This window comes from Saccostrea echinata, unplaced genomic scaffold (genome assembly GCF_033153115.1).
Source record: "Saccostrea echinata isolate AGI-Se365-2 ecotype Australia unplaced genomic scaffold, CSIRO_AGI_Sech_v1 ptg000004l, whole genome shotgun sequence".
In the NCBI taxonomy this organism is placed as follows: Eukaryota; Metazoa; Mollusca; class Bivalvia; order Ostreida; family Ostreidae; genus Saccostrea; species Saccostrea echinata.
This window is the reverse complement of record NW_026889753.1, coordinates 5175633-5293718: the sequence shown is the minus strand read 5'-3', so window position 1 is coordinate 5293718 and position 118086 is coordinate 5175633. Positions and strand designations below refer to the sequence as shown.

Genomic DNA, 118086 nt, shown 5'->3' with positions numbered 1-118086 from the left:
ACACTTAATACATGTGTCCACTAATTTTTTGGATGTAATATATTATTTTCTTATTAATTATTCACCTTCCGCTTCATTTATAGAATGAACGTCTGTAAAATGGTTTAACCTTCGCTGACTTTGTCAATTAATCGGAAATCTTAAGTCTATTTGTCTACCACAAACTATTGTCATTACTAGGGGGATTTTAATATAATTTGGCATTCATTCATTCTTCTACTTCCTCATGTGTAGATATTGAAGTATAAATTAACATACAACACAACAAACAGACATGTATACACACAAAACATAATAACAATACTCTTAAGAGGAAGTGTTGGAAATGAATCAGTTTTTAAAAAGTCGTTAGAATAAGAATAGCAGTATGATGTGTCTGACAGGTAGGGAAGCGACATCTGAGCGAGATCCCTGTGGTATTGAGCTGTTCCGCTTCGAAAAAGATTGAAATTCAATGTTTCATTATCTGTTTCGTAAGTTGTAGTAGAGCCCCCAGAAGAATTAAAGTTTCATTTTCTGTCAAGCTGGATAACCGTGCACACAGTTGTATGTAATAACGTTCCAACAACTATTTCAATTTGCAGTTTTCCCATATTAAATGGGATATAAAATTAATTAAGAAGCGGGGGACATTCATGTACTATAAAAGTGTTAGGGGCCCGCTTTCCGTCAGGTACGATCAATCAGGGGCCTGTTTCACAAAGGTTTACTAAGATGTGTCGTAAGATATAACTTGAAGCTGTAAGATATGCCTAAGTTATAACTTAGGAAGTTCGTAAGATTTGCCACGGCTGTTTCACGAAACAATCTTATCTTAAATTTATCTTAAGACATTTCTTAAGTTGTGTTACGGACTAATGAAATAACTTCTCCACTCTATCTACAATTCTTAGCATACTGTTAGGAGGATGTCAGTATGAGTAAAAATCTTTAGTTTGAATCGGGTTTTTTGAAGTAAAAAAAAAAAGCTTGAAAAGGGGAGGGTTAGGGGTTCCCTCCACTTTCAAAGGACTTGGACAGAAGTATGGTTTAACCTTGACAAGTTTCCTACTTAAACTAAGCACTCACACATCCTCACACACACACACACACACGCACGCACACAGTGACACACATACCCCCCCCCCCCCAGCACAAGACGTGTATTTTTTAAACTAATTTTTTAAATTATAAAATTAAAAAAATAAACTAATTTTTAAACTAAATTTGTGCTTTTATATGTTTGCCTTTTATTTTGCTCTGTATAAGGTATCGGAGGTTTGCAATTGTTTATTTTTCCCCCCTACTATATATTTTTATCCCATGTTTACCCCTTTATCCCGTGGATATGACTCATTGGATATTTTTTTCATAATCCACAGTTAAGTGCAGTTGTGACGTCACAATGGTTTTTGCGTTAGCGTGATGAAGTAAAATAAAGTGGAGTCCTATATAAAACAGTGTAAAACATTGGTTGTGAAGTATTAAACATGGGATAAAAAGAATCTCCCATGATTTGTAGTTGGATATGACTTTTATCCAACTCGTGTGTTTTTATCCCCTCGCCAAGGCTCGGGGATAAAAAAAACACACAACTCGTTGGATAAAAATCATATCCAACTACAAATCATGGGAGATCCTATATTTCTACTAGTATCGTTTCAATTAGGAAATGGAATAAATTTAAAACAATAATTGCTTCGAAGGGCAAGCAATCTAACAGAGGCCTTATTTTCTTTTTATTTCTTCTCGAATTAGTGCTCCACGTTAGTTGTCTGTGTTACTGTGTAATTTAAAACAAGAATTTTTCGATAGATAAGAAATTCCAAATTCGCGACTGTGGAAATGACAACACTAACAGAAAAAGTTGAAAAAAGGAAATTTATTATAATCTTCATGCATAATTATACCATGACAAATCAGCGGGACCTTATATTATGTAACACAACATACATTTGTTCAGGGGAAGAGTTGAAAAGAAGTGGAGTCATTAAGCGGAAACAGGGAAAATGGTCCAAGTCTTGCACTTCAACACCTCCTTCCTCGCATGGGAGATAAGATACAAGCGATTTTTGGAGACAGCTATATCAGGAGCTGAAGAGAACAAATTTGTTTCCTTATCAAACTATAATCTTTCAAAGACTAAATATAGATTCAAATACTAGTAATATTATATTAGATTCAAAAATATATAATAATGGTTCAAATTACATGCAAAGTTTTGTAACACAGGCAATAGTGTATATAGCGTGGAATTTTTTTGTTTACAAAATCGTGCTCTTTAAATGAAGGGGAATTAATCCAACATGTGCACCATCCATTTTGTAGTAACATTGCATGGGAAATCCACGAATTCGCGAGAAATCAAACATTCTGTAAGTACAATGTATTTGTAGAAGTGTGAGAAAAGTAGTTCGATCTATTAATCACGAAGTTTTGCTTTCGAGAAAAATATTAAGAATATTAGAAATAATAAAGCAATAATACACGCCATGTATCTATTGATTTCTGAAGTCTCTCTTTATTTAACCTTGCTAATTATGTGTTCACCTTCCACTAACGGAAGGTCTGCAAAATTAACTAAAAGCGGGTTTAACCCTCGCTGACTTTGTCAATTAATAAGTAATCACTTTGTCTATCCGTCTACCTCCAAATGTACGTTACAAGGAGGATTTTCGATACAATTTGGCATAGAATTTTGTGAGTAGAAAATCAAAACTTGTTTTCAAAAACATTATACCATTAGAAATAAAAATATTTCAAGATTTGTGAAAAAATACATAATTTATATAATCTTGTTTAATTTTTTGGGTTTATTTTTAAAATCTAATACGGCTAATTTACAATCATTTCACAATGATAATCAATATAAGGTACGTAACTCTAAATTATATCTGTAACAGAGAGTGAACGGAGAACTCCGAGGAGACATACCAATCCAATATTTATTTACTAGATCTTGTAAACATCCTTCTTGAAATCTGAATTCAGCATTGAAATACCAATATAAGCTCTTAATTATTATTTTAATATTTTTAATGTTTTGTTTTTTTTTCAGAGAAAATGGAAAAAGAAATATTTTGATTGCCAGCAAGACACTCTAGAGCTCAAAATGTCCTGTTAATTGATGCATGATATAAATATGTGGGTCATTCGAAAAATGCGTAGACTTTTGTCATGATAATATTTTCATATAATTTAATTTTTTTTTAAAAATCAAATACGTGGGGAAAAATTTTAAATGTTCAAATCTAGAATTGTAACATCATTTCAGATGCTAAAATATGATGTAATATAATGCTTCTTTGAAAAGAAGTCCGGTACAAGCATAAAAAGATTTCAGAATTTCTAAGATTTAAACTTGGTTTACTGAAAAAACTAAAATTCACTGTGTTGAGGGATATTTTGTCCCAGATGTATATTTCTTTTATCAGACCACAACTGGAATACGCTGTTGAAGTTTGGTCTGGATGTACAAAGGCAGGCATTAAAAAGCTTGAGAAATTTCAATTATTTGCTGCTAGAATAGTAACTGGTCTTATACTTATTGCTTCCAAAAATTAACCATATTTGGAAACTGGTTGGGAACCTTTGGAAAATAAGAGAAATCGAGCTAATCTAGTAATAATGTACAAAACATACAACTAGTACCTATACTACTTACATTCAAAGTATAGTACCTGATATAAACGGCAATATTTCACAATACTCTACTCGAAATTCTTCCAGCTTTTCCTTGCCAAAATGCAGATTAGAATTATTCAATGAATATTTTATTTCGGACACAGAAGGTGGAAGGCAATATTAATCTAAACACAGGGGAGCCAACTTCCATTAAATTTTTTTTTTAATTGTCATCCTCCAAATAATTTCTCTTATGTTACACAAGTGAACTTGTGATAAAAATTTATTTTAATGAAAGTTAAGCAATAAAAGGTGAATGTTTGTATTTTGAAAAGTAATTCATGCAAGATCACATATAACAAAGGAGAATTCGATTCACACAACTACACACACACACACGTTTTTGTTCTAAAACTCGGAATAGTCCAGAGTAAAACTTTGTTTTCCTGATGACGGAATGTCCAGTACATCTAATATTCACGTCCGGGATTGTCCACGGCGGTTCTAACACTGGTCCTCTCACACATCATACGGCATTCACTCAAACTTCAATTAATACATTTACGCAATTATCACACATTCGAGTCGGACGCTCTTTGAGGCAAAGGATTGACACTAATTCCTTAAATAACTATTGAGTGACAATTTCCTTTTTACTGTCTAAACATTAATTGTTAGATAGATAATTTTAAGCATATGTCAAAAAGTAAGTAATTAAAATAATTCTTTTTAAATTATCAAATTGTGTAACATTGTAAATTAATATTGTAAAATTTACTATGTGACATATGGACAGAGATTTTGGAATATCATTTACACAAGTTTGAGACATACAATGTAATTGTATTATAAACTTTGACCTATTTCGCTGTAAAATCAAATGAATGAAATTTCAAACATATCATCGACAAAATAAATGTTTTACATTATGAAATGTGTTGACATTTAATTTTGTAAAAATAATATGATGAAGAGGGACATTTTCTACGAACACTGTATTATTTCAATGACCATCATATTAAATAAAATACGTCAAGAAAATCCAGGTAGACATTTTAATGTTTTTGATAAAAATATAAAATTCGTATTTTGTTAATATTTCTGAATATTTGAAAATTCCGAAAATTGGCACTGTAAATTTTTCATAAATTCAATGATATTTACAATACATGCACAGGAGTCAAATTAGCTTCAAGATTATTTGAAGGTTTACAGTATTGTCTATATATTCCCCAAAAACGTATTTTTATTGAGGAGTGAGGAATTTGGTAACCTTTATCCTTAGATATTTTGCCTCTAAATTATCTGTAAAACTATTCAACATTTTATTCAAAATTTGTAGAAATGATATAATACCTGTAATCCTCTACCTTTAAATATATTTGGAATTGATCCCTAAAATTTTAACAAGAGGCCTAAGGGCCTTGACTGTCACCTGGGTATAATGCAACAATTTAGAAGATCCATATAGTATAAAATAAACTGATAGATGAAGCTTTATTGCCCAAAAGCAAAAGAAATAGGATAATCAGGACAAACGAAATACATGTAATTAGTCTAGTATTCAGTAACAACTCATAAATTAAGTTATAATCTGTCCCCCCATTTATCACTATCACCATGCAGACTATTAACAAAATATTTCGTATTTTTGTACTATTTTTACCCCACATTATAACATCTCACATTGGCCTCTCTCGGTCTTTAAAGAACATTTTTATTTTGTCTCATATTTAGCTCACCTGAGCTTAAAGCTCAATTGAGCATTTATGATCACATTTTGTCCGTCATCCGTCTGTCTGTAAACTTTTCACTTTTAAACTTTCGACTTCTTCTCAAGAACCACAGGGCCATTTTCAACCAAACTTGTCACAAAGTCATGATAAGTCATATTTATATATTTATATGGAAGCATCTTCAGGTACTGTAGATTTAAATTTGTTCAAAATCATTATCCCTGAGGGGGGGGGGGGTAGGATGGGGCCACAATGGGGGATCAAAGTTATACATAAGAAGGAAACTATTTAAAATTCTTTTTGCTCAAGAACAACAAAGCCACAACTAGCCTAGCTTGGTATCCTTAGGTACTGTAGTGGATTCAAGTTCATTCAAATCATTACATGTACATATACTCTTGGGGTAGGGCGGGGCTTCAATAGGGGATCAAAGTTTAACATAATAATGTATAAGGAAAAATCTTTAAAAATCTTCTTCTCAAAAACAGCAGAGCCATGATTAGTCATATTGATATGAAAGTATTTTCAGGTAGTTTCATGTTTGTATAAATCTTGATCCTCAGGAGTAGAATGGGGTCACATCTTAAAAAATCTTCTTATCATAAAACAGTAAAGCAATGATTAGTCATATGACTATGGAAGCATCCTCAGATAGTGAAGATTTAAGTTTGTAGAAATCATGACACCTGATGTAGGTTGGGGTCACAACAGGGATCTTTGTTTTACATAAATATAATAGAAAAAATTTGCTGATTAAGATTTACCTTTGCATCTCTGGATTTATATTTTTCTCTGATTTGTGTCTAATCATATTTCTGGATTTTTAAATTTGGAGTTAATAATTAACGAGTGTAATTTGCAATTTTTTTTTAAGATGCTGTTAAATTTTATGAATTTCACTTAAGTATCGAATTTTGCACTGTGCCAGTGTGTGTAAGTGTGGTGAGTGGGTGAAAATTGTTTGGTATGTGTTTGTATATAAAGATATGAAAAAAGCATTTAAAATTAAGCATTAAAAAAGAATTTTGGTCATTGTGTGGTAAAATAGATTATTTTAGAGGTAGTCTGAACCAAACTTCTATGCGCCATTAAAAACAAACGAACAACAACAACAACAAAAAAAGGCCTAATATCATTTAATGTTTTCCATCTGAACACACAAGATAAAAACTGAAACCTTACTACAATATTTTTAATTGTGAAATGTTGGTTTTTAACGCTGGTTGCACTACAATTTAATTTTTAATGTATATTCTTAGTAAAAATGTACAGCTTCGAAACAAAACTTTTCGTGGGGGTAGAGTTCTTTTTTCTCGATCTTGTACATAAACCTTATATTCATCCAATCAACAAGGAATTGGAATTCAAGATAAAGGAGAAATAAAGATGTATCTTCAAACAGGAAAGCAGATACTTTTGAACTGGGTAAAGAAAAAGCCCCTTCCTACCTCCACCAAAGAGAGAGGATTTGAAGAATCAAAATAAGGCACCAGGAAATATGGACTGTTTAAAACGTACTGTACCTGTCATGGTGGGAAAAATAGAGGTTTGTTACAAGCTAGCTGGAGCATACTGGAATATTAGAAAAGAAAGAGGGCTATTTTAAATGTATTTCTTTGTATTGGGATGGAATTAAGCTATCCGCTCTATTTAGTATTTGTTAATTATGAATTAATACACATTATATTTACATGCATAGATTTCAAAAAGCTTTACATAGTTTCTTCCCTTGGGGTAAAATTTCAACAACAAAAATTTGAAATCAATGCAAAAATATTGCAATTGATTTTATAAATTTAATTCAATTATTTGTTTTGTTTGTATTTGTTTTAGAAAATATATAAAAATTGTTGAATATTTTGTTTAATAGTAGTAAGTATTGGCTTAATATATATATACAATTTTTTAGTAGTATAAAGCAGAAAAAATATATATGAAAAATTAATCGTATGTTGATTACAGACACACAAGGGTTAAAACAGTATTACGTTCTTAAAAAGAGTAATACTACCCGCTCTAATAAAAATTTTAGATCCCGATATACGGGAAAAAATATTTTCGTTGGTGATGATTTGAATTACTGACAAAATTACTGCAATATCCCCAGGGTGTATGGAATCGTTAATTCTCTTATGTGTGAAAATATAGTATTTACTTAGAACTATTTTTGAACACTTTCAGTTTGAGATCAGCAAGGAAATTTTAACACTCAATTTGAGATCACAAGGAAAATATGGGAAGAAGATATAATTTAATTTATTTATTATTATTTTTTTTTTCTTTGAATATATAAAAAGGTTATATCTCTTTGAGAGCGTATAGATATTGTATATGATCTATCATTATTAAAAAAGGAATAAATTTAGATTCCATAAAGAAAACTGCAGTTTAAGTATGGAATATAGAAGATCGCAAATCATTGTGTTCCGATGGTCGATATTAAACGGCGGTCGAAGTTACACCGCTTTACCCTAACGCCATTTAATGTTTCTGTCTGAACAAACAAGATTAATTAAGGCCTAAATCTAAAATCTTACCCTACAGTTAAATGTTGGTTTTAAGACAGATTGCACTACAATTGATTTTTTTCTGTATAATCCTCTATTTAGTATTTGTTACTTATGTAAAAAAAGAAAACTTTACATAGTTTCTTCCCTTGGGTTAATTTTTAAACAACAAAAATTTGATATCAGTGAAAAAATATTGTATTTTATTTTATATATTTAATTCAATTAATTGCTTTGTTTTTATTTGTTTTAAAAATGTTTAAAAGTTGGGGGATATTTCATTTAATAGTAATAAGTATTGGCTTAATATTTATATACAATTTATTATCAGTATAAAGCTGAAAAATTATATATTAAAAGTTGACCTTACACTGTTTACAGACGGACATGGGTGATTCCAGTATTATGTTCCTAATAGGACTAATACCACCCGCTAAAATTATAAATTTTAGATCCCGACTAACGGGAATAAATATCAATCGTCATGACATGTATAACTTGGAAAATAAGTGCACTGGTACTATCTCGACTGTGTAATGATATGATTTTCTCTCATTTCTAGAAATAAAGTGATTACTTATTACTATTTTTGAACACTTTGAATATTTGAGATCAATCAGGAAAATGGGGGGGGGGGGGTATCTTATTGGTTTTTTTTTTAAATATATACAAAGGGGATATCTCTATAAGAGTGTTTAGATATTGTATATAATCTACATCATTTTTTTTAAAACTAAATAAATTTCGATTTCATGAAGAAAACTGCAGTTTGGATATAGATTATAAAAGCTCTCTCTCTCTCTCTCTCTCTCTGTGCGCTTGCGAAGTGCATTGTATAGGTTATTCCCCTTTAAAAGGTATATAAGATAATTTTAATTAATATATCATAATTAGTTGATAATATAGTGCAATTTAAAACTTACAAGAATATTTAAAAACTAAATTTTCTTTTTAAAAAAATTTGTTTTACAAAAAAAATCCCACAAATTGCACAATAATTTTGTTTTTTAAATCTAAAACTTATAATTCGTATTAAGTTAATGAATGACATGCAAAACTGTGGACAAGTGATAGATTGACAGACAGACCGGGTCAAAAACTATTATTTTGAAACACTTATGCTACCCGAAAAATTGAAAAATTTTGCATCCCGTCTAAGACGGGAAATAAGAACAATAACATATCAATATCTACTACACGCTTTTCTAACGGAGTAAAGGAGAAAAAGCACAGTGGATGCGAATGTTTAAACCTTTAAAAGACAGAAGAATCTTTAAAAGACAGAAGGTATAAAATTATACAGTTTCACAAAATGGTGTACGGCCAAACTCCTCAATACCTTTCGGATCTAGTTCCACCGCAAAATCAAGATATACACAATCATTCCACTAGACAAAAGTGTAACATAAAGCAAGTCAAATGTAGAACTGATCACTATAGTTACTTCCCATCAACCATCAAAGCTTTGGAACGAATTACCTGATTCTATCAAACAAAGAATTAAAACGCTATTTAAATGTCAACAATGCAAATAGTAAACCCCCTCAATATTATTACACTGGTAAACGTAAGGAACAGATATTACACACAAGACTACGACTTGCTTGTAGCTCACTAAAAAGTCATTTATTTTCCCGAAATATTGTCAGCAGCCTAAACTGTAATAGTGGCGAGATTGAAACTTTTTTTCTTCTTCTGTAAAGTCAACCATATTCAGCAGTTTCTCTCTCTCTCTCTCTCTCTCTCTCTCTCTCTCTCTCATACATACTGACACAACATACTGATACAAATCCATTAGATTTCTTCTGTATAATTAGAACGTCATTCATTTGAGTGAATCGACTTGATTTTTAATTTAACATGTGTGTAAATTTCAAATATTTTTAGAGCAGCTTAATTAAAACCGTGTTTTGTGACTATCTAATAAGGGTCTGTTATCTTAATCATAAATAATAAGGACACAGATTAGTAAAAGTTTTTAAAACTTGTTTCCGAATCCTTTTTGATTTTCTGTACTACGTGCCTGTATTTTCTGCTTGCCATTTTCAAATAAAATATGGTTTAAATTAATGTTTATTAAAATGTTTGAGAAGGTTGTCAATGTTAATCGATATTACCAGGTCTGCAGTACATGTAATGGCGGGAAAAAAGTTACTCTAAGTATTTGAGAGTCACAGAAAGTATTTCTTTGGGAAAAAAAATAAATATACTTTGGCGCAACCTTAATTCTGACGCATATATTATAAAACTGACGTATATATTATAAAAATTCACCGGTAAAATGAATTTTCAATTCATTCAAATTGATTATATAACTATAGACACCTTGGGTAAAAAAATAACAAGACAGTCCACAACGAAGTAAGTTAGATTGATATGGTTATATACTAAGATATACTCCTATGTATAATTTAACATTTTTCATTTTTTCCCCTTCTTTTCTCGTTACATTAACTTTAAATTAATATAATTAATTAATATAATTAATAAAAATTACTACTTCATTACTGTCAATCATTACACATTATTGTTATTTATAAACATTTATAACCTTGACCTTCTTGGAAAGGACTGATAAAGGCATGATGCTTGATGTGCAATCCAAATATGTAAATCGCTTTATATAATAAATCATTAAGATATTGACACAGAGCATCAAATTGGCCGCAAGCAAAATCAGAAAGCCTCCAAGGTAAGCGCAAGATTTTTCAAAGCTGAAAGAGTGAACTTTTTTTTTTAAATTTCAGACTCAATGGATGAATAGAAATAGCAGAACTGTCCAGTTCTACATTAGCATTATTGGAAGAAATAAAATTATGAATTTCAAGAAGTGAAACTCCTTAACCAGATCCTTTAGAAATGATAGAGATTTTTCAAAATTCTTTTTTTCTACGTCTGGACATGTATTTGATAATTTAGTGCATGTGCATTATCATTATGATAGATTAATCCTCATCCAGAATGATACATCCCTTGATAACAAGGGATGTAAATATGTTAAACCACTAAAACAGATGACAAAAATGATAGATTCTACAATAAGTCTCACCTCCAGAGATCTAAAAAAGATGACCCCGATATTAAATGTGTATTTTAAAACAATAAAATGCTCTCTTTGATAATAAATATATTATTATTCGTCTACTCCATCTTACCTTGATGGAAGAGCCTACTTTCAAAAAGATGGTCTTAAAAACCAGTTCTATCTAGTTTCTTGTTTAATACAGTGATAACAGCAATGGTCATATTATTTAAAAAGTAAAGAATTATTTAGTGTATGTACATGTTAAACACCCTGGTGGTCAATGTTGATTATGGACATTTACTCAGTATCTCAAATCCTTGATTACAATATTCTGGAATTTGCCAAACCTACTACACACAGGTACAATTGTTTATCTATGTAATGAAGAAAGCAATAAAATCTTTGTAACAGTTTATTTTGGAAGCACTTTTTAATACAAAAGAACAATACAGACAATAACAATATACACATGTATACAAACAAGCAAAGGGGGAAATATCTACCACTAAAGTAAGATCACAGTTGCTTTAGGAATTGCTAGCATCAGTACAAAAATCTCATCATAAGAAAGTCTCCTTGACCTTTTATTGTCCTTGACCCTTTTCTCACAATAATTCTTCAAAAAAAACCCCCACTAAAATACATAATGTTATCTCTGTCATACTGAACACTTTTTCCAAGAAATGCTTGTTAAATATGGTGCAAGGAATCAGTGGTTTTGGAGTTACTTATAAGGTACAACATTAAATTCACAGAGTACTTAAAAAGGTTATTTCATGAATTCATACCCCCATTTTTTTCTATATTTTAGACTTGGGCAGCTCCTTTCTCCTGTAAGACAATTATTTACTGACTATTTCTTTAATGTATACCTCTTTCAATAACATTAAAATGTTAGCCAACTCAATCTCTGCAAGAAGACTGCAAGTGTTGCTTTAAAAACAATATTGTACGTCTAAATTTTAAATACCAAGGCCTATACTTGAAGGGAAGGAAAAAGTCAAAGGAGTTATAAGCTTCATTGTTCTTGTTTGGGCAGTGAAAAAAAATTACATCGAATATAAATGCTTCTGGACTGATAAAAAAATGTAAACAATGTAATTATCATTCCTTAAATTCAATATAACAAGAAAGGAGGAAAAGTGTCAAAAATGAAAAATTAAAAAATGTTGACAATTTACTGGATGTAATTCATATATCAATGGGCATTTGAAATAACAAGCAAATGGATGCATATCCAAATTCTATGACCTCACACACAATAAAGCACCAATATTCCCAGCCCTGCTGGAACAGAGGAAATTCTGTACATCTTTGGTACACTAACATACATGAAAGACATTTCTTTTATTTATTGCAAATTATATAATAGGGCAATGAATTATGTAGTTGCTGAGCATATTTTGAGTCAAAACAGAATGCTGAGTGTGATTTTTTAACAAATATTTTCAGCTGTTCACTCCACAACAGCTATAGGTGTTGATACAGGTCAAATTGAAAGTACATTTAAATGAGGAAAAATAAGATACATGCATCTCTTTTACAATGCCACTTTTTCATTAAAATTTTCATGACTCATTTTAAGTAATGACCTTTACTTTTTAGTGGTTTTGTTAAAAATTTTCATATAACAGAATTTAATGGATTAAAATTATCCATGAAATTTTCTAGGCTGAATAAATTCTGCAAAGTGTAACTGCCTTTTTAACTACAAAAATGGATTTCTTGGTTAAGTAGAGGAATTGTTTGTATTTCCAGATTGCTTTCAGCCACTGGTGATTACAATTTTTTAAAACAGTCCATTTTGTTGTTTAATTTTGTCCTGTTTCCACTGTGGTAGCTTGTAAAATTCTTCACGACTGATTTCCATTATTTCCTGCATTGAAAAAATGAGAATTACATTAATAAGACTTTCCTTGAAATGATAATTACTTAAATATTGAGACAATGAAAAAATCATATATCCATCCAAAATTCAAAGACAGTTACCTCAAACTCCTCATCATCGAGGTAGGATTCAAGGCGTTTGGGGTCCACGCCATCAGGTAGTTCGTCTTCCATTAGTTCTTCATATGAGTATCGCGTCTTTGTCACTTTCTCCAAAATCTCTTCCAGAGGAGTCATCTCCCCTTCCTGCTTACCTTCCTGTGGAGCAAGAACAGTTGGAATATTTATTTTCCATTGAACAGTTTAACTGTGGTCCAATTGATATTCTTAGAAAATAACTGTACCCCTGTAACTTTTAGTGACTTAACTATATACACAAAATTAAGAGATTATGCATGTACAAGTGATGATTTACCATAAGAGATTTAGCAGTGATGTATGTGCCAAAGCATGGAGTTACTTAATTTCCATGAGACTAATAGATTTATCTGAGATGGCTATGTGCCTGCATGAATATAGAGTTACCTCACGACTAAGGTTTTAACTGAGTGAACTTAGTTCATAAACATGGTGTGACTTACCCTGAGATTAAGAGATTTGGCAGTCTCATCTACATCCCAGTATGGGAAAAGATTGGTAAACTCCAGAGGTTCCAGACCAGCATACACTGCAACAGCCTTAGGGGGATTCTCGGGATTTTTTTCTGTAAAAAGAATGCTAAAATGTTGCATTTCTTTCAAGATAAATTTATGGACAAACAATGCAGCTATAGTTTGGTATTTCTCTAGACTAACTAATTGCACTACTTTCGAAACCTCAGAACTTAACTTCATAGTTGATCTCAAAGATATTTTTCTGACTTTAATCATATTATTTTATACCTTGACAGTAATGGATGGCAGTTTCTATTGCACATTTTCGGTCCACACTGAAGCGAGACTTGGCAGAGCCTGTCAGTATGTTCTCCTCCTCCGCGTCTGCCTCGGGCCACCAGCCATGCCACAGATACATGATATTATCATCATCCACCAAAAACAGACCTATAATAACACAGGACAAGTAATAATCCAGGACCCAACACTGCCATATTGAAAATTAAAAATTTAAAAAAACGATCATTAAGGTATAAAAGAATAACAGTACTGACCTCCTTTATAGTACATTTCATGGTTTTAAAGGAAAAATGTGTTTTTTTAGTACTGACCTGGTTGAGAAGCATTGTACAGGTCTGATTGGAGAACAGGAAAAGGAGTACTGAGATCTGGTGTTCGAGACGGGTTGAGAATTTCATGGACATCAAAGCTCCCCGAGGCACTTGTCATGTGGAAAACTCGCAGTGTGTAATCATAAGATGTTGGATCTATAAGAATTGAATTTAAGCAATTTCATATCTTTCTTTTTCTTAAAAATAAATGACACATGTATACACATATTAGTTATTTTAAATACTTCTTTTATTCCAGATCTTGTTTTTTTTTCAAAGTAAATTTGAAGACTAAATGGCTTGTAAAATTCCTTCCCTACTGTTAAGTTAAAGTATGAAGGGTTTGGATACTTAGATACTTACCATTGAGAAGACTACAGTAGAGTGACCTTGTGTTGGGCTTTACCCTGAGGGCTGACCAGAACTCGGGTCTCTCTGACCCCTCCTCCATCTCAGTGATCAATATATAGCACTCCTCCTTGACTCCTACTTCCAGGGGACACCTGCCAGGTAAAGTTCATTAACATGATCTAAGCAGTTATAGCTGACAAAACCATGACTAACTGCACCATTCAAAGTGCTAATCTTATGAAACACTTTATGTAAGACTTACTTTTCTTTCAATCTTTCTGCTGCTTTGGTGGCCATTTTTCGACAATGTGGTGGAGATTTACAGCCATGCCACACAAATAGAAGACCTGACTTGATATTTAGTACGATGAAAGAGGCTTGACTGCGAAGTCTGTTAGCCCCCATAGGTATTTCAATCAGACAGAGCTCGTTTTCATATTCCCCACGGACACAGTAACATCGCCATGACCCCTGGGTGTTGGTCGTCTCATCTTCACGTTTTCCTATATGTGTTATCATCCTTCCTTGAAAAAGATTTAGAAAACATGGCATCTCTTTCCCTTCTGCCACTCGTACCTATAAAATGCAAAATATAAACATAAACATATAAGATACAGAGTTGATGCTGTGTTTACAAAGTGCATGCAAAGGTAGCAAAGGTAATGTGTTTTTGTGCATTTTCCATATTCCATTTTATTTACACAAATCTTAAAATCTCCAGACAAGAATTTACCTGAGGTCCTCGTTCTTCATCCAGTTCTACTGTCATTAAAGCAGAGGCTCCCTTTTCATTGATGGTGGAGTTCTTTCCTTGCCAGAAGAAATAAGCACACCTCTCCCGACCAACTAGAGATCTACGAGACTGTGTGCCCTTCAAGTTTGTTCCTGCAAAAGTGAAAATATACCTGTATAGATAACCGGAATCCAATATTATGTTTTATTCAATAGCAATTAACTTTAAGTACTTATGAGAAACATATTGAGAAAATTGTGTTTTGCATTTAGTGCAATGTACTGTCTCAAGAAAATAAAATCACAAAATATTTAAGTGAATTATGTACCAGTATTAAAAGAGCCATACATTTTATTCTCTCATAAGAGAATGACATGGTTTTTTGGTTTGAAGCATTTTACCTACCTTTGTTTGTAATCATGTACTGCCATCTGACAACATAAGTATCTCCATCATGGAACTGACCAAAACTTGGTTCTGGCATCTTATAGTGTTCATATTCCAAAACGTGCCACACAGTGACTCCTAGTGTTACAATATTCTGTTCTCTTATAAACCCGTCCATGTCTTCAGCCCTGAAAAATGGATAAAACAGCATGTAAAATCACTTTTATTTGCGAGAACTTTGTTTTCGCATAATTGTGTGAGACAGTCTGCTTGTGAAATTTTCATTCTCAAGTATAATTTTAATATTATAGGATATATACAGCAATAACCAGCATTCATGAAAATTTTTTCTCGCTCATAAATACCAAATACCCATCTTGTGAAAATAAGGTGTAGCAAAAATTTGGTGATATACAGTATAGTAACAATAACTTCAATAAATCAATTCCTGTTTAGAATAGTTTTTAGTGTTTTGTAGAATAATCAAGTGTCTACTGTATATTAATTTGAAAACAAAACCTCCAAGAAAATTATGAAAAAATAATTGAAAAAATTTTTCAGTTTTACCATGTATTTCCCCTGCCCAGATTGGAGCCTTCTAAGACTAGAGATACTGGGTCTTTGTTGACTGGAATCATTAACTTGGCATCATATGGTTTTAGTTCCGTCAGATCAGTCTGAAATAATGACATTCATTATCAATACTGCATGCGGTCAAAGTATTAACAAAAAGAAAAAAAGAGAAAGCTGCAACATTACAATTCCTGATGTTTCAATTTTAAAACATCATTAAGCATGAACCATTTATAAAGTTTGAAAGTTAAAAAATGTCTGATTTTGAAGATTCCTGATCACCTTGCTTCCTGTGTCTAGACTTTTGACCTTGATGAGACGTGAAGTATCTGGCCAGTCAGCAAATTTCTCTCTAAACAAGATGGTCTCCATATTTTGATTCACTTTACCAAACAATCCCCACGATGGCCTCTCTTTGGCAACTGATGGCAAGCCACCCATCTCCTCAGCTGTAAAATAATCAGATGTTTCCATGAATATAATTAAAATATTTGCTTCTCTTTTACTTCTACACAAAATGAGAATTGCAGAGCTCTCCTTGGATGCTTTTCAGTGAACATGGAAAGCAAGTCGTTCAAAAGTGAACACAATCTGTTTGGAGGCCTCATTCCAATACAGGAACAACATATAAATAGGTAATACTGATACACCTCATAGATGTCCTCTCTTGGACAAAACAAAAAAATTGGATGCAATTCTGTTAGTAAATGTGCATGTAACAAATCTGGATTCAGTCACCCGTTACCATTATCTTAACAAAACACAGCCTGAAATTTCACAACATCGAATTCTAGTAGCTTCAGTGAATGTTAATAGACATATTTAACATAACTAACATACAGGCAATCAAAGGCCTGACAGTACTTAAACAAAAGCAAGGAGGACAACTCACTGGACAGTGGGGACATTGGGTTTATGTCGCATGCACTGTAGTCATAACCTTTCTCATACAACTGACGAGCGAGTTTGACACCCATTTTACGTCTCTCAGGTTTCACCGCTTTCCCTTGCCACACGTAGAGTTCGGTGCCAAAATCAAAGACCAGCACCTGTATTAGAAATGATGAACATGAAGAACTGCACAACTACAAAAGGTTTTTTATATAAGAAGTTCTGCAATGCCAGACATTGTTCAGCCCCTGTGGAGATTTTTGCCTTTAAAATTGGTATTAATTTCTTCAACAAAACGTTTTAATTCACATATCTCTCCAAAGGATAATAGATTATGGAAATGAAATACCACAAATAATATAGAAACCCTGGCTTTGAAATTGTGAACAAATTAAAGCCAACCAACCTGATCCTTCTTGAGCATTTCATGTTTTGGCTGACAGCCCCAGTATTCTTGGTACGGTACTAGTGAGTTGTTCTCTAGTTTGTACACCATGTTGGAAGCCATGATATGGTTCTCATACAACTCATCTTCCTCTGGGGGCCCAGCAGCTATAAAATGGAAACATTATCAGTATTTAATTGCATTAGCACAGAGCAGATCATATGCAGTAAGAGATGAAAAAGTTCAGACTTCAGTTACCGTATTTGGCTGAATATAATACGCACTTTTTTCCCAAAATAATATTCTGTGAGAAAGGGGTGCGTATTTTACACCACAATGGGATTTTGATAGGTTTTTCTTTCATGTGAAACACGGCTATCATACGTACATACCGTAGTATTGCCTAGAGACTTATGCAATTTCTTTCTGTTTAAAGCCGTATTTAAAACTTCGGAAAGTTATTGTTGGAATGTAGGCTTGTTAAAAATGGTATATTTATAACACTTTGATAGTTAAATTAAATTTAAAAGCAAGTTAAAATTAATTTGTGCTGCATGTTCATCATCTCCGTGTAGGCAGCCATTAACGATGTTATTTATAGATGTTCACATTCCTTTGCCACGTGCTTCCGTAATCATAGTACACATGTACAGTGTACCTAATCAGTCAGACACTTGGACAAAAAAGTAATAAGTCATTTTTTAATGAAATACAATAAGATAAATTTTATTTTAGGCTTTAAACAACTCAGTGAAAATTAATTTCAACATAAACATCCCTCTATACGTCCCAATGAATGGAAGCCAATGTTGTGAACACGTGCACTTGTCACTTGATAATTACCCCTCAACACCCCTCCAGGCAATTAAATTGTTTACCGACCCCAAAGCATTGTTTTTACAGTTAGAGCACTGATTATTTACTGCTCTTATTAATGGCTTTGATTATTTTCTTTGTTTAAAAATCGGGGGTTGGTTTATGATCTTTCGTATGTATAAGCGTGTGTTGATTACGACACATTAAACAGTTAAACGGTTGTTAAATGTAATTTTACTTTATCTTATATCGACTTCGTGTTAAAATGATTGAGAGTTAAAAAAGGAAATATAAAGTATGATGAAACTTACGTGTTATCATTTACTCGTGCTCTGTAGAAAATAAGATATCCACGAAGATTACCTCGATGTATGAAGACATATATCCCACCTTTGTACTTCATTTTTCACAGCTTTGGAGGTGTGTTGATAACTACACTTTACACTCTTGTTAAATTTTGATTTTATTTTGATAACATCAGCTACATGTATTTATTTAATTAATTTCAAGTTCAAAAGAGGAAAATCGTAGTCTATGAATACTTTGATGTTGCAATATCGCTTGCCCTGTTAAATTTACACAATTTTCAACATGATTACCTTAAACTAAAAATAAATATTACAACTGTTAAACTTGCAACAATATCTCGTGCTTTGTTGAAATAAAATTATTTCCAAAAGAATAGTTAGAATATGGCGAGGTATAATTTCAATATCACCGTATGTTAAAAAAAAATATTAATAAACTCTGTTGATACTTTAATGCAACATTATCTCGTGCTTTGTTAAAATAAATAATTTCCTCCAGATTGCCGCGATATGGAAAGTCAGGATTAAGAAATAAAAACCCATTTGAATAAATATCGTGTTCTATAAATTTTCGGCACTTTATCTCTGCGCTGATTTTCATAGAAAATTACCGCAATTTTCAAAAGTTCAGAACACCGCTTGATAAAATTTTCTGCTGCGTATAATACAACCGAACTGCGTTTTTTCCCCCCGTTTCAGGCTCAAAAAGGGGGGTGCGTATTTTACACCAATGTGTATTATATTCGGCCAAATACGGTACACAAGAATAATGAGGAATAGAAGTAAACTTAAACCTCATTTACTCTTGGCAGATTGAAAAAAAGGCAAGTTTCAAACAAAATTTATTGTCTTCAAGGAAGCAATGAAAAAGCGTGTTCTTAAGAAGAAAATCACTGCCAAATGTAGCCTCTTACATGATATGGTTTTGAGTCCTCCCAGTGCTGACCAGAATTTCTTGCCAGTCCCCAGGTGCTGTCTCTTCTCCTCCACATTCTCTACTAGTGGTGCTCGAGTTCCAAGGTCTTTCTTCTGAACAATGAAGGTGGCAATATCTGCAGCCTATAGGAAACAACAAAACAAATGTTGGTAATAAAAAAAATTGGTTATCCATGAGAAACAAATCGCACTTCTAACAGGTTAAGAAGTTTACTGTAAGCCTGTTTATCTGTACAATATTTGAACCTGAAATTTTTGCCATTATACATATATATTTTTTATATTGCTCACCTTTGCCTTTTCGATGACATTCGAGAATTCCCCCACCCAGTTGATAACTTTGTCAGGAGTGACCAATATGTAGCAGTCACCACTGTTAATGGATTTGGCACATGGCTCCACTAAGCGGACCTGAAGTCTGCGGCGACCTTTGACATGGATAAGCATAAGGTCTTTGTAGGGATCAAGGCGAGAGGGCATGCTGGAGCCAGATGACTCAGCAGTTTTACGGAGAGCCACACTGGCAAAGTTTTCTTTACTAGCTAAACCAGCTAGGGCTGCCTCCGCAAATCCAGCTTTGTCTGCAACTGTAAGAAGACAAGATATTTAGATTTCCACAAAAAAATTTCATCAGTATTAGATAAGAAAAACGAACTATCTTTAAAAAAAAATAGGATGCATGAATGCAGATTTCTGCATCTTCAATTTTGAATGAATTTTTAAACTGAGAAAATGATCCAAAATGTCAGTGCTGTAGAATCTTGACAGTGAAGTACGATCAATAAATACTTACTTTTCTCTTTCTGCTTGCGTCTGATTTCTAATTCAGCATATCCCATCTTGACCTCTTCATACTCTGTCCTGATCTCCACTGATGTCGTCTTCAGTGGATTCCTTACTGAGGCAGTGTGTTTACGCTTAGGACGGATCTTCCTCATGGATGGCAGCCTATCAAAATTGTATGCAAATTAAGAAATTCCTTTTAAAAATGTTTTTCAGTACTTGAATGATACAGATGAATGAAATTTCCTCTTGTACAGGTAATTGACAAAATAAATTTTAACCTCAAAGTTTATAAAAGGCTAAAAATTCTACACATTTTGAATAAACTTCTACTCTGACATTTATTACTCTCTCTTTTCAAAAGTTTTGTGTTTTTCTATTAAGGCCCCTCACAAAACCTTAAATCATTTTCCTCATTTAATTAGGACCTATATATCATTAGCATCTAATTAGGACCTACATGTCATTAGCAATGATGAAAAGCTCATTAAAATCTTCTACAGAGACATCAATCTTCTCCTGAGTCTCCTCCACTTCTGACGATTGTCTAAAGAAGGATTTCAGTTGATCGTCATCCATGGATGGAACCGCGACCTTCACAGGTTCTTTGACCTCCTCAGTCTCCATGGTTACACCAACTGTGACCCCCTTAGGTTTGGCTTCAGATTCGTCCTCAACTGGAGGTCCTGATACAAAATTAAAAGCTAATTTTACAAATGTTTTAACAGCATCATTAGTTGATGAAAATTGATTATGATGTAAGAATTCAATGAAACTCGCACAATGATTTGCTACTAAGTTCTGACTAATAAGAACAAAATCAATCTAATCTAATAAATACAGTGTTTGAATACAAAATTAAGAGTTGTTAAATAAAATACATGTTTTTACAAAAAAATATATTACAAAAATTTTAATCACCACCATAAAAGCAGTTAGTGCAATTTTAGTGACAATATATAAACAACATAGAACCAATGATTAATATGTCTTCTACATTCCAGCCCATAATAAATATTGCAATGATTATTGCTTTATGATGAAATATAAAATAATTACTTGATGGGATACATGTTAGGGGTTACAAAATTTAACTGTTTCAATTCTGTATTAAAAATTTTCATTTAAAAGTAACATAATATTGTGTGTATACAGGGGTTAGACATGTACCTCTTTGTTTCCTCGTCATATTCCGATCTTGTGAGCCTCCATAATTTTGAGTTACACTGTGTTATCTTACCTGAAATGATGGTCTTTGGAAGGGGGATTTTTGGCAAGTCTCGCGTGGGGGTGGAAGGTGACAACGTAACAGGTGACCCAGATTCTGATTCCGAGTCTGTAAAAATGAATGCATAGTGCCCCGTGTGTTAGGTGATGTTGACAAAAAAGCCATGGCTGATACACATTAATGATATGAAACCAACTACCAGTCATTCAAAGCATTTCAATGTCTTATAAAGGAAGACTTTTTTCTGCTCTGGATTTTTTTTTTTTTTTTTTGCACATATAGAATTACTTTACAAAGTAATCAAAACAAATACTGTGTTTTACTTGCAAAATCCAAAATTTATTCAATTAGTTAGAAAGAAAAAAAACTCTTTTTTTTTTAATTCTAAGAGAAATGCCTTGAATTATTGGGAGTCATACAACAGTGACTAGCTGATTATATAATTAAAGCAAGCACATCATACTTTAAACACCCTTTATGTGTAAATATATGATAAACCCTTAGCCCCTGGCATTCAAACCAATTTTCTACTGTTGCTTTATTCATAATATCTACTATCTGCCATGCTTTCATAAAAAACATTTTACTTAAGGTTTTTTTGTTTTTGAAATTCTTTTTATAATCTAAATGTCATGTCTTGTAGATGTTCCTTTTCTGTCTTAAAATGTCACTGAATTTTGACTGAAACTGAATTTTCTATCTTTCATTGAGTTATCTGCCCTTTGAGTGCTGATTATAATCAGTAAGCTGTGACAATGACCACAGCAAACAGTATATAATTAGTCTTCACCACACGCTGTATCTGGCTTATATATAGAAGGTAGTGTCTGAGTAGCACCAAAACAAAAACAAAAAAATAAATAAATAAAACATTAGTCACACACTTCAGTACCTCTCTTGGTTTTCTCTCTCAGCTTCTTCATCATTGGACTCTCCTCCACCTGACCTATACAAAGGAAAATCAAAATTATCATACAATAATGATCTAATTTTGTACAATATTAAAGGCTTAATATGTAATTATAATAAAAACAATGTATTTAATATAAGAACAAAGTCTATATAAATCATATGATTAACACATCTAATGCATATACATATATACATGTACATACAAAACATACTACAACACTGTTTTGTTGGAGATAGTAATTTTTGAGTTTCATTCGAGTTTTCTAGCCTTCTATTTTTATTCTTTCATTGTATTCAAAGCTTCAGATTGAAAGAATTACATAATTAAGTAAAACAATGATTTGCAAATGATCAAAAGATGCAATGTCTTTCATATTTGAACATAAAAGAAACACAGATGGTGAGAACTTGAAAATGGACCATATTAGGGAGCATTGGATATTCTCGGAACTGAATAAAAGCTGCACATGCGTTTGATGTTTTGTTTAATAAAGATCAAACACTACATTTTAATAATTACCTCTTCCTTACAGACTTCCACTTAAGTCCTATTCTTAGTATAGGGAGCCTAATCACAGACCCAACCACTTTGTATGTAGAGGACCTAAAACACTATCACACTTACCAGCCAGTTTATGGGCCACTGTGAACCTTGATGCATCCTTCTCTTCCACTCTACCCCTCCAGCCCACCTGAGAGTTCTCCAACAGGTTAAGACGATCAGCGATACTGCTGGGGCGGGGCATGTCCAGTCCCTTCTTCTCTCGCAGTTTGACCTCCACCTCTCCATTCTTGACATCAGGGGACTTGGACACCCTCTTCTTCCAATCCTCCTCTCCGCTCTTCTTTAGCTGGCTCAATCTACATAAAACAAATCAAAAAGTGTAAATATAATTATTATTCACTTGTTTTCATGATTTCAATGATTTTTTTTTCATTCTTATAAAGGTTGCATTTATAACATTACAACTCAATTTTTCTGTGACACTTCCTCAGATTAAACAAATATGAAAACTCCAGTCAAACATGTGTACAATGAGCATACTATTGGTAAACTTCTCCTTCTAACAAAAATTCTATCGTCCAGATTTAATGAGTTTAATGATGTTTTATTTCAAGATTTGACTCTTATTTTTCAATTGGAAATATATTACAACATACTCCTAGTTAACACATACCAATCAGCACTTTAAAGTACTTAAGTTTTAATCAAGCACCTGTTATTTGAAACTATGTGACTTCCTGTACATCTAACATTCATCACTGCTTGATTCACACCTTTCCTGTGTAACAAGTGAGTCAAACTAGAGTTACCTGTCCTTGACTGAGACTTTGACATCTGATTGCCCCTCCTCTGCCTCCCGCTTCTCCTCTGGGGTGATAGGCTGTGTCTTGTGTCGCGTGGCCCCATACCGGAGTTTGGGTGAACCCTCAGGGGATTTTTCTGGCGAGGTTTTATCATTTGGCTGGGTAAGGAATCTGCAGAATAATACATGAACATACAGTATACAAAGAATAAAACTCTGTAAGCTATAGATGTTTATGACTTAAAACATTTTAACACTAAGTCTCTAAGTGTGGGCAAACTCTGAACAAATAATTAACTGGCAGTACTCAGTCCATATTTACTCAAATGCTATGGCATATTTTTCAACTTCAAGGTCATAAATAATGCACATATGAGTCATATTTTAATATCCCCTAATTAGCTGAATGCCTTTTTCTGCAGATTCAGTGTTATATTGTATCTCCATATGATTTTTTTCACTTTTAGTTTTTTATTAATAGAAAGCAGTATTACTATTTTTAATTAAAAAAAAAGACTTTTACTCCAAGTCCTTATTTGCTTACGTGCTTGGCTACCCCTTGCACTGCACCAGATAAATGGATTAACACTGCTACATGCATATCAAACATTTGGAACAAGATGTACATGCAACATGTAAATACACTTATATACATAGTTCAAATCCTATGGTACAGAGTTCAATGCTTCATACATGAAAATATCATAACAATTAACATTCCTCTTTTATATATGTAAAATATACTGTAATACATATTAAAAAAAAAATAAATAAATACAACACAAACCTTTTGGGTGATGCTTGGGGTTTTAATTCCAATTTTTGTGATTTTGATTTATTTGATTTGGATTCAAATTTCAAAATGAGATTTGCAATCATATCCTGTCCAAACTTAGGCATGTTCACAAAGCTTTTGTTCTGACACTGAGAAAATATCCGTATTTGTACTATTGCATGACTAAAAAAATGTCACATGAGAGTAAACTTTGTCTTAATCACATTAGTTTTTTCTCACAGACTTTGTTTACTGATCCTTAATAGTGTACTGGTTACAAATAACACGACCACAGACTTCCGAATTGTATGCTGCAGCCTTCGTGTGGCCGGCAAACCTTAACATCCGATGTGAAGTGCACACTCTAGGCCTACAGCCCGATCAATCCCGCTTACATTGCACAATGAAGAGACACAAAATAGTGTGCCAAGTTTTTGGCTCTTAAATACAGGAAACAAAAGTTCCTTCATAAAATCACTGCACTTCCCACTTTCAATCAATTCATGATGTATTAACTGTCTATTCCAATTTTAACACATAGATCATGGACCCTTTATTTACAACATCTATAATTTTCCATACATTAAATACTTAATTAAAACTAATAATCTGACATTTCCTCTCATCACAATGTCGTTACCTTTCACACACATCTTTAGAAAATTTTAGCACATGTTGACCAAGGCGTAAAATAACAATATAACAACCGGGTAACATTCAGATGTCATCTATTTCCTGTTGTCCTTAAAAGAGCGTAAAATCTCCCTTTCCTGAGGGAACAAACGTATTCCTTATAGCCCAGTAATAGTCCAGCTGTCCTTTGTGCTCTAACAGTTTATAACTTTCATCTAGTCCTAAGTAAACTAATAAACTTGATTGGAGTTCAATATGACTATCAGTCTAAACATAGTGTATTATGTATTAGGAGGCCATCCATGGGGTTTTTGTTGACATAAGATGGTATAGCTTGCTTAGCCCTAGGTCATATGAAAAGATATCTTACAACTTACTAGTTGGTGTGAATTCACAAGCCTAATTAAACACAAATATCTATATAATCTCGTCAGTTTGGCACAGAACTGTATCTCACTACAGTAAGGCCCACACATGCTAGGGTCATTGAGTGACAATTTTCGAGCTATAGTTATAACATACAAATCTCCCTATCCATCAATGTTCTATCAATCACTACCTAACATTCATATTTACATAATCTGGCCACATTCACAAGGTTACAGGGCTTATGGGTTGCAATGGTGAAATATTTCATGTTACTGGATATGATTAATTTTTCCACAAATAGTGTACATTCAAAACACATCATGCTATCAGTCCAAAACTTTTGTGTTCATCACTGGGCAAATTTCAAGGCCTAATATTCATTAATTTATCAGTACAGCAAATCTTGAAATGCAATAGCATTGTACCTGAATCTACTTCACTAGAGATGTGAGAAAATAAATGTCATGATGTTTTTCTCTCCAAACACAGTAACGTGACATCAACTCAGAACATTGCTACCTATCCTATATACTGTGGTAAAATCTCATGGGAAAACATACAACAATGAAAAGGTTTCAAAACCCAGAACAGATATTAAATTATTAAAAGGTGCGTTACAACCCCTTTTAGTGAAGTTGATCCTTCATAAAAACTCACCTTTCCTGCTGTTTGCGGTCTTTTCTTCTTCGTATGGATGCAGCACACCCTCCTGCAGCTTTTCGTTCCGGAGATGGAGACTTTCTTTCTGATCTTTTCACTTCCTCCACTCGAGGTTGCACTATGTCTTCCTCTTTGTCTTTCTTCAAAATTCCATGAACATTTGTTTCCTCTTTTTGTCCAGTTGTTTTAAGCACTCCTTTCTCAGGTTCAGATTTGGGAACCTCAAAACTGCTTTCTTTCAGAACACTTTTCTCAGGCTCCTCTTGATGCACCTCAAAGGTGCTGTCTTTCAACACACCTTTCTCAGGTTCAGATTTTTTCACCTCAAAACTACTCTCTTTCTTCAAAATACCTTTTGGTTCCGAGTCACTTCCAAGTTCCTCAATTCCCGAGGACCTCAGGACACCTTTCACTATTTCTTCCTGCACACCTGCTTTTTCCTCCTCCAAGTCCTCCTCTTTTCCTCCAGGTGTCTTCAGAATACCTTTCTGTTCTGTAGCTAAGCTGTGGTTGCTGGATTTCAGTATACTCCTATGTTCTTCTCTTTCCAGCATGATTCTCTTGAGTTCCTCATGAGTTTCCACATGATGTTTTAGAATGCTTCGAGGTTCCTCCACTCCTTTACCACTGTCACCTCTGAGAATGCCTTTCACATCCCCCTCTGACTTTGACATGCTCTTACTTAATTGTTTCTCAACAGTCTTACTGCTCATTGGTCCTTCTAAAAAGTATGCAAATCAAGAGCAATTGTGACTTTGTGAAATTCTTAAGGAAGTTTTATTGATAATTTTTAAAGTGTGCTTTTAAAATCTCTCTCAGTTCTAATAATGTCCTACTCTGAAGAAAAACAAATACACTTATTCTTCCTGATATGAGAGGAGTGTTTTTTTTATCACTTTATTTAAGTACTATGAGCTACTGGATTATCTTTAAAACAGGCTGAGTAAACATACTCTCTGAAAGAAACAAGGTAAGGATATTTCTATTATAAAACATGACTTCAGTAAATCCTGAATCAGTTGGCACAGAAAGTGACTTATCTTCGTTTTTGTCGATATGGTACATCTGAGACTAACCTTTGTCTGAGCTCTGTTTGCTGAGATCTGATGAGGACTGAGATTTATCTGACAGGTCCACACTTGAGCCTTGTCTCGAGCTTGGCTGAGACATGATTTTCTCGGCATGTTGAGCCATGAGTTCCCTCTGAGCTGCCACGGACAGTCCTTGCATGATTTCTGGGTCTGGTGGTTTGACCATACTCATGGCCAGGGGAGAGATTCGGTACTGGGCTGCCTTCTCCACTTCTTCAATGGTCACTGGCTATTGAACAAAACAGTCCAGTCCCATTAATAAAACCAAAACATTGCAGAATTTATATCTTCAGGTTAAAAATTCCTTCACAAATGACTGACAAAAGCTCCATTAAGTGGAACAATTATGGTATCTTGCCATAAAATTAATAGAAAATTTATATTCTAGTTAAAAAAAAATATATAAAATGGACCACCAGAAAGCATGAGTGACAGCAAAACTCCCTCTATGTGTACAGTAAAGGTCAAGAGTCAACACTGATAATCACAGGATAAATAAATATTGCTACACATTGACCACAGGGGTTTCCAAAACATTTCTTATTGTCCAAGGGTACAACAATATCAATCTATAGTTATACAAGTTTGTATATAGTTTTAATTTTTAAAGATACCTATTTATATCAAAAAATAAACATTGCATAAAGAAACAAACCTCAATGATAATGCCCAGTTTATAAAGTGTCAAAATAAATACAGAATAAGGAAATATATATATTTCAAGGTAAATATTAAACTGTGTTAGATCTAATTACCTTTCTATATCCTACATCCTGTCATGAAAGATATATGTAATTTATATACACTGACTTAACTAGGTCACAGTATGGTCATGGGGAAAGTTGACCTTACGTAAACACATACATATACATATGCATAGATTAATATTACAAATGCAGATGACCAAAGTTGAACCTTCAAGGTGTGAATACTCTTGTTTCATACAAATCATTACTTACAACTTACTGTAACTGACTTAAAACAGATGTATGATCCCACATTTCATATTATGTATGCAATTTAATATTAAATATGCAGACCTATTATAATTAAATTGTCACTAGTTTTTCTAATCTCCCCATTCCAAATATCATGTTTCAATTTGTAGTATGTTTTAATTATCTATATCATAAAGATGTGGTCAGTAAATAACAATTACCTGAGTATTAAATCGTGAGGTCAGCTGTTTGCGATTCCTCCGTCTGATGACTGGGGGGTCAGCTTTGGGGGGCACTTTCTCTTGTTCCTTCAAGCTAGAGAACAGTTTAACCTTCTCTGCCAAACTTCGCCTAGAATTGGCAAAACATACCAAAATTTTAAAAATCTAATGTCTGAATGTTTAAAATTAACACCTGTGCATGGAAACAAATAGCATGTATGAAACATCAGTGTTATAAATGCCTTCATTAAACACATTAACCTTAAATAAAACATATGGTATTGCAAAACACCTAACTTTAGATATATACATTTATATAAGAATAACTCGGTTAACCTAAACAAGCTTTCTTTTCAAAATTTCCCATTCCCAAATTTCCAGGTAATAATATGAGACCTCAACAGGTACTGCAGTTATATCTTTACAGTGACTGATTTCAGCTGTTTTGATAACTCATATTTCCACAAATTGAGATTAATTGGGGCTCCAAGTGGAAGAGAATGCACATGCCTCAGTTAACAATGTTGGATTCCTGGTGCCACTGTTTCTGACACTGATTTAAATCTCAGACAAATAATATTACCGCCATATCTTCATAAAATGCCTGTCATATCTTGAGAGAAAATTTGATACTTAATCCATCCTAATGACCCAGATATTGTCACGTTCATTTTTTCCCCAGGATATAAATATCCCTTTATGTGAATACTCATGCATCTGTTAATGATTCCTTTAACAATAATTACTTTGACACCTATTTTCTCACATGTTTAAGCATTTTTAAATAAAATGAGTAATAAAGAACAGCTAATATTTTATCATTCTTATAACAGATAACAAAAGCAGTGAATTTATGAGAGATATCTGGGGGTGTTCTAAGCAATTCAGTGTCACTTCAGATCTATTTAAGACTTGCTTTTGAAAGACTAAAGCATAATGCCATATATAGTTATATAATAAAATCTTGGTGATATTTTTTTAACATACTGTTTTTACATAAATAAATTTCTGTTTTCTTCCTTTACACAGTAATTATTTTCTTTTATACAAAGCAGCAGAGTAGATAAAAGCTGCACACAAACACACCTCGCACCGCCAAAAACAAACCTTTGCCCCTCAATAAGCAATGAACATGCAGAGCACTTGAAAAGTAAATAAATATTTAAAAGAATGTGACTCAGGCTTGCTGGACAAGCTTGCAAAGATTCCCAACCAACCTAGCAGCGTCATCCGTCTTTTCCTCTTCTTCTTGCTGCGATTTTTCACCCTCCGATTTCCCGCCCTCAGCAATCTCTGCTGCTGACTTCACCTCCTCTTCCGTAACTGGCTGAGTCTGACATCGCTCTCTTTTCTTCCTGTCTATATATCTCTTAGCTCCACTAGCACACGGCTTTGGTTTATCAGGTTTGGACTTTTCTACAATGTTTGTAAACATGGACGCTTTTGCAGACACACTGAGTCTGGCTGGATCATCCTCATGTGTGTCCAGATCCAGACTCAAGCTCCGAAGGCTTTCCTCAGAGGTTTGGAATTCAAAGCTATCACAGTAATTTTCTACATCAGAAGACCCTGACAGAATACCAGAATCTGCTTTAGAGTCTCTGGCACTAGACCAATCGGATTTCTTCCTCAGCCCTGCCATTCCAATTGACTCCCCTTCAGGAATGGCATTAAGTTCTGCTGCAGTTATCGGCAAAGTCTTATGGCGTTCCCTTCGGGATCGTCTTAATTTTTCTCTATGTAAATGTTGAGGAAATTCGCTCCTCTTTCCTAACAATTTCTTGTTGTCTTTTTCAAGTTGTTCAAACACATTTTTGGATGCCTTTTTTAACACTTCACGTCTAAAATCAGCAACTGATTGTAAACTGTAAAATAGCAAACAACAAAAGCTACCCCAAAATTCTAAAACACAATATAAACCCACAAAATCCATTCTCCCTAGCTCCTCAAATCACAAGTATGCACACGAAATAACAGTAAAATCCCAATTCTTTTATGAAAAGCAAGTTGTGATTTTAATGCTATAAGATTAGAGATATATTTTTTTTTCTGTGTAAAGTTCTAATCATAACTTCTAATTATATGCATACTTTCCATGATAAATAAAGCATTAACAAAATGGAAAATGTGTAAAATTAAGTATTAATGAAGCATTATAATTTTCAAAATACCATTTCTAGAGTAACACAGTGACAATATATTTCACAACATTATACAGTACATATTATATGCACAAAATTAACAAATTATCTATGATAATTAGCAAAAGCACACTACACATCTTTAAACATGTATAATGGTAGCACATAATTACCCATCAGCCTCCTGGATTTCCTCTAAAGTGACTGGCTGAGTTCTTGTTCTCCAGTCCTCCCTTTTACGTTTCTGGAAGGCCTTACGCTTCTCTTCCAAACTTCCCACCTTGTGGCCTAGCTCGGCTAGGTTACTGAGTTTCTGTATCAGCTGCTCACCACAAAGGGAGCCTGAGCTTTGCTCCTCTGTGCTCTGAGAGTGGGGAGTCAAGCTACCAGTCCTAAAACAAAACACAAAATGCTCGCTGTGAATGTACAGACAACTCTACCTCTCCCAGCAAGAAATGTCACTGGTGCCGAAGTCTGACATTCTTCTTCACCTAAAAAAAGCTCTGACTGCAGAAAACTGGCACGAGTACAAGCAAGAAGAATAGTAAGAAATAAAACAGAGGAGAGAAACACCCATGTGTTGTTGTTCTGTGATGCAATGTGTCAATCAGCTTAGAGGCAGTGAAAACGATTCCTTGCTTAGTTCCCAGAACAATAATTTTGTTGTAGATAAAGATTTTATGGTTAAGCCATCTTCAATGTTGTGTAAACATACAGTAAAACTTATGACATTTGGAAACCACTGGTTAAACAGTTTATGTTCTCTTTATTACTAGTAATAAAACTGTATTTTCATGTATGTTGACCTTGATTCAAAGTAAAAGTCTAAAGGTTAATAATGACCAAAAGTATAGTGCTTACCTCCCTTTAAAGGCAAATTTTGGAGTGGCAGTTCCTGATTTGGCTCGGGGGGTTATAGGACATGACTTTGCCTCCTCCAGTTTGTTTTGCATTTGAAAAATTCTCTCCTGCATGGAGAGTTTAGGTGTGACATCTTCATCCTCAATGGTGGTATCTCCCCGAAATTCCTTCTCCCTCCTAAACAAAAGAGCAAAACTGACAGATCACAAAATAATGTAGGTGGGAAACAGGTTATGTATCTATAGCCAGAATCTATCTGCTAGATTTGTATTTTTTTTTCGCCAAGCTTACTCTTTGATGTCCTGTGATGAATCCTTTGGAGATTTTCTCTTAGTTCTGGAGAAGTGACAAAATATGATATACACTACCAGCAATAGAAGACAGACACCAGTCATTCCTATCGCGCTATCAGCATTCATTATTGTCAGTTTCCACACACTCTTAATTATAAATACTCCTCACCAAAAGCCACGCAGGTATATATATCAAGATAATCTAAATGTTCCTTTCAATGGGATCCACCAATATTCTTTGTTTTTCCTCACTAATATATTAAAATGACTATTCTGTGTAAATATTTGACTCCTGATTTTATATTATTTGTGTTGTCATAGTCACAACGTATAGTGATTCATTTTATTTTAATCTCTACTAAAGATTTAATGGCTTGTAAAGGAAGTAGCTTCCGGACAGTTTTACTACAATGCAAGTTTTCTGTTTAGATAAATATACCACAGCATGACAACCGTACATGTATCCATCAGTACAATGTACATGTATGTACACAGTGTGTACACTGACCTTTCATATAAAAGTTCCTGATTCTAAGAGTATAGAGAGAAAATAGTCTGAGATACGACACACACAAGAGGGATAACTCCAAAGGAATTAACATCAAAATCACAAGTATGACCTATTCCTGGATTTCTTGGAAAAGCATTCTGCCAAGTACAGTGTATATATATCTATATACTTATATAACTAAGCCTGTATCCAATAATTGTTCCTAATACGTACACTATGTCTTTTAAAAATAAAACTGAAGTAATAGCCTTCTATTTGAGAAAGATAGAAAAGGAAGGAAGGGACTAGTTACATCCCCAAAATACATGTGCAGCTATGCAGCCTATGTGTAAACCATATTTCTAAAAATGGCTGAACTAGAGACTAGTTTTAACTGAGAAACTAAGCATCTTTTTTTATTACCTTCAGCTACAAATGTCAACTCCCTTTTTACCTGAGAGTTTCCTGAATATCACTGGCAACATCTTGTTTATCATCACTATCTTCATCGCTGTCACTGTTGTCTTGTTTCTTTTTCCGTCTGCGTAAAATACCAGCTAATTCCTCATCCACAATTACACTGGATTTCATGGACTTGGTCCGTTTAAGAATTCCCTTTGGACGATCTGTGTCCTTGGCCCCATATGACTCTGCTCGACGAATGGCAGATGATTTAGATGAAGATGAGGATTCAACAGATGACACATTGTCCTTACTTGGTGACACAGATGATCTGAGAGATCTAAGTGGTGATTTTTCCTTATCTGAATCCTTTTCCAGAAATTCTGAAGACTTAATATTTGACACAATGTGAGGCATTACTGTAGTTTTCTCAGGTTCCGATTTCTCACCTAACTTATCACTGTCAGTAATGCGGTTCAATTCTGGTGACTGAGCTTTTGTCGTAATATTTGACACAATATGCGGCATTGGTGACACTGTTGCTCCAGGAGTTTTCTCTGTTTCTGGTTTCTTGGCTAACTTTTCACTGTCGGTACTGTGTGTATGTTCTGGTGACTGAGCTTTTGTACTGGTCACTAATTGGCTAACACTAGTGGTAACCTCAGACACTGATGAAGTCACTTTGGCTTGACTGCCCTCCGTTTTCTGTGGGGGTGCCAGAGATGATTGTTCTTGTTTGTTTACTTTATCATTACTTACAACCTTTGGCGTTTGTTGTGAGCTTTGGTCATACTCTTTGGTTACTATCTCATTACCTTTGGCTACTTTGGAGTCAGTTTCTTTTTTCCTGGCTTTTAATATACTTGCTACTTCAGAATCTGTGATGATGTCATCTGACTTTTGGTAGGGTTTAAAACGATCATCAATGTTATTTCCTTCCCTTAAGTTAGAAGAATCAGTTTCATTTAGCCTCGTTTTCAACTTAGAAGCAACTTGCTCATCACATATAACTTCATCCACTTCTGCTGGTTTGTGAGTTTGATCTTCTTTTTCAATTTTTTTGCTATAAATTTGTTCCCTTTCTAACTCTTGTCCTTTGATTTGTTGATCAGTGACCACTTTGTGGCGTCTGTTCAAAATGGCTGCAAGCTCTGGATTAGGGGTTGCCATGTTTTCTGAATCCTCTTCCAACGGAGTATTTATCACTGTTTCAGGACTGTATCGTTTGCGCATAAAATCCGACTTGAAACTCTCAGATCTCTGTACCCCTTTTTTCTCATCAGGAGATGGGGACTTTTTCACACGTAAACTTTGAGTCCTTTCGGGGGTTCTGCGACTGTCTGATTCGTCACTGCTGCCGATGGCACAAGCTTCCTGACGATGGAGATTTACTTTCCTTCTAGGCGATACATCTCCTGATTCTCCATTAGAACCTGAAAATTTCTGTAACAGAGAGGAAAAATCATTTTTTCTCCTAACTATAGGAATATGCCTATGTGCTGTCTCCTCTTGTTTCTTAGCTGTTTTGGGGTCTGCCTTCTTGTCTCCAAACTCCCCCGAAAATCTGTTGATGACTGATGAGACCTGAAATGCCAATGCCATTGGTTAAGTGACATGCAAACCATGCTATTAATACATTCAGTCTGTGTTAGACATATCAGTCTATCAGTGCAGAAAGATTCAAATTTCAAAAAACAGAGAAATTTTGTGCATTAAAAATCAAGGAACACACAAGGAGTTAAATTATTATCAAACAGAATTTTAATTATTAACTGTCTCCATCATTATTTTCCTACAAGATAAATCACTGGGAACCTACCCTATCTTTATTGACTGACTTTGAACCCTTACATATCAATATTTTATCCAGCATCTGTTTTCAGAATGAGACTAAGCTAGTCCACATGCATCTTGTACGTGTCTCTAATGGAATGAGTCACTGCTTTCTAATGCAATCTCCAGGATAACTAATTACAAATCAACATATCCATGCAAATGGGATTCACAATCTTGAGATCAACACCTGAATAACTTGGTGACATGCCACTCAGTAAAATTCTGTCATTGTGTTGTTCACCAAATCAATGTCCTCTCAAAGGTTGTCTACTTTAAGATGTGAGCTAGATTACTCAATCCAAAACAGGATTGGGCTGTATTGTTTAAAAGACCTGGGAGTATATTTCAGATGAATGACTGTATTTACTAGGAAACATTCTATTTAAATAACCTAGGTGTCAATTAGGTGCCTTTCCTAATCAATTACATGAAAAAGACAAGGAACTTCATTCATGACCAATTCTGATAAAATCGGGTTCTTGTAGGCTTGAGATCATAATGTTTGGACTTTTTCAACCATTTATAGTACAAATGAGTATCTTATGCATTGTGAGCCATTCAAATGCAAATTAAAATACTGTCATAAAAAATTATTACACCATTATGAAAAAAATTGTACATGTATTATTAATTAAGAAAATAATCAAGATACGCTCTTGAACAGGTAAGGATTTAAATGATATGTTTATTACTTATTACCGGTTAGCATTTGGCAGGTATAACATTATCTAATACCAATGAAACTTATATTTTGAGAAATTAAACAAAATAATTTTGTCATCTACCTCTCCATTCTACCTCACAAAATAACTTGATGGAATACCCCTAATAACCTCTCAACTGGTTGACAAAGCTAAAGGAATTTGTAAAACCTGAAATTCTTACCTTGGATGGTATAGAGAATTTGGACGGTAAGATGGAGTCTAACACAGAAGATCTGCCTGACTGTGAAACATGGTGCTCAGTCCCGTTGTCATGGTGACGTGATCTCACAAAATTGTTAGTAAGATTGTGCTTAGGAATGTGATTAGTTGTGACATCCTATGGGAAAAATGCAAAAAATACGAAAAACTAAAAAAATCAGCATTCAAAATGCACACTGAATAAAAGTGCAACAAAATGGTGACAAATATATATCAAGACACTTATTACACTCCATATGCTTCCAATTTCTCATTTTCTTAAACTTTTCTATGTAAATAGTTAAAGACCTTTGGTTAACAAAACACTGATCCCTTGTCATGTGACCTAGAAATGTTAAAGTTCAATATCTTTTTTTTTTTTAAAGCTAAAGGACCTTTTAGCCAAGAAAAATTTCTCAAAAGCAAATATTTACATAACATTTTAAAATCAACCAGAAATTTACCTTGGAATGCATATTGAAAAATATTATTGATATTCATACAGATAAAATACATATCATGCATTAGAGCATGGCAATTAAACAAGTCAAAATGAAATCCAATCCACACGATCTGCACTTCACAAGAATAATTTTTCATCTAATGTCTAAATTCAACATGCGTCAGCTATATTTACACTTTAACATATGCTGAAAAAATACCAGCTTCGTGTGGGAGTTTCACTGATTTATAAAATATGACAAGAAATGAGTCAAAAGTTTAAGGTGGGACATCGCACTAGTGAAAGTCCCTTTCATCCAAAGAAAACAGACACATAAATTTCTTTCCAAGTAAATAAAAGCATAATAAACATTGCGAATGTTTAGTGCACTAGCACATTAAAGATTTAACGACAAATAATCGACTTACAGGTGAAGCAGACGTTTCTTGTGTCCTTACAACTGACTCACTTGTGTGTTTTTCAAGACCCCTTCGTCCAACATCTGAAAGACAGGAGAAATGACAATAATGTTCAGGTGAAAATTGACCCACATAACTATATATCAAATCTCTTCATACAAACCTGTTCAACCTGTAAAGCCCGTAAAAAATCTTATTGTATATAAATAACGTATTTCCGGATTAATCTTCCACTTCCAATAAATAATGTATGAATCTTCTTTATATCATGTGGTTTCAGACAGAAAACGACAGGTGAAAGCATTATCTCCCACCTAGAGAATTCAGACATCCAAATTTTCAGTAATCCTTCACAACCTTTCGTCATTCAACTGAAAATTTGTAATCAATTTGTGAATGTAGAGAATATAACACAGAATTAATACCTGAACCTTATTGGCACAGAATGCCGATTCCTGAGCTTTTAAAATACACCAATCAATACTAACAGCCGAAGGTCGAGGTGAAATAAACATTTGTCAACACAATCATCAGGGAGGCTTCAATAGAAGTTCTGTGGCTTATTCTTTGTCAGGTGTGATACAGTCTTGAGGGAGGCTATTCTTTAGTTAGGGCACCAGTTTTGTATCTATTATTTCTTTTCACACAACAGTTTGCAATCTGAGACTAAAGTCAATTTTTCATCCATTGAAAACTAATTTTTTTGGTTCAGGACTTTTCGCTGCTTGAGTTTCAAAAGAGTCTCATATTTCAATGAAATCATCCTGTAAGGATATATTTTATTTATATATATCTTATTACAAAGATGAACTTTATGCTATTTTCAAACAATGATACAAAAGTTAGAAGAAATCTTCCTGACCCAGTATATTACATCCTGGAAGTAGGATAGACACAATATTAATGAAAATGTTACTTAATAAAATTTCATGGTGTGAGTCTGCCTTCCTTAATTCAGATTAAAACAATAATCTTACCTCTGCACAAACAGAGTTAACAATTGTTACATTTATGCATTGTCCAACGTAATTGATTAAAACATTATGCATCTTGGACAATAAAGGTACAGATTCAAATACCTACCTCAAAGCAGCTAGAGCAAATCTTATAATAAGACAATATAATATTGATACTACCCGGTAATTAAAATTTGAATTTGTGCACTTAAATATTTCTCTAATATGTGTGATAACTTTTAATTATATATAATTTCTAATAATATTCAATATCAATCATTGCTTCATGTATTAATATTTGGACATGATATATCATGAACGTGAACTTACCAAAATAACCAAACAAAGTAAATATCCAGTAAAGCCACCCATAAACACAATCCAATATAGCTCGCATCTCCATTTTAAATCAATCTGTTTTCTCCTCAAATCCCAATTCACATTTGAAATCTACTTTAAGTTTTACATTTTTCAAGGGCAGGCTACTTTAGATATGTATCACGGTGTCCATTTGCACAATGGCTTTGAGTTACAGAATACCAACACCCAAAGTATAAAATGTTGCTTTTTTTAACTATCCAGCCTTTATTACAGAAACACACATGTAAAATAATATACTCTGAAATCTCATTCTAGGCCCATCAGCTTGATGCAGGTATAAATAAATGGAAAATGATTATTCCACGGATCACTTCCGAATGCCTGGAGCTGGTCAATCAAGCAAGCACCTTGGTCACTTCAAGTAGCCTTAATATCAACAAGTCCCTAGCACTTGATTCCTTACTTAAACAATCCAATGTCTGCTGCATTTAATAAGTGATTATACAGTTGTCTTTCTATCTGCTCTTTTATCTATTTTAACACATTTCAGGAGCTTAAAGATCCCAAGATATTAGAAGGCACAACTCCTGTTGTAAACACCACAAACCAGAACTAATTTTTTGACAGAGAGAATGATCAGATTATCAATTGATCTATTTATCTACAGTGATAATCACAGACAGACTAATAGATTAATCCACCACAAGTATTTCTCTGTTGTCTTCTCATTAGAGCAACCTGTCATGAGTGTCCCATCATTGCAATACATCTTTTTCTGCTCAGACATGTCATGAAGCAAAAAAGCAACATTAACATGGCACTTCCCCGGGGAACAAGGCTGACCACACAATTTGTCTGTCCAAAATAACGACAGTCTGCAATTTCCTCGTGATCACAGAAAATATGTAAGCTACACAATTATTACATCAAGGAAAGGTGTTTGGCAGGTAGACAGAATATTAGATCTGTGTTTCTCAAATTGGAACAACAGAATCATTCCCTCAGTATAAAAGAACTTATTTCTTATATCCTCCATCTGTTTCCAACAAGATCCAAGATAGAACTCTTTAAACAAAAAATAAACAGCACAGACTAATTTCCACAGCTTATTTATCTCTTAATTAACATCTACTTCAGTAAAAATCTGGTCAAAAGAACTGAAGGATCCAGGCTGATATAATAAAACATCAGAATATTTCACAGTTTGATGAATTCTTCTTGCTCTGTACAATAATATCTGTTTATCCTTTTACAGACTGACTGTTAATCCACAGAGCTCTGCCCAAACACCACCAAAACCTCCCTTATATTCACTAGGCGCTACCACAAGGTCCAGGTTTCAGTGACATTTGTGGACTTTTAATTGACAATGTAATCAGCCAATGATTAATGAGCCAACAACCTTTGCATGCAATGATTTCCAAAGCCACCAAAGTCTATAAAATCCAGGGTCAAAAAATTTCTAGACAATTATGGTATCATATCCAGGAGTCAGGAAAACTTCCAGCAAGTTTTACATACTTGTAAAACAAAGGTACACAAAAATTGTTACAGAAAATTGGGTTTAAAGTTGTAAATCAATTTATCCCTTTATCCTTCCACTTGATGGGAATTACAATGTTGTAACAAGATAAAGTTCCAATTGTCTGAAGATTTCCCTGCAGTTCTCAGAGTTCTTTTGTCTTCGTACACTTGGAGAGTGGTGCAAGAAAACTGCTAGATTTACTAAAGTCTTTGATCCTATGTCCACAAAAGCTGGCAATTTAAAAACCATTTATTTATATGCTTATGAAAATATCTCCTTATTAGATTTTGTCCATGGCCCTCTCAGCGCTGGCTTTTATACACATAAGAACTTAAGTCATTTCTTTGAATAAAACCCTTTGCACTCAATGAAGACAACATATTTTAAATAAATGCAAGTCGATAATCAATTTACATTTTTCATTCCTTCCAGGTAAAATAATCAAACAAAACAATTGTATGTCACATAAGTCCACTGACCCAATTTTTGTGCTTAAATAGCCAAAATGAAAGAAAATAACCAAATTTTTTCACAGTAAAATAATCACCTCAATCAACCAACATTGTTATAAGGCCAACTATAAGTGTGAACACAAATCTTTATTTTTCAAAATGCTTTCTTGAAACCTAGAAAATAAAATATGTGTAAATATTCATGAGGTACTTTGGCATTCCAATGTCCTCAAATTAAACATAAAAATCTAACACCTGTTTTATTGAATTGACCTGTTAACAAAAAGGTGAACGCAAACACCCCAGAAATTACAAAAAAGATTCTAAAGTTTAAAAATGGACTATTAATCAAATAATGTAATAATTTTCATCTTAAGACATTGAGAAGTAGGCTGTCTGTTACAAGTATTTGGGAAAATTATGTCACAGTTTCATCAAAACATTTATTTATTGCCAAATGTAGGACCATAGATGATTAGCCATGCAGTTCATTATGAACATCTGAAAGGATCTTTATTCATTATACAAGTGAAATAATATGTGGTTATAGTAAACCAAACATACGATGGAAGAGCTAGTTACAACAGTTTATTAGATTTTGATGTTTTTCTACTTATTTAATCTGACTGAAGAGCTATTGTACAAAGCTAGGGTAGCATTCACTGTGTGTTTTTACATGATTCTGTAAATAATGACAGAGACATCTCCACCACACACAAAGGTTATGAAAACTGGACACAACTTTTTAAACTTGTCCATGGAATGTTTAATCATGGTCTTTAGAAAGAGAGGCTTATTCTAAAGAAGTTGCTCCAAATGCATATTAATGACAATGTGATCTACATTTGAATGTCTGCAACTATGGAATGCCACATTAGCAATTACCATAATGCACCTATAATAAGCAATGTATATGTTATAGTTTTATGGTACATCACAAAGAGAGGTAACTCTTAACAAAATTAATTCAATACTTACCCAAGTCAACTTTGTATTTTGGCTTGCTGAGTTTCAAGGTAAAAGTGGAACGGAAAATCTCTGTATGCATCTTAATAGCCCCAAATCGCAGACATATATATCCAGATTATCCACTTGTCTCCATTTAAATAATACTAAATTTGCAAAGATTCCAAATTGCATTCACATTTTACTTTGTGCCACATGAAATTTACATCACATCAATTGCACAGATCCCCTGATGTGCACAAAGCTAAGTTAAAGAAGATCAAAAGCTGACACTTGTCTACATAACAAGAACTGCTTTTGCCTGGCGTACAATCGTGCATTTCACCTGATATGGACAGATAAGTTACCAGGAGAGCACACCGTGCAAATCTTAGAACTGGGTGGGATTGAGTAATAGTGTCTCCCCAGACATGTTTTATAATCAATAAAACAATATGTAAACACTTGTTATCTTAGCATCTAAATCCTCTGAGAACACTACACCCCACAGGCATTTCGGCCCTGGGGACACAATCTTTTTAGGCAATGGTTTTTTTGACTTGACAATTCATTAGATTTATTACAAAGTAACTGGACCATAGGGCTATCAAAGAGAACACACAACCAACTCTGACAAGATTACTTTATGTGTAATTCAACACTTCAGAAATGCTTTATTCCATAATAAAATTACTATTTTATCTTATTTCTAACACCCAGAGAAAAAAAAATTGGGAGATAAAAGGTGCAGGATCGATGAAGGTAACTTTTCTGGGTGGCCAAATTCATTTACAACTATTGCATATTAAACCTTTTTAAATTGTGGAACCCTCGGAAATTCTTTTTCCAACACATAGTTATAACAATAACTTTTACAATTTTTTTGGCATTAATGAACATTTATGATGATGAATATGTAAGACAACTGAATTTTTTTTTTATTAAAGGTACCCTGTAGTAAAATGCTCTACTAGTACTCCATACACAAAATCATTCCATATATCATAACCTAATGAACATTTATGTGTAAGCTGGGTATTTTAAAAAATTACTTAAAAACATAAAACTGCACATTGCAAAGGAAGGAAACACCCTTAATTGCTTTCATACCTACATTGCTACTTGGAAACATATTATCAGGGACATAAATGCACCTGCCAACTAGCATATGAAAATAAAGAAGCAATTTGAATGCTTATTCACAAGACATTATATTAAGTTTTCATAAATATGGCTTCTTTTGACAAACCCATTTTCCTGTTTTACTGAACATGAACATTTGACCTAAATCATCTAAAGATTATCTCTGTATGGAAAATTGTAACACTTAGTGGAATTTTAATCCTGGATTAGAATGTCTAGTCAATTTCAAGCAAAAAGAGAAAGACATGCTTACTATGAGGTGGGAAAAGACATGTAATGTGATTAATCCAAAGGAGGAACGCTGGACGGAATGGATGACTCAGAGCAAATGTTATACATTCCCATCAATACAGCACAGAAATGGCCCTCAAAAAATCCGATACAGACAATGAATGCAGAATCCAGATCGTCAATGCACTTAATACATAATTAATGCAACAATAATGAACAAAATAACCATGCAATAACAGCCATTTTAACAGGGTATATAGAGAAATGTATAGAAAAGCATATACCTGAAATTTCTTGAAGAAATTGGTCCCAGAAATTGTGCTGCTTATGACGGCTTCTGATCTGTCTTACACATGCCTCTAGTTAGTCATCAAAATTTTTTTTTTCTAAAGCTTGTTGTAATCAAAGATAAGTGAAATCAGTGAAAGCTGGAAAACTTAAAAATCACAACTTTAAACTCACAACCTCCAAAGATAAGGTATCTGCAGTTTCCTTCTAATCTGCGGTTTAAACAGGGGATAGAATATCTATGCATCATTGAAAATCTAAAGTTTTCTCAAAACCAAAACAACTTCCTATTAGAAATTGAATTGTCTCATAAACATATCAAATTCTGAAACTAAAATGAAAATCTGGTAAAAACTTGTTTACTTTGGCTCTATAAGACCTATCTATTGCGTACCAATCCTAAACAAATGACGGATTTGCAAGATCCATTTTCATGTCATTTTCATAACAATAAAAATGTTAAAAAATCCCTAATAAACACCTGTATAAATTTTCATGTGGCACAATGAAAATGGCTACATTCCTACATGTCTCCAAATATAAATCGGTGTTCAATCAGAGACACAAAACGCAGCTGGACAGATCTAATACTATCCATCTATTACCCTGCTGTCACATAAAAAATATTCAATATTTTTGCATTGTAAACAACAAGTTACCAGATAAGAACTTCTCTATAATGGGCCCTTTCTGTATACAAGCTATAAAAATCAATCATATCATCTTAGGTTAAAAACAGAAGCCTTTTCCAGATCAGTGAAAATTGGATTTTCATCTCACTGTAATAATTCATGTAGCATTAATTAATTTAGAAGACTGGGACATGACATCTTAAATGTCTAACAATGATGAAGATATCCGCACAAATGTCATAAAATGTCCAGGAAAAACAAATTTTGATGACTAGGTCGCTAATGTTATGTTTGTATCAAATCAAGTTTTAATTGAGATATATATATGAAAAGAAATAACGCCTCTCGGTCTCAACTGCTGATGGACTGTTTTTCAATCACTTTTTTTTTTTTTTGGCTTTAGAATATTCTGCATGTACATGACTGTATACATGTAATGGTTGATGTTCTTCAGAAAAAAATGAAAAATCAAGGTGGGACGTCAATTTATAACAAGTGGGAGGGTCACGACCTTGACCTGGAATCATTTTTTGATCACTAGTAAGGCAGGCAAAACATATCCCCATGTCTTAGAATTGGGCCTTCTGTTCCCACACAGTCCCATTTATATAGCACCACCTACATGTCTGTTTACAGAGTCTATCACAATTCAAACAAAGAAAATTGATTTCTGATGGTAATTAAGGTATTTACTCCTTCAAAATTATCTATCGTGGTGATAAAATAATCAATGAACTTGTCAGGTTCAAGGGGCTTTTGATTTACTTCAAACATTTCAACATGAAATTAATGCAATAATGTCGATATTTATAATTTATGGTCTCGGGTCCTATCTCGGAGGATTATACCCCCTATCAGATGGCAGGGAAAGGATTTCATGTCATATTAAAATAACTGGATCAGTATTTTTTTTTTATAAAGTTATTAACATTGAAAAGTTTGACAGAACAAATTCAGATTAGGACAGGTCACCGTAGTGCCTCAGGTGGCCAAATCAATGTTGTGAAGTTTCAGTATGCACAGAAATTAAAAATGTCACAGAGCACTATATACTGTAAACTCAACATAATTCGCTACAACTTTTTATTCTTGAATTGTCAGTTGGAAATTGATCTGCATAATTTAATACACTGTATTTGCAACTGAGGACACGCGAAGGAAACAATTCTATATATAAATCTAAACTGAGTAACTTGTTCGCAGCAATAAATATTCATGAGTAAAAGAATTTAGTTCAAGAAACTGAAACTCATGGAAATTTCTTGCACACAAATAAAAATTTGTCTATAGTAACATAAGATTCCAATTAAAAAGAAAAAGAAACAAATATATTAATGTTGCTTCCAATTTATATCTATCTTTTACCCTTTTTATAATAAGTACCATCTGTCAGAGTTCAACCTGATCAAGATTTTTTAGGATTCCTTATAAATACATCAGGGAATAGAATGAGAGAAGTACAAGTTAATCATAATATTGGTGGAGCAACTGGCTCAATCTCCAATTCTCCATACATATTAGTATAGACCCTATTTAATTTCATTATTTTATTATTATTATAGCTATCACTTTTTTGTCACAAATTGCAAAATTCAAATAAATTGGAAATTTAATTTTCATAAATTTTGAATCAATAATATAATGGCATTAAAAAAATGTAAATCAATTTTTTCACTTCATCTTCAGTATTCTTTATATGTACAGTGAGTACCTTCTTGAACATTTAAGAACTTGAAGAAAACTGCACAAACCTTTTGTGCCATTCATGAATGACCCCTCCATACTTGTAGGCATCAAGAGATCTTAAGGTGGCACCTTTGATAAACTATATATGAAACCATCAAATGTACACATTGACAGGACAATGACAGAGCACCCTAACGTGAAGGACCAACTTTGCTCTAACCTCACCAAGATTAAATTTCTCAAACTGTTTGCCAAAGTTTTGTAGACTTGGTTGTTTGATTAAGATTCAGTATTGGACCATAAAATACAGATTTCCAAATCTTGACTATAAAATGCATGGATCCACTTCCATTCACCAAGTCTGGGGCATAAAAAGGAATTTTACAAACTTCTGAGAAATATTATGCAAAATTCACTTAAGTTGTCAAAATTCTGAATGAAATTTGCTTGTCATTAATTTCATATGGTGAGGAGCTGATGTACCGGATTGTTCTGTACCCTGCTGAGCGGGTAGATCTTGTACCTATACCCTCTGGTTTTTCATCCAAGGATAAAAGCAACTCAATGGACCTTGAGGGTTCCACAATAAAATGTTTCTCCTCAGGTGTATAAGCTTACATAAAATTAATCATTACCTACATAACACACTTGATAAAAACTTAAATAAAAATATTTATATTCCCCACCTTTAAGGATTTCTGAACTCTATATATATCAGGAATTATATTCTTCTAGTGACATTTTCATTACAAAATCTCTATTGCTCTGAATTAGTAATAACAATGTTTGAATATGAGTGATTTTGCTTTCATTTTCCATCATATGAGACTAAAAAATTTCTCTTTCAAAAAAAAAAAAAAAAAAAAAAAAAAAAAAAAAAAAAAAAAAAAATCAAACAAACAAACAAACAAAAACAAAAAACAAAAAACAAAAAAAATACATTGAACTGATTTGTAAATAATTCAGAAGTCATTTCCATTCTTAATTTTTTTACTCATAAAAATATCTCAGTCTAAGAATAATTATAATTTATATTACATCTTGCATGAAGATATTATTTCCATTCATGCAGGGGGGGGGGGGGTGTCTTTCTATGAGTCCACAATTTTATAATAAAGGGATTCCACATGTAACATATACCTGGTATATAAACTCTATAAAAAAAAATATTTATTTTTCCAAAGATTGAAAATATATGGAAATAATTTCCAAATGAAATTATTAAAGGTAGGATTGGTTTAAAAAAATATCACTTTTAAAGTGTTGAGTATCAAAGAATAGGAAATTCCAATAAAATATAGGAAATTGTTATTAGAAAAAGTTGAAAATTCTAAGGATCAACATACTGTTTAGTACCCTTAAGAAAGTGATAATTGAGCTAGTGTACAATTTCATTAAAAATTTTCCACAATACTGAGGTCTTTAAAGTACCAATTGTCAAATGAAAACTTTCAAATGTTAAATTACAGCCTCTAATTTTACACTTCAATTTCCACTAACATAGGTAAAACAGTGTTACATAAGAGTATAAAGAGAATTGAATCCATTGTAATTCAAACTTTTACAGAAACTCCAACTTGAATTATTTCTTAGCAAGTTTTGAAATTAAGAATTTTATTTTAAAGCTTTCAATTGATCAAATATATGCACATTTTTCTATGAGATAATGTTTGTGTTGGCTGCATGAAAATATATTACTTTTCTTCAGAGTTGCATGCATCAACCACATGAAACTGAACATTCATTCTGAATTCTCTAAGAAGAAAAAAAAATGTCGTTTAACCCTTAAAATCAATTATTAAACACATATATTTCTGAACAATGAAATAATTAAAACATTTTAATCAAATAACTTGCAAAATGCATTTCAAAGACACATGTAGTCTTACTTACATACTTAATTTGCAAGTTGAATGAAAAATCAATTTATGTATGGCATTATATGCAGCACGAATGAATTGTACATGTTTAATACAAAACATAAACTATTTACTTGACCAATATTAACAATGCTAAACTTTCATTAAAATTGAGTTCATGCACATCTTGGCACATTCAGTAAAGTGTATACTTATTTGGTATCAAAACATTCACCTGATTTGAAAATCCACAGTGATGTATTCATTTTCCTGTTTCATTCAATCTTCTATAAGTAGTCTTTAGAAATCTATAATCTTCAAGATCAAGTTCATCTCATCCATATATAACCAAGTATTCTGTTAAAATGAGGCTTTAAAGATAATTTCTCTGCTATTTAAACCTTATAACCTTTTTACCTATGACCTCTGACATTCAGTCTGAAGAAAGAAAACACCCCTTTGTCCATAACTGCAAACTCTCAAAATTTAAACTCGATGAGGGTTTTAAGGTCTGTCCTTGTGAGGAAGAGCCACAATCTAACATACCTGACAATGGTCAAAGACTATCAAAACATTATAATATATTAGTGGTATACAGATTTATGATATTCAGTGAGCAATTTTTGAGGCTTTATGCAATAGGTCATACTCTGGAAGTCATGTATAAGTTATATATGGTCAAAAATCTTTATTTTTCAAACCAACAAATTTAAAGTTTTTACATGCAAAAGTCAAAATAATTGATATTCAGCTGTATTAGTGCACAAAAAAGTTATTTTGGGGATAAAATTGCAATATGGTAGTTTGTCTTATTTTCTTCAATTACCTTGAATACAAGCATAGTGTAGGTAATTATGTGGGACAAGTACTCTTTGATGTCTGTGAATTTTTCTCAATTTTTTTTTTACCTGACATAGTTTTTTAAGATCTAAAAACAGATAAAGTTAGCTCTATTTTAACAAAATAAGTTTTAGGCTTCATCTAACAGAGGTAAAGATAAAATGATAGTGAAGTTAGCATCCTCATTTTGTAAAACATAACTTAAGCATGGTTGACTAAAGTTTTTTTTCAAAATAATTGTTAAATAATGGAAAATTTTAGACATCAGCCTAAAGTTAAATTAGATTCTAAAACGCATTACATGGTAAAGATGAATTAAAATTCCTACCTGCATTTGCACATACAATAACCCTGCATTCACAGTTCTTCTTCAGAACAGATTTGACAACAGAATGCAGAAAGGCAACAAAAACCTCCTATACAAAGGCTGCACTTAATTCACCTGAGGTGAGATGCAATTTAGGAAACATGTCATTAGCAATCTCATAATTAGGAAAACAGGTAAATTTACCTGTACCAAATTCTCATTTAATGTTAAAGACATTTGATTTAAAGTCCATTAGTCAAACACTTAACTAAGTTTAATGTTCAATTTCATTAGATCTCCCTGAATTGAATTAGGCCATTTCAATACTTATGAGCAATGGTGACAACAAAAACATCCGCTGATTTTCCAAAATTAGTAAACTTTAAGGAGAATGCCTTTTTTTTTTTTTTTTTTTTTTTTTTTTTTTTTAGCAAATAAGAAGTATTCTTTATGGCATACCCTATTTATTGTAACATCATATGTATTATCATTTGTACCCACAAAAGTACAAAAATAAATGCATTTATAGAGAAATCAAATTTCCTTATATGTAGCTTTAGATATCAATGTTTATTAACTTGATATGAAATTTGAAGGGTAGAACAAGCTTTTTACAATATATATATTATATAACAATTGAAGTAAATAGAAGAATTAAAATCATATACCGGTAAGTATAAACAAGATGCCCATGGACCACATTGCTCACTTGAGCACTTTGTGGCTGGAAAAGAGCAGAAATCTGCAGTTCAGTATTGAAATGTTTAAATATATATGTGATCCAAACCTACCCCCCCCCCTCCCATCCCCCTAGGGGGGAGGGGGCATAATTAGAACAAACTTAAATCTACACTAACTGAGGATGCTTCAATATTTCTTTGACTAATCATAGCTTTAAAAGATTTTTAATGATTTGTTCTTATATATCCTTATATAAAAGTTTGATCTATTTTGGCACCACCAAACCCCCTTGGGTCATGATTTGAACAAACTTGAATCTACACTATGTGAGGATGCATCTATATTTATATGACTATCATGTGGCTTTGCTGTTCTTGAGAAGATTTTTAAAGATATTTCCTATATATTCCTATGTAAAACTGAGATTGCCCACAGTGGCCCCAACCTACCCTCTGGGGTCATGATTTGAACAACCTTGAAATTTTACTATATAATGAAGCTTTAACATAAGTTTGATATTTTCTGGCCCAGTGGTTCATGAAAAATAGATTTTTAAAAGATGCCATTTAATTTTTACCAATTCTTAATCATCTTCACTTGAAAGAGGCCATGGCCCTTCATGTGAACAAACTTAAATTCCCATTACCCAGGGATGATTTGTGGCAAGTTTGGTTGAAATTGGCCCAGTGATTCTGGAGAAGAAGTCGGGAATGTGAAAAGTTTACAGACAGCACACAACAAACAGACGAACAGAGAGAGGGACACTTTTTGATCAGAAAAGCTCACTTGAGCCTTTGGCTCAGAGGAGATAAAAATATGCAATTTTCTCTGAATGCCTGGATACCTATGGTTTTTTTTAATCCTAAAATACATTTGTTGATCAATTTTTAATTAGAAAATGCATAGCTGGTGCTTTTATTCACATTTCCTGAAAATGTATTTGAGATTTGATTATTTTACATGTACCTATATAATATGATTAACTATAGTTATAAACTCCGAAGAAATACCATGCCATTGGGTAAATATACATTATTTTTTTAATTGACAATTTGTGAGCATTTCAATTACTTTACTACTGAACCTGATAAACAGACTACCTTAAACACAACGTACATTTTCCTATTGGATGTTTTGCACTTCATTTTGTTTGACTCCAAATTTCAAGGATTTTTTAAAAGATATTTGTAAAGATCCTGAACAACATTGTCTATAAAAATATTATATTACCAACATTTCTACCATTTAGACAAGTATCAACGACTCAATTCAAATAGCTATTTTAAATTATTAAAACTGTATCCTACCTTCATCTTCTGGTTTTGTATTCAGCTGTGATTTCCTCATGGCTGACTTGTCTTTTCTTCTCTTTTTTTGTTCAATATCTGCAATCTGCTCTTCAGAATGAATTTCACTGATGGGTACTTGTGGAGTTACTTCCCCTGGTGGCTGAGTTATTTCCCTTGTAATCTGACTTGTTTCCTTAGATGACGTGGATGTGATGTTTGATGAATTCTGTTGATCAGCCTCAACAACAGAAAGTTGATCAGATGAATGAGTGAAAAGTTGAGTTGAAGTTGAGCTGAAACCCAAAAGTTCAGTTGAAGAAACGTTACTTAACTGTGTTGAACTGGTAGGCGGTGGTTTACTTGTAGAAATGTCTTTCAATTGAGTCTCCTCTGCTTGTGGCACAATTGATATCTGATTTAGTATGGCTGCTTTTGCAGGGCTGGGTTTATCTGATTTTATTTTCCTAAACAAAAATGATACATGTATCAAATCAATGTTGTCCTAATTATCTCGTGCATAAATAATAGGAAATCAATTGAAATTTCATTACTTTGAACAATGTGTGACATTTAATAACAGCATAGCTACAGGTATTTGGGGTGAAACCAGGATTAATTTACCAGAAAAGGCTGCAAATCTTTGTCAAAGTAATGCATGGGTGTAAACTTTTGCATTACATGAAGGAATTTGGAGAGAAATAATAAAAGGAAAAGAAAAAATACAAATATACAAGTACAGAGGAGAAATCATGTGTGGAAAAAAAAAAAAGAAAAATGCTTAAAAACAAAATTTTGCATGATGCAAAAGCATTTTCAAAGTACTTACATATATCGGAAAAAAATCTGTGAAATAAAAATCCTCTTGTGAGCTAAGAAGACTTTAACATGTTTATAACAGCTGATTGTTTTTGTTCACAATTTGGCAGATTGGCAATTTCTTGTCTAATTCTGGTGTGTGTATTTTCCTACTCTCTGAACATGACATTGACCAAAGGATTTGCAGCTTTTTACTGGTGATGGAAACCTCATTGTGTGTGATCATTATAAACAGCTAAATAATGTCAGCCATATGGTTTATACATCAAAACTGAGTTATCCCCCTTTCCAAATACAATTTCTTGAACACTTCTGTTTTCTGTCACAACTGAATTGAGTTGTGGTGTAAAAGGTCATAAAATCTAAATGATTCATTTAAATTTCACACATGCATTTAACTTTCACTGAACTGTCATCAAACAGAATTTGATCTAATCATCAATGCATGATATAGAATATTTGAAACTGAGCCAAATATTTTCTTTCATCTGATCCAAATGCCAAAACAACTTAGCATCCAGTAAACATTCATTGATCAGTATATGCTAATAAGAAAATTGAGCTCCGTAGCTAATTTAGAATTTTCACCAGGAGTCAACAATTCAACAAGTCAAAGCCTAATATTCATCATTTCTGCACATCAAAGGTCAATCTGATTACCTCCAAAATATTCTATTTTTTTGGAGGGGGAAAATGTAAATAAATTTGCATGTACATATAGTTTCAATAATTCATACAAGGCATCATACGCAAACATTTTTACCATAATTTCTGAATAAAGACATCTGATTTGTGAGTGGTGTAAAGGATTCTTTATCATTGAAAACTAAAAATAATTAAATTTACCTATTAGAAATAAAATATTTACACATGCAGTGTACTATAAGAATTTCATATATAACTTAATTTACATTATCATACCTTTCTAAACTTTCTTGACTACTGGTGAGTTCTTTGGTGGGTTTGGATTGGGCTTGTTTAGCCCTCACGTGTAGCCCTTCCCTGAGATGCCCGGGCTCTGATTTCTTGTCTGCCTTATGGACACCCCAAGGGTCATTTGTCTCTATGTCAGACAGATAGTCCACATTCTCCATCAAAAGATCATCCAGATTGGCTTCTGGAGACTTTGTGAGAATGTTAGGAACATCAGTTTTGGATGGTTTGTCATCTGTTCTCTTTGGAGAACTTGCTGATCTGAGCTCTTTTTCACTGATTGTTTTACTTCTATGGACGGACGTCTTTCCATGTTTGATTTTGAATGACCTTTTCTTCACTGGTTTAGTGCTATCTTCATTAGGTTTCTTCGGATGGGTCAACTCTGTATCTTTTTCCTCTGTAACTTGTTCAGCTTCATAAGTATCAGTTTTATGTTTGACCTCTGCCTTGGCCAGCATGTCTGGTTTGGAAACTGGTTCAGCTTCAAGCACCATCTCTGCCCTTGGTTGGTTATATTTCAGAGCAGATTCTGGTTCTGGTGTTGTATGAGACTTTGGCACATTTTCAGATTCTGAAGGCTTATGTTTTGTCATCTCATATGTCAACTCCTCTGTCACTGGTACCTGCTTGAAAGTTTGCTGTGTAACATCAGCCTTGGACACCATATCTGTATTTAGTACTGGTTCTGCACTGAGCACCATTTCTTCTCTTGATACATCAAATCCTAATGCAGATTCCGATTCCAATAATGTTCCAAAATTTGGGACATTTTCAGGTTTTGGTGATGACTCAGAGTTAAATACACTTTCTGAGCAAGCTTCAGGGAGGGTTTTAGTAGGGACCATATACTGGGACTCTAAAGTTTCCTGTAATATTGGAGCAGGGATTTTATCTGGTGTGGATTGAGCAATTTCTGCTTTAGTATGTTTTCTTTGAGCACTAGACTTGTCAAGGTTCTGTTCCTTTTCAAATCTTGACACCACATTTTCTCGCTGAGACAGTTTTTGAGGCTGACCCTGCCGAGTTTCAGGTTTTGACACTGACTTTGAGTCCTGTTTTGAAGATGCTTCTTTTCTAGTGATCACTGTTGGTTTATTTGACACATTTTGCATTAAAACATTTTTCTGAGAAATGTCATATTTTTCAATGTTTTCTTTTGTTTCTTGTGATGTTGTTACTTTAATATCACCCTGAATTTCAGCATCAGCTTTCACCTGGGATAACTTTTTTCCATGTGAGAATGATGCTTTGGATTTAACAGGACTCCATCTTCTCAACTTTGTGAAGCGAGAACCTTTCTTTGCAGCATCCATATCTGGTGACTCAGTGTCTTTAGCACTTTCATTTCCTGTGCTGCTTGGATACTTTTTACCCAAACTTTGTGAGGTATTTACATATTGCATTGCACCTTTCTCTTGTGATTTATCTTTGGATAAATCTGTTTTAATTTCAACACTTTGAGACATAGAGGTTTTATCTACTTTCTTGGATACAGGCTGTGAGACAGTTTTTGTAGCAGGTGCTTTTCTCTCCAATTGACTAGAAGTTATATCAGACTTTGATAAGTTATCTGACTTAGATAAATAATCTTTTGAACGAATATGAGACAAAGCAGCTCTGCTGCCTTCATTTTTATTAAGAACAGATCTGTCTTTGTCCTCTTCAGTCTTTGAAGTTGCTCTTGAAGTGAGAGGCTTTCCACCAAACACTTTAGAATGAGCAATCTGAAGCTCTGGAGTAGAAGTAATCTTTAGTGAGTCTTTAGACACCGTGTCAGCTTTCTGCTGACTCAGATCATTGTCACTCTCTAGTTTGCTGGAGATGCTATCTATGGGAGATCCTGCCCCAAGGGCAGAGGGAACTGAGGGAAGTTGTCTCCTCTTTTTCAGAGCTTTTGTGGCATCAAATTCTTCTGATTCTATCTCCTTTTTCTCAGTTTCTACAGATTTGGGTTTTCTAGTGTCAACAACTTTAGATTCTGGTTTTGACTCCTTAGAAGAAGCAAAGGATGTTCCAAACAAGAATTTTTCCTTTGGCTCAGGTTTGGAAAAGGCTTGTTTGGCCTTATTCATGTCAAAAGAAATTTCCTCTGAGACACTAGGTTCTTCAGATGACATGGAAGTGGACAAGACAGATGTGGTTACCACTTCCTCTGATGAGGTAGATGTGTCTAGACCTGGAGATCTGTCCTCTTCAGTTACAGATTGTCTCTTAGTTTTGGCCTCAGAAAAGTCAGTTCCAAACAAATACCTGTTTTTAATTTTCTCTAAAGATGATTCATCACCAAGGCTCTTTCTGTCTGAACTTGATGAGCTTCTTCTGCTACCTCCCTCAAGAGATGAATCTGTAAGTGATCTCCTCTGCCATTTCTTAGAGTCATCTTCTTCACTGGTCTTGTTCTCAAACAACTTTCTGTTCTGAGCTATCTTCTTTGTAAGAGAAATTTCTTTACCAGATTCATCAAATGATTTCATTTCTTCAGCAGGAGTTTCCTCCTCAGGTTTACTTGCACTCTCTGTTGTGGATTTCTTTGGTGACAAATCTTCCCTCAAACTCTTTGACCGAGCCACTGGAGATGAATATTTCTGTGGAGACCCTTCCCTCATGCTTTTGGATCGCCCTAATGATCCTTCGCTACTTTCCCTTGCTGACGTAAATAGGGAAGGCACAATGTCTTTTCCACTGCTACCCTCACCAGGTTCACTAAACATGCTGGCAAGATGTGAAAGCTGTTTCTTTCGCTCCTCTTTATATCTGGCTATCCTTTCAGCACGAGACAGGTTCATGTCAACAGAAAATGCAGAAGAAAATCCTAAACCTGCCTCGCTTTCTTTGACACTCTCTGGTTTCTTTGTCTCTACTTCTTTTGGTTTTTCATCTATTTTTCCCAAAGGTGTTTTTGATCTTCCTGCAGATGACTTTGGCACAATAGATTTAGAATCAACTGAGTCTGTTGTTTTACTCAGTTTGTCTTCTTTCTTATCATCAGTTGTTGCAGCTTTCTTGACTAAAAGGCTACTAACATCTGTAGTTTTTGCTCTACCATAAATACGCTGGAATTTTGGCTTTTCCACTTTATCAGTGTCTTTTAGAGTAATATCTGACATTGTGTTTGGTGATATGTCAACCTTTTTAATTTGTTTAGTATCATTGTCTTTTAATCTTGAAATTTCTTTCCTTTCACTTTGAATTGACTTTGCACTTGTTAACTGTTCATGAGGTGTACTTTCAGCATCAGAAGAAACCCTTGTTTTGAGCACTGATGAAGCAACTTTGTCCTCCAAAATTGGTTTACAAGAAGTTTTTGTATCCTCTTCTTTTGATTCACCAGTATGTTTCCTTTCTGATCTGATGCTCTTGGGGTCCTCAAACAAAAGATCACTCATATGTTTAACAAGTGAGGGTCCTTCTTGTCCATGATGTCTTGTTCTTCCAAGACGAACTGCCCGCTTAGATGGTGTCTTATCAACCTCAGGTTTCTTTTCACCATCTGGACGACTATCCTTATACAACTGTACATTTGTCTGAACTTTTTCCTGATGATCTTTGCTGTAAAACTTTGACAAATTATCATCAGTTTCAACACTACCTGATTTTGTGCTTTCTCTTTTAGCTTTGCTGTCCATTTTAGAGTCTGCAGATGGTAAATTTGTCCTTGAATAAATACCCTCAGTTGCTCTGCTGTCAGTGTCAGTGACTGGTTTTGAGACAGTATATTTTGGCACATTCATTGTACTCTGTGAAAGTTCAGCGTCCTTCTGCTTCACTGAATCATGCAAGTTATCAACATGAGAGCGAGAAGACACAAGAATTCTCCTCCTAGAATCCTGACGATTTTGTTCAATGTTATCCTGTTTCAAACGTTCACTACATACTTGCTCTGGTTTTGACATTTCAACACCTTGTTGCACAGAGCTTTTTAAGTCCTCAATCCTTGCTAAATTTTTCTTGACACTTTCTGTAACTTTGTCTTCAGTTCCAGCTTCCTTTGTGTCCTGTTTTTCCTTTTCTCTTAGAGACTCATGTAGAGCTCTGGCTGAACTCCATTCTCGATGACTACTTCCTGACTCTTGTGATATATCAGAAGTACTATCCACAGATTCTTTCAAATGTTCCCTTTTTCTCACTGCTTCTCTGTACCGCGATCTTAAAAGAGGACTTTCACTTGTTAAAAGAAGATGTTTAATGGCATCTGCATCCACTGACTTAGGTCTTTCTATTTTTTCAGTAAGGTTTCTTCTTCTAACTTCCTGTTCATGGGCTGTACCAGTTGTTTGATCTTTAGTTTGTGTGGGGATCTGTTCAGATGACGAAACGTTTTCATGAGTTTGTAATTTCTGTCTCTGTGGTTCTTCCTTCACTTTTTCAGCTTCTCTTTTCTCCTTTTGTTCTCTTTCCAATCTTCTTTGTTTCCATGGCGACAAGTTAGATGATCCAGTGGTATCCTTACTTCCGAAATTATCCTTTCCAACGGATCCGAAATCAGGTTTCTCAAGACTGTCTTCAACACTTCCCAGCCTTCCTTGAGAATCCCCAGAACTTGCTCTTTTCCATCTTTCACTGAAAGAAGCACTTTTTAATGAATCCACTGAATCATCCAAAGAAGAAAACACTGGTTTTTCAAGGTCAAAGCTCTCGGTGGTTTCTCTAGGTTTTCTCGATTCTGGTCTGTACATTTCGTAGCTTCCTTTGATCTGACTTTTCTCCGAAGGTGGTTCCTTTTTTTCGTCTCTGCTGCGATACCTCAGACTCCTAGATTTGATTTCCTGGATGTCAACATCCTTGCTTTGTGTTGGAGTGTCCTCTGCTAGTGGCTTGTATCGTTCATATGGTGATCTCACTTTTCTTGATGTTTGCTTTTCACTTTGTTTTGTTTCCTCATTTTCTCCATACCTACAAAGCAATGCACACCAATATTACATCTCATAAATATTGATTATCAACTAACTTAATTTATATTCTTTTAATCATTTCAAATATATTTCCTTACTAATCCTGACTAACTTTTTATTGAAAAAAAGAAACTTCTGAGTCATTATATTTTAGGAATAAAAATGTATAGAGTGTATTGAGAATATCCCTGGGGGATATAGAGGGAGGGAATCATTTTAATAGTTCATATCTGTTTCTCTTAGTTCACAAATATTTTCTTTGATAATCAGGCCCTCTGTATAAAGTTATTAAACAATCCAATCTTATCTTCTCTAGTGTTGAAAAGTTTATCATAAACCAATTCACCTGGCACCTTCAATACAGAGGCCATTTAAGGGGTTCAACTGTCATGTACTCAATTTAAAGTAAATTTACCAGACCCTTCTTAGGATTTTTATAAATCAGTTATATCTTTTTTTAATTTTTTACTACTTCATCTAGACAAACTTATGAACTAGCAATACTAGCTAGTTGTAGATATTGAAAATTGGACAGATTGACAAGTGTTCAGGCACTCGGCAGTGCACCCTGATTCCTATACAGAAGTCCATAATTTAACCACCCCCTCTGGTTACTCGGACCTTTAAACAGTGTATCAATTTCTCCTCAGTCTATCATTTTCGCCCGCCTTCTGTTGGATCACAACATAAACTTACAAACTTAAGTACTTTACCAAACCAATGTGTCCCTATTTTTCTACCTTTAAATCAGTGCTGGCTAAAAATTGAATATAAATAAAAATTTATAGGAATAAATAACTAAATTCTACGTAAAAATAGACCAGGATAATTAGAAATAACTATGCAACAATGACAGACTATAAAAATGTCCCATTAGTGCAGGTAAAACAAATAGCGCCATTCCTTGACAGGTGCAGAGCTTTTTGTTTGCATGCACCACATGCAATTCAATTATGACACCTGTGGTTCATGATACACCTCAAGGGAACACTTGTTATTTTTTTTATTAAACACTTCACTATTTATATTATGTTTTCTCCATATTTAGCAGTGCAAGTTTTCTCCCTAAAGGTAGATGTGCCATAAACATTTCAACAAGACCATTATAACATTTTAAAATTCTTTCTGCATAAAATGCAATTGTATGCAATGCATGAAATGTAATTACAATAATTACTCCGTAAACACCTTTGTAATTATAGTAGCAAAAGTCTAGACATTTTCATTTGACATTATTTTTCAAAGCGCTTGACTACATGTAGGAACTTTTGGCTCCTTAATTCAACAAAAATGTCTTAATTAAAACAGCATTTATCATTTAACAGCAATACAGCAGCAATTACACCTAAAGATGACACAGGTATTTCATTTTAAAATGTTATTTAACAGACACGATAGTATTGCCTTTTATACCTTTCTAAACAACTAAGATCACCAACTTGATAAATTGTGAAAAATAATATGCTGTGCATTGTTTGAATTTTGTCTTCGGGGGGTTACTTGAGTTTAGACCAATCTTCATTTATCCTCCCAACTATTTTCTACAAACAAAGCTTTTATGTTTCTCCAGGATAGTAGAAGATATATAATTCAGCTTATGAGAAAGAAATCTCTCCTTCCTCATTACTAGGCCTTATTGTGACAGATATTTGACTGCACCAAGAAATCTTGTCTTTGGAATACCCAGGGACAATGAACTATCAAATTCTAAACTGGCATGTCATTCCTCATCAAAACTCATGTATCTACATCTATTCAATAGGTTTTAAGAGTTAATATTACTGATTTGAAGGTTTTTAAGTGACATTTCCATCTCAATGGAAAACTTTTGACACATATCAAATTAATTTTCTTTGTTAAATTTCTTGCACATCTTTAAATGTATTTCTTTTTCTTGTGTATCCAAGAAATTCATTTCCTCTCTTTTGTTACAATATAGAATTTCACACTAGTAATGGAACACAGTTGCTGACCTTATCTTAAGAAACATCAAGTAACAATTTTTATGTGAAAAAAAAACAACAAAAAAACAAAGAGCATAATTTATATCTGCTTCTGAAAAACAGATTTCAAAAACATCTGACACTGACTTTGGTAAAAAAAAGTTTTTCCTTGCAAGCCATAAGTCAAGAAAGCTCTCCGAGATACTACCAGTAAGCTTTGTATATATAGGTGTGCAATACCCCCACCTCTCACCCCTTCCCTTCTCCAACTCTGATATGCATGTACTACATGTATCACCTTTCAACAGAAGAGGTATCTGCCAATTACTGGTTATAACTCCAAGCATATTATTTTATGATACAATATATCATTTCTAGATATGTGGAATATTTTTGGGGGGTTGTAAAGAGTGAAAAAAAAACAGTGAATTGTTTGAGGAAACAAACAATGAGTAACAACTACGAGGCTCATGGACATTGACAGTCACCTGTCATGCATATAGTGAGTATTTCAATGAATTTTCCAAGAAATAAAAACAATGTTGTAGCACATATAAAAATTCTTTTCTTTTTACTTATGATTTTGACTTAGTTAAAATTGGCCTCAGTCAAGATCACTATCAAACCAATGGGCTTCAAACTTTACTATTCACTAAGATATAACCACAAAAAAATATTTCATATTTGCTTCCAGTAACCTTGTATTATATATTTGCCACACCTTCAGATTACAAGAAACCTAAATATTAAGTATGACCATCTAACAGCTTTTAATTTCATAATTGATATTGTATAATGGGCTATTTTTTTTTTCCCATATTACATTCGCCCTTTTTATAGTCCCATATTACCTTTTATATTTGAAAATTTTACCTCGTTTTGAAATCACCCAAACACAGTTGTGTATCTAGAGATATTATGCAGCTTTCCTTGTGTTCAGCAGATTTAAAATCATCCACTTGCAAAAGGGGTGACAGGGGCAAAATAAAACAGGGGCAAAAATATCCTTATATACAGTAATCACCCAGTAAAAGTTTGTTTCAGAATTGACAAAGAAGACTTATGATTTATGCAAAAAAAAAGATCTTTACTTCATTCTGAAGAGGTTCGTATAATCATATTAAGTACTATTATAATGTATGCACAATAGCACAATTTTGTCAAATCCTTAGAATTACATGGATATCAAATCTTAAAATTTTGTTTTAACATGTTGGTTGGGACTTAAATACATTAATGAGGGGGCATATATACTTCACAACTTTGTTCAGTACGTAGTTTTTTATAATCATCCAAACAGTTTGTCTACTACAGATTTTCAATGATGTTACACATTTCAGTATAAACACTGAGCTGAGACTCTCTCATGACCAAACCCTGGACACAGAAGTCATTCAGAAAAATGATAGATGTCTAAATTATTATAATAGTGTAAACAGTTTATCTGAAAGATCGATGTCAAGAAAAGGATTGCTAAGATACAATACTTTTTAATATTTGATCATCTTAATCCATCATAGGGTCTAAACCCGGTACAGGAATTCAGAATTCTATAGTTTGTTTAGAAGGAGCATTTCTAAACATCTTAAAGTAAAGAAGATTTTCAAACATTGAACAAACTTTAAATATATATCCAATTTACCTAGACAATGGGGTCTAAACACTGGATCTAAAGGTAATGAATTTCCAAGACTATGGAATAAGGTTATTACTTATTACAATATCATTCAAACAGTATGCCTATGTGATGTCTAGAAGTAAGAGAGAAGATTTTGAGATTTCATTAATTTTGATGGTATTGCCTCCATCCTTCAGACCAATAATGAGAGGAATTATGAAATTTAAAATCTGTGTTCCCCAATACCCATCAATGCTATACAAATGCCAAATATGGTCAAAATTTATTCAAACATTTGAAAGAAACTAAAAAATGTTTTAAAAAAATTCAGGGCTAATACAGAACAACAGAAGGAAGATAGAGATATTTGTGGACAGGACCCCCATCCCCCTTCCCAGATTTTGCTTTTCTATTACCTGTTATAACAAAATGTTATCTCTTAGGTGTTATTCTAATATGTTATACATTCAGAACATAAGATTAAAACTTTGGGTAGGAAGGCGGGAGACTGTTTTTTTTTTTTACTCAATCATAAAGAAAACCTAGAAAATAACAGATATCCCTACTGATAATTATGATGATAGGCCGATAAATAATCCATCATAAAAATAAATGTATTTACCTTGTAGAGTATTTAGACTTGGGTTCACTTCCTTGATAACTGCTTTCGTAACTAGATGTATTTCCATAGTTTGATCTGTCTCTGGAAGCACCACCATAGCTTGTTCCGAACTCACCACCTCCACCATACTTTGTTCCTAACTCTACATACCCTCCATATTTAGGTTGTGTGTCTTTAGAACTGCCATACTTTGACCCTAAGTCACTAGAACCACCATATTTAGCACCCAAGTCACTGGAGCCACCATAATTAGCTCCTAAGTCACTTGAACCACCATATCTAGATCCTAAATCACTGGAACCACCATATTTAGCTCCCAAGTCACTAGAACCACCAAATTTAGTTCCAAAGTCACTAGAACCACCATATTTAGATCCTATATCACTGGAACCGCTATATTTTGTTCCATAATCAGTGGAGCCACCACCGTATCTGGTACCTAGCTCAGTGGAACCACCAAATCTTGTTCCAGTGTCAGAGGAACCACTATATTTAGTTCCAGTGTCATAAGAACTGCCATAAGAAGCATGTCTTTGTGGTCTTTGGTTGGACTGGTAACCACTTGTATGTCCATATGATGAACCTAATGCTTGAGAGCCTGAACTTGAACCAGTGCTGTATGAACGAACTGCTGAGGATTGTGGGTAGTCATATCCTCGAGTATATTTGGACATAATTTCATAAGTGTGGGGATCTAAGCTGCTTGCATAGCCATTGTAAGAAGGACCTGCAAGAGAAACATTTGTTTTTAGGACTGACCGCATTTGCATCTTAGCAATATGTTGGGGATATAAATCAGTTAACCATGCAGGAGCAAATTTTATTAGTTTTACATGGTTCCACTACCAAAAACAAATGGTTCTGCTACCAAAAAAAGCTTTCAAAGAGCAGAAAATCAGCCTGATGTCACTGTCTCACACATTAACAGCAAATGTAATAGACTAATTATGAAATAAAGACTGAACAGTGAAAAAGTATAAATGCCACAACACAGGGAGACTTAACAGATCTTAATATAGCATAACAAAAAGAGGGTGGGATATCAAGGGTTTTATAATCCCACTCACAAACTGACTGATTACAGAGTACTTTGTCTTTGAAACTGCAAAAGTATAGAACTTTAAGATGTAACAAAGACAGTCTGTTTTAATCACACAGAAACCTATGTCTTTTAATCACATTTCAAAAGAAATAGCATGCAGAACTCTGTCTCTATGTCAGGAATGACAGAACAAAACCTCCCACCCCACCTTCCCCTTGAGAAGACAAAGAGATCCTGCTGCAAGGTTTGACATAGACAATGGGCCTTTAATCATAGAAAAATGTTTAGACTTCTGATCAGATTTTTTAAAAAAATGGCACAGGAACCCTATCTTTTTGTCAAGAATGACAGAACCAGCCCCCCCCCCCCCCAACTCATCCTTCCCCCTTCCACCCTCCCTAAAAAGACAAAGAAATCCAAGGCAAGCCTAACTCACCACTGATGTCAAACAGACACATCAAAAGACAAGGTTATCCGAGATAATGAAAGGAAGAAGACATATACTCACATAGATAATAAATAATGATATGGAGAAAACTCGCAGATAGTCAAATCACTGAGTAATGATAAGAAGAAAACACTAGGGCAGACAAGTTACTCTAAATAATGATATGAAGAAGACAAAATTAACAAATTTATCTGACTATTGGTTCAGTGAAGGAAACACAAAAAGTTGCTGAGGAACTCACCCGAGTAATCATGATTGGACAGCGCATAGGAGGAATACGGCAGGTCTGCACTTCCTGGCCGGTTAATGTACCTCCTACGACCTACAAATAAATCAAAATTTATCATTCACGTTATACATCAGCAATAAATACCAAAAAAAATTCAAGATTAAATGATTCCATATAAGAAACTCTTAATTTTGACAACCTTTCAGATATCATGATTATAAACTAATTAAAAATTGTCCTTCATAATCTAGGGGATTTTTTTTCCTGCTACTTACAACTCATGCCAATGACGAAGGTTTCAAAAAAGGGAGACAGATGTTATGTGACAGCCATTTTGTCAGTCCGAGGTCAGTTGCTCGACTATGACAGTCAGCAAAAAACATACAAACAAAAAAGGGTAAATAAGGTCCGACATATCAAAATAAAGGGGAGTGCTGGAACTAAGGGAGTGCTTTTTTAATCTCCCTGGTGTTGACATAAGTATTTCTTTGCTGTAAAAAAAAAAAACGTTCAGAAGTCCCATGTTTAAATGTTTTGGGTCACGATACGAGATCAAAATCAGCTATATAGGTATCTACACTAGCTGAACAGGATAGCGTTGACCAATGTTCACTGAGGTATGAAGGGAGTAGATAAACATATACAAACAGATTGAATCAGCTATGGATTTCCAGTTTTTATCGGATAATTCCTTTACATGAAAATACTACATCTGACATTTGTGACATCTGACAGATGGTTAACACAACCAAAAATTGTCAAAAGCCACCCAGCACACAATACTTCTGGGTCAAATCGGTACAGGTTCACTTGATACACTCAAACACGGTAAAACTCAGTTAAATTCGGTACTACCTCACGTCAGCTTGTAAATTTATCCAAACTACCTCTGGTTTACTGGTTAATCTATACCTGTGGTAACATTTATGATGAATTAGCAAGCAGTCTAAAAAAAATTTGTTATTTGAGCCACATACAATGACATATTGTAAGCTTCAAGATTTAAGGTTCTAATTAGCTAACTTAATTGGGTATATATACTAATGCTATCTGTTTATCCATTCACTGAATAATATATTCATATTCATTGATACCTGGTGAAATAATCTGCCAGAATTATAATTGTACATCACAACCAATTAATTCCCTCATTTAATCCATGCAGACTTCATGAACGCTACCTCATTTTCACCAGAGATGATTTATTTTTCAGGATTATCAAAAGCAGCTCAACAGGGTAGACCCAACCTTAGACATTCAGAATTATACGTTTATGCAAAATACAGGTGTCTTCAAATGATTCATCCATCTACCCACACAGGTACACAAAAATTTCAATACCTGCTCGAGATAACAAGATTATAATTAATGTCAATGCACCACTAAGGCACAAGAGAGGCTTTAAATCAGGGACTGACTATACAGTGCACTGGTAGCTACAGTGACCTTGAGGGTTGAACCTTTAATTCAAATGCAGGAGCACTGCATATGTTTTTGTACAGAATTACCATCTATATGGTTTTCAGAGGATAAACTTAACTTGAAACAGACACAAAACTAGATATCATTGAGATGGTGGCCATCTCAAAAGGCCTCGCTTTCAGCAACGAACATGAAAATGTAAGGTAGCTGAAAAGGGTTTATTTTGAAGAGGAACATTTGTGTACTATTACGGGATGTGTTGTTTGAGGCTAAAGGGCTTCTTTGCCATCCTTGTTATAATAAAAAATGGCACGAAAATCATGAGTGCTCCATACCCTCTATCAAAAAACGGCACAAAAATCACGAATGTTGCATATCCTCTATGAAAATTGTATCCTCTATCAAAATATGGAAGGAAAATCACAAATGTTCAGTACCCTAAGTCAATTGGTAAAGTTTGAGGCTGACTGGACTTAAGGGAAAGAAATTATGTACTGAACAAAGATTTTAACAGAGAGTCTATTTTTGACCTTGACCCTTGACCTAGAAACTTCATTTAAGGTCACTGCACATCCAATGACCAGTGGCACTCTGTGAGTGAAGTTTGAGCCACATTGGACCAAGGGGAGAGAAGATATGCTCTGGACAAGGATTTTTCATATAATTCTGCTATGACCTTAACCTTAGACCTAGAAACATGGTTCAAGGTCACTGCAGACCCTTTACCCAAAGGCACTCTGTGGGTGAAGTATGAGCCAGATTGGGCCAAGGAGAGAGAAAATATGCTCCGGACAAGAATTTAAACAGAAAGGCTATTTTTGACCTTGACCCTTGACCTAGAAATTTTGTTCAAGTTCAATGCACATCCATTGACCAGTGGTACTCTGTGAGTGAAGTATGAACCACACTGGACCAAAAGGAGAGAAGATATGCTCCGGACAAGGATTTTTCATATAATTCTATGACCTTAACCAGAGCTCCAGATAATTTTTTTCCTCAAAGTGTATTTACTCCCTGATTTTCAAATCAATGCAGATTTTGCTTTTCATCAAAATAATCAAAGAGTATTTTGTTAATCTATTGCTCTTTTGACATCTAATGTGATTATTAGCTTGTTATCGAAATAAGTGTTTTTGAAAAGAGGAATGTAAAAAAGGGACACCTAACCTTAGACCTAGAAACATGGTTCAAGGTCACTTCACACACTTTACCCAAAGACACTCTGTGGGTGAAGTATGAGCCAGATTGGGCCAAGGAGAGACAAAATATGCTCCGGACAAGAGATCTCGGATGGACAGATGGATGGAAGGACAGACTGATCACTATAGGGTGCTCGCAGAGCTTCAAGTTTGCATATAGATCTGTTATAAGTGGACTGGCCAGATGGGAACCTGTGACCCACTGTCAATGGTCTGAATACTCCAACTATTGAATTCTATACAGACATACTCAGTCTCATTACAGTTGCAAAGAATTTAAAATTGAGGTTTTGATCAATTTAATTCTGACCTTGGCCATTCCTTCCTTCTATGAAATCGGGTACATTCATTGAACTTACATGAACCTAAACCTCGCAGGTTGTAAGATATAGCCAAGTTCAAAAAGGTTCACAGACAGATGACATAATTATCATTATATGACCCTCATAGTGCATGAATAAGTTAAAAAGCAAGATAATTTGATTGTCCCAAAAATGGAAGAAGTGTGGATGATTATGAAAGGAAACGGATATCTCAGTAAACTTCCATGCAGATTCACAAGTACAATTATCGTACCATGCACGTTTCCTCATGTAATTAGAGAAACTTATCTACCTATCCGAGTCTGATGAAGGTGATGTATAGAGGAAAATGATATGCAAGTGGCAGTAAGCCAGAAACTCATCAAATCATCTTTTTCTTTTTACAATATGGGATCAATATCTTTCACAAAACATTTTTATCAAGCAGATATATCAGTGTTGCTATTCATAGCACCCTCGCAGACAAATAGCTTTCAATAAGAAGGGTTAGTTCTGACAACTGATCAAGCTTGCAAGCATTCTTTGGAAAACAAGGTAGCAGAAATCCCTGCAGCTAACATTACACACAGAAGTCACCTAAACACAAGCGCAGAAGATGTGCTCCTGATAAAGTCTTGCTTCCCTATCTGACCAGTACATCTGGGCAGTGTAACTAGGACTTGTATTGGAGAATGCAGAAATGCAATAGAAATCATATATGACCCATGACAAGCAGCTAGTTTTGAAAATTCATTTTTCAAATGATGATTTAATATAAAAGTGCCTCTACTTCACCATGTTCACTAATTAAAAGAATATAAATCTGATATTGTCAGTCTTAAAGGTTTGATCTTTTCTTCATTAGAACATTTAAGATGTAAAAGCACAAAATTTATGGAATTGAGGTCTCTAAAATTAAAATTAACTTTCTATACACAGGCATGCAACATCAGATTACACAATAAGCAAGAAATCATGAGATAATACCTACATCAGTGTAATACAATATGGTTTTCCAAGGACTTTATTCTCCAAAGATGTATGAATGCTTTAAAACCACAAAATGATTTCTGAATTCACTTTTTTTCTCTCACCAAACACCTACACACACTAACGCCAATTCACATTTCATAGCTACATATTATTTGTAAAATAGTCCCCATGGGTAAAATCTGCAAAATGAATTTTGTTTTACTTACGAAAAAAAAAACCTTAAACTTTCATTCATTTTAATAAAAAGAAACTTGATTAAAATGAAGCATTCAACCATTAAATTCCTAATTCGAAGTGCCCATAAGAAACACGTATACTTGCCTCAAACAGATAAGTTATTCAAGTTTCTTGTAGTGGAAAAATTTAATGTGTAATCCAAACATTTAACGAAATGCTTCTCATGTAAACATCCAAAATTCCTTGCTATTTGCACTATGGAAATACAAAATCAATGTTGATTCAACAATCATGAAGACATGAATGAAATCCTGGAAACACAACATCCAAAACAACTTCAAAATTGTCCAATCCTCAAACATTTTCACAGACAAACATACCCTGTTCTCCTTGGATTAAATCACCTCTCTTCTAATGCACAACAATCAAGCTATTCACATATGCATGCACTTTCTAAGACTTCTGTCTTGTCAATGAAATTTTAAGGCATTTAAAAGGACTCCGTATAGGAATTAAGAACCAGCCTCAAGAGTTTGCATTCCTGCCCTCACAAGAGAAACATTTACCCACTTCTATATAAACCTGCTTTTAAATCTATATGGCATAAGCTGACAACTTAATAAAATATCTTTAGTGGAAAGAAACATGCAATGTCTTTTGAGTTTTCAGAATACACTGAAATTAAACCTTCTCTGTGTCACAGTTTTACATGTAGTATATGTCTTTACACAATATCCTTAAACACTCCGACAGATTTTCACTTGGCCAGACACTGTAACAGGCCTTACTATAAAGCTTTGACAAGGTCGTAAACACTTAATAATGTAATTGATGATCTGTTATTTACTCGCTTCTTTGATGGTCCAGAAAGCTATTACTGTATCAAATTTGATCTCACCTGTTTTTGAAAGCCTTACATATTTACCTGAATGTAAATTTCAAGGTACATGAACCCATTTAGATCAATTCTTACCAACATTTTGATTGGATATCTCTTAATTCTAAATCTGCAAGCTATTTAAATGAAAGCTATCTATTCTTCATTTCTCCAAGGTGCATTTTTAATTTTACATACATGTAATTTTAACTTACGTACTGCTTACTTGGACCACGAAATGTAAAGTATAAAAGTACATTAAGAAAATAAAAAAAAATAACTACCTGGAAAATCTTTAGGAAATATATTGTAATTAAAATGCATGTAAAGATGTGAAGGTATAGTCACTGAGAAGATAAAAAATGAGGAAGTAATTGATTTAGTTTTTACTTATACTCAGGGAAAACATAATGGAGCATTGCTTAAAATGTGCAAAATAAATATGATGTTGCTTAATGATTGATTCACCTGTCTTAATTGATAAATGAGTACACCTTGTACATGTCCAATTACCAAATAGGTCATACCACTAATACTAAAACTGTAACTGCCATACTGGAATTCTGGATTAATAAAAAGGGTATCATTTGAGCCAATGATGCTGTCTTGGCCAATTACAACCAATCAGAGAAATGTTTGAAGTGTTTTTCTGGAGATCTCAGATGTGAAATGAGTGGACTCATAATCTGTATAAATAGCACATTCACAAATTTGCAGTAATCAAGCATTTGGGAAAATAGCTGCCAGTTGTAAAATCTCTAAACTGATGTGTTTATTTAGTATCAAGAAACAACCATTACTCTCTCAGATTCCAGGGTTTACTTTGACTTGCAAATAAAACGATGCAACTGTTTGGTCCAATGTCAACCAATTCCAAAAATAATGACCACATAGAACAGAGAAAATCTGAGCTGAAGTTAAGTAGAAAGGGCACATGGTTAACCACTGTTTATACCCCTCACAATTCAAGACATCAATTTTTTATTTCATCCTTCTTAAAAGTATAAACATTGAGCAGGAATGCATCAGAACTTGATCTTGGTTGCCTGCCAGACATTTGGGCTCTGGATTTAGTTCTTCGATTGTATCATCTGCAAAAGACACTTTCATCTCCTGATTCTATGCTTGTTTTTGTTTTTGCTGCCTTATGTATCTGCACCAAACAGACTGAGGAAAAAAGAGATGCTAAACTGCCAGAAATATGAGCAACTTTCCGCATTTCTCTTCAAAGGTTTTGTGTGATTAAGGTTATGTAAAACTTGGAGAAAACACACAAAGCATGAGCCCTCCTACGAACATGGAATTATATATATACATAGAATGTTTACCTATATTCACAGATACCAGTTCTCACCTGTCACAGCAAACATCATCTTAATGCTTTCCTTAGTGTGATCTTCTCATGCTGAAGTATTTTACATTTTACTCCATTTCAAATGCGTCTCACTTCAACAACTTTGCAGCCATGGAGTATACCACACAGTTAATGAACTTGTCAACTTGCAGCCTCAGAGACACTCAAAGATAGAATCTATAATTCATGTTCAATATTTTTTTTGTGTCACTATATACCTATAACATCGTTTCTCTTCATAGTGGGACATCATTGATTTCCGAGTATAATCAGGCCATATCTTATATGGCACGTAAAGCATTATAGTCCAAGATTATGGTATAAGAATATAATGGCACCTTATTAATGTACCACACCTGTCAAGACACCTTATCAAACGAGATCACCCTAGATGACCTACAAGGGAATTACGGAAATGTAAACACTGCACCGCCATAATATTACATCCTTATGTGATTACAAGATAAATAGCCCATAATTCCATGCAGTCCAGTGCATAAGATAATCCTTCATAATCTCAGAAATTCACATCTGTCTTTAGCCTGTACTTCAGTACCACTTAAAAAACAGGGACCTCTCAATTGGTCTGTACTCTTAGATCCTTTGAATCAATAATGTGCATGATCACAAAAAGACATTTTTTCAGCTTATAGAATCCATAATATGACATTTGAATGTCTTTCAGCGTATTATATATTCTGTTATTTTAGCATTACATTCAAGCTTTAAAAACAAGCCTTTGTATCTTCCTACAAGACCCGTGCTGTAGGCTACAGTACGGTCAGTGATCAGCAGTCACTGAACTGTCCAGTTAATGTCCAGCCATTATTTCATATCTTTTTCAAATGTGTTTGACCATAATGTCTCCAAATATGAGTAAATTATTCACATCAAAGCCAAGGTCACTGATTTGGTATACACTCCTATATTAGGTCTATCTAATTAAGATTGTCCTCTTCGTTGTGGGTAATGAAATAAGTCTAGTATGTGGTATACCACCACCGATACTTGTAATGTCCAGTATGTGAAACATGCCATCCCCTGATGAATTCACCTGTGACACTTAATAAACATTTAATCCTGGGTTGTAAACCAATTTGCATGTGTTATCATTAAACATGGTCCAAACATGGCCTGCTAATTTGCAAGTCTTTCCTGAGTCTAGCCATAACTGTGTTCTATTATTTCCTTATCTATAGTCCCTATATAAACAGGCCAAATTTCATCTTATCCCTGTTCATAAGTGGATATAATTACCACAAAAAAAGAGTCCTTGCTTATTTACAAGATCATTTTGAGCTAAAGAAGATATGCATTTAAACTCTTCCCACACAATGGAATGAAAACAGAAAATGCCAACCGAAAAACTATGTTCCAAAATATTCGTCTGTTTAAATTGCTCTAATTTTGGATGACATATCAAGAGTATAATCTCAGATAATCTTGGACCAATATTACAAGTACATTTTTCTAATAGATAATCTATTAATTATTTAAACCACAATGCCCATAATGAAATACCTTGTAAAAGAATGTCAATATATATTCTTCTGGAGAGACTGCCAAGACAGCTAGATTTTCGTCCCACTCACATAACTTAGAACAGACTAGCTTGACCATGAAAATTTCTTTGTTGTAGTCTTGCAATGAAAGAATCCAACTGCTGAATGATTAAGCTAGATTTATGGATGTAAAGGCCATGTTTTTTTCTTCATTGATTCCAGTTCCAGTTTTGCAACAACAATTTACTGTAATCTCATCTACTGTAAACAGTACTTACTTTAGCTACTGTAGATCACTATATTTTTGCAGCACTTTATTTTTGCGAGATAGAAATTCGGTATTTATAAGCGAGACTAGCATTTCATGAGCTGTGGTTTCTGTTGTATATAATTCTTAACAATACAAATAAATGTGAGAATTAAATTTTCGCGAGCAGACACACTAACCTAATTACACGATATTAATGTTCTCACAAATAAAAAATGATTTACAGTATCATATTTTAGCACCTTTGGCACTGCTTCATGTCGCTAATTAACATACATGTTAACAAATAATCTAAACCAATACTTGTCATTTTCAAAACTCAAGTGAGCTTAAATTTATGATAGTGCGAAGAGGTAGATTGCGCTAAGTTTTGTATTAAGTTACCCTAATTTACGTACATTTACAGCATATTGAGAAACCTTAAAGAATTCAAGATATTGAATTTGAATCTAAATAGTAGAGTCTTACTTTAACACACTATTTGTATCGAACATTATGTCCAAAATACATAGGTTAAAATGAGCATCATTTGTTTATATATAAAGCCACCAGAGAAGTACATGCCTCATGTACCTAATATTAAGTTTGGAGGGCAGAGATTGTGTAATACGTCTTGATGGGTCTGAAATATTACATCAGTTAGGTAGGTATCGTTTACTTATTTTGCCAGAGATGGTTACTGGCAGTTCCTCAGTGGGAAAAACATTAATGAAGAATGACAATATTACAATAATATTACATAATGGTAAGTCTTGAGAAAAATAATTCCGTACAGAAGACATGTAAATAAGAGGTGTAAATGGGCCACAAAGCTCCTCTATCTTTTACTCGCTCTCTCTTTCTGTGCAATATTAATTTGTAATAAAATCCATGCTAATGGCCCCATTTACTAAGTCAAAGACCATTATAAATCTACAATTGCATGCATACATTAATTTGTTAAATTACATTCCTGAACCTCTTCAGGAAGTCTGCTGTATATTTTTATGTAAAACTTTCAACTTCTTCTTGCACACTAGAGCCCCAGGGGTAATGACTAGTACTTAAATCTGACTCTGCAGAGCATGGGGATGCTTGCATATTCAGTGTTATTCACTATAGCCTTGTTGTTTTGACAATGTAGAAAAGCAGTTTTTGAAAGAATGTTTTTATTTTCCATAGTAAATTCGTTTGAAAATATTAACCCCGAGCTGTTGAACCCCATCAAAGCCTTGCATGTGAATCATGACTGGTCTGTATCTGGGGATGATTGAATATTGATTCAAACCATAAAAGATTTTTTTGTTCTCAGAATTTTCCTTTACTGGGATATATGCCTATAATATAAAAGCCTTGAGCCCCTATGTAGTCCCACCTTATCCCTGGGGGTCATGACTTGAAGAAATTTCAGTCTGCACTTCATATTTACAAGATTATAAATATATAGTCTTGATATTCTGTAGAGAAGCGCATCTTTAAAACAATGTCCTTGTACATTTCTATATAAGACTGTAAATCTCACCCTTAGGGTTGCTCCCAAGTCTTGACTTGAACAAAAATTTTATAATAAAAATTTGATTAACATCCCTAAATATGGTATAAAGTTAAATGTTTAATATTTATAATATTGACTACTGTCACTGCTCTTTATCATAATTATGGAAATCAAATAGTTACATATACTGTAGAAGGACGATACTTCTTAATTTTTAAATGCAATGTCCAACATACAGATATCTCATTTAGTGGCCACATGCCCGGGTCATTATTATTGATAATTCATCAGTGACTAAAATAAGCTGAGTATTATCCCCCCTAAATATAAAAATCAGCAAATTACATCATTTCAAAAATTCCGTAATGCATACAAAATGTATATAAATCTATTATAAAGTACCTGTATGTAAATCAAATGTGTAAGACATATATAATGAATATTCGTCTACTAGACATGCTAAACCTCTTTTTCTGTAGATATGCCTTGCACTTGACTTTGCCCCATTGCCATATTTATCCAATTTACGAGCAATAAATTGTCCTTAGCTTTTTTTTCAAAGTCCCCTACAAAGGCATATAGTGCATGATCCTGCAACACAATGCGACAAGAGAAAAAGAGTAAAATACATTACATGGCATTAATTATAAGGGAAAGTCATGCTCTCACCTTAGGAAAACATTGATGTATCTCTTTGATTCCTCCAAATTAAATGTAGTGGCACTAATTTTATGCCAAGTTCCAAAAAAATCAAGCCTTTTTGCAAAATGTGCAAATCAGAAATGAGTCATCCATATCAAACTCTGTAAGATGTGTATATGATAATCAAGAATTTAAAACAGCCTCTCTCTTCTGAGGCCAAATGATTCATAATCATACTTTCATACAAGGAGATATTTTTCGTTCAATGGGGATTTGAGTTAGTAAATGAATGTCTATATTAGTACAAGAAAGTTATCACAAGTGGCAATTATGTGACAAGGGGGTCTTAAAATGTCATTGGATTCAATTTTCACAAAGACACAGGAAATATACCATTAGCTCCAGACAAGGGAAACCAGCTACTGGATGTAGAGTTTATATCAAATAACTTTTTATGACTTGTTTTTGGATTTGTCTTATTTTAATTTAGTAAATACTTTTTAGTTTAATGGTGAAAAATCTGTGACTCACCAAGTTGTAATAAAGATATGAGATTTGAACACCAAATAATTGGGATTTAATCACACCTTGGAATTTGACACCGTAAAAAATATTTACCAATAGAGGTAACTCTACATAAGTGCCCATAACAAAATAATCACCAGAGAGTTGCTAATGAATGCACTTTACAAATAAAATCTATCAACATTTTAAATACATAATTTGTCTAAATTTGTGTGAAAAAAATGTGTGCCTAATCTGCAAAGATTGAAATAAAATGGATTAACTTACTTGACTCTGGTGCTGTCTTATCCCCAAATTCTTTTTTATATTGCGCGAAGAAGTAAGATTCTTTTAAACTCTCCATTGTACTTAATAATATTCTGCAAAAATGTCTTATCCTTCTGTATAAATCTGCTGTTCAATGCGGTCAAAACCATAATCCCTCATCAGGTTTAAACCTGTGTTAGATTCCCTTTTTTTCCACACCATCACTCAAGTAATTATCATCCAGATTCAACAAAAACATTCAATGATTTCGGGTTAATATTCCGTAAACTGAAGCACAATAACTGTTGTCATTTGAGCCTACATCATAAAAATAGAATGAATATTAAAAAATGCACTGCCGATTAATGGAAGGAGCTTCTCTCCAGGTGAATGAACAGATTTACTCAATCACTTCTACATGTGGTTCCTTCATACATAATGAGAGGTTTATTTAGAAAGCCATTCAACACCTAAAACAATATTTGCTCTGACCTCTACAAGACAGCCACAAAAAATTTAAACACTCTCATCAAACAGTTAAAATTCTTCCAGACTGTGTCCAAGAGTCAAAGAATCTTCTCTGTCTTTTTAATGTCCCATCAGTCACACTATCTTCAAATCTGTAAATTTCCTACTTAAAAGGTTCCGTCTGATACCTGGTAGAGACTGCATGTATTCCCCCTTTCACATCCAAACAAGCAATAATATATTTCATACTATTTAACTTCTCCCTCCATATACTTTTAAATGTCCAATATGATCTATGTACCTTAATAGAAAATTTCCTCAATTACAAGTAAGGAGATGTGATCTGCATATCTTTTCTTCGGGCCAATATTAAAGCCTGTCTGCTGAGAAACTCAAACAGTCCCTGAGTGCAAAGACATGTAGAATCAGTGGACGTCTGCCCAAAACAAGCTGACATCAAAAGTTTGTGACATGAAGAACATCTTAGGAGAATCAATAGTTCTTGACTTGATTTCTGGTGGGGCCACAACTATATACTTAACCTGATTACAATTTTAACGATCAATAATGTATTTTAAAACCAAAAATTTTTTATTCTTAAGAAACACAAGAATGGATGTAAATCCTTCATAACCTCAATAAAACCTCTCTGACCTGGATTCAGTATCAAATTTTTATCAACCCTGGCAGATATTACAGAAAATCCATCCAATTTTTATTACCTGGGTATACAATTTTATCAAAAATAATCCACCTAGCCCCATCCCTTTATCAAACTTGTTAAGTTTTTTTGAATCAAAATAAATTTCAAACCCACTGTAATTACAAGGATGCCAACCTTTGATACTTCCATAATTATGTATCATATTACATCGTACAATATTTTAAACATTTTTTTTAAACAGGAAACTGGTTACTATAGAACTTGTACAAATATGACAATATGCAGGTTCTCTGTGAGTTAGATATGATGCTGAAGACATCAGACAGCACTCTCATGTGAAAACAATTACCCACAAGTCACCCATCATCACTATCCTCATCAAAGTCTTCCTCAATTCAAAGATAAAGGACAGGAAGTAGTCTACTGTGTCTGTTCCTGGCAAAACAAGTACTTCTTAGAACTGTCATAGTTACATAATAGAGTTCTAATCTACATTCAAATCACCACCCCCTCAGAAAATTAAGAAATCTTTAATGATTTTTTTTTTAAATGGTTAAGAGGTAGAATAGCAGAATAGTGTGCCAATGGAGCTAGAAGAAAATATTATTTCATGAACCAATTAAATGAAATTTAGTCCCTGCATGGTCAAATTAATGGGTAATAAACTGAATATCACAGTGTCGAACAACACCAGAAATCAAACAGAGACTGCTGGTAATGAAAAGTTTGAACAAACTATTGGCAATGTCACCACGGTTTGTCAACAATACCATTCTTAAACGATCAAAAGAACAAACTTTTACCTTAATCAATTCAAATAACTTCATGAAAACCATGTTGACATTTTGTCTTAGTGAAATTATCATTTCAGAAGCACACACACGTTTCATTAAATACATGAATTTTAGAGTAACTGCCATATTCCAAAGCACTATATTATAAACATAGAGTTGTACCAGACAGCAGTGTTGACAGTATTTACTTAATGTGTTGATCATTTTTATCTAAAAGGCTCTTGACTTTATCTGGGATTCCAAAATTATATATTACCAGTAATAAAGTTATATAACCTACAAGTTTTTGTCAATGTGCTACTGTAACTCTGGTTTGGGGGGGGGGGGGGGGGGTGTTCAGAGAAAAAACCTATGCAATTTTTTCATAAAAAGGTGAGTAAGAAAGCTATGTTGTAATTTTCAATATATACAAAGTATTTTATTACAGTAAATATGTTGAGGTTTTCAAAATCAGAATAGACAACATTCCTACAATAGCTCTCTGATTCTTAGAAATTGTTGCAGGAAAAACCATTATAATTACAACATGCAGTGCTGCAATGCTTGGTTAGCCTAAAAGACAACCATATTGCTATGTATCTATTGTTCCCTCAACCTACAGTGTGTAAAACTATATACACATACAGCTTGGATTATTGGATGTATCATATTTTCACAATATTCACATCAATTTGATAAGATTGTAAATGCATGGAACCTCCTATGACAATCTCAGAAATGACGTTCATTTGTAGAAATGTCCTGGAAATAGTTACTGTGCAAGACAATCTGTAAAAACCCACTGGTGGAAATTCCTACAATTTTGAGGACCTAAGGTGATAAAAAAAATTTCTAATAGTCTCAAGACCTGACTGACATACACCACCAGAAAAATTGCATTTAATTTAACATCGATTTCTACACATGTATGTAAAAGCTCCACAGCACTGTGATTACACAACTGAAGTTCATACAACACACATGCAATGCTCCTTAAGATTTTGTCAAACACCTCTCATGCAATGCACAGTGTATGTAAAAAGGGCTAAATGGTTATCAAAAAATAATTATATAAATATTTATTTCTCAATAGAGAAAGAGGCTCATAGACCAAAATGCTCAACTTGGTGAACAGCCATGAATAAAGTTGAATCAACATTTACATAAACATCCTATGTCTTATACATATGAAGCCTGAATTGCAACCATTAATGGAATTATAAATATTCCAGAAGTAAACTTTTGGCAATTACCAATCGATCTGGAAAAAGTTTATTTATAGGTATACTTTATGATTTTTGTATATATCAACAGTGCAATTGTGTTACATTTCAACTCAGGAAGAATGAATGAGTAAAGCCAAATCATCATGTAAAAAAAACTGTCATGGTTGGGCCATGGATATTGGCCTGGATAGCTAAGTCGCTAGAGTGCCTGCCTATTTATGCAGAGGTTCCAGGTTCAATTCTCAGTCCAGCCATACATCCCCCCCCCCCCCCCCCCCCCCCGTTGTAGTATGTATGCAATGCAAATCAACCATGATTGACAAAAAATATTCCTTTGCAATGTCAGATTACCAAAAATTGTTTATTTGATAATAAACCTTGCCTAGATTATCCCATAAGCATTTAGCTCAAGCTAACTGCTGGTGAGCTTAAAAACTACAAGTCATATGTGTATTTAAGAAAATTGAATATGCCTTGCCATTTTTTACTCCATCTACCAAAGAATAACAAATACTCAAGTGAAAAAAGCAACATGTTGCTATGGTAATCCAAGACACAAGCATAATAAAGAGGAATCTTTGACAGCCAAAACATTACATAGAGCTGCTAATCTCACTTGATAAAATCTGTCAGCATTCCACAGTCAGAATGTGAAGATTTTTTATAAGAACTAATGTTCTCAAATTCTCTTCAATGTGTGATGGCTAATTCAGGAAAATCAGAAAAATTGTATATTTATAATTATGTATACAAGAAATTTCCAAAAACTTGTACATGAATGTATATTTGTCATTTTTTTAAGATCCATCATTAAGTCTTTTGTCAGCAAATGTGAGGAAATTTGGTAATTAGTACTGTGAATTTATGATAAAATGTCACTTTAGTCATTAGTCTCCCACAGTTCATTTAGGACAAAAGCTCATGTCCTTTATCGTCATTCAGATATACATCAGCATGTAAAAAAGGACCTAGAGGTGACCAGGGGGACAGTCACCTGTGACCGTTAAATCAGGACCCACTCAAAAAACCATAACATCCCCCAAAACCTGTGATAATCACCAGAGCATTTATATACTGTACACATAAAAAGCTGTGTTCATCAAATGTCCATACAGTGATAATCAGATATATGTTGTTTTATAACTATACAGGTGTGATCTTTATCCGTGTTTAATGGGGTGATATTTTTTTTCTTGCCTTTCTGGTGTGAGTAGGTTCATCTGGTGCAGAAGTCCAGAAGAAGTCAACATTTTTATGGCCATTTGTGGCTTCCTAATCGGAGACATGATCAACAATCTAGGAATTTCTTTATGAGAATATTAATTTGCTAAATTCATCATGATATTACATGTTTATTAATTTTATTATTCAAAGCCTTTGGAATAGAATTAATTTTTATTTAAAATATTTACCAAATAAAATATTTTAATATCAATTTAAGCATCCCATGACTTTAAAAATAGATAATATAGATGATTCTGATTCAGAATTCATAAATCACATGCATATCCTATTTTGATTTTTATTTGAATCTGAAAATTTGTAATGTTTACTGTTTTAATTTTTCTTCTTTTTCCTGTATTACTTTCCACACTGACATAAATGTTGCGGAAAAAAGCTATACATTTTGAAATCAAATACCATTAACAATTTTTAATGTAATTTTAATTAGTAGAAATATTAATTATTCCCAGATTTAATTTTCCCACAATGTCCCATCAATTTCTTACCTTACATACATAGTCTCATAGCAGACTTCCTCAGAGAATCACAATCTCCCACAACACTTGAATTCAACAGGAAATAAATTGAATTTTAATTTCCCTTGAACCAATTTCACCTGATAGACATGTCAATTTGACATTACCATTTTCTCCCTTGATTAAAATTGCGACATTAGGCACAAGTATGTAAGAAAGATTTTAAAGAAATGAACCCACAGTTGACAGTTAATCTTACCCTTTTTCTATCTTTTCGGCTTAATTTCCTCACCAGCAGTGAAAAGAAAACTCCCCTGTATACACTTATAATTGATAAACAGAAGCCTATGTTGTTATCAGGCATCAACTGTCTACCATTTCTGAATTATAAGGTATCCCTGCCTAAAGCAGATTACACACCAATCAACTTCATTCGTCTCACCTCAGCAAGGTCTCAAGAGAGTAAAAAAAAAAAAAAAAAAATCAAAATTGGAGATGCTATTTTTAATCACAATTTATTATTTTTTTTTTATCGTCTGGTTCTTGTTGTTATGTCTGTAGGGGGGGTCCTGAAGATTAAGGGTGAAGAAATCCATAGAGACAAGTTCCTTCATTGCCAACACTCAGAGGTGATTAGTCAACATTTAATGATAGAGACCAAACTGTCATTACTAGGGAAGGTATCAAAAGAAAATAAAACTTCAGGTAGACCTTACTAATTTCTTAAATGTCTTTATAGGTACCCATAAATTAAATTTTTTGAATGTACAAGATAAACAAGTTTTTATTATTGTGTGTAAAAATGAAAATATAAACAAATATGAGGCATGATGACATATAAATCATATTTAGCCTACACAGAATGTAATCAGTGATGACAGATTTGCCTCCCTTTAAGGAATATTGTGAATTATCTAAAAGGAATTACAGTAACACACAGGGTTGTGCCCAAGAATTTCCTGACCACCAGGTCTTAGGAACAACCCAGTGAACACATCTTAGGTGGCTCATGAATGTATAATGATTAGAAAATAATAATATAAACTTTGTCCAGCTAGCTTTTTTAATTGTTAATTTGTGTCTTCATTAGTGATATACATGTCTTGTATACATGTACATCTAAATCTTTTCATGAAATATGTAAAATTAAAAAGTTTAGTTTACCACATTTTACTAAATTTGTCTCATCCTCAATTTTAAATTTTTTTTTTCATATTTATTGCATATAAAACTTTGATCCTTTATGGTCACCCCACTCCAGGGTGGGGGTCGGGAGATGGGGGATGTGATTTGGGGGGAAAAAGAATCTGCACTAGCTGAGGATGCTTGCATATATCATTATGAAAAATTATATCCTTGATGTTCATGAAAGAAGATTTTTAAAGATTTTATTCCTCAATATATTAGAATGTGTAACATAGATTCCATATTGGGGTCCATGATTTGAACAAATCTGAATGTGCACTTCTTGAAGATGCTTGCATATTGATATGTCTAACCACTGTCATGCTGTTTTTGAGAAGATATTTTAAAGATGTCTTTATATATAGTGTACACCCATGTAAACTTTGACCCATCCCAATCTTACCCTCATAGGCCATGATTTGAACAAACTTGAATCTGGCACACTACCTTCATATGACTATTCAGGGTTTTGATATTGTAAAGGGGGAAATTTTTACAGATTTTCCCCCCTATATATTCCTATGTAAACATTTATCCTCTATTGTATCCCCATCCTACTCATTTTTTAAGTCAGAACAAACTTGAATCTACACTCTATGTTAGGAAGCTTTATTCATATAGTTTCATCTTTACTGACCTTGTGGTTCATGAGATGACGATGATTTAAATAAGCCCATCCTATTTCTTCTTTTTATTGTCTTTGCTTGATTATAGCCCCTTGGATGAGGGTCTTAATGCCCTTCATATGAACAATTCTGAATTCCCATATCCACAGATGCTTTGTGACAAATTTAGCTAAAACTGGTCCAGTGGTTCTGCTGAAGTCATGAAGTCACGTGTAAAAAGTTAACAGACGGACAGACAGACGACAAACGACAGGTGATCAGAAAAGTTCTCAAACTGTCAGTTCAGATGAGCTAAAAAAAATATTACTGGTGCAAATAACCATTGCATATTATACAATAGTCATAGTGATCAGCTGATAAGTTTTGCTGCCTACACGTCTTCTGGCCTTATTTAATAGTTTACACTTGAAAAAAAAATGAACCAGTGTCCAACTCATATTACTTTTGACACTGACAGTAACCTGGAACAGTAACTGTGAAGCGAAATATTGGTTGATGCATTGCCCAAATGTTACCATCTTAATTTGATAATTAACATAAATCATCAAATTTCCTTATTCATTGCATTAGAATATCATCAATTTTCAAAGGTGACAAACCTACGTGGTCAATATCTCTTATGATAACACACCTGTGTAAAGGTTGCATCTTTCGTAAAAACCTCCACCAAGTACTTTTCTAGCCTTCAAAATTGAAGAGGTCCTCACTACAGATGCGCACAAAATTTACCATATGGATTTATCTAAATTTCAACGGGATGACATTTCCATGCCGGGAGTTTGCACCATTCATTAGTCAATTGCAAACTGGAATATAACAAAAAAAAAAATACAGAAGAAGTGGGAGTAAATAAAGCTTGATTGTTACTGATTCAATTCGAGTTTGCCTTGCAAAAAAAAAAAAAAGGGGGGGGTTAAAATCAGAGCACTCATCTGAGACATCTTGGACCCGTTGTTCTTTAGAACATTTTTAAGTATTTTTTTTAAAAACTTTATTCCACATGATCCAAGGTAAAAAAAAAATATCCATACTGTGCCCCCTTCTCCCAACTTCACGCAGGGGATCAAGAAATACCGAACCTGCATAAATGATCTCAGTCCACATGTAATTAACACGCTTCAATACCGACATAAGATGTTCTTGATGTTCTAATGAAGAAGCTCTTTTTTAAAGAAGATTTTTCTTTTTTAATTGTAAACATGTGCTATGCAAATTTTGATACCCTACCCGTTTTAGCTCCGATTCATAATTTGATTTTTTTTAAATGAATCAATACATGGGAATATCTCCAGATTAATTATGTGATTTATAGTAATGTTCTGCACATTTTGAAACGATTTTTTCTCTCTTTATATTCCCATGTAACAATCTGATCATCTGCTGTGGCCACAACTTACATCCGGAGGCCACGATTCGAACAAGCTTCAATTTGCACTTTCTAATGATGCTTGTACTGATATGAACAATATGAATTATTAGGTCCTTATCGACTTGAGAAAAAGATTTTTCCCTGTATAATCCACCACCAAAATGATCGCTATTATGGACCAGCCTAAACCCGCTGTGGGGGGGGGGGGGGATGAATTTGAACAACCTGGAGATGTCTGCATGTTGATATGACTTAATTATCATGGCCCTGTTGTTCTTCAGAATAAGATTTTTAAAGAATTCCAATGTAAAACTTTTCTGTTGTGGTCCCGCCCTCCCCCGAGGGTCATGATTTGAACAATCGTGAATCTAAACTACGTCAGGAATTTTTCACATTTCATATTTTCTGACCCATTGGTTCTTGAGAAAATTAAAGGCCCAACTTTTATGGTCTTTTCTTGATTATCTTCCCTTGGAAGAGGACACAGTCCTTCTTTGAAGAAACTTGAATTTTCTTCATCCAACGATGCTTCGAGCCAAGTTTGATTGAATTTGACCCAGTGGTTCTGGACAAAAGAAGATGAAATTGTGCAAAAATTACAACCAAGAAAGTGCTGACAGCAATAACCAACAGACTAATTTCGATCCAAAAAGCTCGCTCGAACCTTTGGCTCGAGTAAGCTAAACACACTATCTTCACACCCGCCCCCTCCTCTCTTCACCCCCCTTTCCAACATGTATTTAAGAAGTCTTAAAATCAATCATAAGTTGACCATTTCCGTAGATTTATCAGATACTTTGACAGCTTGTTCAGGAGAGGAGTACCTAAGTTATAGTAATTTTTGTCCAATTCCACTGACATATGGTCAATAAAATATGCTCAAAACAATAGTTAATTCATCCGTTGTCTACTTACATATTTGCGTAATTATCAGTCAAACGTCCTTTGCTACGGTACATTGAAAAATTTGAATAAAATCAAAATAATTTAGATAAATGAATGCAAAAATAATCCTTACGAATATGACCTGGGGGTGGGTGGATAATTTATAAATTTCGGTGATGGAAATATGAGAAAAACACGAAATGAGAAGATACTGGCCATTTTTATCGATATGGATTTCCATGCAGTTGTACTCTCATTTTGCTCATATACTCAATGTGAGGTAATAAGAGTATAGACAGATATGTATGACTAAGGGAAATAGAGAATGCGTGTTAAATCAAAATGTTACAATGCACCTTCATGTTGTAAACCTCTTCTCTATACATTACAGGACAAAATTTCTACAGCCTGTCTAACGGACAGAGCCTTCAATATTGTAATAAGCTATAGGTCACAAATAGAAACATAAAATGTATTAAAGTCGCCAACTTTGTTAATTAAAGTTTATCTGTAATCTGCAGACTCCGCTTTGTAAGCCCCCCCCCCTTTTTTTAAATCCTTCCTTTCTAAGATTCCTGTTGAAAATAATTGCAACCAATCAGAGATCCAAGCATTCAGTAAAATTTTCGAAACATTCCAGTATTTACTTTTAAAAAGTCCTGTCAACAAACTAAGAGTCAAACAAATCTCTGCACGAAGTACAAATGAGATGAAACACTAAACAACACCGGGGCCTACCTTTCTTGTCGGCCTGTATAACTGGACCAGGCGGCTTTTGGTAACGGTACTTGTCTTCTGTCATTTTTATATTCAAGACAAATTTAAAATCCTGTTAGCTGAAGTTTAATTAGCATTGGTTAGACTTCTGTCACTGTTAATATGACATTATCAACTCGTTATCACACTTAAAGGGGGCGTGATACTGGGAATGGACTGTACAAGTGATGATGGTAGAAAATGACATGGGGTACAAAACCCACCTGCTTTCAAAGTACGTCAAGTGCCCTCCAAATAAGCGACAAAATGATAGGATAGCTCAAAATTGAAAATTCCAAGAAATAAAGCAAAACTTGAAGGTAAAAACAATCCAGTTAAGTATATTACAGAAGAATTTTCACACCGCTCTTAAAAGAGGCCTTCTTTGCTCGTCACGCCATAGTGACAGAGTGCAATTATTGTGCGGAAACTGTTGTCTTTTTAGGGAAAGAAAGAATGCATATGAGAACACGTGTAGATATTCCTCGCCGAGTCAAAACCGAATCTAAGGAATGGTATGATAATCAGCATTGACGCAAAATGTTCGCACGTCTAAAACCAGTGGAAAGGAAAGACTACGGTTCCACGCCGAATTTCTTCCAATCGCCACAGTTTAGAACTTGTGAAGCAGTGACCATTTTATATTCCAGAATGTCTTTGAAGTTTTCCATTTCGAGGGGAAAAATCTTGAGTGCAGATCGAAATTCATTAAATTACATTTTTTCGAAACAATTAACGTCGTAAAACCAAGTGATTTTTCAGGATCCCGTCCTCCCCACACAAAGGAACTAAGAGTAAACAGAAGAAGTGTCTATCAAAATATTGGCATCAAACGATAGCAGAAATTGTTAGTTTCAGACTTCGGTGTAATACGTCTGCACCGAACCCCACTGCAACCGACTCATGTATTGCGTCTTAGTGTTCTTCAATAATTTTTTGGCGTACCTTTAGTCGATAAGATGGAAAGGAATTTTGAATTATCAAGTATTGAAAACATGTTTTCTTAATCTATGCCGACCATATTTACATTAATGTAAATGTTACTGATGCGTGTATCTAATTGAAAAAAGGCGGGAATTAGATTTATACTCTTAATGAATGTATGCGTTGTATCTCTTGCACGTACAGACAGTCATGTTCAGCACAGTTTTGTGAAACACGTATTCGAATAGATTTACCATGATATGTGACCTATCATTATTAATCTGTGTAGGAACAATGATTTAAAGCAATTTACAAAGAAACAATTTGCACAACTATTTTGACTGTAGCTACCTTGAGCCAAGGCTCAAGTAAACTTTTTTTAATCTGTTAATCGAAAGATTTCCGCCATCCGTGCAGCATCTTCGCTAGCCAAAGGTTTCTGATACGCTACTCTCCTCATAAACCCTTGGCATACAGTGTCAAAAAAAGTTGGGATTTTTTTCTCAAGTTGTGATTGGAGTTGATCGTTCGACCAATCAGAAATTGTTTTTTGTAAATGACGATATTTGCGTTCGGGATATATATTGACTCTTTAATATCGGGAATGAAAAACGCAAGTAAACAACGATCCGTAAGATAACATGCCATTCTATGAATAGCTATATGGTATCATCCAATATCTTAAGCTACGTGCAAAATATGTGATTAAGAATCTATACTGAAGATGTAGATTTGCATTTTAACATGTTTAATAACAAATTAACATAACTCAATACTTTCTTGTTAATTATTCTTTAAAAACATTATGTTATTTAATACGCTTTTTATTTCTGTCGATGACGCAATCTGTGCGAACCTCGTGATCACGTGACGAAAACAATCCCAACTTTTTTTAACACCGTATGCCAAGGGCTTATGTGGAGAGTAGCGTATCAGAAGCCCTTGGCTAGCGAAGATGTCCGTGCAGCTGTCTGTCTGTAAACTTTTCACATTTTCAGCTTCTCTCGAATCACTGGGCCAATTTGAAACACAAGAATCCTTGGGTGAAAATGATTCAAGTTTGTTCAAATGAAAGTCGCGCCCTTTTTCAAAGGGACATGATGAAGAAATGGTGAAAATAGACTGGGGTCGTTTATAATATCTTTTCAAGAGCCACTGGCCTACCAGAGAATATTATATACCGTTTTTTCATTGCAATTTTTGGGTAGTGCCCCCTTCCTACACCAAACAATGAAATATTCAGCGCTAAAATTTGTCTTATAGTTTAGATATAAATTGATGATGTGAGATAAAAAAAAAAATTATGCTTAATTTGAATCTTCATTTTTTCACCTTTTACCGGGGACCATAAGTGCACCTGTTATTTTCTAAGGAATTTTAGGACAAACCTCGTACAAATGTAAGTATCCTAATGTAATCAAGTAGATTCAAGTTAGTTAAATCCTCATCTCTAAGACTAGGGTGGGAACCATAGAAGTAGGTCAAATTTTGACACCCCAAAAATAAATAAACTTTTGCTAATACAACGAGACTAGAAATTGTAAAATTGACTTCAAGCTCCCATATTCTGCTATTAAAATAAATGAAATTTTGTTAATGACAACAATCAAGATTTTATTTATTTACTTATTTATTCGTCAGAAAGTATAGGCGACTCAGGTGAGTGTTGTGGCCCTTGAACGTCTTGTTAAAATCTTGCTACTTGTATGAGATATAATGTTTGTATTGTAATATATGATATTTAGGAATATGTAAAAATGAAAAATGAAAATTAAAAAAAAATTAACAAATAAAAATGAAAAATAACCCACATGTAAAACAAACCTTTTGGGTCATTTTATTAAAGGATGTTTCAATTGGAATACTTTAAAAATGTGTTCTAAAAATCATTTCTGAACAATAAGTCGAATATCCCTGGGAGGAGGGGGCCCCGTCCCCAAGCACCTGTTCTAACAGATAAAAACATGAAACTAGGACCTGTTTCAACTAAATACAGTGGATTATTAACAGTAGGATAATCCGATAGAACTGTTATTTAAAATATTGCTCGAATTAACACATAAATAACTTGATCTATTCAAGAGGGATTATAAAGGCGAGCTGTGTATTGAAAGTTCGTACTTGTCATACGATTATCCTAAATAATGAAATATTTTTACATTGATTCCTGGATTGTGTTGAACGAAAACAACTGTATAACACAACCTTTTAAAACATTTTTGATCAAATAGATACGATGTCAAAGTTGCAAGCTAATCAGAGAAAAATACGTCAGGCCTTTGCACTCGCCTGTATATTCTCAAAACAACAATAGCTTGGTTTTAAAGAACATCGATTGAAATGAATTTTTGGTGGATAGCTACATTGTTAAAAAAAAGATCAGTCAATGAATGGATAATTTTAAAGGAATTTAATTAAGGCTGAAATGAGGTTAGTTCCCCAAAGGTATGCAAGGGGGCAACAATAACAAAATAGTTTAAATAATTATAAACATGCAGCTGCAATTATGAAATTGTTTACATGAATATTCTGTATGCCAATGCCACAAAACGGTAATTTTTCTAAAGAAAAAAATTACATGTGCATGTGATTTTAAGTGAAATTCCCCATTTCTCCGTGACTTAAAAATAAAATCCATGATTGGTATACAGTCTGCTGCCTATTGACAAAGATTTATGTTTGTTAACATGTTAACCTTTGTATTAATTCTAACACAAGACTAATCAAGTAAAAAAAAACATAGTTTTGTTTGGTTGATTTTTTTAAACACCCATGAAGATCTTTCATATATACACATAAAAGATACATTGTGTCAACTATTCTAGATTCTCTCTCTCTCTCTCTCTCGTCCCTTACCGTCATATGGATTAGGATAACTAGAATAACTGGAGTAGGAGCCGTTAGGATAACTGGAGTGGGAGCTGTTGGGACAACTGGAGTAGGTGTTGTTAGGATAACTGGATAAGTATCCCATGCTGTCTATACACAGTGGCTTATACTGGACATCTGTCAGTCTTCCGTTAACAAATGTGTAATGGCAACGCGAACGTCTGCTGTTTAACACAGTTAAACTCTCCATTTTAATATTTCGAAGTTTTCAAAACGGCAAAAGTTGAAGAGAAATCACAATATTCCATTACAATGACGAAATCAAAGTTCCTTTCAAGTCTAGTTGCAGTCCTTTGCATGGTTTTGATGTCGACATAATTTCAAAGTTTATAACTGGTAACTTTAAGAATTCGGTGGATTATATATATTAGCCATTATTCATTATTATTACAGATGACACTGAAAATCGCCAGAGAAATTGACAAATAAGCACTGAGTCCAAAACATTGCTGAAAAACTTTTCTGTATGTAGACCAAAGTCAACGGTGAACGAGAGGATTTGGTTTGTTCATACAAAAATCAAATAATTTGATACTGCCCGATCTTGGTCAAATATAGATAAAGACAGTGCGACTTAATTAAATGTCTCAGACTTGCATCGTCTTATATCATACACACCTACAAATGGGTTCCCCTACAAATATTCCAAAACACCATTGAAAAAAATACCTGCTATTCTTTTTTTCTATTCCTCGTGGCCCCGCGCAATCTTCTCAGATTATATTGAAAGTAACTTCTCAAAGGTCCGTTTCCATATTAAGAATAGTGCATGATTGGATATGATTCCATTGGTTTTTGTATATGCTTCTCATAATTGTCACAAGATTACGCAAGAATGTCCCAAATTTCCTTGTAAAACCGTGAATTTTCTTTTAGTCCTTTTCCGTATCAAATACAAAAGGAGTCATTGTTAATCAGCTTTTGACCAACAATACATTCTACGTATACCCCGCACAAACTCAAAGAGCAAATACCCACATTGAAAAATCATATGTTTTGCTTCGACACAATGCCTTCGACACACTTCGTGAAATTAGTTTACGACAGTCGTTAATTAGGCTATCTGTTAAGTTGTCGTATTATTTAAAGTGTCTACAAACATGTTTCTTTGAGTATTTCTGTGTACTCATTGTCCTGCAATAGGGTAACAATTGATTGTTATTTGAAACCTCTCCCGCCCTATATATGTACATTTTGGATCACAAAATTACAACATTTATTGAATGTTTTCAATACGTAATAACCTTTAAGGTTCCCGAATTACTATTTTTTGGTAATAGTGTTTTCCGGCTTAGCTGCCCGACTGAATAGTTTCAAAACATTTGACGACTTTATTAATCGTATAATCTGTTAGAATATCTATAAAACAAGGTTTTGGTAAAGGATACTCGCATTTATCCTTCCGTTGTGTATTTGTGCGGTCCGTAACTTGATCTGAAACAAAATTCAATCAGCAGAATCTCCTTATCTGACGGACAAACTTCAAAGACTTTGGTCTTTTACAATTTTGACTCGCAGTAAAACGCCAAGAAGATTGTCACAAAAATGTGTCTAACTAAACTAATAACAAGATACGAAACACCCGATGTAACTACAAATAAAAAAAAACACCTAAAAACCCATGTCTCGCATATAGATGTTAACGCTACTGCATATATATATATATATATATATATATATATATATATATATATATATATATATATATATATATATATATATATATCAAGTATAGTCAAAAGTGTTCATGTACCAGAAAATGCATTTCCGCTAACCATGATTGCAACCAGTTCCTCTCTCATTGACCTTCTTTGTAAGCCAAAATGATCAATCATATGTCATTTATCGAAAATAACGTTGCTTTTCTTTTTTATTCCCTTCAGACTCAAAAAAAAATTCTAAGGAAAAACAAGCCAACAAACAGGAAAAAAAGTGTGAACAATTCGAAAATATAGTAAAACCGTGTAATTATATCATACATTGTTTTGTCGACACCTTTACTACCGCCAAGGAACTTGGTCCTGGGAATACGCATGGTTTCTGATCCACTCAGCTTGAAGTGGATCAGAAACCCTTGACTTGGAAAGATGGGGAATACAAAACTCGCTCACAACTTAGTCGCTTTGTCTGGAAATTTCCCTGTCACTGGATGCTACCAGAAACTATAGAACGCGATGACGAAAGAAAACAGTGGTAGTGATAAGTGTAGTGGACTTATGTAAAATCGTGTATGGTCGATGGTCGATCACCTCTAAAAAGTCTGGCTTTCTTAGACAATCTGACGTAAATTAATGCTGTAAGCTTGGTTTCCTTGGCATTCTTAGATTATCTGACGTAGATTAATGGTTGTAAGCTTGGTTTCCTTGGCTTTCTTAGATTATATGATGTAGATTAATGCTGTAAGCTTGATTTCCTTGACATTCTTAGATTATCTGATGTAGATTAATGCTATAAGCTTGGTTGTCTTGGATTTCTTAAATTATATGACTTAGATTAATACTGTAAGCTTGGTTTCCTTGGCTTTCTTAGATTATCTGACGTAGATTAATGGTTGTAAACTTCGTTTATTTGGCTTTCTTAGATTATCTGACGTAGATTAATGCTATAGGCTGGTTTCTTTGGCTTTCTATTATATAAGCTTGCTTCATCTCCATGCTAAGAAATTTTCACCTGTGCAAGCATGAAGGACACGAATGTTTTGGTAGTTTTGGTATACCTGTTTCAACATATAGCTAATTATATGTACATTAATGCTTACAGCAATCTACGTCCGATATTGCAGTTCCACGGCTCACTCTCGCCAATACTTGACATCAAAGCTTGTTTTGACAAACGAACACGTTGGTAAAATTCAACCAAGAAGAAGTATAAGGGGAAAAAAGGTTTCCCTCACCAACATCTACAGATTGTAGAATACATTCCTTTTTTTAAAATTTAAAACAAGATATGTTTGTGAATCACTGAGGCCCCAGTATGACAGTTATGGCCAGAGAAAACACTCTTAAATGCCAGTTAAACGTCGAAGCCTAGAGGTCAAAACTGTTGGTACCCAAATAAAGGTCCTGTCACAAGGAATACACATGTGAAATATGAAAGCCCTAACACCAACCGTTAAAAGGTTATGGTCAAATGGTTGAAGTTTTTCAAAAGTAGGTCAATCTCCAAGGTCAAGGTCAAGAGGTCAAAATGTTTGTACTCTAGTATTCAAAGGAAGTTCTTGTCTCAAGGAATACACATGTGAAATAAACAGTGCAGTACTAAAAGCCCTTGCACCAAAAGTAAGTCACACTCAAAGGTCGAGAGATCAAAAATTTTGGTATCCAAAGAAAGGTCTTTTACAAGAAATACTTGCATTTGTATAAAAGCTCTAGCACCAGCCGTTTAAAAGTTATGACCAAGGTTTAAATTTGTTTTTTCCAAAAGTGGATCAAATTCCAAGGTCAAAAAGGTCTAATATGTTGTTACTCAAAGAGAGGTCTAAAGAATACACATATGAAATATGTAAGCCCTAACTCCAACCAGTCAAAAGCTTATGAGCAAGATTCAAGTATTTGCGGGCAAACAGAAAACAGGTAGACAGACAGACGGACTTACAGACCCAACACTATATGCCCCCGAATTTTCGATTACGCGGCATAAAAACACATCTGTGTTATTCGTGCTTTGGATCCTGGCTTCATTTACACTGATTTCAGACAGTGAGGTTGTGGATTTGCGCAATGAGGAAAAAAGGTAACTTTGGTGTTTTCAGAATTGTGAGGTCCATTGATTTAAATAAGATATCGGATACGATGTTCTTATTTATGCAAAACATTTCAACCAAGCAAATGAGCTTGCATTGCATGGAGAATAGTGAAACAGGATGACAAGGAAAAGATATCAGAAAGATAAATGTTACCAAAGGGCATAACAGTGGAATTATAGTCTTGAGGTTAGGGAAGCGATGAGGTACAGTGACAAGGGGAAGATACATTTTTCAGAGTCACAGAAAAAAATGTGTAATAAACTCAGAAAAACAACGTTACAGCAAAACACCCGAAACGAAAACACAAATTATCTAGTGAGTACTGTCAAGAATGACAGTCATAACAAATAAAACAGAACAAACTAACAAACAAAAAACATAAAACATAAAACTGTATTTTCCTCTCCATTGAGGTTATTTAAACAAACAAATTGAACCCTTGTCTTATGTAGTGCACATTCTTTGGATTTTGTAAGACTTACCATTGCTTGAATTATAAGAGAGCTCGATAACATAAGCTGTAAAATGTAGGTCAAGCGCAACATCTTACCCAGTGCAGCACCATGCTTTGGTACTCGGTCATTGTTGGCTTTTCTAACACTTTATGGTGTGTTATTTGTAACATCCAAAGAATCATTACTGACAAGCATCTCAGATCACATACAGTGTCTCATTCTCTATCCGGAGTTGTCAGTCCTGTCGAAGTTCTTTATTCCTGAATCCATTCTTCAGTCCCGCCTGGATGCATACTCACATTTCCATTGGCTAATCCCGGCTCTAACGAAAAGGAGAATACTTGACGCTCCTGAGGAGAATCGAACTCAGATCCCACCGAATACCATACACATACATTGGGAGCGTAAAAGGAGGACGACCAACTCTGGATGGAGAATGACAGTATCTGTGTAAGTTTGGTCAATGTAGTAGTGATCGCGATATATGATGGCTTTTGCACATCGTACTCGAAATATTTTCAAAAACAACGTGGTCTATAAAATGATCATTACATGCATGGCTGACAGTATGTCTCCAAAGATGTAAAGATTGGTCAAGGTATATGACTTTTAAGGACCTGTTCTAAAAATACATGTACATCTTTGTCGGCAATCACAAAAGATGTCATATGCAGAATCCAAATTATAATTGATAATACTTGTTTACGAAGAAGTTAATGAATAATCATTTAGCTCAAAATCCAATGAAACAAAACAAACTGAGAGCAGGGTAAACAAATCCCCGGATCAGATGCCATGAAGGAGGAAGCATCCCCTGTCGGTCGACAACTCACACCTGCCGTGAACCATTTGAACAGAGAATTAGTTGAAAACAATGGCCTAACAATTTGTATGAAAAGCATCTGTCAACATTCGACCCAACGATAGTTTGTACTTGCAACAGGCCCAATGTACGATCGACCATAAAATTTGCAAAATGCTGACTTTATAAATGAGAATTATGAGCATGAAAAATGAAAGTAGGCAGAACATGTTCTTGTGTATCCAAAAAAAAAAAAACATTGGGCCATCGATCATTAAAAATATCTTTGTTTCCCCTAACCCGACCCTAAAATCTGAAGTTGGGTAGGTAGGTAGGTAAATTATTTTTTTTTTCTGACAGCAGTTAGAACTGCAGAATATCTTTATAAATAAGAAACCGATTTTTAAACTGAATATCATACAAATGAAATTCAAAAGCAACATGTATGGTAAATATATTCACAAATATTATTCATTTGAACTTGTGAAATATCTCAGGCCAGTGTAAATTTATTGAAATCGAATATTTACAAAAAGAAGATTCGCAAATACTCAACCATCGGACATCCGAGTATATTTTTCAAACATACTATTGCTTACACAGGCAAAATGTCAAGGGCTTCGTGTGGCACAGTGATTATAGAGTGTTTCGTTTTAGAGTTAGGACGTAATTTAGGAGCTTATTCTAAGTCACAGGTCCCGATGTGGAATGTGGAGACTGGTCAGTCAAATGAGACCGTAAAAAACGTCCAGTGTCTCAGTCAGGGATGGGGTCAATTACTTTAAAAAGTAATTAATTAAATTACAATTACTTTGACTTTTTCTTCAATTAAATTACAATTAAATTACAGGCTTTCTAAGACATGTAATTAATTAAATTACAATTACTTTGCAAAAGTAATTAATTAAATTACAAATTACATTTTTAATTTTTGGAAAAATTTTACAATCCTTGTCAATGAATATACAGAACATCATTTATTTGTATATAAGCTCAGCCTCTGCACAAACAGTACAAGAAATAATTTGCTATATTGTGTATCGTTCTGGTTTAATTTATAACATTTATTTACAAAACAATAAGAAACTCCTTAAAGAACTATCCGAGATCAGTTTGATGCAGTTTCCACCACACAAAACCTACATGTACACAAATTGCATGGCTTATGATATTTGATTAAAAGTGAGTATTTTAATAGAGTGAAATGAGTCGCAACTGTAACCCCTCAAATTAAATATTTCCTTTGAAGGTAACCTGAGCATCCTAAATTGCTATTTATGTTAAACAATTTTACTTCATAAATCAGAATTGTACAGATAAAAAATTCATTCATAAAAATCAGTTTAGATGTTAAAATAATTATCAAATTGAAAGTTTTTTTTCCTAAAGCTAGCGGAGCATTTTAAATTGAAATAATTATCTTCATTGGCTTTGTCTTCTAAATCATGGAATGAATATCTCTTTAGAGGAGTTGATTTGTTTTGATTGCAATTTAAAGCTGTGATCTGGAGGGCAATTATCTCTTCCCAACAAGAGAGAACTTAATTAATGACACACACAATCTTTTTCTTTATTATTGATCAAACAACAAAGATTGAAATATGATAAATGTGTGTTTCATAGCTGAATAGACCTAAGATAGGCGGTTCAAAATTCATATTTGTAAACATAGATCCAAAAATTCAAAATTTACATAATGATTAGAAAGAAACTAGTTTATTATTATCAAGCCAATCATTTAATTATTTTTTTGTAAGCATTAACCTAAGATTTTGTATAATTGAAGGATTGAGGATTAAGATAGGTGGTTCAAAATTCATATTTGTAAACATAGATCCAAAAATTCAAAATTTACATAATGATTAGAAAGAAACTAGTTTATTATTATCAAGCCAATCATTTAATTATTTTTTTGTAAGCATTAACCTAAGATTTTGTATAATTGAAGGATTGAGGATATGTTTAACAATAAAATAAAAACCAGTAAAATGGGGAGGTAGTGGTGACGATATATCATGAATGTGTATTATATAAAGTAATTGAATGTAATTGAAAAAGTAATTGAAATTACATGGTATTTTTTCAGTGTAATTAATTAAATTACAATTACAAGTAATTGAAAAAATGTTCAATTACAAATTACTTCCAATTACTTCAAAAAATGTAATTAATTACAGTCAATTACAATTACTTTTTTCAATTACCCCATCCCTGGTCTCAGTATAGATGTTGACCTCAAAAAGATCCCTTACTGATGCTTAATGATCAATGGCCATAGGTGCCGAGTAAAAGTCTAAATTTGGAGCCCTCCACCAGGTAGATGTTCAAATGTTGTCGGACAAACAATTTTAAAGGGATTTTAAAGCAAAGAAACAACCTATTTTCAAGGGCCTAACTAAAGAAAAATGCGTTGGACCTCTCAGGAGGCTGTACCATAAGCAAATTTTAAAGATTTCTACACTATTTGGAAAGAGTGTACATGTATAAACAATATTTAATTCAACCAAACCATATCTAAAAATGAATAAAATACCATATATCTAATGTTAAAAGTCAGGAAGTTTAAGCCATAAATAAAAGGAATGAAGAAACGACGTCTGAATTATATTTATCAAGGTGAAATAATTATACAAAGACATATTTACAACTCCTATGGTCCCATATAGTAAAAAAAGGATCATACATGAACTGTTTATTAGATCCAAACGAAGTTTATTGATATGTTTACACAGGGTGGGCCCCTCATCTGCTCTTGAGGCAGGCTTTGCCATGCTTACTACGTACATGTACGTTAATTTTAGTAGACACATTTGTAACTACCATCGAAATACTCTTTAGTCATGATATATTTAATTCACGAAATGTTTCAAGAGTGTAGGATTCTAATAAGTTAAAGATATTGATACGTCACCGTTGTTTTATAACACGAACTAACCCTTTGTGACCACATGTTGTGGCCGCCAAATCAAAGTAGAACAAAAGCCGCCCTTCTGATAAAAACAGATTTTGATGAAATCGTATTTTATAAAATTGATAAACAATAAAAAAGTATTTGAATAATCTTATTTAAAAAACTTTTCAGTCGGAGCGATTTAAGTGGGTCGGTCGCGTTAGGGGAAACAAAGGTATTTTTTATTTTGGCCTTGGGAGACATTAAAACCGTCTGCAGGTAATGATAATGGTTAATTGCTACATAAATAAGGCAAGATGACGATAGAAAAGTAATCGTTCCGCTAAGCACAATTTTTGATTGTAAGTTCAAATCACATTAACGTCTATTTCTAGTTAAAACAGATTATGAGAACCTGTACTGTCTTTTATTTCGAACTCACGGTTCAAGAGACGCCATACAAAAACAAAAAATCAGGGGGCACAAGTAGTACTAATGACATTTCCGATGAATTGTTAGAAGACCTGGTCTCCAAAGACTCCATGATAGATCTTGTCGATCAGGAATTCCAGCATCTTTTTTTATATCTACTTCAGAATACCTTTGCGAAGAATCTGCATGACAAAATGTAATTTTATGGATGGCTAATCACGAAATTTGTATAATTCCGAGTGTAATTTTATCCATAATCTAAGAAATCAAATAGTCCCATTTTCAATTTACAAGCGGAATGGTTTAATAAAGTGTGGAAGTCATATGTTTGATTTGGAGGAATCTAAAAATAATGTTTCTGACTTCAAAAAGTTCCGTGGATTTTTTTAAACTATCAACACTTGATAACATGTAACAACAATTTTCGAATACCTGTCTTGTAGAGACCCCCCCCCCCCCCGGCTGAGTCTACAGTAGGATTTCCTCCCGGAAAACTAAATTAGCGTAGAATTTTCCTCCACGGAAAAATGATTCCAGAGAAGAATTTTTCCCACGGAAAGCGCTCTCTAGAGTCAGTTTTCCGAGGGGGGAAATTCTACTCTAGAACTTCTCATCGATAGAGTCAGTTTTCCGAGGGGGGGAATTCTACTCTAGAACTTCTCATCGATAGAGTCAGTTTTCCGAGGGGGGAAATTCTACTCTAGAACTTCTCACCGATAGAGTCAGTTTTCCGAAGGGGGAAATTCTACTCTAGAACTTCTCATCGATAGAGTCAGTTTTCCGAGGGGGGAAATTCTACTCTAGAACTTCTCATCGATAGAGTCAGTTTTCCGAAGGGGGAAATTCTACTCTAGAACTTCTCACCGATAGAGTCAGTTTTCCTCCTCCCCTATTAGTAATGCCTTGTATATCATAGTTTATTACATTTTCAACAGTGAAATACTGTGATTTATTTATTGAATAAAAGTGATATTCTCTCACACTGTGAAAGGATACGAAAAATGATATTCTCTCACAGTGTGAAAGGATATCAAAGTAAGTAAAAAATAATTTCTGGCCTATCATAAGATATAGGTAGTAACTAACCATCTTGATAGAGCTAAAACTGCACATTTCTCCCCAAATATGTTGCTAAAATCCATGCTATGTAATGTTTTCAATCTCACAACTGCTAAGCTATGACGTCTCAACCGCTCAACTATGACGTCAAGCCTATGACACTGTGTTAAGAAAAGACAGAATCAAAGGGAAAATCAAAGAAAATGTAATAAACAGAAAATTCCATGTTTTGTAGATGAATATGAAATTTATTTCACTCGTGAGACAGGATTTTTGTGATATTTTCACTCGTGCTTCGCACTCGTGAAAATATCAAAAAATCCTGTCCCACTCGTGAAATAAATTCCATATTCATCTACAAAACATGGAATATCCTCTATATATTTCACTTAAGACTATAATGAAAACCAGTATTTTAAATAAGAATATATCTAACTACAGTATTAAAAACTGTCTTATTGACATTTTGAAGCTTTTGTTTTTAAGATTGTAAACAGGTGCAGAAACTTTACTTATTGGATTCGGTGTTTTAAGTTATATACATGCAAATGCATGAGATGCATTAAAAAAATAAATGAATAAAAATAAATTAAATACATTTTAATATCCATTTCTTTCTTTGTTGTACGTATAATATATTTAAAAAAAATCAATCAACATTTAAAAATATTTTCTATACTCCTTCTAGCAGATAACAGTTTGCATGAGTACATGAGTATTTTTTTTTTTTTTTTTTGTCATTCATATTTTTATTTCCGTCATAAAATGCATTTTTATACAAACATTACAAAACTACAATAGAATGGCATAAAAACAAATATACTATATGATAGATAAAAGAGATCCATTTGAACAATTTTGAAAAATAGACAGCATTTTTTTTCCCGTAACATTTAAACTTTCACTGACTGAGAAATGTTTTCAAAAAATCCCAACTTTGCTTTATCAAAGTTCTTATGAGAGAGAGAAAAGGAGGAAAAAAGCTCTATAGTTCTATAATATCTAAGTACTTCCAAATAAGCATAAAAAGACGGTGTTATATTTTTCCATTTACAATTCATTATATATTGCTTTGCAACCAGAATGATTATGTTCAAAGTTCTGAATTCAGTTTCACTAGAACTTTTATATCCAAATATGATTTCTTCAGCAGTAAACAATAATTAAACCACATGTATTTCGAAGTTTATCTCTTAAATTAGACCATAAAGTAACGGAATATGGACACAAGCACAATAGATGAATAATTGTTTCTTTAGTATCATGGCAAAAAGAACAAAGTTCTGTTTCGGCTAATTTGCATTTCATAAGTTTGCTATTTGTAAAAATTATTTGATGTAAAAGCTTAAACTGAAAGCATCTAAGCTTTGTGTCCTTTGTTATTAAATAGGGTAAAGAAAAAGAGTCTTTCCATTTATTTTCATTAATATGTATTGAAAGTTTTTCCTCCCATTTCTTTAAAGCCATTGAGGGGGACTCTGTTATCTTTTCAACAAACTTTTTATAAAAGTGTTTTGTAACTTTCATATTTTTTTGAAGTTTCAAAATATTTTCACTTTTAATTTCATTCAATTTTTGATGATGATTAATCGTTTGCTTCCAATATTTAGGGATTGCTGATAATAGTCCGTTATATTCAACGAAATTTATGTTTAAATTGTATGTATTTTTAAACTGGATGAAATTCATGAAATCGCCATTTTCCATGATTAAGTCATTAATGAAAAAAATACCATTGGCTATCCATTTTCGTTTAAATACGTATTTTTTCCCTACTGTGAAATTTTAAGTCAACCACTATGGCTTAATAATGAGTATTAATTGACTGTGAAAATCCAGGATTTATAGGCCCATGCAGCATGGGGTTTAGCAGATTATATACATGTAGTAAAAATTTATTTAACATTCTAAAGTCTTTTTCGTTCCTTTTGGAAAGAGAACAGGAAAACTATTTGCATGGGTATAATAAGCATTACCCTTCCAACAAAATTGTGAAATCCATGACCTTTGGTCCAGGGGTCTGGCATCAGAAAAGGTTTAAGCTGGTTTAACTTTACACATTAAAAAATCTTCATGGCATCGTCGGATACCCACATCTCGTCTTTTAAAGGACGAGATCACCCGTGGGTATCCGACGACGTATTCCTGGATACTGTATAAATTATTTTTATGATCAGTTAGCTTTATACCAAATTGTGAAATTCATGTCCCAGGGATCAAGGGTTCAGCCCCGGGGTGGGGCTAAGTTAGTCATGTATTGTAATACACCTATTAAAAAGTCTTATTTAATTATTCATGTCAATCTCGCAGGCAAAATGTTTGCCTGATTTAAATGGGTGGTTAACTTCCATACAAAAAATGAAATTCATGTACTCTGGGCTGAAAGACTGAATTTTCTTTTTTTTTTTCTTTTTTTTTTTTTTTTTTTTTTTTTTGCAAAGGTATAACAAAGCCCCTTGAAAAAGCGTTAGAACGCCTTTTTGAAAGGCGTAATACTAGTATCTCCTCTTTTTAAAGGTGTAATAACTGCCATGCACGGATCCGGCCGGGGGGGGGGGGGGTAAGGGGGTTTGTCCCCTGGAATTTTCAAAATAGTAAAGTATTAGGAAAATATGACCTTAGGACACCCCCGCTTCCGAAAACACGAACGTAAAAACGCCTTTTTAAATGGTTCTCAAAAGGCGTTATTTGCGTTATATAACGCCTTACATTTGCGTTCAGTTATTAGGCCTTTTTGAAAGGTGAAAGGCCCCAGTAACTCCAGTTTACTTTGCATTATCTTCCTTTCGCGTTTTAACGCTTTTCACTTTGCGTTATTACGCAAAGTCATTTAAAGCTACCTTTGGAAAAAGTTATAGTACGAAAGCCTATTAGGATCAAACTACGGTAAAAAAGGCGTTATAACGCGAAAAAAGGGTTAATATCGCCTTTTGAAAGGCGTTATAAGGCGGAAAAAGGCGTAATAGCGCAAATAAAGGCGTAATTACGCCTTTCCAAAAGGCGTTATATAGCGAAAAAAGGCGTTATTACGCCTTTCCAAAAGGCGTTATAACGCGAAAAAAGGCGTTATTACGCCTTTCCAAAAGGCCTTATTACGCCTCGTTTTTTTCAATACATGACTTACTTAGCCCATCTTGGGGGCTGATTATAATTAGATTTCCAGGAAAAAGGATTTTTAAATATGTAAAATATTTTCAGTGTTAAACCAACTTAGTCCTTCTCTGATGCCAGACGCCTCTACCAAGGTGCATGGATTTCAGAAATTTGGTTGAAGGCTAATTGCTCATTATACCTATGCAAATAGTTTGTCTGTTTTTTTTTCCAAGAGGAGAGAAAAATATTTCAAATTTGACATGAATTTTTAATACGTGGCTAGCAAAGCCCAAAGCTGGTTTTGCCTATATCCTAAATTTTCAAAAGCAGAGTGTTGACTTCTCTTAATATGCATGCAAAATGCAAACAACTGTCTGCGAGATGTGCAGGAATATAGAAAATACTATAATTTATACTATAATATATAATATTGTAACTATAATCTAAATATTGCATAAATAAAGATGGCTTTGGTTCAATCTTTCATATATTTACTATTTTAAAATAACGCCTTTCCATTTTTGGATATAACTTAATGCTTTTCAAACAGGCCGGTAGTAAGAATACGAGGGGGGTCCCTTAACATTTTGTTGCAGTATGGTTAAACTCAGGCAAGTCATTGCATTTAAAAAAAGGTTTACCGAAAAGTTAGAAAAAGTTTCCCCTCAAGTTTAGGCAGTTGATTTTGGGGAGGGGGTGCTTCTTGTTTTTTTTTTTTTTTTTTTTGATTGCTTGTAAATTTTATGGGAGCCCCCCCCCCACTTCAAAAGCATGGGCCTGTCAAAGACATAATAATGGCCCTTCAAAAGGCATAATAACGCCCTTTTTGAATGGCGTATTAATGCCTTTTAAAAAGGCGTAATAACGCCTTTTGGATAGGCGTAATAACGCCTTTTGGATAGGCGTAATAACGCCTTTTGGAAAGGCGTAATAACGCCTTTTTTCGCGTTATAACGCCTTTTTGAAAGGCGTAATTACGCCTTTATTTGCGTTATTACGCCTTTTCCGCGTTATAACACCTTTTCAAAAGGCGTTATTACGCCTTTTTTCGCGTTATAACGCCTTTTAAATATTTTTTTACCGCAGTTTGATCCTAACAGGCTTTCGTATTATAGATCTATATTAACAAAAAGAAAAGAGGCCCATGGGCCACAGCGCTCACCTGAGTAACTTTGGCCTTGCTGTTTTTCACCTGATTTCTCTCCCCCCCCCCCTGTAGTACTTATTGTGGCCCCGCCCTATCCCCAGGGGTCATGATTTGAACAATTTAGAATCAACACTACCCCAGCATGCTTCCACGTAAGTTTCAGCTTTTATGGCCCAGTGGTTCTTGAGAAGATTTTTAAAGATTTTTCCTATATATTTCAATGTAAAACTTGGATTCCCTATTGTGGCCCCGCCCTACCCCCGGGGGTCATGATTTGAACAATTTAGAATCTACACTACCCCAGCATGCTTCCACGTAAGTTTCAGCTTTTCAGGCCCAGTGGTTCTTGAGAAGAAGATTTTTAAAAATTTTTACTACATATTTCAATGTAAAACTTGGATTCCCTATAATTGTGGCCCCGCCCTACCCCCGGGGGTCATGATTTGAACAATTTAGAATCTACACTTCCCCAGCATGCTTCCAAGTATGTTTCAGCTTTTCTGGCCCAGTGGTTCTTGAGAAGAAGATTTTTAAAAATTTTTACTACATATTTCAATGTAAAACTTGGATTCCCTATTGTGGCCCCGCCCTACCCCCGGGGGTCATGATTTGAAGAATTTAGAATCTACACTACCTTAGGATGCTTCCAGATAAGTTTCAGCTTTTCTGGCCCAGTGGTTCTTGAGAAGAAGATTTTTTAATGACCCCACCCAATTTTTGTATTTTCTTGATTATCTCCCTTTTGAAGGGGACTTGGCCCTTCATTTTAACAATTTAAACTCCCCTTCACCCAAGGTTGCTTTGTACCAAGTTTGGTTAAAATTGGCCCAGTGGTTCTTGAGAAGAAGTCGAAAATGTGAAAAGTTTACAGACGGACGGATGACGGACAACGGGTGATCAGAAAAGCTCACTTGAGCTTTCAGCTCAGGTGAGCTATAAAAAACGTCTATGCTATTCATGTAAATTGTTTATTGAAGATGAAAAACATTTTGTTCTATACTGTTCAAAGTATGACCAATATAGATGCAAGTATACTGATATATTTAATGTAGACACATACACTAGTAATAATCCCATTACAAAAATTGTCAATCCTTCAAATATTACAACTGCTAGAAGGATATATTGTTTTTTGAAAATGTGCATTGACACCAGAAAAGAAAGTCAGCAATGAATACTTAAAAATATGTGAATATACTTTATACAGCATTTTGTTTACCTCACATTTGTCACTTTGCATATGCATGTATTAATCGTGTTAATTTAATGTTCATGGTTGTTTGCCGGCGTGGTCTTTCCACGTCGCGTTAACGCATATGTTTGCAACCAGCCTTTCAATAAAATTTCCATACTAATTTTTAGTCGGTATAGCGCTCGCTCGTGGTCGGAAGGACGTGTGTTCGAATCATGGTCGCGACTGACCTAAGTCGATAAAAAACAGGTATAGTAACTGTTCCTTCGCAAAGCGCTCGGTAGTTTGAAGTGAATGTTGCGGGTCCTTTGCATGGGTGATACCTTAAATGAATGAAAGTAAAAAAAAATCCTTTGAACAAAAAAGGGGGAGGGGACAGACCCCTCTGAGGCCATCATTAAAAATATCTTTGTTTCCCCTAACCCGACCCAAAAATCTCAAGTTGGGTCGGTAGGTAGGTAAATTATTTTTTTTTCTGACAGCAGGTTTTGGAATACATTCTGAAAAATTGAATAATATCTTTATAAATAAGAAAGAACAAAAGAAACCAATTTTAAACCGAATATCATACAAATGAAACAACATGTATGGTAAATTAATTCACAAATATTATTCATTTGAACTTGTAAAATATCTCAGGCCAGTGTAAATTCATTGAAATCGAATATTTACAAAAAACACAAGATTCGCAAATACTGAACCATTGGACATTCGAGTACATTTTTCAAACCTACTATCATCTTCGAGTACTTACACAGACAAAACGTCAAGGGCCTCGCGTGGCACAGTAATTCTAGTGTTTCGTTTTGGAGTCTCGACGTAATTTGGGAGCTAATTCTAAGTCACAGGTCCCGACGTGGGACTTGCAGATCAGTCGAATAAGACCATGAAAAACGTAGGTCCAGTGTCGGAGTATACATGTACATGGCAAGTAAAGATCCCTTACTGATGCTTAATGATCAAAGCTTAAGGCCATAAGTGAAGAGTAAAAGTCTAAATTAGGAGCCCTCCGCCGGCCCAACAAATTTTAAAGGTATTTTAAAGCAAAGAAACAACCTGTTTTCAAGGGCCTAACTAAAGAAAAATAAACTGGACGTCTCAGGAAGCCGTACCATAAGCAAATTTTAAAGATTTCAACACTATTTGGAAATAGTGTACATGTATAAACAATATTATATAATTCAACCAAACCATATCTAAAATGATTAAAGTTTCATATATCTAATTTTATAGTCACGGAGTCAATACCCTATAAATAAAAGGAATAAAGAAACGACATCTGAATTATATTTATCAAATGAAATAATCATACAAAGACATATTTACAACTCCTATGGTCCTATGTAGTAAAAATAGAACCATACATGAACTGTTCCGAAACGAATCAAATGCAGTGAAATTTAATGATATGTATTCACAAGGAGCGCCCCTCATCTACTCATGAGGCAGGCTTTGCTATGCTTACTACATACGTTAATTTTAGAAGACACATTTTTATATACCATCTTAACACTCCTTAGTCATGGTACATTAATTCACGAGATGTCTCAAGAGTGTAGGATTCTAATAAGTTAAAGATATGATAAGATTGATACGTCACCATTGTGTTTTATAACACGAACTAACCCTCTGAGGCCACATGTTGTCGGCACCAAATGAGAGTAAAACAAAAGCCGCCGTTCTGATAAAAAACGGATTTTGATGAAATTGTATTTTATAAATTTGATAAACAATAAAAAAAATATTTAAATAATCTTATTAAAAAAACTTTTCAGTCGGCACGATTTAAGTGGGTCGGTCGCGTTAGGGGAAACAAAGGTATTTTTTATTTTGGCCTGATGTTGCATGCCTCGTCTCAAATTTCTTTTTTCAGTTTAAATACGTTCTGAACAGCAATTTCACGCCGGAATATTTTCTAAATCTCCATTCATGACACTTCAGTGATAAAAGCTTGTCAGGCCCGTAAAACACGGGGGGGGGGGGGGGGTTGAGTATAGTTCTGCTTTTCTGCTATATTAAATTTTGAATGAAAATGACGCAATTTTCCAAAGCAAGGATGATTTTCCCGACGACTGGCATATTTTCCCCTGATTAATTCATTTAAAAAAAATTATATATTTAAAAAAATATTTTCTCTGTTTTTAATATGTGTAAAAATTGTCGCTTTTACTTTTACATATTTTGTAAAAACAAGAATTTTCTTCCACGCATGTGATTTTTCTTGTTTTTATTTGTAGTATTTAAATTAAACGCAGTTTTACTTGTATTTTTATATTGAAATACGGAAAACAAAATACAGCTGGTAAAAGTAAAATTTTCCATTCCAACAAGCCTAAACTGATCTCTTTACTCTCGGTATTTTCTGAATTACCATGGTTTGAATTTTGTACCTCCGCGTAATTTCTTGTAGAAAATTCGAGTGTAGTCAATATTTAACGTCAAGGTCGTTTTTGCTGCGCCTCATTCGGAACAGCATATTATATTGTTTAGTACTATTATACTAGTATATATCATATGTTTTTATTTAAATAGATGCTTTATAAAAAAAAAATAATTGGTTTAAAAATAACAATTATTATCTTTATACCTTTAGAGACGTGTAGTATTTTTTTTATTTATACCATGAATATCTATTTTCACATGTGCAATAATGCTCATTGTTGATAAAAAAAAAAATGTTTAATTCCTAAAAGTCTACGTCGAAAAAATCAGATTTTATATTGCTGTTTGCTTTTATATATAGGTCTGAGTGTAATAGTTCTGCTATTCTGCTATAGTAATTTTTACTTAGATGCTGGTTGCCCCCCTTTCCCCACTTGCTGGTGCTGTAAGGTCGAACACTGGTCAATTCCATGCTTTTTTTGTTTTGGTTTGGTTGGTTGGTTGTTTGATAGTTTTGTTTGTTTGTTTGTTTTGTTTTTTGTTTGTTTGTTTGTTTGTTGCTTCTCCAGATATTTTTGGGAAGTTGGCCTCGCACTTTTTGGACAGTTTAGGTTTTCTTTGTTTTTTTTTAATGCTACGGGCCCGCTTCTATGCTTCGCGCCCGTGGGCATTATGTGGGTCTCTTAAGTAAGTTTGCAGTATTTAATATGTTTTTCCTCGTCTTAAATAGGCCTTACGCATGTCTCAGCCGTTTGTTATCCACAGAGACATGTTAAACTACATGTACAGTACAGCTCACGAGTTTCTTCCACCCCACCGTGGAAAACACACGGTGGAAAATACCCCATGTTACACCGTGTACACGGAGTTCCACCGTGTGCGTATATTGCGATTACACCAAAGACGCACCGTGTCACACCGTGGACATTACCGTTTCATCGGGTGACCCTCCGTGTTCCACCGTGCAAAAAAATTACGGAAGAAAACGGTTTGTTTATAAAAATAATTTTAGAATTGAAACCATAGTTATGTTGGTTTAATTGCTAGAAAGAAATAGTAAATGAAAAATTATTTAATTCAAACAGCTCACTATCACACATGTAAGGTCATAACATAACAGCGGCGTCCAGTGTAGACTTTGGTTCACCGTTGACGGTATACATGTATATATCAATTGAATAAATTTGTTTTGATTTCTGTTGAATTCATATTTCATATTCATTTGAAAACAAAAACAACTACATGTCGATTGTGCAAATTAATATATTTCTGACGTATGCTATAAGTGCGCAGGTACAAATCCAAGTACAAATACATTGTCTTTGAACTTAATAATTATTCAATGCCAAACATAGATACGGATCGATAATTTTAGTTGTTATTTTCTCTGTGAAATAATATGGTATTAAAGGTATTGACAGTAAAGGCATTTACAAATAATACCTATGATATCAGTTAACTAATTTAGCATCATCTGATCACTACATCGTAAATAATAATAGTGAAAAAAAATGTCGAGTCAGTATATTATGATATTCATACGGTATATGAATAAAGTCTTATTTTGCAGAAATAAAATAAAAAGTGTAGACCACTTACATGTATCAATGAAGATACTAAGTTGCTACATGTGAGGAAGAAAAAGCACATGTACATGCAAAAAAAAAAAAAAAAAAAAAAAAAAAAAAAAAAAAAAAACACGTAGCATTCACTAAAAAATCTTATACGCAGTTTGGTAGTCGTACAGTCGGCAAATTCACATGAAAATCAAGCAGTTGTATGCATCCATTGATTAAACTTGACATTAAGAGACATAAATGTAAAAAATTCAATGTTTGAACGTTTATTTCTGTCGAATATGTAAAGTGTCAGTATTTCTATCTGGGTATTTTTTTATTACTACTTAATCTTCTACGATCAGTACGAAAAGTAAAAAAAAAAAAATCGCTTGAACTGCCAATGCAGCATTTTAAAAATTCTATTACAAATTATATACTATTCACTTTTTTCGTAATAATTAAAAATTATTTTGAATTCCATATTTTATAATGTTAAGATACGAGAGAGAGAGAGAGATATATTTTACTTTCAGGTTCATCCTTCTGTTCTTTTTTTTCTCATATACATATAATGTATCTCTCTTATTTTTTTAAAGAAATCATAGTTCACCTCCAGTTTTTATTAATCGAAACGAAATAGAATCGGTGCAATTTAGGAACAAGTTCAACGCATCACACACGGAATCCACGTGCTCTACCTGTCAATCAAATACCGGATATCGATGAATTGCAGAAACTTCTCGTGTATGTATGGAGTCACTCCTTGGCTAATATATTTCACACCTGTTCAGAAGAAAAATATATTGGGACATTCAGTTGCTGTAGCCCTTGGGACATTATTCACATGTTGAAACTCTAGACGAGTGTATACTATACACCTCAACTGGCTTCGAAACTTACATGTACACGTGTCGGGAAGTTAATTGGAACTTGAAAAATAAACAACTATTTATTTAATTGTTTATAGAATTTTTAGTACAGCAACATATTTTTTAAAAAGAAGTTACAGTTACAAACGAATATTATTCGAATATTATTCAACTGTATCTAGATTATATAAAGTCGTTATATACTGTAACATAACTTACATGTACTGGTAAAATGAAGAAAAAAGAAATCATAACTCTCCATGTCGTAAAATTGTCTCTCTTTCGTTGATTTTATAATTCATCATTAAAATGCTATTTTTGAAAAGGATTAGAATAAATCCTTAAAAAGGACAGGTAATACAATAAATAGGGATATGTAAATATTGATCTTTTTTTAACATGTCTGTGTAGAAATTATTCATAAAACTCATTAGGAAAAGGGGGGGGGGCTGTTATTAAACGTAGGAAGTGCACATATACAGTTATGCTTGCTTTTATTTAATGGTTTGAAAAATCTCCGCTAGGTACTAGTAAAATATAAAATCTTCAATCTAGTTTTTCAAATCTCCTATGCATATGCTTAGTTAGGCAGTGAACCTATTAACAATTATAGCAGACTTTTTTTTTTTTCATACACGTTATGGAAGAAAACTGTTTGGCTTTTTACATCATTGTTTAACATAGAACACATTGCAGAAATATCATTTTCATTGAATAGTATCATTGGAATTTTTTTCCATTATCGACGTCATTGACAATTGTTGAGCATAATTATAACGTTTTACATCTCATCGTTTACATATTGTGATTATTCTTGGCGACAAGTTTTGTGAAAAATATTGTGCCCATAATGCTTCGATCTGTACACAAAATGCAAGTTAAATATTAAGGTTTATATTTTACACATAATTCTGAACAATTACAAACAGACACAGATGAAAAAGTGGGGCATCTTCAATACCTGAATATCAACATTTCATATTTTTTGATGGGCTGGGCAGAGATTTACTCATTACATAGAGACTACATCGGGTCTCGTCTCAATATGGGTTCCATTACGGGACGGAAATTTAAGTCAATCTTTTCATAACTTTTTTTTTCATCCGATTAAAATCAAATTAAACAATATATTTTCTGTGTCGTATTTTGATGTAGTAATTATTAACATATACAACAGTTTCTACAGTAATTTATAATTTTTTAAAAAAGTACGTCGGATAAGATAATCAATTGACAATTCCACATGGATTTCCTGAGCATAGTGCAAATGCAGAATATTCCTTTCCAATTTTTTTTTTTTTAATTTAGGTTTAGCTTTTGTTTTACAAACAAAATAATCTTTAAGAAGATATCTTCCAAATAACACAAGATTGCTGACTGCATGGTAAAATTCTGTCTTTGTTAAATTCATTGACACGTGTCAGTACAATATCTAAAGTAGGAAAATGCACGCTGCGGATGATATGCATTTCAATGATTTTTATTCTAAAATCTTCAATGAATTATTTTAAAGTCATTTCAAACCACTTAACGTTGATTAACCAGCACGGAGTTCCACGGAGCAAACGCACCGTGTCCCACCGTGTTCACACCGTGTCGCACCGTGTGCCAGCTTAGCGCTGAAAACGAAACATCAAAGACACCGACATTTTTCAAAGTCCACGCAAAAGCGTGGACCAAGGGTCCACCGTGGCCGGTGTTTTCCGGAAGATACTCGTGAGCTGTACTGTAGTTGCAATAATGTAGCCCTCTCCGATTTTTTTAAACTCTGATTTTTTTTCTTTCTCTCTCCCCTAAAAAAGGAGAGGGTTACATTATTGCAGCTAATGTAAAACCATCGTTTAAATTGTCTTTTTTTTACTATGGCTAAAGAGGGATAACTCCATGCACTCAAACGATTAGATTAAAAATGAAATTGAACAACATGTACACGGTATGTGTATTAATACCGGCCTTTGATAGATACACTTAAAAAATGTGATACTTTCAAATGATATTTGGTCGAGAGCGAGAGAATGGAGAGTTTGATTTTGGCGCGAAATTGCGGAAGACAAAAACTTCCGGTTGAAGAAAGTGATGCAATGGTCGTGGTGGGATTTTTAGTTTTCATTCAAACCATCAACCATGTAAGTAACTGCCTTGTATTTAGTGTTCACTTCTTTTAATGTAGCAAGTTTGAAATCATTTTGTACTTCTTGGAAAATGAAGTTTTTGTATTTGTTGTTGTTTGTGTATATATGTTTCCATTTACGACGCGACAGCGTGCAAGCTCTTTGTTCGAGTGCACTAGTTGCTTAAATCATATAGATGCATTGTTTACAGCTAGTTCTTAATTGTACAGATTTCTGAATTTAAGAAAAAAGAGTGGTATAAAACAACTGGTGGGAAAAGAAGAAAAAACCCATCTAAGAAACGAGTATTTATTTTGATATGAACGAAATAACAATTTTCATGCGACGCTGAACATGAAAGCAATCGCCGCTATTCGCGCTTATTCAATTCAAGAGGTTTTAAACCTAATGTCTTTGGCGATTAAGGGTTCAAATATTCATTATGGGAAGGGTTAACAACGTTTGAGAAAATATTACTTATTGAACGAATTATTATTCATATCAGGGACCTATATATATATAGTATATGGGTCCCTGTTTATATTTTTGTGTAAGTCATTATTATTTACCATTTATCATCATTTACAACACTAAACTTTCCACTTTTAACTTTTTATCCCTTTTAATACAATGTACATAGGTTTTTAGCTGTTCACCACAGAATTAATTGACACACAAATTGAAATTGAGTACATGTACTCCACAAAGGGAAAAAGAAGATTATGGTCATCATTATTATTCATTAGAAATTTATTATAAATTAAAAGAGTATCATGATGTTATCATGGTTATTGTTAGGTTTGATAGACTGATAAAGTAATCCACAAAGAGAACATTTTAAAGTCATGGTCAGTTTATCTTCCTAGCTGTCAGAGAAAAAAAATTACAAACATTGATCAATGTCTTGGTTGTTGTCAGTAGAAAAACAGAACAGTGAACTGGAGAAAAGCAGTTGAGAACTAGTAACCTATAGAAATTTAAACCCAGTTTATGATACACAGTAAAAGGAGCTTATAAAAAAAAAATTTGGGCAAAAGGCCAATGACCATTTCGATAAAAAATAAGATCTCTTGATAGTTCTGATTTGCTCACAAAACTGATATAATCTGTCATAAGTCCTCTTTAAAAACCTACACTATTTGAGGACATAATTTATATGAATCAAATGGTGTGTTGAATTTTGGAGTGTAGAGGTGATCTGAAGCTTGTCATGTGATGATTGCGTCATTTATATTTTGTAGATTGGTTGGCAATGAGGCATTGTGTTAGTAGATTTGAATTGGACATTTAACTATACAGACTTGAAATATGTAAGTACTTACAGATTTTAGATTTGCTGATTCATGTCAAATGGAAATTAGATAAAAGCCCTTACTAGTTAGAGTTACAACAAACTTTTCTCTCTTTTATCCAATATAAGTCAAAAACAATTATCTAAGTTTAAAATGTTTACACCATACATTTCAAATAAAAGAAATTCCGTCTTTCTTCATTATTATTCCTAAAGTTCCAAAACATTATTTCTATCATGCAGTTTCAAATATTTTATGTAATAAATTTATTTTGAGCATTGGTAACTAAAGGTTTTTGTAATCAAAATAAAAATTCAGTACATTAATTACAATGGTGATTTTTATGCCCCCCCCCCCCAAAAAAAAACAAAAACAAACAAAAAAAAAAAACAAAAACAAGTTGGTTTAGATTTTATGTTCCTGTCTCAATATAATGCATTATTTTAAGCTTTATTTAATCCAAGTAAAAGAAAAATCTAAACTTTTTAAGGAATTACTGGTATACGTGTCAATACTGTACTTTTTTAAATTTTTGGAGTTCCATTGTTGTCTTTGAATTGATGTACACATGCATACGAGCAAATATCTATTGACTAGTTATTAAAAACTTTAAAAGTAAAATCAGAAGGGGGATAAAGACTGCTTAAAGTAATATACAGAGTTTTCAATCAAATTGGTGCATGATCACATTGTGATTCAATGAATTGAACTTTGAAGTGAACAAATTACCTTGGAAAGCACTGAAGTGAAGAAAATGTATACTTTGAAATAAGTATTTTGCAATAGTGATCTATCTGTATATCAGTTTTTAAAGATAAGATGTAATTTAAAAAAAAAAAATCCCTCACAAGGGGCCACAAACTCATACATGCAAGTCAGTCTTTTGAATTCCAAATCAGTTAAGAAGTGTTGTTTTGAAATAATATTTATACATGCATATATTAGTTTATTCCAAGCAATAAGTAAGTTCCAGTTATGAAATCAGAAAAAAAAAATTATGACTTTTTTTTTAATACAGGTATGTATTGTAAGGAATCTAAGAGTGCTGAATTTAAATTTTCCACCTTAGTAACTTTTATTCTACACTTATGTTCATTAAATTTGAATTCTATATCATAAACATGATTGCATAATATGCTGTGCTTTCTAAAATTTCTTCATCCTAGTCATTTCTCGGGGGTCAATTCATCATTGTAGCATTTTATATGTTGATAAGGAAGTCTGTACACATCTGACTTGCTCAGTACTTAAAATATTTGTTATGTAGAAAAAATATGTATTTCTATGAAAGGACTAATACATGTCCGATGTGTACATGCACTTTATTTATCAATATATTGTGCATAAAATGTCCACAAGTTGAATATGTCTCTGATAAAGAAATATAATAAAGAGTATAGCATGTAAGTTAAATATAAATGCAGTCAAAGTTATCTCAAATTTGATGGGACCAAGAAAAAACTGAGAAATATCTGAGGATTTGAGATAAAGAGGTTAAAATACATATATAAAGAAAGAATACATAATTAAGACTTCCAAGTGATTCCAACATATCCATGGTATTAGAGATATCCATGTTCGAGATAATGAAGTTTATTAAATGTACACTTAATAAAAGTTTTCAGCCTTTAGATATTTAAATGTAATGTACCTTAAATTGATTTTTTTTTTTGCAGGTTGAGTACAGTTTTAGGCAGCTTGGCCAGTTTCTCTAAGATCACTGGCAGTAGTGACGACGACTGGATTGACCGCCTTAACCACCTATGGACAGTGGTTCTATTGACTTTATTTGCAGTGGTGACATCATCTGGTCAGTATGCAGGTAACCCAATCGAGTGTTGGGTGCCAGCTGAATTCACAAGTGCATACACAGCTTATGCCAAATCTTTCTGCTGGGTCTCAAACACATACTACGTCCCTCAGGAAGAACCTATACCACATAGAGTAGCCGATAGATATGACCAAGAATTGACTTACTATCAATGGATACCCATCATTCTTATGTTTCAAGCACTCATGTTCAAAATTCCAAATATTGTTTGGCGTATGTTGAATGGACAGTCAGGTGTGAATATCGAGAAGATAACAACACTGTCTGAGACGGGGATGCTCGGAGACCCAGAAGATAGAATGAAAAATATCTCTCATCTTGCCAAGTACCTTAATCGCTGGATCCAGACACATAGAGAGTATAGGTACAACTTCTTAGTCAAAGTCAGGGAAAAGTATTCCAATGTGCTGTGTTTTTGTTGTGGAAAGAGAGATGGAACATTTCTCACCGGTTTTTACATGTTCACCAAATTTCTGTACTGTGCCAATGTTGTGGGGCAGTTTTTCCTTCTGAATGCATTCATGGCTACAGATTTTAACATGTTTGGATTTGAAGTGATTGAAAATTTTATTTATGACAGGAACTGGAGAGAATCGCCTCGATTTCCGCGAGTGACTTTGTGTGACTTCAAAATTCGTCAGCTTGCCAATCTTCAGACTTTCACAGTGCAATGTGTCTTGCCCATCAATCTATTCAATGAAAAAATCTTCACTTTTCTATGGTTTTGGTTTTTTCTTTTAGCTGCTCTTTCCTTTGGAAACCTGTTCCACTGGATATATGTAATAGTATTTGGAGAAAATAAAGTCGCGTACGTCCGAAAATATCTCAAGGTAGCTGGTGAAATTCACACAAACTTTGACAAGAAACTCTCGAGGAAATTTGCAGAGCATTACTTAAGGTCTGACGGAGTCTTTGTTTTGAAGCTGGTTGGAAAGAACACATCTGCTATGTTTATATCAGACCTAATTCAGTTACTATGGAAAACATTTAAGGAGGAGAACTGTACCAGGAAGCAGAATGGGGTAACAGAAGTGGAGGTAGAGACACCTTTAATGAATGGAAATTGTCAAATGGGAGACATGGAACCCCCTTCATTAAAAAGCAAACTGTGAATCTCATATGTTTTTATGTAGTCATTTTATACATGTTATATGCCAAAATCAAAATGACTGAATTGGGTATTATTATCTTGCATGTGAGAATGAATTTGAATGTTTGGCAGATTGAGAATCTGGTAGATGTAATTTTTTTTCCCCCCAATTGCTTGAGTACTCAGTAGTCTAGAGTAGATTTATTTTACTGATAGTTATTATTGAATGTTAGTGGTAGAACTGTTTAGTGATAGAGTTATATCTGTTTAGTAGTAGATTTATTGATTGATAGATTTGTTTTTGTATTCCCTTTTGTTGTGTTAGACTATTGTGTCTTGTCAGTCTAGTCATACACATGGTGCTTAAGTTCTCAATAATAAGAGAAAAATCTCATGTTGTTTTGCATGTAGTTGTCTATGTAATGGTTTGATATTGAAAAAAGTTTTATTTTTATTGAGTTTTGTTTTATATTATTATGATCATGAGTATTAAGTTAATTCTCTTACTAGTATGATCTCTAATCATATATATCTAGGAATACTGGAATAATCTAAGTATATTGAATTGATTTTTTTTGTCAACAAACAATTGGGACCAATTAAGCAAATATAGTATATTTCTTTTCATGTTAAAGATGTTTTCATTCACTTAAACTTTTCACGCACAGCCGCATAGAATCAGTTATTGAAACACATTTTCACACCTATAATGTTATCCGTACTTACTGCCTGTTATAGCAGTAGCACTGCCTACACATAAGTATTATGTTTACGTTGTGTTTTTCCTTTCATGTACATGTACGTGATATTATTTTTAAGAGGCTGTTTTTCCCACATGTTCAGCATTTCAATCTGTTTGTTCATTCGCCCACTATGCGATAGCATATACATGAGAATTTATTTTCTTATATATAGAAAAATAAATCTGCCTTTGTATTTAAAGAGATTTATTAAATTTAACATTCAGTGATCAAGCTTAGTGCATGTACTTTTAATTCTAAATGTATATTACATTAAATAGACTTAAGATTACTAGCTTTTGTCAATCAGTTTATAAGGTTTTAAAATACATTGCCTGTAGAAAAATTTTAAATTCACCTGCTTAAGTTAATCAAGAGTTGAAAAAATCTGTATACTTCTACTAAGAGCTTAACAGACTTAAACTTTATAAATGAATAGTATTTGATCACCAAATGCTTGTGGCATGCAACTAGCAAATAACGAAATGAACAATGGACTACCAAATACATAGACGGATAAATCCATACAAGTATTATTTTAGTATACAGCAACACTGTTCTTGTGATTCTTGAAGTTTGTTAATTGTAAAATTGTACCATTTGCAGCAGTGTTTGTTTAAATTAAAAAAAAAAATATGAATTACAAAAAAGTTGCTGATTTACTTTTTAATGAATTTATTTTTAGGATGACACATAACAAGCTAAATTACATGTTCTTAATAAGAAGACATTTATCATGTTTCATCATTCTAGATCATGACTCATTTGTTTTCGCTATGGAAAATATTTTTTGGTTACTTAACAGTACATGTTCTAGTAGATACTTCAAGAGACTTAGTCAATGTAATTGTAATAACGAGATATTTTCAAGTGACTTTTCCTGCTTCTTAGGACGTTGACCAGCTTGTTATGACAGACTTTAGTCAAGCACTCCTTAGTGTCCATGTAAAGTGTTGTGTTGAATATTTTGCGATTGAAATCAGACACTTGATTAACACTGTAGTCACAATGTAGATAGTATTTAAGCACAAGAAAGATAGATTGGTCTTTCATTTAAAATACATTTGGAACTTTATCCATACTTATCAGTCTATCCCATTTGATCAGCATTGTTGATGATCATTACCTGTGTTTTACTGATAGCTATATTTTGTGCCTTTAGCAACGTTAAAGCATTTTCACAGATTTCAAGATTTAACCTCTCTATATTCTATTGATTTTTGTAAATTAATATCAATAAAGATTAAAATTAAGATAGAATTGAGGGTAGATTCTGGGTCTTAGGAAGGAGGTCCAAAGTCATGTTTAGTGTTAATAACTGCGTAAAATTTAAAACACTGAATATCTTGGAAGGATGCAATAATTATTGACCCCCAATTTCTCTCCTCCCCCCCCCCCCCCCCCTTCCCCCTGCTAGAATTGCCTTTGAAGATATATTCAATATAGACAATTTTGAGTCTATGAAAAAAATAATAAGGGAATAATGATAATGTTTATACTGTCAAGTTTATACATAGTTGCAGTAGTAGTGTGTGAATTAGAGGATATGCCATCTTGAAATTGAGCACCTACAAACTAGAGAGACACTCACATGAAGTGGCATATTCATAAATCTTAAAGTTAGTGATGTGAAATTTCTAACAGATGGTTTCAATTTAATGCTTCCACATTGCTGGTTTTTGCATTTAGTTTTCATGGTTTTACAAACTATTACTTGAACATGTGCAAGATCTCAACAGATTTGAGTGGCATTATATTGTGTATTTTTTATGTTATTTAATGTTGTACTAGTATTGTTAGAAGTGTAGGATTAATCGGCTTACTGATTGTAATACTCTGTTGAATTTTGGAGATCAGGTTGATCTGAAACTGGCAATTTTCCATGTCCTCCAAAATTGATGTTCATATAATCATTTCATGTAAATGTCATGAATACAATGATCCTGGCATGTGATGAGATTTGTTACTATATATTTGTACAAATTACAATATAATGTGTTTTTGACCTTTGTTTTAAATTCCCGTGACTTATATTCAAATCAGTATTCCTCTCTTTAACTTTTATTTAATTTTGTGTTATGTTGTTTTGTTGTTTTTTCAATTTTTTTAAAAACATCTCATGTACTAAGTAGTCCTGGCATTTTATGTGACCATCTCATGCATACAGACCAAATACTCATGTCATTCAGAAAAAGGAGCTGTTTTACCAGCGGCCCAAAAAGTTGCTCAAGAAATAAAACAAGAATATTCCAGAAATAATTGCTTTGCTTATCCTTTATTAAGGTGTTAGACTGCTGGTTTGAAAATGAGAAGACGAACCTTAAAAATTCTTATGAAAGACATCTGTCATCATTCGAATTAATGATAGACTATATTTGCAAACAGTCATTGTATCACCAGAGAATTTGCAAAATGTTAATTGCAAACAAGATTGTTGATATCCTTGTATCATTAACTTATTTGTCAGTAGCCTGTCTCATTTTAGAAATTGATTGTATGTAGAACATGCTCTTGCATGAGACTCATCTCTCTGTCTGAGACATTTTCAGACATAAACTCCATGTGCAGGTTATATAGTGGTATATTGCTACTTAAATAAGGAAAGTTGATAGTAGAAAAGTTGAAGTCATCATGTTTATCGTAAAGTTTAGTTGTTAGTTTGCAGTCAATGTCTTTTTCAGTATACATCCAAGTATGAAACAGATGTGTCAGACTCTGTCATGTCTTTTGTTTCTAGTTTAATTGGATACTGTAGATTCCTAAATATATGCGAGGAATTAATTATCGTGTAATTACGCGAGACGCACCACTCGCGAAATAAAATTTCTCACTTTTATTTTTATGGTGCTGAAATCAATTATAAAATCCCTTGATCAACCATCCACTCATGAATTATTGTTCTCGTGATTTGACATGAAAGAGACATTAATAAGTACTCGTGAAAAATAAGGAATCTACAGTATATTGAATTAATGTAGAACTGAAAATGAACATTTGTTAATTGACAAAATGTAGATAAATCTCAGTGTTGATTAGAAGGCCACAGCAAGAGATTTCTTTTCATGTAGCAGGGTTAGAAACTCCCTAAAATTACAACTCGCAAATAATTGCGAGTACCAAGAAAGTGAACTCGCAATTTTGTAAGACTACTCGCAATCTTCATATAAAGTTAAATTTATATAAATTAAATACATGTAACTTAAGGAAAAAGTAACTACTGTACAATACACAAAATACAACTACAGTGTGATTTTTAGTTAAATTACTGATTTAAATCGAAAGCATTTTGTTCTGTCATATTATATATTTTTGATACAGTTTCAATGCAAAAAAAAAATCAACTCGCAAGTTTTTGCGAGTTACTTAATTTTTAACTCGCAATTTGGGAATTCTAACTCGCGTTTTGCGAGTTGTATATAGTGAATTTCGAACCCTGATGTAGTAGTTTTTGAATATAAAGATAATATTAAAAGTTGAATTTTGGCGGTCAGACTTGTATGCATGGTTCCTGTTGGGTATATTTACTGATCACTGAGCCCAACTTTGAAATTACTCTCGATCCCAATCAAAAAACTAAAGAAGCTGCTAATTACTGCTTACAAAACTGCTTAGGAAAACTGTCTTCTTACCAAGCATTGGCAGCTGTGATATAACTGCTAGGGAAACTAATAACTGCTTAAAAACTGCTTAGGAAAACTGTTTACCCCTAAAGCTCTGGCAGTTATAAAAGAGCAGTAAAAGCCCAACTGTCTGAAACTGTTAGAAATTAACTGCTTGAAATTTGTAAAACTGCTAAAGAACTGCTTCATAACTGCCTATATAGGCAGTTCACTTTTCCATGGGATTTAGCGCCAACCATTCAAAAGTTATGGCTAAGTTAAAGTTTTACAAAAGTAGGTCAATCTCTGAGGTCAAGGTCAGAAATGTTGAGTCCCAAAGAAATGTCTTGTTACAACAAGTACACATGGAATATAAAAGTCCTGGCATCAACCATTTAAAAGTTTAAAGTTTTACAAAAGCAGGTCAAACTCCAAGGTCAAGAGGTCAGAACAAACTTCAATCTACACTATCTGAGGATGTTTTTATAAAGAAATGTCTACATGGCTTTGCTTTTCTTGATAAGAAGAATTTTAAATCCTTTTCCCTACATATTCCTACTTAGTATGTATACATTTGATTGCCCATTGTGGCCCCACCCTACCCCCTGGGGTCATGATTTTAATTGAAGGAACTTGAATCTACACTACCTGAGAATGCTTCCATTTAATATGACTAATCATTGCTTCGCTGTACTTGAGAAGAAAATTTTTAAAGATGTTTCCTAATATTCATAAACAAAAATTTGATTGTTCATTGTTGCCCCATCTTATCCCCTGGGGTCATGATTTAAACAGTTTGAATCTACACTACAGAGACAGCTAGACAGACAGATGGATGGACAGATGCCAGACAAACTTCAATCAGAAAACTAACTCGAGTCTTTGGTGCAGGTGAGCTAAAAAGGGGAGGCAACTGGTCAATTCAGGTTGGGAAATGTCTTGAACTTTGCCTCTGAGTCTCACACTTTTTTCAATGTCACAGTGCAATTTAGTGACATTGAAGATTATTACTTGTTGAGATATTGAGATAGGAAAAAAACATGTTACCTATTTTCACAAAATTATGTCATTATAATGACCCCTGTCACAATCCTTCATTATTTTCCCCATGCATTGTTACTGTGTGACTGGATTTTCATTGATTGATTGTATGTAGTTTTATATCCCATTCGAGAATTTTTTTACTCATATAGAGATGTCACCATGTACCGGTGAAGGGCTTCAAATTTTAACCTTTACTCGGCACTCAGGGCCATTGAGCATTGAGGGATTTTTATCGTGCTAATGTCTGCCGTGACACTGGGCCTCGGTTTTTAAGGTCTCATCCGAAGGACCCGCAAAGTGCATGGTGAAGGAACAGTTGCTACCCATTTTTTATCAACTTAGGTCAGTCGCGGCCAAGATTCGAACTCACGACCTCCTGATCACGAAGTGAGCGCTCTACCAACTGAGCTACCATGAACAGTTGGATTTTCATTGAGTTTTTAGACCAAATTTAATTGTGACAAAGAAACTTGGCAAAACAGACACACAAGGCCAGAAAAGCATTTTAGAACAATGTCGTTGCCAAGGGGGTAGTTGGGTGTGATTGCCCCCCCCCCTTTAA

General features: G+C 33.6%; 2 protein-coding genes across 12 annotated transcripts; one reads left to right on the top strand and one right to left on the bottom strand.

The window, feature by feature from the left end:
- Nucleotides 1–11269: 11269 nt before the first annotated feature.
- LOC133179062 (uncharacterized) lies at nucleotides 11270–83018 on the bottom strand. Of its 11 annotated transcripts, none has more exons than XM_061313769.1 (35): nucleotides 82604–83018; nucleotides 61759–61839; nucleotides 60028–60754; nucleotides 50938–55845; nucleotides 49219–49664; nucleotides 36055–36128; nucleotides 35168–35323; nucleotides 32499–34030; nucleotides 31262–31438; nucleotides 30574–30792; nucleotides 29477–30124; nucleotides 28260–28389; nucleotides 27086–27329; nucleotides 26007–26730; nucleotides 23580–23744; nucleotides 22891–23126; nucleotides 22246–22299; nucleotides 21366–21461; nucleotides 20586–20811; nucleotides 20136–20290; nucleotides 19634–19929; nucleotides 19321–19465; nucleotides 17304–17449; nucleotides 16899–17055; nucleotides 16289–16455; nucleotides 16001–16110; nucleotides 15452–15621; nucleotides 15047–15198; nucleotides 14576–14889; nucleotides 14326–14465; nucleotides 13963–14118; nucleotides 13640–13798; nucleotides 13340–13461; nucleotides 12861–13016; nucleotides 11270–12747 (listed from the first exon to the last, which is right to left on the bottom strand). In XM_061313769.1, the coding sequence occupies exons 3-35, from the start codon at nucleotides 60699–60701 to the stop codon at nucleotides 12661–12663; spliced, it is 13341 nt and encodes a 4446-aa protein (XP_061169753.1). In that variant the 5' UTR covers nucleotides 60702–60754; nucleotides 61759–61839; nucleotides 82604–83018; the 3' UTR covers nucleotides 11270–12660. The 11 variants fall into 11 exon arrangements, with proteins under 11 accessions (XP_061169753.1, XP_061169745.1, XP_061169754.1 ...); XM_061313761.1 differs by lacking the exon at nucleotides 82604–83018 and adding an exon at nucleotides 82362–82440; XM_061313770.1 differs by lacking the exon at nucleotides 82604–83018 and adding an exon at nucleotides 77818–77868.
- A 27567-nt stretch (nucleotides 83019–110585) lies between these two features.
- On the top strand, nucleotides 110586–115140 carry LOC133179206 (innexin unc-9-like). Its single transcript, XM_061313999.1, has 2 exons — nucleotides 110586–110623; nucleotides 110897–115140. Exons 1-2 carry the CDS (start codon nucleotides 110586–110588, stop codon nucleotides 112161–112163), a joined length of 1305 nt encoding a protein of 434 aa, XP_061169983.1. The 3' UTR covers nucleotides 112164–115140.
- Nucleotides 115141–118086: the final 2946 nt, after the last annotated feature.

Bases quoted from the DNA above. Each gene is read 5' to 3' on its own strand.
- LOC133179062 (XM_061313760.1), bottom strand. From the start codon at position 72,824: ATGGAGAGTTTAAAAGAATCTTACTTCTTCGCGCAATATAAAAAAGAA. The intron at 16,456-16,898 runs GTGAGTTGTCCT...ATTATTTTACAG, and splicing joins CCCAATGTCCCCACTGTCCA to CTGAGGAGATGGGTGGCTTG. The intron at 15,622-16,000 runs GTAAAACTGAAA...TCCATTTTTCAG, and splicing joins CTGGGCAGGGGAAATACATG to GGCTGAAGACATGGACGGGT.
- LOC133179206 (XM_061313999.1), top strand. From the start codon at position 110,586: ATGTCTCTGATAAAGAAATATAATAAAGAGTATAGCAT. The intron at 110,624-110,896 runs GTAAGTTAAATA...TTTTTTTTGCAG, and splicing joins TATAATAAAGAGTATAGCAT to GTTGAGTACAGTTTTAGGCA.